The sequence below is a fragment of the Aquarana catesbeiana genome, linkage group LG01 (genome assembly GCF_042186555.1).
Source record: "Aquarana catesbeiana isolate 2022-GZ linkage group LG01, ASM4218655v1, whole genome shotgun sequence".
NCBI classification, from domain to species: domain Eukaryota; kingdom Metazoa; phylum Chordata; class Amphibia; order Anura; family Ranidae; genus Aquarana; species Aquarana catesbeiana.
This window is the reverse complement of record NC_133324.1, coordinates 432,591,274-432,735,452: the sequence shown is the minus strand read 5'-3', so window position 1 is coordinate 432,735,452 and position 144,179 is coordinate 432,591,274.

The window sequence follows — 144,179 nt, the reverse complement described above, 5'->3', positions numbered from 1 at the left end:
GCTAATCAAAGATCTACCATTTGAAGTTTTATTTGTGTTCTGTAACTAGAATCTTGTCTATTAACCTTTACAACTCCATACTGCCACCCTGTGTCTCGACAAGCTCCTTTTTTGTAGTAGCTTTTACATTAAATCGAATGAGAGTTTAAACACTACAACTTAGAGAGAAGGCCGATGTTTCTCCTAATGTTAACCTGTGTGCAGCCTAACTCCACTACCAACTGTCATAGTAATTTATCATTTAGAAAGCTTTCTTTTTATACATTTATTTTTGGAAAATATACATGGGGAAAAAAATAGTGAAAATTAAGGCCAGGGTTCTTGTGCAAGAATATATATATATATATATATATATATATATATATATATATATATATATATATATATATATATATATATATATTCTGATTTGCTAGTACAATGCAATGGAAATAATATTGTGATCTTAAAGCAAAACCCCCTTGCCTAAATTCAAAATCTCAATTGCACCCCAAGGAGTTGATTTACTAAAGGTAAATAAACTGTTCACTTTTCAAGGGATGTTGCATTGGAAAGGAAATTATCTCCTGAGCTTAGTGAGTGAGATGAAGTCCTGCTGACCTCTATAATCCAACCATGTGGAAGCAGCAAAGCTATTTTTTTTCTTGTATGTGATTGGGTGTTCTTTGCAAAGTGAGATTTTACTACACTTGCTAAGCTCTGGGGAAAATTCCCAAAGTGCAAGTTCCTTTATAAAGTGAACAGCTGATTTACCTATAGAAAATCAACCCCAACCTGTTTAATACCATTAAAGGAAAAGTCCAGCATGAACTCATTTGGCTGGGCTTCTTCTATGGATCACGGGAGTGAAATTCATTTTGCACTCCTGTGACTCGTTTTCAGCAAAGAGTGGACTGAAGTCCGCTCTCTGATGACGTCACAGGAATCAGTCCAGGCACTGCGTCATCACGACAATTAAGTCTGGATCTGCCAGGTGCCTGGACTGATACCTGAATTCCTACTTTGTGTGTGTAACGTGGTTGTTTTGTTCTAAGCATCTTAGTAGAACTGTGTTCTTTTGAGATCTTTTGTTTTGCACTGAACTTGAAATGGATAGGTGCAGGCAGTTTTGGGACAAGCGCCCAGGGCTAAGATGTGAGACTGCGTCCCCCCCCTTCCCTTAGGGTTAGAGTCAAGGTGCTCCCTGCAATAAACCATTACACCCAGGGCAGTCACCCCTCCTGCCCACCCCTTGCCCTCTTAAGCAGCCACTCACAGCTTCCCAGAGACTGGCCGCACTATGCAAAGTAGTAGAGATCTAACGGGTTTAGAGCACTGACCCTAACTTTCCCAGAGTACTGTTGCACAGGGATTTACAGGAATATAATAAAAAGACAGATTCAAGTACTTATACAAGTTTTATTACAACAGATATAAATAATCCACATGTGTTTAAGGTATCAGAAAATACAATAAGAAAACAGCTAGCACAAATTGTTGGCAACAAATAACAAAAATAGAAATAAAATGCAGAGCTTTTTAGAATGTAAACAAAGTCCTTCAAAAATGTCCATATAGATGTTACAGACATAGAAGGCACCTCAAGTGTGTATATAAGAATATCATATTAGTGGTAAAAAAAAATCCTCCACCTGGACTTCAACCCCTGCAGTAATATACAGGATCATCCTTGAGGGGAGACCATAATTAAGCCTAAAATTTCTATGAACATTGTGGGAGTCCGACCGTGTTCAGTGATTGATCGACCGCTGTTTGACCGCTTATAATTAGGTGGTCCACAACTGAGGGTAAGAGGCTCAGTGTGTCAGGTGGAGGTGGAGGATTTTTTTTTTTTTTGTTACCACAAATGGGATATCATTACATACACATTTGAAGTGCCTTCTATGTCTTTAACTTCATCACATCTATATGGACATTTTTGAAGGACTTTGTTTACAGTCTTAAAAGAGCTGCATTTTTTTCAGTACTAGTTGATACTTGTAGTTTAAAAATTACATTTAAATAATTATTGTAATCATTACAGAACTAGATTAAATAGTATTTATTTTTAAATAGTTGTCTGGAGTTCTGGTTTAAAATGTTGTATTACCCCCATGATCTTTCAGCATTTAGAAGAAAAGAAGAGTGCTATTTTTTGTGACTTTATTGTTTTTACAGTATTATTTAAATAGATTTTTGTTTACATTAGCTATGTAAAATATGTACGCTATATGCTAGGCCATACCTACATCAATCCAGGGCTGTGCCCAGCTGCAGTTCTTCTTCTCTATATTCCCTGCTCTCACAGGCTGCACTGATAGCAGCGGGGGGCCATTGGCTCCTGCTTCTGTCAATCAAATAATAGGAGGAAGGATCGGGGGTGTGGCTGAACAACACTATGTGTGTCTATAGATGCACACAGCCTGTCACGGGAACACACTCATACGGGTTCCCCCATACCACACAGCTTGCTATTGGGGCACCCACAAAGAAGGAGAAGTAGACAGCACTGGCAGGAGACCCTCAGTAGAGGTGGTAAGGGACCGCTCTGTGCAACACCATTGCACACAGCAGATAAGCACAGCTTATTTTTAATTAACAAAAATCGATGTTTACAACCAGCCATGTCTGGGGTAAGACATATATATATATTGTATTTTGTTTTGTATATTTACCTTTTTTTCACGTATGGGGGTTATAATACTTACCAGAAGAGATTTTTTCGGCTATGTATTGATGCTTTACTGAACAATGTGTTGTTTATGATCTTTGTATTTCTAATCTTTATCATCTCTGCTTAATTCGTAGTCTAAACTTTTATTTGTGATTAGTCTTCCTGACTGTATTGTTCCTTGTGGGTCCTGAAGAAGCGCTGTGACCACGAAACGCATAGACCCCAATTTCAAGGACATACACTAATAATACAGGAACTTATTTTACCATAGAAAAGTTTTTATAATATGTTTGCAACTATGTCTATTTCCAGGAATATATTTTGTATCCAATGTTTAATAAAAATTTGGTGTTTTATATAAATCTATGTTATCGGTCTATGTGATCACCAGAGATATATTTAAAGTCCAACCTTGCCTATACACTTCCATTTCCTAGATTTGCCTTTGGTAAATTTACTCTGTCTGTGCAAGTAATTATACATGAGCCAGATCATCAAATTTAGAATGAGTCACTGATTTTAAAAGTACTGAAGCCACCAGATCATTATGAAAGCTAGGGACTAATATTTTTGTAAAGGTCTAAAGGTGCCACACTCAGTACAGCTTTCCTTTGAAATATCATTTGAGATTGCTTATCTTGTCTTAAACTGAATATTGAGTGCAAAACTAAATTTCTTTGGTTATTTTCTATGCATTGCCTGTATTGGAGAATTGTATTTATTATATTCGTAAAGATGCAAAATCTAGTACAGATCTTGTGCAAAATATAACCTTGGTTTAATGAATTGATTTCTACAAATATAAAACTTTTCCTAATTTTTTTATATGAATGCTTACTTCTTCATTCGCATGCTCTTGAGACAGCTTTGTGCTAGCATAATGCAAGTTTGGAGTAATTATTTCCTCATTACTATTTTTTTAGAGATAATTTGGCACAAAATTTACTAGACAACACCAATAATTCTGAGATTCAAGTTTTACATTTATGTATTCAGGGACATTTAACTTAAATTTACTGAGTCAAATAAGCACATTTGGGTGTCTTCAAATTCTATTTGTTAGGTTTCCAGCTGCAATTTATCTTTTGAAGCACCTTATCATCTAATTACAACTGCAAATGCTAATGGTTTGTAATCACCTCATTACCAAATTGTCTTTATATTACACTGCTAATACATCTGACATAATGAGGGTGGTGTGGAGAATTTCCTCATTATCAGAGGATTGCTTCACTACTGGAATTAGCAAAACTGAATTAGGAGTCTGATGGAGTACAGAAGCATACGGCATACAGTCTAAATATGGAAGGCAGCAGAGAAATTTTGAGAACTGAGGAAAAAGTACTATTTATTTAAAGTACTATTTAATTAAGATATTGAGCTAAAATAATTCACAAAAATCAACATATCTTATGTAAATGTAGTGACGGCATATATTATTTATAGAAATCAGATGATAAAAAGGTTGTGTGTGTGATGCCTAGTGAGTGGTAACACTGTAGCAAAGGTAGAAGAAGCTTCAACCACCACTGAATGAGCACAGGAGAGGTCCAGTGCAATGATAGTCCAACTGTTTTCTAAAGAGCCCACCTGGCCATATCAGTTAATGCTGGCTTATGTACTACTTTTGATGTACTTTGCTACATAGTTACATAGTTAGTCAGGTTGAAAAAAGACACAAGTCCATCCAGACCAACCACAAAAAAAAAAAAAAAAACGTACAATCCAATATACCCAATACTATACCCACAGTTGATCCAGAGGAAGGCAAAAAACCCCAGCAGAGCATGCTCCAATTTGCTACAGCAGGGGAAAAAATTCCTTCCTGATCCCAGAGAGGCAATCGGATTTTCCCTGGATCAACTTTACCTATAAATGTCAGTACCCAGTTATATTATGTACATTTAGGAAAGTATCCAGGCCTTTCTTAAAGCAATCTACTGAGCTGGCCAGAACCACCTCTGGAGGGAGTCTATTCCACATTTTCACAGCTCTTACTGTGAAGAAACCTTTCCGTATTTGGAGATTAAATCTCTTTTCCTCCAGTCGTAAAGAGTGCCCCCTTGTCCTCTGTGTTGACCGTAAAGTGAATAACTCAACACCAAGTTCACTATATGGACCCCTTATATATTTAAACATGTTGATCATATCCCCCCTTATTCTCCTCTTCTCAAGAGTGAACAAATTCAGTTCCTCTAATCTTTCCTCATAGCTGAGCTCCCCCATGCCTCTTATCAGTTTGGTTGCCCTTCTCTGCACTTTCTCCAGTTCCACGATATCCTTTTTGAGAACTGGTGTCCAAAACTGAACTGCATATTCCAGATGAGGTCTTACTAATGATTTGAACAGGGGCAAAATGATATCTCTCTCTCTGGAGTCCATACCTCTCTTAATACAAGAAAGAACTTTGCTCGCTTTGGAAACCGCAGCTTGGCATTGCATGCTATTATTGAGCTTATGATCTACCAAAACCCCCAGATCCTTCTCCACTACAGATTCCCCCAGTTGTACTCCCCCTAGCATGTATGATGCATGCATATTCTTAGCCCCCAAGTGCATAACTTTACATTTCTCAACATTAAACCTCATCTGCCACATAGTCGCCCAATTAGACAGTGCATTGAGGTCGGCTTGTAAATTGGAGACATCCTGTAAGGACGTTATTCCACTGCATAGCTTGGTGTCATCTGCAAAGACAGAAATGTTACTTTTGATCCCAGACCCAATATCATTTATAAAGATATTAAAGAGTAAGGGTCCCAGCACTGAACCTTGGGGTACACCACTGATAACCTTAGACCATTCAGAGTAAGAATCATTAACCACTACTCTCTGAATTCTGTCTTTTAGCCAGTTTTCTATCCATTTACAAACTGATATTTCCAAGCCTGTAGACTTTAACTTACACATGAGCCGTGTGTGCGGAACTGTATCAAACGCTTTTGCAAAATCCAAATAAACCACGTCCACAGCCACCCCTCTGTCCAAGGTTTGCTTTCCATTTCTCTTACAGATTAAGCAAAGAGGCAACCTTTGGGTCCAGATAGACACGCTATTTAAAGCAAAGACCTTGTCCTTCCAAGCCTAAGGTGGTACATTGCAGGGACAGGGTCGTGGTAATAATTAATGTCCAGACTGACAGACTACCTACCTCCCATCTTCAGCTTTGTGACAAGTTCAGCAGGGGTAGTAGCGCATAGTAAAAAAAAAAAGGAAGGTAATGATTCACAATTAGGGATTTGTTGTAAATTAGTCTTTCATTTGTTAGATTTTTCAGGGATGTTTTTATGAGATACCATGGTTGATTTACTAAAGGCAAAAAGATTGTGCACTTTGCAAGTGCAGTTGCATTCTGCAATTTGCTCCAGAGCTCAGTGAATGATGAGAAGCTCTGCTGACTTCCATCATACATTCATACGCAAGCAAAAATGCATTTTTTTAATTTTCCTTGCACGTGATTGGTATTCTTTGCAAAGTGAAGTGTCACCTTATTTACTTGCAAAGTGCACAGTCTATTAGCCTTTAGTAAATCAACCTCACAGTCACTTTAATGATATTGAACATTGTTGTCACATATGCGGTCAACCAGAAGTGCCTGTACATACCTGCAGCATCTTTCTGTAACCTCTGTTTCACACGAATTACCAGACATTGCGATTAGGCAAAGCTCTGACACTTCCAGGTTGTGCCAAATGTATGCTGCTAAGCCCCTTCACAAACACACACAGCACTTCACTTTGATGGGCAGCCTCAATATTCCTTAGCTATGTGTGGAAGGCAAGAGAGGGTGAGCAGCTACAGGCATCATTCAGATATCAGCCACTTGATTGTTTTTTTAAAGGCGGCGGGAGAGGACGTACCTCCTCCCACCGCCCTCCTGTGCTTCTACCGGCTCTCTCGTGCAATCGGCAAGCCGGAGAAGCAACCTGCCAGCGGCAGAAGTTAACCATAGAGAAAAACGCTGACCAGATCGTCCCCAGCAGTCTCTATGACCTTCGGAGGCCTGGGCGCAATGTTATGACATCACATCTGGCCCGGCAGATGTAAACACTGCCGTATACTTGGTTGGAAAGGCAGAGATCATTTGTATTTTTTTTTTATCTCTGTCTTTTCTGCCTGTAGGAGAGATGTGGGGTCTTATAGACCCCACATCTCTCCATAAAGAGGACCTATAATGCCCTATTCCTATTACAAGGGATGTTTACATTCCTTGTAATAGGAAATAAAAAGTGATCAAAAATAAATAAATTTAAAGGGAAAATGTAAAAAAAAAAAAAAAAAAAAAAATAAGCAATACATTTTTTTTAAAGCGCCCCTGCCCCCGTGTGCTTGCATGCAAAAGTGAACACATATGTACGTCGTGCTCACATTTGTAAACGGCGTTCAAACCACACAAGTGAGGTATCGCCAGGAACATTATAGCGAGAGCAACAATTATAGGTCAAGACCTCCTCTATAACTGTAAACTGGTAACCTGTAAATATTTTTAACCACTTCCGGACCAGCCGCCACAGTTTTACTGAGGCAGGTTGGCTCCCCTGCGCGAAATCACGTTACTGTACGTGATCTCGCAGGGTCTGGATAGCAGGCATGCACGCACGCTGCTGATGCTCGTGGCTGACAGTCGCGGTGACCAGGAGACACAGAACAGGGACGAGTGTGTGTAAACACACACTACCCTGTTCTGTTCTGACAGGAGTGACAGATCGTGTGTTCCTATTAGCTAGGAACCACGATCTGTCACTTCCTGTAGATAGTCCCTCCCCCTTCAGTTAGAATCACCTCCCAGGGAACCAGTTAACCCCTTCACCGTTCTTAGTGTAAACTCCTTCACTGCCAGTGACATTTTTACAGTAATCAATGCATTTTTAATTGCACCGATCACTGTAATAAAGCCAATGGTTCCAAAAATGTGTCAAAATTGTCTGATGTGTCCGCCATAATTTCGCAGTCATGATAAAAATTGCAGATCACTGCCATTACTAGTAAAAAAAATAAATAATAATAAAATGCTATAAATCTATCCCCTATCTACGCTATAACTTTTGCACAAACCAATCAATATATGCTTTTTTTTTTTTTACCAAAAATTTGTAGAAGAATACATATCGGCCTAAACTGAGGAAAAAATATATATGTTTATATATTTTTGTGGGATATTTATTATAGCAAAAAGTAAAAAATAATGTGTTTTTTTTCAAAATTGTCGCTCTTTTTTTGTTTATAGCGCAAAAAATAAAAACCGCAGAGGCAATCAAATACAACCAAAAGAAAGCTCTACTTGTGGGAAAAAAAGGACGTCAATTTTGTTTGGGTACATTGTCGCACGACCGCGCAATTGTCAGTTAAATCGACACAGTGCCGAATCGCAAAAAGTGCACTGGTCAGGAAGGGGGTAAACTATTCCGGGGCTGAAGTGGTTAAAATGTCGCCTATGGAGGCTTTTAAGTACCAAAGTTTGGCGTCATTCCACAAGTATGCGCAATTTTAAAGCGTGACATTTTAGGTACCTATTTCTTTCACATTATACAAAACAATTGGGCTAACTATAGTGTTTTGTTTTGTTTTTTTAATTCATGAAACTGATTTTTTTTCCAAAAAAAAGTGTTTGAAAAATTGCTGCGCAAATACTGTGTAACATAAAAAGTTGCAATGACCGCCATTTTATTCCCTAGGGTCTCTGCTAAAAAAAACATATATAATGTTTGGGTGTTCTGAGTAATTTTCTAGCAAAAAAATTATGATTTTTACATGTGGGAGAGGAGTGTCAGAATAGGCCCAGTATGGAAGTGGTTAAAAGAATATATGGGGCACCTTTACAAAGTGTTCTCTTTCTTCTTGGCCTCTTCCTAGGTAGGATGTCTGCTTAGCAGAATCTTGTCTCAGTTGGTGGCATGTGCTATAGGCCAAAGGACTTAAAGCAGAGTTCCACCCAAAAGTGGAACTTCCGCTCATTTGTCTCACCCCCCCTCCGGTGCCACATTTGGCACCTTTCGGGGGGAGTGGATACCTGTCTTTGACTGGTACCCTATCCCCACTTCCAGGAGTCCAGGCCGTGGTGCATTACATCACAGCTCAGCTCCCTCCTCCGGGCCAGTAGGAGAGTGCAGCGGTGCCTCACGCATGCACAGTAGGGACCCCGCGTGAAGCCGTAATACTTCACTACTGGGTTCCCTTACTGGCAATGACGGCAGCAGCACCCAACAGCTGATGGACACATCAGCTGCGGTGCTGACATCGCTGGATTCCAGGACAGGTAAGTGTCCTATTATTAAATGTCAGCAGCTGCAGTATGTGTAGCTGCTGGCTTTTAATTGTTGCAGGGGTGTGCAGACCTCCTCTTCAAAGAGTAACTCCACTTTTGTTGAGAAAAAATAAGCCCCTCTGGGTGATCTATGTATATTGCAAGGATTTTAACAAACATTGTTGCAACTTGCCACCTGCACTGTATGTTCTAAGGAAATAGTTCTTTGACCATGTCCTGTGCAGACTGATTGTGTCTGGCTCATTAAGCTAAGGTGTACAGAACACCTTCAGGTTGCCAAGATGCAGTGAATTTTACAGAAACTTTTAGTGCTGCAGATTGAAAGAGAGTTGCAAAGAAACTGGGCAGAGCTGTCGACAGGAAATTGTAAGAAGAATTCATTATTCTCCAGGCAAGATATTTGTTGACTCCTCTGAAAGGGTCAAGTACCAGATTGCTTAGAGGGATATCAATTTCAACTTAAATATTGAGTCTGCCACGTCACCTGCCACAAGCTGCAGATTGTCACTTGCCACAAGTTGCGGATTGTCACTTGCCACAAGTTGCGGATTGTCCACTTGCCACGTCACCTGCCACACATTGCGGATTGTCCACTTGCCACATCACCTGCCACAAGTTGCAGATTGTCACTTTCCTGCTAAGGTGGGGAATGGGGATTGTCACTTGCTGTGTCCCAGTTAGGGTTGCCACATCATCCCTTTAATCCAGGACACACATTAATTATACAGGTTCTGTGGTTGATTAAGGTGGTAATTAAACTCACTTGGTGCCTTGTCTGCTTTAAATCAGCCTCAGCCTCTCTGAGTCTGGCAGCAGAGAGATGATGTAATCTCTCTGCTGCCTGCACAGTGAGTGAGGGCGGAACGTCCAGGATGCAGGGCGGGCGCCGGGCAGTGAGAGATGATGTCATCTCTCTCTGCCCTGCCACCCGCTGATTGGCCAGTGCACCCACAGAGCCTCCCAGCTGGCAGCTTCCCGTCCATTCCCCACCCCCACTGAGCCACCCAGCTGCGTCTGCTCGCACAGTCAGTGTGACTGTACGAGCACCGAGCAAACGGGCAGCTCGGCGGCTCACCCGCTGCCCGCTCACTTACGCACCGACTCACCGGGCCCTACTAGGCCCGCTTGGGTCGCTATGGTGGTAGTTCCACCACTGTCTGTAGCATAACACAAAAGTCTGTGGTATAGCAGCATACGCTTCTGTGAATTGACTGCACTTTAAAACTGTTCCAATGGAACAACTTGTGTGGTGCTGTTTATTTTATGTCAATATTATATTTATTTTGCAATAGTGCAAACTTTGCCTCAATTCTGTCATATTTCTGCAAGGCATTCCATAAATTGCTGAAAACCATGACCGGTGCAGCATTCACCCCTCCTCATGGTACACTTAGTTACCTGCATGCATCTCCCCCTTACCCCTCTTATGTACAGATCTCAACAAACAACAACACTGAACAGCAGCTTTAACGCTGGACTAAATGTAGCATTTGTATTAGCTGTAACAGTACAGGTCCATCAATAAGAGCAATAAGAGACAAGTAAATAAATAAATAATCCTAATAATGCTAACCTCAAAATCGAAATTTTATTTGCCAGAATTGAGTACCATGGAATACGGTATCGCGGAATAAAATCTTAAAGTGTATGTAAACCATGAACTCCTCTTTCTCCTGGGTCCTGTGTCACAGCTGCAAAGAGGCTACCCTGACCACAAGTGGGATCACCAAGCAGTGGAGTAACTTATAGCAATTTATAGTGGAGATGGGTTGGCTGCTTCCCACTCCCTAGTCACTAGCCCAGTTTCTACCAGCCAAGGCAAGGTAAGTGAGAGGCTTCAGCAGGGTGCCAGCCACTGGAATGACAAGCAGTGGATTGATACCATTCACAGTCTATGAGACACAGCGTAATGTACAGAGATCCCAGGGGACTGGATACTCAAAAGTGAAAGGGTAATATGGCTCAGTGTGCAGGCTTTCCAAGAACGGATTGTGATTCCATGTACAGAATTTCTAGGGACAGGTAAAAAGAATGCACATGGGAACTTCCTGTGGGAAGGAACCTTTTAAAGTGTGGGACTGTACTATGAGCATCATCACTTTGTCCAATCAGGGCTCTGACAGTGCTGGTCAGGTATAAGGCTTAATCCAATTAGGGCCCTAGAATGTATTGTGCAGCATGCAGTGCATTGTGGGGCTCTCAGCAGCAAACATTCTGCCAAGCGTCCCGCAAATTCGGGTGTTTGCCAAACAGGCAAACAGGAGATGTTTGGGCCGAACTTTTGCTCTGCCTGAATCATTTGCTCAATACTACTTAATATATTTTCATCAAGAATGATGTCAATTATTGTGACTTCATTTGTTTGCATTATTTAACAGAACCAATGAACCAATATCTTCTGCTTGAAAAAGGATTTGAAGGTCTTAAAATGCTATTACAAACAAACTTATGAATTCTACGCAAAGAAGTAGTCTTATACTAAAAATGAATGGTGCTTTGCCTTTCAGCTGGCCCTATTCAAATTTTGCACTTTTTCCGGTACCCCCCCCCAATAATATGGCTTCTACAAAGTACTGTCAATCTTGGGCACCCATAAAATATTCTAAGAATCCAGCACTGACTATTGCATGTCCTTTATACCTGATATAGTTTGTACAGTGCATGAGCTAGTTATCGATGCCAATGGCAACTAAAAAATGTATATTGCATGCATCAAGCTGAATATGTTCAAGTAATACCATGTGTGAATTCTGATTCTTTCAAATTTCCATAAACATACATAGTTATAGTGAACGTGTTCAGAAATCTCTAAAGACATTTTGCATATATAACATTTTAATTACAGTAAAAATCAATAAAATAATACAACCAAGCTGTCAGCAAACTTCAACAATGAAAACGTACAAGACTGGGGAATTATTAGTTCCAGTCCTTGATAGATACTTATGTAGTAGGCCAAGACACTGTTTAGTATCCTCAAGAAGATATATATTGTACACTGCTCAAGGTGAGTGGCTCATAACAGGCTTTGCTGTGAAATCCCCAGGTGCTGGTCCTGCTCACTGCACTCTGACAAATCAGTAAGAAAAGAAAATGTATCAAAGACATTTTTTTTCAAAGGATATCCTAAAAAGGTGCTTTTCAGTGAAAACTAGTCAGAGGTGACCCTTGCTACTATTCAGTAAATAAAGAAAAGCTGCTGTAGCCTGAGGTGCAGTGATTCTTTTCCTTTTATTTTTAATATGTAAAGTTTATATTGCTAATGTGTAAACAAATGTTTTTTAGTAACATATATATATGCATATATTATATGCAGTATATATATAGTATATATATATATATATATATATATATATATATATATATATATATATATATATATATATACACATGCATATATGGTGTTACAGCACAGTGAGCATACACCTGTAACCAGTAAATTAGCAACTTCAGGCATACCTGCCTCTTATAGTTACCAACCTGCATGCAGTGGAAATAGGAAAATGAATGATTGGGCCCAAATAGCTTCATATATACAACACATGAGAAACTGAATAGGTGTTACCACTTGTTAACTCTTTCTTATAGCAAACTCTTGCTTATAAAAATGGGGATTTTTAGTTACCATATATTGCAGTACACGCAGTATATTGCAGTACGTACAAGCTGGCCAACGGGATCCACTCTAATTCATCCCAAGGGTTGAGGTCAGGAATCTGTGCAGGCCAGTCAAGTTCCTCCACCCCATACTCGCTCATCCATGTCTTTATGGACCTTGTTTGTGCACTGGTGCGCAGTCACGTTGGAACAGGAAGGGGCCATCCCTAAACTGTTCCCACGAAGTTGGGAGCATGAAATTGTGCAAAATGTCTTGGTATGCTGATGCCTTAAGATTTCCCTTCACTGGAACTTAGGGGCCAAGCCCAACCCCTGAAAAACAACCCCACACAATAATCCTCCCCCACACCATAATCCTCCCTCCACCAAAGGATTTGGACCAGTGCACAAAGCAAGGTCCATAAAGACATGGATGAGCGAGTTTGGGGTGGAGGAACTAGACTGGCCTGCACAAAGTCCTGATCTCAACTCGATAGAACACCTTTAGGATGAATTAGAGCAGAGACTACGAACCGGGCCTTCTCATCCACATCAGTGCCTGACCTCAAAAATGCGTTTCTGGAAGAATGGTCAAACATTCCCATAGACACACGCCTAAACCTTGTGGACAGCCTTCTCAGAAGAGTTAAAGCTGTTATAGCTGCAAAGGGTGGGCCAACTCAATATTAAACCCTACGGACTAAGACTGGGATGCCAATAAAGTCCATGTGCGTATATATACATATATATATATATATATATATATATATATATATATATACTGGTTGGTATGGATAGGTGACAGTGTCAAGAGGAGGGCGCCACCATCCCTGAGTAGCATATACAGTCAAGGAGGTTATTTTGTGGGATTTTGTGGGTGCCAGGCAAGTAAAAACCATCAAGATAAAAAGTATAAATTACATTTTATTGAACATGAACAAAGTTTAAAAAATTATTATGCTGGCTACATATAATCTAGAACAAACAGCGATATATATCAACATGAAAAATGGGGGGTCACTCAGCACTATAGTCCCGACATGTTTCGCCCGTTGGGGCTTCCTCAGGGGATATGTGTTGAGGGACCAAGCTGGATATGTCACTGCTGTAAAGATGAAACCAGACGTAAGAAAACGGACATTGCGCTGTATTTGGAGAAGCTGGCCTGGATGGGCCCTGGTGAGGGCCGTGGGACCAAAGTACAGGACCGATTAGGTGTAGGAAAAAGCGAGGGCTGCCAGATGGGAATGTTTGTCTTGTGCAAGAAAGTACACCGGAGTGGCAGCCCGTCCGTCAGCTAATCAGCACTGATGGGCACTCGTAGGCGGCAGTGATGGGCACTCGTAAGCAACACTGATAGGCACTCATAGGTGGCACTGATGGGTACTTATGGGTGGCACTGATGGGTACTTATGGGTGGCACTGATAGGTGGTATGGATGGGCACTGATGGGCACTGATAGGTGGGCACTGATGGGCACGGATGGGCACTGATAGGTGGCACTGATGACACTGATGGGTGGCTTTGCTGGGCATCCCTGTTTTGTAAATTGCCACAGAGGTGCCAGTCAGTGCCCATTTGTGGGCACTGATTGGCATATTTTGGGCATATTTTGTACATGTGGAGGGCCATGGGGGATGTACCTGGCCATCCACATGCTGGGGGCTTCCCTGGTGGTCCTGGGGGCTTCCCTGGTGGTCTAGTATGGGCATCTGAGGGGGGGCTGCGCTGATAAACAATCAGTGCAGACCCCCCTGTCAGGAGAGCCACCGATCGGCTATCCCCTACTTGCGTCTGTCAGACGCGAGTGAGGAAAAGCCGATCAACAGCTCTTCCTGTCAACATCATGATCAGCTGTGATTGGACACGGCTGATCACGTGGTAAACAGCCTCAGACTGACACACTGCACTACCGATCGCCGCGATGCGCACCCCCATGGACGCGCGGCGGCTGTTATCCTGCTAGATGTCATATGACGCCCAGTCAGGATAACTGAACCACCGTCCAGCCGGCATTCTGCTATAGGCCGGGCGGGAAGTGGTTAAGTACATTTATGGATTTGAGTAGATAAGTAGATAAGTGAAAAGGGTTCGATTTTTCTTATGCCATTGTGATTTTTCTTGATTGGTTGTTTTCTTGATTATCTTTTGGCTATAGGCTTCCTTGGTTTGGCTACTTGGTTTTTTACTCTGTGACTAAGCTCCACAGGTGGAGCAAACTGCATCAGAGTCATTGGTGATTGGCAGAGGATGGGCCTAGAAATGTGGGTTGCTTGTTTATCCATTAGCAACATCAGATACTTTTATTAATTTTCTAAATGTCAAAAAAAAAAAAAAAAAATCAGGATTCTGCTTGGTTTGGCCGGCATATTTCTCTGGCTAACAAAAGCAAAATTGTAATTCGTACTTGACAAGATCAATCTAACTAATGTGTGCATAGATAATTAGATATATAGATAGAACATAGATAGATAGATAGATAAGTTAAGTATGACATGTATGTTATTTTAACAGAAAAAAAAATAGACTTTACAATCACTTTTATATATACTGTATATAATATGGGATTCTGCTTTTTGTCCCTATATGAACAGAAGTGGGCAAAGTCCACTATGCCAAGGTAACAAGCAGCAATAAACACCCAGTCTCATTCCAATAAAAACATATATAAATATATATAGATATATATAGATATATATAGATATATATATATAGCTATATATATATATAAATATATATATATATATATATATATATATATATATATATATGTTTTTATTGGAATGAGACTGGGTGTTTATTGCTGCTTGTTACCTTGGCATAGTGGACTTTGCCCACTTCTGTTCATATAGGGACAAAAAGCAGAATCCCATTGGGATTCAATGACACCAGCATTATGGTAATAGACCAATATAGAATAATGCAAGTGGATCAAGACAAATAGAAATATAAGGAGAAATCAATACTGAGGAATTGATACTGCTTAAAGACAAGCTATACCTGTATAGCTGGGGGCAAAGAAGACCTTCTTACTGCAGTCATGGCTGCTCCCTTGGCTGCAGAACACTTGACCAGCTATCATTGCCTTATGAGGTTGTGTATTTATACGTCTGCATCAATGTCATTAACTGAGGATGAAAAAACAGTAATATCAGTAAAAAGAAGTGTGGTAATATGCGGGATATATATAGTATTCTAGAAGGAAATCCATTGTCATGTTTGGAGTAGGGAAGGAATGTCTTTCCCTCTTCTAAAATATAACTAGCTAAAATGTCTCCTGGGTTTTTCTTTTCCTTCCCCTGGATACAGAGAACAGATCTTAATTAGACATATTGGTGATTTAGTTCCAGCAACTGGAGCTTCTTGAGGCTAGTGCTCCATGAGCCATCTTTGGAACCAGCATAGTTTCTGATTGTATACAGTTTGCAAAACATTGAAATTGTACTGCAAATTATTAATCCAATAGGGATATTGAATATCAATTTTAGACACATATTTGTGATTTGATTACAATGAATAACTGGCCAAGTAAAATAGAAAAAAACTGTCTTCAATCTGCCCAATGTCTGCCCTTCCTATAGTGTCCTGAAGAAGCTCATTGATTGAGCAAAACATGTTGATGTCCCGACGCCAATTAGCCCCTCCCACACCTCCCACCTAACACAGATGCTAATGCGAGCAAGGAATAGCGGTGTCCACATCAGGAACTACATGTGAGCAGCGCTCTCTACACTCTTGAGAGACAAGCTTGAGTAGTTATCCAACAGCCAGGAGAGTTGTGAAGAGAAAATCCGGATGGTTGCACACCCAGCTGAAATCCAAATGTCTTTACTCGCATAAAACCATGAAGAACATGAGGGGCACTACATGTATAAGCAAGGGAGGAACAGTTTACATGTTTTGCACAAAATTTGCGCTTTATCAAAGCCCGGAGAGTTGGAGCTATGATCAGCGGATGGAAACTGCATGCTGGATGCTTGTAAGCTCTAAGCTCCAGACTGCAAGAGTGGTAAGACCCACTGAACTGTGCCTGGACTGATGATTAGATCTGTGTTGTTCACAGTAGCATTTTTGTTTATTCAAGGGCAGCTGCTTGATCTATGTCTCTCATGCCTTTACCTTTGATTTACTTCAGCTAGATCTGATAACAATGCTGCCACTCTACAATCTATGCTTGGCTAGATAACAACTTTCTTTGTTTCACTACCTAAGCTAAAACTGGACACTTGGAACTGATTTGGAATGCTGGAATACTTTAACCTAATTTAGTTGATTTGCTATCGTGGACACCACAGCCTGGAAAGATATACTCTCCCATGCTGCATTTTGAATATGCCAGAGTGTTTCTCAAGAGAGCCTGGAGATGTTATTAACATATATCCAATTGCAGCATTGATACTCAATGCTGCAAGTGGCCATCTCAGTCTCCTGACCTCAATATCATTGAGCCACTCTGGGGAGATCTCAAACGTGCAGTTCATGCAAGACAGCCCAAGAATTTACAGGAACTGGAGGCTTTTTGCCAAGAGGAATGGGCAGCTTTACCATCTGAGAAGATAAAGAGCTTTATCCACAAATACAACAAAAGTCTTCCAGCTGTCATTGATGTTAAAGGGGGCAATACACGGTATTAACTACTTCCCGACCGGCTCCTGTAGATATACGTCGGCAGAATGGCACGGCTGCGCAAAGTAACGTACCCGTACGTTACTTTGAATTTGCCGCCGTGTGCACGCGCCGCCGGTGGCACGCGCAAGCCTGCCGCGAGCTCTGTGAGTCGGGTCGTGGGTCCCGCAGACTCGATCGCTGCGGTAATAACCGCAATTTCCTCATGGAGAGGATGAACGGGGAGATGCTGATGTAAACAGCATCTCCCTATTCTGCCTAGTAACAGTGTCACTGATCTCTGCTCCCTGTCATCGAGAGCAGAGATCAGTGATGTGTCACACACAGCCCATCCCCCCTACAGTTAGAACACATCCCTAGTACTGACTTAACCCCTCCCCGCCCCCTAGTGGTTAACCCCTTCACTGCCAGTGTCATTTACACAGGAATCAGTGCATTTTTATAGTACTGATTGCTGTATAAATGACAATGGTCCCAAAAATGTGTCAAAAATGTCCGACATGTCCGCCATAATGTCGCAGTCACAATAAAAATCGCTGATCGCCGCCATTACTAGTAAAAAAAAAAATATTAATAAAAATGCCATAAAACTATCCCCCATTTTGTAAACGCGATAACTTTTGCGCAAACCAATCAATAAACGCTTATTGCGATTTTTTTTTACCAAAAATATGTAGAAGAAAACGTATCGGCCTAAATTGAGGGAAAAAAATGTTTTTTTATATATTTTTTGGGGAAAAAATAAAAATCGCAGAGATGATCAAATACCACCAAAAGAAAGCTCTATTTGTGGGAAAAAAAGGACATCAATTGTGTTTTGAAACCATGTCACACGGCCGCGCAATTGTCAGTTAAAGCGACGCAGTGCCGAATCGCAAAAAGTGCTCTGGTCAGGAAGGGGGTAAATCCTTCCGGGGCTGAAGTGGTTAAGAACTGGGGTATGTAAACTTTTGTTTAGGGTCATTTGGGTAGTTTCTGTTGTCATTATGATTTAAAAGAGTAAACACAGTTGATTGATTTATAAATGGCTTCAGCCAAACACTAACCACGAGTGAGAGAAAAGTTTTTGTGTTATCATTCCTATTCTCTGAAAAATGGCCAAGAAATCATAAATTCTGCCAGGGTATGTAAACTTATGAGCAGAACTGTATACTGGCCATCCCCCAGGGGCATACCTACAGGGGTCACAGGGGTCCGGCTCCATGCTCCAGAGGGCACATGCGGCTCCCCTGTACACCTGGACAGGAGGGGCAGCAGGGGTGGCATATAGAGGATCCAATCCCCTCCATTTTACTCCTGCAGCCGCTGAATGCCTACTTCACCTCCTCTCCCTCCTGCAGACATTCAGACTCATCCAGGTTATCTCTGAGTGTATTTCTATGGGCTCTCTGGATTGGGGGAGAGTGAATAGAGTGTTTTTGCAGTTGTGGAAAGTGAAATTTGCCAGAGAAATATCTGCCAGTACAGGGTGCATTTTCTGTTATGCAGGGAAGAGTTAATACCCAGTGCGGGAGGAATCTGGCCAGTAAGTTAGAATGTTTGACGCCAGATAGACCAGAGAAGCGGGTCGGAGCCACTGCATACATGCTTAGGGAGCAAGATTCAGTGTGAATGACCCAAAGAGTGTTTTTTTTGGCTGTGAGGGGTTGATAGCACCGGGAAACGTTATGTCCCCAGGGCACCTGAACTGGTTAGACAGATCGCAGGAACATTTGACAGATATTGGCATGCAGATGGTGCTGGGAACAGTGAAGGGGTCCGAGTGCCTGTGCTTGATATGTGAAAACTGCTAAAAGCCTACAGTTGAAAAGCCCCAGATCCGCTGTAAATATTGCTGGGAGCTGCTCTTGGATTTATTGCCAAGCAGCCTGCCACACACAACCTATGAACTGGAGTTACTTTGCAGAGGTACTGGAGTTTTCCCAGCTGGATGAACTGCAGTAGAAGAGAGTGAAGGGACTGACCCAGGGTCACCTAAATTTGATATGGAGTAGAATGAGGGGGACATAGTGGACTTGGATACTTTAGCAGGTTCTCAATCTGGGTGGCTATGGGGGGATAGGATGGAGCAACATGAGGCTGAATCAATCCCTGAACTTGACCCTAATGCAGCAGAACCAGAGCACACAAGCCAACCTTTACAGAATGCTAAGCGGGTGCATGTGAGGCTTACAGTGAGCTGATCTGTCCCCTCTCAGCACATTTGTTAGGACTTTAGCACAAGATGAAGCCAACAGGAGACTGATTAGGGGGGCTGTGAATCCCTGTGTTCTTACAGGAAAAGGGAATATGGAAAATTTGCCCAGATTCTCCAGGTCGCAAAGAATAGTAGAGAGACAGTTGGCCTTGGAGTATTTTTATGAGTATCCTTACATTCCTAGCGAACTGATGGAGGAAACTGAGAGATGTCAGTAGGATTGGTGCAATGAGGAGGTCTGGGAATACCTCAGTGCCCCTAAGCCCTGCTGGAACTAGAAGTCCCCAATTTTCGGCAAAAGTTCAGAAATGTCAAAGAGCTGGATTTTGATGAGGTTGATTCTCACTGACAAGGTTTTCAATAAGGCTGGATGCAGGGGCCCAGGAGTGGTCCATTAATATTTGGGGTCCAGATGGAAGGATGGTCCAGGTACCTGACCCTAATTACTACAGATGAGCTGTGGTGTTTGTTTTTTCTTTCCTCTCTCATCTGCTGCTGTGCCCTAATGAAATGATTCTCTGGTTTTCTGGCTGTCAAGACGTTTGAAATTAAGAACTGAACAGGTGCCCAAGACAGGGAGCAAACTACATCTGAAAACATATGGCAGGCCATTTCAAATACACTAGATCCCTCTACCCTTCTTACTGACTGCTGGACTTGTATAGCAATAGAAACAACAACAACCCAACAGTTGCAGTTAATTTTTCTTGTTATTTTTGTTTGTTTGTTTTGTTTTTTTATACCTTTACTGCCGGTTCACACAGGGGCAACATGACTTGCAGGCCGACTCACAGAGGCGACCTGCACGCGACTTCAGCAGCGACTTGCAAAACGACTTCTGTATAGAAGTCAATGCAAGTCGCCTGAAGTCGCCCCAAAAATAGTACAGGAACCTTTTCACTAAGTCGGAGCGACTTGCATCGCTCCTATTAGAACGGTTCCGTGGTATAGAACGGGACGTGACCTGTCATTCTATGCATTGAGGTGAAAAAGCTCTTGTAGGGCACCAGAGCCCCCCTTTTACTTACCTGAGCCCGATCATTCCTGCGCAGGGGACGAGCACACCCGCTCCAGACGGTGTCTCGGGTCCAGATTGGATAGATTGATAGCAGCACAGCCATTGGCTCCTGCTGCTGTCAATCAAATCCAATGACGCAGGAGCCAGGGGGCCGAGCTGAGTCCTGCTGTCTGTGTCAATGGACGCAGCAGCAGGACAGGTGAGTGTGCCCGCACGGATGCCCCGAGGGAGAGCGCTTCTCCGGTGGGGCACTCGAGAAGAGGAGGAGCCAGGAACACCCCTGAGGGACCCCAGAAGAGGAGGATTGGGGCCACTCTGTGCAAAACCAACTGCACAGAGGAGGTAAGTATGACATGTTTGTTTAAAAAAAAAAAGTTTACACATCCTTTAAGATCATTTGTTTTTGTGCTAATATATTCTATATTTGGCGTTATTGCGCTTATTCTATACCATTAGGTGGTGTTGCAAGAATGACAACAACTTTATGGCTGAATTCACCTTTTAGGAAAAAAAATAAATGCACATATTTCTACAGAAAAAATGTGCATTTATTATTTTTTCCCACAGGAACCTGGGAAGCATTGCACCCACAATCAGTAGATCACAGGTGCAATGCCAGGCTTTTGCTATCTGCCTGTACCTCCCATTCAGGTGGACAGTTACTGAAGAGCAGAAAGGTGTATGAACTACAAGAGTGGTCACCAGCACCCTCGCAGTTCATTGAGAACTACAAGCTGTCTGGCGCAATGGAAGATGGTAGTTGTAGTGAACTTATTCACAGAACACTGAATGAATGACCCAGCTGTGTTAGCCGCACGGTTTTCAAATTGTGGCAGCGGGTGTTGAGAGAAGAACCCCTGCTTTTGTCACAGGGGGAGGATCAGGTGTGGGGTGTGGAGGGGACTGCTGGAGCATGTCACACATTACACCCTAAAGATGGGTGTAACATGCTCCGAAAAGGTGAACTTATCCTTTAAACTCTGTACCTCAGGGCTATATGTTGTGTATATATATCATTACTGAACCGGAGGATCATCTCTGTGGAGATAATGATCCAACAACGGATTGTAATGAGTATGTTGCTTTGTTGTTTGGGGGACAATGGTGGGAGAGCTACACGTCAACAATAAAATTATTTGCATTTACTTATTTATTAACTTCTCATTGCTATTAGTTAGTGGTAGGGCTCTACCTCAGACAGGCTGTTGTGATATGCTGTTATGTAAGAGTACCTGTCACATGGTGAGTGATTGCCTGGTGAAAGCCTCATTTGCTCAATGTGAAATATTTTTGCTAATTTCAAAGTTTTATATGTGGAATGCCACATATCTTGTTGCAACTCCAATAGTATTTGTTTCCCTTCCCTTCACGATACTTCACTTTTGGGCTCAAAAGCTTCTTGTGGTTTTCCTGTCCCATGAGTACAGAACAGTATTTTTTTGGGGGGGGGGGGGTAAATAAAGCACCTTCCTCTAGTTAGGTTGTTAAGTTAAGTTTTTGGAATCCCTTTAATCAGTAAAGCAGTGATCTAAGCTAGATGTTTTATTCCTCCCACCTGCTTCTGAATAAAGGGCAGGGAGAGTCGAAATTGCAATCTGGACCTTAGGAGGTGCTGGACTAAGGGCCTGGAGAAGATTGCCAAAAGGATTTTTTGCTGGAGGGCATCATCCTGGAGTCCTGGTCTGAAGAAAGATCTTTTGTCTTCCTTAATGAGGAACTACCCATGGATGCTGGGTGACAGATAGCTGTGTGGACATTGTGAGTAAAGACCTTGTTGTGAAATCTCAGGGGTGCAAGTACTAGAGGGGAATTAAGTGCCAGAGGATGCTCTATGGATCAGGACTGCTCTTTTAAAGTCCTAGATATACCGGCCATCCCTGTTACCTTCTGGAAAGGTTGCTTAGAGAAGATTAGTGAGTAGCTGTCCTTCTGTTATTTCTGTTATTGCTTGGAGTATCCTGATCCCTGAACCTCTCTCCTGTTCAAGTTATTCAGCATATATTCCAAAAAGACATCCCCTAGACTGAGCCTGTGTTGTCGATGTGCATGAAACTGTTATACTGTTATACTGTTAAACTGTTATACCTTGTGTCTGCAGAAAGCTCTAAGGTGGAAGTTAAAAAGCTAGGGTTATGTGTTATTTTGCAATATGTCTCCTTTCTTCTAGTCCTACCCCAATTCATATTTTGATGTGTTAAAACATAAAATAACTACAATAGCTTGCCACTAACCTAATACTTGTACGTATATAATAGACATTGATGTTTATGAAGTTTAAATATTTGGAAAGAGTAACTCACACATTAACTGCAGCATATTTCAGGGAGGAATCATGAATATGCAATCAGAAAACAATTTCCGAGGCTGATCACCATCTCCGTCAATTACATCTGACACTTGTAGTGATGCTGTCTTGACATCCTGACAGTGATTATACCTTTGTGTGATGTGATGCCAATGTTATACCTCAGCTGTTTACAAATAGAACAATATCACACACATTTGATATGAGCGGGACATTCAATGTGACAAAAAATAAGAGAAAACATCCATAAGTAATTATCCCTTTTTAAGCTACTAGGCAACTAAAAGCAATGCAAAGCTTTACCCATTTTTCATTTAATGACACAATATAATATGCTGCTTTCTGTGATGCTATCAAAGTTCAGAATTTATACAGAGTTTACACTTCATTGCAATTACAGCATCTGTAAATTGTGAAAATAATTTGTTCAACATTTTAAAATGGAATGCTGACAGATGTATTTTGATTGAACTGATCATTTAGATTGACTATAGAAGGGCTGATTTCAAATAATTATTTTCTTTTATCTATTTATTTTTACTATTCATTGACTTACTTTGATGACTTATGAAAGGGACCCAAACCAAAATGGTGTGTAGAATAATAAAGATATTTGTTTACGATGCTAGAAAATCATAGCAATATTGTACAATGTTGTATGAACTGCTATCCAAAAAACAAATTGCTAATGGATAATGAAAAAAAAAAAAAAAAAACTATAACCCAAGGTGCTTGGTTATAAACCACTTCCTCCACCTGTGAAATAAACTTTCAGTTTATTTCACTGAAGTTCAGTATGAAAAATCTATTTTAAAAAACTGCAAATGCAACAAAGCATAAAGTGTTTGTATTTCACATCATATTGTATACTCTGTATATTTAAATACAGTATAACAATTAATAACATCCCAGAGGTATAACTGTGTGCTAAACATAAGAATCCTGTCACTTGCTATGTGCTCTTGCTGCCACTTGAAGCTGGACTGGGAATCCAGTTCTGTAACAGAGGCGCATAGTTTAAGAAGTGTTAGCTATGAATATCCTACAGGAAGTAATATAGGTTCCATGTAGTTTTTGATTAGTTATGAACTTATATCAGGTTTAACATTTCATTTTCATTTTTAAAACTAATACATTTCATTGATTTTTCTGTATTTAAAATGCTTGATTTATTTACTGTGTAATTATCATTATTTTGAGGTATTTGTCAATAACTACTGAGGGATTTTCCTTCATTTTCAGATAATTTTTCTTACACTCTGAGACTGTGACTTTTTTGGTTATAAGTAGGTTATATCCTTATTGCAACTTTGGTACATCTTATGGTGTACGGGCTACAACGCATTGTTTTTCATAATTGGTTAACCCACGTGTCCTTTTTTCACCGTTGCCATAGCTTATGTTGTATGGGCTTCAACACATTGGTTTTTCTAATTGTTAGCCCACATGTCCTTTTACAACTTTTGTCATATTTTATGGTATATGGGCTTGTTAGGTTCAACTTTTAAATAAGTTGCTTATAGTTTATATTGCTTTGCCAAATTATTGCTTCTATAAGAAAGATGACACGGAGTCAAGTATGTCTGTATCACAGTTCTGAGCATCCACCAAAAAAAGGACTGCTCCCTTTACTTCTTTTATAGGCAGTTCCAAAAGCAGTAATCTTAGCGGCATTACCAAATGAGGTTAAGGTACAAAGAGTTTCTCATCAGCGAACATGTAATGATTATTCAGCAGTTCCAAATTCCATCTAGATACAGATTGATAGAACAATTGATACGTACACAGGTAAGAAAGGAGCACAAACAATTTAAATAGAACAATTGATACGTACACAGGTAAGAAAAAACAGAAACAATTAAAGTGGAACTCTAAGTCATTATTTCAACCCTATCAATTTCCCCCTTTGACATCATCCTCTCCTTCCCCCTGGGTCCTCATGAATAAGTTCTAGTCAGTTTTTCCCCAGAGTCCTTTCCCTGACCGCGAGTTGTCAGAGGGGTAGAACCCATCCCCCTAGGTATTACCAACATCTTAAAATTCAAGAAGAGGAGTTTTATAGGAGTAGGGTGATGTCAATACACACTTATCAGTATACCCTGTCTATTCTCCTAATTTTCCTATTTATTTTCCTGTATACACATATATTCGTGATTGTAAGTGATATTAATATTAGAATAATAATTACCATTGGACTTAACAACCAGTGAAAGGTATTGGTTGCTGTAGAAGACATTCCACTAAATATATCCCACCAATGTGGTGCAGTATCCTGTTGTATCTGTGAGGAAAGATGTACTAGTCTACCTTTGTCAATAATAATTTGCTACTTTAGGATCATCTATAGCCCATTCGAAAGTTGTTGTTTCCTCTACTTCAAGTACATTAATACCAGGAGTCCATGCATATATTTGTAAAACAACAATCTTCAACAAAAAATCTGTAAGTAGATATTTCATCATGTTGTTTTCTCGGGTTGTTTCTTGCAATGTGATGCGTGTATCCAGGTAGGTTTTCCTTCCAGCTTTACTGAGGTGGCTGTGGTCAAGAGTACTTGGTAAGGACCTTCAAACCTGGGTTCCAATGTCTTTCTGGTGTGTTTCTTCACATATACATAATCCCCTGGTAGCAGAGTATGTGTACCTGTTATTGAATTAGGGTCTGGAAGAGAAGAATACACACTTTTGTGGATCTTAGTTAGACGTTGTTGTAATTGTATCACATATGCAGTCAAACTATCACATTGCAATTGCATACTCTGTGGAAAGTATAAACCCAATCTAGGTGCATTCCCAAAAAGTATCTCATATGGGGATAATCCTGTCTTTCCTGTTGGAGTGTACCTTATAGAGAACAAAGCCAAAGGCAGGCATTCTGGCCAAGGCTTGTTTAACTCTTGCATGGCTTTTTGTATTTTTAACTTTATTGTCCCATTTACTCTCTCCACTGATCCTGAACTCTGTGGATGGTAAGGGGTGTGAAAACTTTGTTGAACCTCTAACATGGTCATCACATTCTGCATGATTTCTCCTGTAAAGTGTGTCCCCCTATCTGATTCTATGGTTTCAGGAAGACCAAACCTAGGTATTAACTCAGTGATCAGTTTCTTAGCTGTGGCTTTAGCTGTAGCCGATTTTACTGGATAACTTTCGGGCCAACCTGAGAATAAATCGATACACACGAGGACAAATTCAAAAGGGCCGCTCTTAGGCATTTGTATGTAATCAATTTGCAGTCTCTGGAAGGGGTATTGGGCCCGGACCTGGTGTTTTCGTGGGGTTTTTACTCTCTGTCCTGGGTTATTCAGGAGACAGATTTGGCAGGCTGCACAGTAGTTTCTTGCAGTGCTACTGAATCCAGGGGCGAGCCATCCTTGGTTCACAATCCTATACATGGAATTGGAACTGACGTGTGTGGGTAGGTGAACTGCCGCTGCCATTTCTGGGTACAGAGAGGCAGGCAGGCATATTTTGCCTCCTTCCCTCCATACATTGTCAAGGTCTGGTGCTGCTCCCATCCTGACCCACTTATCTTTCTCGCTCTCCCCTGCTTGCTCCTGTAATTTACTCAGCTGCTGCCATGTTGGTTCTGGGATACTCACCTCTACCGCTGCTAAGGTCTCAGGGCTTCCTTCCCCTAGAGCTGCCTGTTTTGCAGTCAAATCTGCAAATGCATTTCCTTTTGCCTCAATTGTTTTTGCGCTCGTGTGTGCCGCTATCTTCATAATGGCTACTCGTTTAACCTTTTGAAGATTGTTCAGGACTCTCTTAATCCCTTCTCCATGTTTTACAGGTGTACCTGCTGCTGTCAGATAACCTCTAGCCCTCCATATGTGGCCATAATCGTGCGCTACACCATAAGCGTAGGCAGAGTCAGTGTAAATATTCCCTTCTCGTTCTTTTAAGTATTCTAGGGCTTGTTCTAAAGCTTTTAATTCTGCTTCCTGTGCTGACATGTGGGCTGGTAAAGCCTGTGCTTCAATTACCCGCGTATCAGTCACTACAGCATACCCTGTGTGATATTTACCCTTGTCATCAGCAAACCTACTACCATCTATATACAAGGTGTGCTCAGCATTTAAAATCGGTGTATCTGTAACATGTGGGAATCCCATTGTCTCCTGTTCCATGAGCTGAAAACAATCGTGCTGATCTACTTCTTTAAACAAAAGAGTGTCAGTGTCCTCATTTCTTTTCTCACTAGTACTATTAGTACTATCATTCCCCCTTGCCAAATCTGGTGACTGAAGAGGCAAAAAGGTGGCCAAATTTAAGGTTGTACAGCGCTGAAAAGTAACATTTGGAGGTAAGAGTAAAGTACACTGTAATCTTAATTGCCTAGCCATTGAAATGTGTTTGGGCTGTACCTGAGACAAGATTGCATGTATGTCATGTGTGGTATGCACTACGACTGGATTGTCTAGAACAATCTCTGATGACTTATCTATGATAATTGACACTGCAGCTACCGCCCGTACACAAGACGGTGAACCTCTAGATACTGGATCTAATGCTGCTGAAAAGTAAGCGACTGGTCTTTGTTTTACATGTGCCTGTGTCAGAACACCTGTGGCGTGTCCAGTGATCTCAGCAATGTACAGATTAAATATCTTGGTGTAATCTGGTATACCAATAGCCGGGGCAGAAATCAACAACTTTTTCAAAGTGATAAACGATTCATAAGCTACTTCTGTAAGCATATACGGTACAATTTTCAAACAATCGTATAATGGCTGCATCAAAGCGCTAGCATGTAGTATCCACTGTCTACAATATGACACGATACCTAAAAACATACGCAATTGTTTGAAATTCCGTGGGGGTAACATTCCCTTTATCACTTGAACTCTCTCCTCAGTGAGATGTCTCGTACCCTGTGATATACAATGTCCCAAAAAGATAACTTTTTCCTGACACACTTGTAACTTTTTCTTATTAACCTTGCAACCTTTTTCTGCCAAAAATCGCAACAAATTAAGGGTGGTGGCCAAACAAGTTTCTTTGTCAGGGCAGCATAACAATAAATCATCCACATATTGTAACAATACACAGGAATCTAGTGGTACCCATTCTCCCAACACCGTTTGCAATGCTTGCGAATACAAGGTAGGTGAATGCGCCATACCCTGAGGTAGGCGTGTCCAGGTTAGTTGCCGATTTTTTATTGAAAATGCGAACCAAAGTTGGCATTCTTCAGCAAGCGGGACGGAAAAGAAAGCATTCGCTAAATCTATAACCGTAAAGTACATACTGGTTGATGGTATTTGTGACAGTAATGTATGTGGATTGGGTACTAAAGGTGTCATCGGGGCTAGTATTTTGTTGACCGCTTTAAGGTCTTGGACCATTCTATACTTAACCGGACTACCGGCTACTGATTTCTTTTTAACCGGGTACAAGGGAGTGTTTGCCGGTGATTTTACCTCTTTTAGAACTCCACTTTTTAAGAAGGATTGGACCTGCATTTCTATGGCCGTCTCTTGGGGTGCACTAAGTGGATACTGCTTTTGTTGGGGAAGCACTGCTCCTGGAATCAGCTGTAGGGTAACCGGAGGTATGGGCAAAAGTCCAACATCAGCTGGATGTTTTTCCCATAGTTCTCCTGGAAGGGACGACAAAATCTGATCTAAGTCTGAAGGAGGTGTGCCGGACAATTCCGATTCCTCCTCTAGGTATTGTATCAGGTTACACATCTCCATGTGTTCTTTATTATCCCCTATAGCTAAGGTGACAGTGCCATCTGGGTGATAGGTAATGTTAGCTCCTATTTTCTGCAAAATGTCAGCTCCTAACAAATTAGTGGGGGCTCCTCTGGATACCAGAAAGCGTGAAAGGAACATGTGGTTTCCTACTTTAACTTTCAGAGGTTTTGTAAGCGGGGCGTCGGCTAAAATGCCATCATATCCAGTTATTAGTAAAGTGTCAGGTGATTTTTGGCCAGGGAGTAGTTCAGAGTCAGAAAGTAACGAGCGTGAAGCTCCTGTATCGACTAAACAAGAGATTTTCTTATTACCAACCGTTATATTTGTCTTAAGCATTGTTGTTTTGGATTTTTCTAAAACCGGGGTGAGTCATGCTCGTGGACCATCTCCCTGCTGCCTGATATGACTATTTTTGTTGTCCCTGGGCTGGTTCCTTCTCTGATTAACTGGAGAATCAACACCTTCCTCTCCTTCATCCCTTATTCTTTTCTTACAGTTGCGTCTGATGTGACCAATCTTGTTACAGTAGTGACAGGTAAGGGGTTTGCGAAAGGAACCTCTACCTTGCTCTTGGGGACCCCCGAGTGCGTTGATAGCATGAGATTTCCTCCCTTTGGTTTCTGCTAAGTCCGCCTCTATGCCTTGCGCTTTTTGTAACAACGTCCCTCTATCTCTAGTTGCCCTCCACTCTGGTGTGCAGGCTTTCAGTCTCTCACTTATCTGTGGAATTAATCCCTTCATAAATTGTCTATTGAAGGCTCGGATTGTGACTGGCAGGGCCAAGTCCAATCCCTCATCTGCCATCATACTTTCCATAGATAAGTAAAATTCCGATACAGTCTGTCCTGGCATTTGCTTCATGGGTGATATGGACCCCCTCTCCTGTTGTTTTGCCTGACAAAAAGCTTCTAATCTAGCAATAAAAGGGGCCCTTGAGTCTATATGTCTGACATGTCCTGTCTCTAAATTGCCATCCCCATCAACTTGTCCTGCAGGTCTGTGTGGACCTATTTCTGTCATAAACTGGTTAAACAGGGTCAGAGTCATTTTGTGTCTGCATAGATCCTCCCCATCCTGCCAGGTCGCTTCATGTGTATTCATTAACTGTGTCACAAATCTACAAAAAGCAGCTGGCTTTGCTACCGGGTCTGGGGCGCTCTGTATTAATGCCATAAGGGTGTCTGCCGACCATGGTGCCCAAGTCCTTATTTGCATTCTACGAGTGACAGTAGGCGGGGCATTTGGATGGGCTGCTTGTCCAAATTCTGGATTGTTTACCTGAACAATGCGTGTATCAGTGCGTACGGGAGCTACAGTTTCTGGATGAGGTTTTTGTGCCCCACAATGCACACATTCTACTGCCCATTCTGGGTTTTGTGCTCCACAATCCTGACAAACCCATCCTCTCCCCTCAAGTACCGGATATATCTTGTGTGGTTTGCGTTCTACGTCAGTGTATGGGGGTGGGATGGATGAGCTGGGAGCCTCGACATTTTTTGTTCTTCTATCTTTCATATCCCAACCATCACAATCTGGATTATACTTCCACCCCTCTTCTTTCGCTCTATTTGAGACCTTAATTAAGCATTGAACCTGACGCATCCATTGCTTCTCTAACACCTCTCCTTGTCTGTCCCTTTTTATTTCACTCCATACATCCAGGTCTAAGCCCGCTGCTCCTTTCACCTTAAATTTACGAAGGACATCCTTTAAGTCCTGTGCTTCGGTTTTCCCATAAATGTTCTTAATTATCTGTGGCACCGTATAGTGCGCCACAATTCCCTGACGGGGTTTTGTGTTCCTCTGGCCCATTCTAACAGTCCTGCCTAGGTAGCGTGTGGGACACTTAGTGTACAATATAATGCGGCTACAACATATACAAGAATGAATAATTACTTTATATGCTAGCCCAATAGCAAACCAGCTAAGTTACACTAGTTCCTCGTTGCCTTCCTCCTAGGGTGCTAGAATTCTAGAAACCTCTCCGGAATGAGATTTCTGAAACCGAATTACTTTATATGCTAGCCCAAAAATAAATAATTACTTTATATGCTAGCCCAATAACAAACCAGAATGCGGCTACAACATATACAAAAATGCGGCTACAACATATACAAGCATTCCTTTAAGTGGCCAGGTATCCGACTAGATCTCGGGACTTTGTTGAGACCTTATTCCCTCCCCGTATCTGGGAATCCCTCTCATACACTCTTATCCCTGCTTTATGGAGCAGACAGGGCTTATACTCTCAACCCGTCTATGGTTTATGAGTTAGATGTGAGGTTAAGCATAAGCGTCAGACCCCCAAGCTCACAAGCCCTCAGGTTCCCAATCGTGTGAGGTAAGGCGCATTCCGTTGCTTAGTTCGGCAATCCCCTTCTAACTCATACCATCCTTGACAAGGCTCATTCACTTTCTCAACAAGACAGACAAGACAGACAAGACAGACAAAACAAACAAATAATTCCAGCAATATAAACTAAAATATCCAGTAATTCTAGACTCACCACTACAGAGGCTGGTGTTTTAAAACCAGGAGAACCGTAACTGACAGAACGGATAGGCACAAATCAGGGGAGCACAGAATATAAGAAAAATAAAGCTTTTTCTTACCTGCGCAGGTTTTTTTTTGATCTGTGGTTCCCGGAATGCCTGTCTTTTTGTTCCGTCAGCCGCGTTCGTCCACCTCTTGTAGTATCTCCGGTGAGTCCCTGTTTCGGGCGCCAAAAATGTTAGGTTCAACTTTTAAATAAGTTGCTTATAGTTTATATTGCTTTGCCAAATTATTGCTTCTATAAGAAAGATGACACGGAGTCAGGTATGTCTGTATCACAGTTCTGAGCATCCACCAAAAAAAGGACTGCTCCCTTTACTTCTTTTATAGGCAGTTCCAAAAGCAGTAATCTTATCGGCATTACCAAATGAGGTTAAGGTACAAAGAGTTTCTCATCAGCGAACATGTAATGATTATTCAGCAGTTCCAAATTCCATCTAGATACAGATTGATAGAACAATTGATACGTACACAGGTAAGAAAGGAGCACAAACAATTTAAATAGAACAATTGATACGTACACAGGTAAGAAAAAACAGAAACAATTAAAGTGGAACTCTAAGTCATTATTTCAACCCTATCAGGCTACAACACATTCATTTTTATAATCAGTTAGCCCACGTCTTTTGACTCACAATAAATATTTTTTTTATTAAGGATTGATGCTAAAAATTGGTATACATTATCATATACATAGGACCTATACCAGCATGCTATTACACTGCAGCTGTAAGGTCAGGAAAAGGTTACATTTTCAGATTCCATAAAACATCCTGGAGTGGCCATGGACAGTTAGACTGAGGAAGGGGAGGTTTCTTTTTCCAAAAATGGGTTCCCAGGGTGCCCTGAGAGTTGACAGGAATGAGTAGGCCTGCTATTATCCCTCAGTGGTGGTATCTTATCCTTATACTGACGTTTCTGCAGTGTCTTCAGCACGATCAATCTTCCTTCCCATAGTGGGGACTGCACAGGCTTTATACTGGACACATCACATCTCTAAAACATGCACTTGTCAGCCCCATACTTAAAAAGCCCTCACTGGATCCATCCAATCTTAACAACCTACACCATATCTCCTTGCTCCCCTTTTTATCCAAACTCCTTGAACATCTGGTCTACAACTGACTGTGCAACCACCTTGCTGATAATAGCCCTCTTGATCCCGTTCATTCTAGATCTCGTCCTCAACACTCCACAGAAACTGCTCTCCTAAAACTAACAAATGATCTACTAAGGGCCAAAACCAATGGACACTATTCTGTACTCCTACTCCTGGACTGCTCCCTGTTTTCCCCCAACCCTATTCTGGAGGCAGTGGATGGTGTGCACAAGTGAAGGTATAACATGCTTGTACTGACTATACTCAACTTAATTGTTATGCATGTGTGTCTTAAGCTGTACAAAAAGATAGTATCTTCGATCACGTGAGTTTCATGTAAATAATAGTAATTTCATTTTTATACAAGGCATAAAATTGCCACCATAATTTCCAGTAGAAGACTTTAGTTGTATTTCACGAATAGCATTGTCTGAGGTCCAGCACATGTTGGTACTATTGTAGTTCAACAATTTTTATAAATTATAATGATGATAACTTACCTATAACGTCATGTTACATATTCTATTGAAACCATAATGGAGGTTTTCATGTTGTAAAAATATATTTTTGTTATTTCTGTTAAAATCACAAATATTTAAGCAGTACAAGTAGTACCCAACTCCTTTTCAGTGAGTCAGGGGGGCAGGGCTGAGGGGTGCTCTCTGTGTTTTATGAACGCAGAGAGTGAGCATGCATGAGTGCCCCCACAGCTATGCTATGGGGACACTCAGCAAGGGGGAGGAGCCCAGAGCACCAGCAGAAGGACCCAAGAAAAGGAAAGGAGGATTGAGGCCGCTCTGTGCAAAACCACTACACAAAGCAGGTAGGTATGAAATGTTAGTTATTTTTTTTTATATAAACATTTTTCCTTTACAGTCACTTTAACAAATCCATCTGAAATAAAACAAATTTTTTTGTTCTGCAAGTTTATTTATTAATGCTAGCTTACACAAAATAATCTGAATGCATGGTGAGTTTAGCATTTATAGACTTAAAGCAGAACTTTGCCGAAAAGGGGAAGTTCCGCTTGTCTGCCTAACCCCCCCTTTTGAGATTTGCCACTTTGTTATTTTGAGGGGGAGCAGGTACCTAGCTTTGATCACTGCTGCAGCCTTCTGGGATATGTAACAGGTCCCAGAAGGCTGCAGGACTGTTCGCAAAGCGGAACTCGCGCATGTGCAGTGGGAAGCCCAGGTGTAAAGTCGCAAGCAGTCACAACCAGATTCCCAAAGTAAGCATGCCAATGTCTGGACCTGAAGATGACTGAACAGCCTCATCAGGTGAGGACAGCGCTGGATCCCTGGACGGATAAGTGTTAAAAGTCAGCAACTACAGTATTTGAAAGTATTTAAAATACTTTTATTTCTAGGGTGAGGAATCACTTTAACCACTTCAGCCCCGGAAGGATTTACCTGCTTAATGACCAGGCAATTTTTTGCGATACTGCATTACTTTAACTGAAAATTGTGCAGTCGTGTGATGCTGTACCAAAACAAAATTGATGTCCTTTTTTTCCCACAAATAGAGCTTTCTTTTGGTGGTATTTGATCACCTCTGCGGTTTTTATTTTTTGCACTATAAACAAAAAAAACGACAATTTTGAAAAAAATAAATATATTTTTTGTTTTTTGCTATAATACATATCCAATAAAAAGATTTTTTTTAAAAATCCTCATCAGTTTAGGCCAATATGTATTCTTCTACATATTTTTGGTAAAAAAAATCACAATAAGTGTATATTGATTGGTTTGCACAAAAGTTATAGCGTCTACAAAATAGGAGATAGATTTATGGCATTTTTATTTTTTTTATTTTTTTACTAGTAATGGTGGTGATCAGCGATTTTTAGTGGGACTGCACCATTGCGGCGGACAGATTGGACACTTTTGACACTTTTTTGGGACCAGTGACATTATTACAGTGATCAGAGCTAAAAATATCCACTGATAACTGTATAAATGACACTGGCAGTAAAGGGGTTAACACTAGGGGGCGATCAAGGGGTTAAGTGTGTCCTAGGGAGGTCTGTTCTAACAGTGGGGGGGTGGACTGACTGGGAGTACAGAGAGATCGCTGTTCCTGATCACTAGGAACAGACAATCTCTCTACTCTCCTGTCAGAACGAAATCTGCTTTGTTTACATTGGCAGATCCCCGTTCTGCCTCTCTTTCCTGCGATCGCGGAAGGCCAGCGGACATCGAGTCCACCGGACCTGCTGTTGCCACATGCACAGACCGACGTACAGGTACGTCGGTTTGCGCAGCCGAGCCACCTTGCCGCTGTATGTGTGCGGAGGGCAGTCAGCAAGTGGTTAAAGAGAATCTGAAATTAAAAATAAAATATACATGGTAAAAGTATATGTAAACCCAGTCACTAAAATCTCATATCAATTTTGCATGTTAAAGTCATTTCAAAAGTTATATTCAATTTTTTTAAACCTGCAGTTTTTTTCAATTAATTGAAAATGAATGCGTGTACATAAGACCTGATGTATATTTAAATCAGAACCATGGTGCATGATTGCAGACAGATAGTAGCCAAAATAGGCTGCAGGATATTAGCAGCACCAAGATGCAACACAGGATGAAAAAAAGTAATTTTTCCTTTGGGCCCATTAGATCTTTTTCTTTTTTCTTGCTCTTCCATGCTATTCAATTCCATAATTATCCTCTACTACATCCCCACCCCCTCTCCCTCACCACCCATTGCCACCATGGGAAATGTGGGTCCTCTTTCAGGTGTACCAAAGATTTTGAATTGTTTTAACTACCTGCACTAGTTTCTAATAGCCCTGGATACTGCACTATTCCTATACTGCTCTGTATGTTCGTGACAGCTTAGTACGGGCAATGTTGCTGTAATTTCTTGAAAGTTCAATAAAAACATTGGCATAGGAAAAACATTTTTTTGTTAAAGTGTTTGTTAGGGTTCACATCTTACACACAAGAGCTGGAACTAAAAATATATTGGCATACCTATGTTTAGATATCATGATGCCCTAGGCATACTCAAATAGTGACATACTTTTGTACAAGCTTCTTCCCCGTATTGCACAATTTTTTTAGTAAAAACAAACGTTAATGATGGTTTCATCGCTCCTCTAAAAGTACCCTGTATCCATGACAGTTCTTTTTCTGAATTTAGCCACAAATGTTCAGAGGTGACCCAAAAAGGGAACTAAGTAAAAAATAGAATAGTTTGTAATTTTAACAGCGTTTTGATTTAATGCTGCTCCCTCTAATCATACTGCCTTCAGGCTGGTTGGCCTTATGGTAAATACAGCTAAAGCAAGTGTTAAAAAAGTATTAAACTCAAAACCAAAAATGTAATATATTGCAGCTTACCCATCATTAGATGTGGTGGCTGCATTCGTTTTCTTTTCATAGGCTTTTTCACTCTGTTTTCACCTGGTGATCTGGCCAGTAACACATCTCCTGTATTAGAGTGCCCCCACTCTGGATGAATTAGTACAGGGCAGATTTGAACAGCAGCATTGTCAGTCTGGGAGGAGGGGAGTGTAAGACTTACTAGTATATTTACATATAGTTACAAACAGGAGCCAAACTCCAGCTAACTCTTGACTAGGGTACCACAGATGTCTCCCCCTTAATACGTAATACCCACCAAAACCTCCCAAACATAATACTCTGAGCGAGTAACCACTAACACTGATCTGGAGAAAAATTGGCCAGTTTTGCCCATTTATTAGCAAATGAACAAAATAACATTCCTTAAAAAAGAAACAATAAGTACCTGTAACATAAAGGTTGGTGGACTTGGGTGGCACCAAAGAACCAAATTCAAGTTGTGTATCTGCGTTACGTCTTAATGATCCCCAGCTACACAACACTGGCTTGGGGACAAACACACTTCACCACAGATACCATTTCGTTACTACTTCCCAGTTGATCCACAATTAATTGGGATCCAACAGAGGACGCCATACCTTAGATGGGTCACACTTTGAACTGTACCAAAAATGTTAACGCCTCCAAAGACCCCAACCGCCAAGACTTTCAAAAACAACATTCAAAACCAACACGATCCAGGGCAGGAGGGCAGGGATTTCTGCTCATCCATTGCTCCAAGGGTCTGCTACGTTTTGGGATACATCCCATCATACCCCCCCAGCAGCCCCTACCTACCACTGCAAACCAGCCAGTACCATAAGTGGACCTCCCCTAAAACTATAATGCCATTTTTAACCCTGTCTTGCCCTGTTTCCCCTGTCATGAGGCCCTATGCCTATTGTTTTTTTTGTTTTTTTTGTTTCGGCCCTGTCTTGACTAGGGTACCAAAGATGCCTCCCTCTTAATACGTAGTACACACCAAAACCTCCCAAACATATAACCCTGAGCAAAATAGCGACTGACACCGATCTGGAGAAAATTTGGCCAGTTTTGGCCATTTATTAACATATTAACAAAATAACATTCCTTAAAACAGAAACAATAAGTACCTGTAACATAAAGGTTGTTGGTCTTGGGAGGCACCAAAGAACCAAATTCAGGTTGTGTATCTGTGATACGTCTTAATGATCCCCGGCCGTGCAAAACCTGCTCAGGGACAAACACACTTCACCACGGATACCACTTTGTTACCACTTCCCAGTTAATCCACCATTAACTGGGATCCAATAGAGGACGCCATACCTTAGATGGGTCCCACTATGAACTGTACCAAAAATGTTAATGCCTCCAAAGACCCCAACCGCCACCGCTCACAGGTGTAAAACCTTACACCTGTGGGCCCCTCCAGATATCGCCAGGTATCCACCACCAGATCCTGATGCAACAAAACCGCCATTGCGCATAACAAAATCTCTGACCAAACCACGAACATGTCCGGGAAGGTCGTGCGCAGTCTGAGGAAATCAAATTTAATATCCCAGATGAGGTGACGCATGGGTCGACTGCCCAGTTCGTTAACACCCGCGTGTAACACCAAGATGTCTGGTGCCCTATAAAGCAGGGCAAAACGGTGCACTTTAGGAAGGACCCTAGGCCATAACAAACCTAGAACACCTATCCACCTAATTGTAGCACCTGTCTTAGGAAATCCCAGTTGATGCCCATTGGGTCTGATATCTGCCCGCTTTGCCCCCCAGAACACAAAAGAGTGCCCCACGGGGCAAGCTGCAGTGTCTGTAAAAGAAAGACATAAAGAAAGCCCACAAACATAACTAACAAATATAAACAAGCTAAAAAAAACAGATAAAGCATACTAGACCAAGTCAGGATGCATGTATAACTTGAAGCGATCAGATCCCTATCTGCCGATGCGCTTAAAAACGGACTCATGCAAACCTCACCCATAATTCCGCACACAAAAGATGGCAGCATCAATGGAGATGCAAGAAACTGCACATACCTCCAGGTCAATCGTATCATTGTAAAATAAATAAGATGCGATGTTTTTGACTGGGGTTATAGCCTAAAAATAATTAGGTAACAGATGCAACAAACAATGTGCAACAAGCAATAGTGAATGTTCAAATGGCAAAGTGTCACTAGATAAGTGAAGCTCTTGTAGCCTAGATTGGTGTATCAAGTGAATTAAAAATAATTTTTTGGGTAAATAGCCATGATCTGTTCACAAAAAAATGTCAAATAATAAATAGTGCAAAAATAGTCCAGTGCGGGGACGCATGCGCGGAAGCCTGGGAGGATGGTAATGCCGGCTGGCTCCACATAAACCAAATGGCCCTCCTAGGCATATAATTGCTAAACTGCATTACTGTCACACAAAAGAACAATTGCTTGCAGCAGCCAGAGGAAAGAATTCCCTCACTTTTCAGGGTCAAGTCTATTAACTGTTTGCAGACTTATCTTCTATTACAGTGGCTAAAAGACATGTTCTTAAACCCCAAATACAAATACTGCAACATCATCACATCACCTATCATTGGGGGTTCCCTTTTGCTCTCAGATTCACACACTTACAAACCAGATATGTCTGTCGCTCTTCAGAGGACCTACAATCAGCCTTGCTTGAATTGGGCCTTACGGACCAACTTCCATCTACAGACCAATCCCGTAGAAGATCAGCTTCCAGATCTCCTCAACAAAATGCTGTAACAGAACTGAACCCATCTATCTCTCCTCGCCAAAATCTACATAAGCGCGGCCGCTTCGAGAATCCAATTCCTAACATTGAAGATTCGATGGATTGATTTTCAGATATTTTCTGTTTCACTAATTTTTTTCTTTTTCAGATCTACAGGACCAAACATTGTCTGAAATGACTTAATTTCTACGACAACATGTTTTCAATTTTATGGCCTCCCAGAATACAAATCATTTATTGATTTATATATATATATTTATTTAAAATGTATTTACTAAAGAGGTCAATTCCTGTTTGGTTAGGGCGTGGATGGTCTGTGTGTGTGGTTTTTTTTTTTTAATCTTATTTGTTACTATAATATATAGTTGCATCTTCTGGTTCCTGTGGTTCTCTGGCGGTGTTCGTCCTTTCTGGAACTACTTGCTGCCCCCTTTGCCACCCTCAGACCCTTGCTATTATTATGCAGGATTCTGATGATGGCTCTGGAGTCCCTAGGAGTCCTTTAATTACTCCTAGGAGTTGCTCCCACACCCTAGTGATTTTACACTACACTTAATATCTATGTACTGTTATATTAGGGTTTTTCGATCGAACATTTTTTATCCCTTCTCTATCATTTCCTTTCTTCTTTTCTCTCTCAAGGTGATGACTAATATTCTAGTTTTAGGCCATATTTCTTATCTTATGATAGTCAATTCTGAATTGCTATGGCTCCTATAAACATCTTATCCCTAAACGTACAAGGATTTAATATCCCACATAAATGAACAAAAGCAATGCGATCTTTTTCAGCCAAGAAAGCACACATAATTTGCTTACAGGAAACCCACTTTATCAATAAATCTTTCCCTAAATTTCTCTCCACCTCATACCCACAATTTTATACTGTCTCTACCACAGTTAAACAACGTGGAACTCTTATAGGATTTCATCGCTCAATGCCATTTACATTATCAACACAACTGAAAGATCCAGAGGGAAGATATTTACTTCTCACTGGTCATTTATCAGATATTCCCATTACTATAGTATCATACTATGCTCCGAAATAAAAAACCAGAAGCTTTCTTATCCCATCTTTTCCAAGTGGTTGAAACACACAAAATGGGTACTGTAATCATATGTGGAGATTCGAATACAACGATATTCCCTTTTTTAGATAAGTCCCCCTCATCCCCTATCACCAGCTCCAACAAGTTAAATCTGGATCTCCACCTGTGATCTCCACTCCAGGTGGAGATCACAGATGCCGGCAGGCGAATGCAACAGGCCTCTAAGATCTCTATAATTTGAGATCCTACAGATTCGTATTACGCTATGTGGGCTCCCTCTTCTCTTTACATAATGGAATCCTCTCAGAGTTTACATTGAGGACGGAGATATCTTATGGTGCTACACAGTGGCATATACTGTGGATGTATGAGACCCCAAGAGGGGGTGAAAGATCTGGTGAGTGCAGTCATTATAAGAGCACGAATAAGACACGCACTGAGGATTTATTCATTGAAAAGCTCAGTAGAATTTAAATGGACTCATTCACCGGCACCATAGCACTATTTAATCAGAGTTTCACTTGTTTATTCACATCAGCACTTTAATATATATTTTTTGGATTGTCTTTTATGGATAATTTATATGTATAATAACTAAGGAATTTGTAACATATTTATTAATTTATTTATGGTATAAACTGAGGCCACACACATTGCACTTTTAATGGTATTGGTTACACAACGCATACACACCCAGGTTTCACACTAACCTTTATATGGGTTTTGAGGAAATACATATAGTATTTTTTTCCCACTTAATATATTCCTCCCAATTAAGGGAGCAGCACACACCTGAATTCACCAGATGTAGAACAGCGCCATATCTACTCCTTCTTTCCCTTAAAAGAATTTATATTTATATATATATATATATATATATATATATATATATATATATATATATATATATATAAATAGGCCTTTATATTGTATATTTTTTAAATGAACATGAGAGGAGCCGTTTTGGCTCTAAAGTTGAATCAGAGTTCATAGCCCATGAATAGGCATTGTTGCAAAAGTTGCTTTATGCCTTGAGACTGTGTAAAAATACCAGTATCCCAGGTTATAAATCTTTTGTCTTTGACACTTATAGATAAGGGGAGTTGGTACAAACTTACATAGCCTGCAAAACTAAATAGTATTTTCAGAATAAACCACGTAACAAAAAGGGCTTATCCACAAATGATATATTTTAAATAATAATGTTTCTTTTATACATCTTTACAATGTATCTTTATTAGGTAACATTATATAAACCTGTTTACTACATATATATTATTATAAGGTTGCAAATATGTTATCTTATTTAGGAAACCATTCATGAATAACTGGTAGGTTTATCGTAAGAATCCTGACTTCACTTTCATGGCATTTACAACCCCAGTTAATTGTGTGGGGTATATTTTCTCATACACATATATTTTAAGAAGCGACAGGACAGCTGGAGATTTTGACACTTGATTGACAACCATTAGACAATTAATGGTGTTTTGCTAAGCCAAGGTCAGAAGGTCATGTCAATCACATTAAAAATAATTTCTGATCTAACACTGCCCCTAAGAGGTTGAAATTATTATTATTATTATTATACAGGATTTATATAGCGCCGACAGTTTATGCAGCGCTTTACAACATTAGGGCAGACAGTACAATACAATTCAATACAGGAGGAATCAGAGGGCCCTGCTCGTTAGAGCTTACAATCTAGGAGGGAGGGTCAAGTTATACAAAAGGGTAATAGCTGTGGGGGATGAGCTAGTGGAGAAAATAGTGCAGTTGTTAGATGGAGGCAGGATAGGCTTCTCTGAAGAGGAAAGTTTTCAGGGATCGCCTAAAGGTGGATAAATTTGGAGACAGTCTGACAGATTGGGGTAGGGAATTCCAGAGGATGGGCGAGGCTCGGGAGAAGTCCTGGAGGTGGATATGGGAGGAGGTGATGAGGGAGCTAGAGAGCAGGAGATCTTGGGAGGAACGGAGATGGCGTTTAGGTTGGTATTTTGAGACTAGGTTAGCGATGTAGCTGGGGGCACAGTTGTGGATGGCTTTGTAACTTATTGTAGTATTTTGGATTTAATTCGTTGGGCGAGTGGTAGCCAATGGAGGGATTGGCAGAGAGGGGTAGCAGACACTGAGCGGTTTGTAAGGTGGATGAGTCTGGCAGCAGCATTCATGATGGACTGAAGGGGGGATAGTCTATTTAAAGGTAAGCCAATGAGGAGTGAGTTGCAGTAGTCAAGGCGAGAGATAACCAGGGAGTGAATCAGGAGCTTTGTGGTTTCACTGGTTAGAAAGGGACGTAGTTTAGAGATGTTGCGGAGGTTGAGGCGGCAAGCTTTGGAAAGTGATTGGATGTGGGGCTGAAAGGAGAGTTCAGAATCTAGAATAACACCTAGCACCCTGACATGTGGAGACGGGTGGATGGTTTTGCCATTGCTCTTCACAGAGAAGTCAGAGGAAGAGGCACATGGGGGAGGAAATATTATAAGCTCGGTTTTGGACAAGTTGAGTTTGAGGAAGTGGTGTGACATCCATACAGATATGTCGGTTAGTAAGTTAGTGATGCGTGAGGAGACTGATGGAGTGAGTTGAGGGGTGGAAAGATAGATTTGTGTGTCATCAGCATAGAAATGATATTGAAAGCCGTGAGAGGCTATCAGCTGACCCAGGGAAGAGGTGTAGATTGAAAATAAAAGAGGTCCAAGAACAGAACCTTGGGGGACCCCGACAGAGAAGGGAAGAGGAGTGGAGGAAGTAGAATTGTAAGTGACACTGAAGGTGCGTTGGGATAGGTAGGATGAGAGCCACTGAAGAGCACAGTCACGGAGACCGAGGGAGTAAAGGTTTTTGAGGAGGAGGGGGTGGTTAACCATGTCAAAGGCAGCTGAAAGATCCAGAAGTAGGAGTACAGAATAGTGTCCGTTGGTTTTTGCAGTTAGTTGTCATTTGTGAGTTTTAAAAGAGCAGTTTCTGTGGAGTGTTGAGGGCGAAATCCAGATTGAAGGGGATCAAGAAGGTTGTTTTTAATGAGGTGGTCACTCAGTTGGTTGTAAACCAGGCGTTCAAATAGTTTAGAGGAAAAGGGGAGCAAGGAGATAGGGCGTAGGTTGTTAAGATTGGTAGGGTCCAAGGACGGCTTTTTGAGTATGGGAGTGACCAGTGCATGTTTTAGAGCATCGGGGAAGACGCCAGAGGTGAGGGAGAGATTGAAGATGTGGGTTAGAGAGTGTAGGATGGGTCAGAGGGTGACCGTAGCATTTGAGAGGGAATAGGGTCCAGGGGACAGGTGGTTAGGTGGGCGATAGAAAGGAGTTTAGCAACTTCGTCTGGAGTAGCAGATTTGAATAGGGGGAGTGTCAGTTGTATCTGTTGACATGGGGTCTTAGCTGGGTGAGAAACCTGTAGAGTGGAGATTTCATCACGGATTGTATCAATCTTGTTTTTGAAGTGATTAGCGATTTCCTGGGCAGTGAGTAAGTCAGTGGGGGGGAGGCGGTGGAGGACAAAGTAGAGAGTTTATGGGGATTGGTGAGAAGGTGTTAATAAAAGTTGTAAAATAGGTTTGCTTGGCAGTGTGGAGGAAAGAATAGTATTTTTGGAGGGCAGATTTGTATTGGTTGAAGTCTTTGAGAGACTTAGTCTTGTGCCACAGACGCTCAAGAGCGCGACTACGTTTTTTGAGAATTTTAGTGTCATCTGTTTGCCAGGGTTGTAGGGGGTTGAGGCCTGATTCTGCGTGTAGTGAGGGGAGCGAGCTTGTCCAGGGTGGAGGACAGAGATTTATTGTAGATGGACATGGCTTGGTTGGGGCAGGACAGGGGAGAGATATTAGTAATTGAAATTGGTAATTATTCAAAATGGCATTGGTCTTGGTTGTCAAGGTAACATATAAACTATATCTTCATTTGACATCATCAATTACATAGTCATGAGACCCACACCCACTTTTGGGGCGAGATAAAAAGGAGAGACAGATAGCAGGAAGGGAGAGCTATGGGAAGAGAGCTATGGGAAGATCTGGAGGAGCTCTGAGGATGACTGGACAGGTCTATCTCTAAGGTGGAAAGAAGTCTCTTTTGGGACTTGCTTCTCAAACTGACAGAATTCTTAAAGACCTGGTAAAGTATTAATCTTTCCAATGTATACCTTTTTAGGTAATTGAAGTTTGGTTGAGCATATTCTTGACTAATCCAATCCATTGTTAGTTCTGCTTTGGAGTGAAGTGAATTCTAACTGCAGTATGAATTTGTTTTGCTTCTAAACCAAGGGAGATACATATATATTGTTATATCTCACAATACTGACTTCAAAGTTTTAGAATTGGATTGGTTATAGTATGTGTTAAACCACTGATTCATTCCAAATCTAAAATATAAGCTTTGATCAAATTATCAAGCTGTGCATAATATAACAATTTTTGTTTGTGCATTTAAGAGTGTAATAAGAAGGTCTGTTGGTTTTGAGAAGAGATCACATCATAGTATTAAGGTAAACAATATTTGTTTATACAAGTAAAGGCTATTCACAAGTTACCAGGTTTAAAATATACAAGTATCATTTAAGTATTGAAATGTGGTATTTTGTTATAAGAAATTGAATAAGAGGACTGTGAATATTAACTGAACCATCATTTATCTTTGAAATGTAGAAGTATATCCATTTATTTGTTTTATCGCAAAATATACCTGATATTATTTTGCACTGTATTTTTAGTTAATAAATATATATTTTTAAGCAACATCATTTGTATCACTTGTCTTCAAAATAGCACGGATAAAAAAACTTGAATTTCTTGTTGGTTTTGGTAGAAAATTGTAAATCCCCCAAAATCAAAGATTTGCATATTTTCATGATTACAATACTATATTATTATTTCGGTATAAACATTCTGACAATGTCAATACTACCGAAGTTCTTGTATTTATTTAGGGTACTCCCTGTTTCTTTACCGTCATATTTCTTACGTCTCACACAACGCAGAGTTATGTCTTTTATTTGGGATAAGATTAAACCACGTATTCCAAAATCTACTTTATATCTTAGTAAATCTTGTGGGGGATTAGGGCTACCAAACTTTTCCTCTTATTACTATGCTGCCCAATTATCAATATTAACTAAATATCACTCTACTGAGGACATACCCTTATGGGTAGCTATTGAATCCATTGACTGTGATCCCATCTTAATTGACAATCTACTATGGATTCTACCAAAGGATAGATCTCATCTTACCAACCCCATCACGAAACATTCAATGGCTATTTGGGATAGGTTTAATGACTCACATGGCCTACGATCAAAACATAATCCTCTCCTCTCTTTTCTTGGAAATCCAACCTTTTACCCTGCGTGGAAATTCCCAAAATCTTTTTCTGCATGGTCTCCTAGAAACTTGACGAGACTTTATAAGCTATTATCTACGAATACTCTTCAAACCTTTCCTATGTTATGTAAGAATCACGAACTCTCAAACAATGAGATATTCCGTTATTTACAAATTAAGAATTTCTATACACCTCTACTTAATTTAAGTACATCGATTAATCAAATGTCCCAATTTGAACATATTTGTATAAGTGAACCACATACTAGAGGGTTGATTTCATGTGTGTGCCAGATTCTCATTAATAACTCTAATGTGAATATTCCTTCTTATACTGCTAAATGGGCACAGGATATGGGACGAATTTTTGACAACAATGACTGGTCTAATATTTGGTTAGCCACCAAATCATCATCTCCTAATTGTTCTGCTTTGGAAACCAATTTCAAAGTTCTGGCTAGGTGGTACTTGGTACCAGCTAGAATAGCAAAATTTACTCCTTCTTATCCCAATAACTGCTTCAGGGGTTGCTCTTCACCATTTACACATTTCCATATATGGTGAGATTGCCTGGTGGCCCAAGAATTTTGGAAAAATATATTTGCAATGGCATCTAAGGCTCTGGATATCTCTATCACTCCAGACCCTGCCATTGCACTTCTGAATCTTAAACTGGCTTCACTCACCCGGGTACAATTCAAACTACTTATTCATATTAATACTGCTGCCAAACAAACCACAGCCAAGGCATGGAAGAACAAGAATTTAATCGTGGCAGAGGTTAAACATAGAATGAATAAAGCTCTCATTTTTGCCAAAATGTCAGCTATGGAAGATAATAATATTAACAAATTTCGTCTGATTTGGCAACCATGGGTTAAACACTTCTTTACCTCTGATTTTGACCAGTCATTGTTGTTACCATGTTAAAATCCTTGTGTTATTGCAAATTTATAACTTGTTTATATCATAAGCCAGGTCATCACCTCAAGAGATTTCTTTCTTTCTTATCTTTTCCTCTCTTCTTTTTCCTCCTTTTTTCCCTTCTTCTCCTTCTTCTCCTCTATTCTCATCTTATTTACTAAGCTAATGATGAACTTGGGATACCTTACTAATATATACACTAACATATTCCTCATCGGCTTAGGGATTAACTTATGATCTGAAGATTCCGTAAAAAATTTTTTTTTTCCTCTTCACAATTTTTTTTTCTGAACTAGTTATGATTATTTCATTATTCATCAAAGAAATTGTTATATCTTTATATTATACATCACATAATATAATAATTATAAATAACATCGTTTTCGATTTAGATTATAAATGCCCCCACCCGTCCACAGTTTGAGCCCATTTGGGGTGGATGGGTGGTCTGGAGGCATAATATAAATAGATTTTTTCTTTCTTTACGCACTCCAATTTAGATCTTATTTCGGATCTTTACATATGTTACTATTCTATACAGTCTCTAAGACGCATAAGCTTTTTATTTCAGTAAGACTAATTTGAAATATGTATATGAAATGTTAATTACATCGCCTATATCTGTATCCCATGCTTTGATACTTGTCCTAATTTGTATCTTATTTATACAAACTTCAATAAAAATATTGAAAAGAAAAATAGTCCAGTGCTCCACAATTCAATGTGTTTAGTGAAGCGATGATACTCCAACTTTTCCCAGTCGATGCCTTCTGAGAGGAAACGCACTGGATTGGAGCTAGCAAAGTGACGTCAACTAGCGCGGACTGTACTGCAGGCGGCCGTGCAAGATTTTATCCAAAATGGCTGACCACTTGTCTTCAGAGGCGCTTCCATTCACACGCATATGATCTCTTGGTGGGATCATTTGATTCGGTGAGCAGCCAATTTTCACATATAAAGCACAGTGGTGACATACTTTCCATTGTGGATTTCTTCGGCTGCACCACAAACAGTTTGTTGTATTTGCATGTGGGAAAAGTTGGAGTATCATCTCTTCACCAAACACATTGAATTGTGTAGCACTGACTATTTATGAACTTTTTGCACCATTTATTATGTGTCTTTTTTTTTTTTTAACAGATCGTGGCTATTTACCCCCCCCAAAAAAAAATTTGATGTAGTTTCACTTATCTAGTGACACTTTGAACATTCACTATGGTTTGATTTTGTGTGTTGCACATAATGTTGCATCTGTTACCTAATTATTTTTAGGATAATACCCCAGTCAAAAACAGTGCATCTGATTTGTTTTACAATTTTTTGTCTCCTCACTATTCAAGGAGTGTTTGATTGCAGCAGTTTTTTTGATTCCTCCTATTTGCAGCTGAGCGCACCTTTTTGTATTGTTCAATCACATCATTGACCAAACCACCCCTGAGGATAGACAGATGATGGATCAAACTAAACTTGTAAGGTTCCTTTTTGGGAACCAAGTCCAAAAGGGGATACTACTAAATTGTCCAGGGGGGTGAGGGAAAGGCCCAGCCATGCATCCCAATGCAACTTTCTTGGCTAGTTTTTCTAAAACCACGTCCCGATTCACCCTGGTCAGATGCAAGGGAATACATACAAGAGAGCACGGAATAACAAAACCAACAGAAAAACTGGATTCCAACAACCAGGCATCCGGATACCTATTTAGGACAAGCCGCATCCTTTCCTCCCTTTTAATGGAAGTATCTCCAGCACCCCCCTTGCCCTGTTTGAAGCATCAAGAGAGAGCGTGGGCATCCCCGCATCTGGAGCACTCGTGCTTGAAGCAACACACGGAACCAAATCTACGCGTTCCTTCACTGAATTGCCAGCAATACCCCCAGCGCTTTGCAGCCGACTGCCCCGGGGTGTTTGGACTGCCAGCCCCGCTTGGAGAAAAAGAAGAAGAAGCCCATGCTGACGTCATAAACCGCATCCATAAGCAGATCTGCTTATAAACCCATCACAAAGATGGTCGAGTGGATTTGCGTTGACAAAATTGCTCATCGTACCGAAGCCATGCAACTCCTCCATACACCCAGTGGGCCTCGCTGATGGCATCCAAATAACAAAAGAGAGCCGAACAGTTCTCCGGATGCTTCTCCCCTGAGTAACATAAATATGCTTGGGGACCCTTGAGGTGGTATTACTGTGGATTCAGGTCCTGGTCCCCCAGGACACACAGACTCTGGGGACCATGGATTTGCCATATTGGAATAGTGGCTGATTCATAATGCTGGGACAGATATTGTTACGAGATGCTGATGTAAATTCCAACACCTGTCTGTCTATTGTCTGCTAAAATGTGTATTGTAAATAAGTCTACTATGGGATCTAAGAGTCATTAGATCCCCAATGTTATTTGTGTTAATTAACTCTGCTATTGTGTGAAGAAGAGTCTATGTTGATTGTGATAATGTTGATTGGATTTTCTGAACTACAAGACGGCCAGTCTGGCCTAACGGTCATGTCTGAGTCATCTAGGCTGTCTAAAGGGATTAGTTAATTAACTCATGTTAATTAGGTTAATTAGGTTACAGCTGTATTGTTAGAGTAATATGAGCAGGAGGTCTGCACCTCCACTTTGAGTGTATAAAAGCCTGTATTTTGCAATAAAGGATAGTCCTGTTTGAACTTACATACAGCCTGCCTGGTGTTTGTTCTAAGCTATCACAACTGGACTAGAACGGCACAGAGCTGTAGTTCTAGTCCCAGAGCATCGGATGACCGAACCATCAGACGTTGCAATCTGATTCAATAGCTGCAGAGGAGTGTCGGGAGAGTGGAACCGAGCGAGCAAGGGGCTCGTTACACCAATAAAGATCCAAAATTATATTAATCTCCTTGGAAAGCCTTATTGGGTGATAATAAGCAATAAGGATTTATTCCTGCGCTACCTTGGAAAAAATGGTGTACGTGGACAGCTGCAGACACCGAATGGGATCAAACAGGGCCCATAGGCAGTGTAAGGCTAAAAGAAATGGCTGCTGCGCTAATCCAAAAAATGAAAAAATGTGATAGCTTATAAAAATGTGAATCAACTAAATAAGGTAAACAGTTAACACGGTGTATGCACAGTGTCCTGTGATGAATTCCAATACTAACAGTATAGCGATAACTAACCTATATCAAATTAACCTTATGTGAAAACCGTGACAGCACAGTATGTGTAGGGAACCAGCCTCATACACACATAATATCGTTGTGACATGTGCAAAATAAAGCTTAAAGTGCTAATGTGCCCCTGTGCAATCCTCAATAAAATATGATCATAAATATGTGTACAACAGACATAAGTATTATAACAAGAGATAGGACAAAAAACATATAATGAATATAACACATGTATATATGATACCTAAATAACATGTGTAGCACAATAAATAAGTAAAAAGTGCAAAACAAGCAAAATAAAAAGTATAAAAAACGTATCTGTGCAAATAAATGTGTACCATATATCTATAAGCCACAAATAAACAAGATAAGATATATTAAAAATTGTGCAACAAACGCATCAGTGCAAATGAATGTGTGGCATATATTCATAAACCACAAATGAAAATGACATAAAAAGTGACCACAAATATTGTCATTTAAAGTCCAGACACAGTCCAAAACACATCCAACATATGTGCCAGTGACAGCTCTAACGTGCAATATATAGTGATCCTTTGGATGTGCAATAAATAACCAGTGGGGTGCCGAAAGAGAGAGAGTGTGTATCCTGTTCGTGCTTGAACACACACACAGGTGGGTAATGGCCCCTTACCTTGCGGTAATGGGACAACCGCATAGAAAACAAATGGAGATGGTCTCTCTTTGGGGTCCCTGGACCGGAGCCGGTGGTCCCTGTGCTTTAGTCCCTCAGTATCAGCATCAATAACGGCAGAGCGAACATAAGGAAGAACAGAAGGGTACCAGATAGTGTAGTATTTTGAACCAATCTATGTCTTTATTAAGTTTAAAAGCATGTACTCACATGAAGTAAATACACATCCTGTATATCTCCTACGAGCGGCGAGCTTGTCAATCTGAATCTCTGTCAGTGCCTATCCTGTCCCTACGCGTGACGTCACCCAATCACGTGACTTCATCCCCTGAGTGGGCCAGGGATCAGCTCCTGGAGTGTATCCGTCTGGCCCATTCTCTGGTTGATCAGGGTAGATTACTGTTTAAAAACGTTCAGCCCCTGATACAATTGTGTGCTGAGCTAGCCTTGTCTAGCAGTCCTAAAGGAAGTGACGATTTTTCTCCCCCCTTCAGTAGTGATCAGGTCTCTGGTATGGCTGTTAGAGGATGATGCTGTATACTTTCTGGAGCATTATTCAGCTTGTCCTAAACAGGTTCTAGTGGATTGTATAGATTCAGTACAGCCCCTGGTTAGACAGGCAGTATGTGAACCCACTTTTGTTCAACCTGTACTACAGGCATGATAGGACTTATTATTTCCAGCCTCTGTCAGCTCTCCACAACCCGGACCTGCTATTAGACACCTGCCTGCCCAGATATCTTTTCCCCCATCACTCACGACAACCTCAGTCTCAGCCCAATATACTTCACTTCCAACCAAATACCAATATCCCGTTTCTACCCGCTGCACATATCCTGCCTTTAATCCACCTGCCTCTTCCCCACTGCCTGTAACAACCCCACAGAAACCTCCTCCAGCCACTGTTCCCTTTGCTTTACCGCATTCCAGCCCTTCTTTTCAACCAGCTCCATCCCTTTCATACAGCCCTGCAGTCACCTATAAAACTTCAGTGGCTAAACCGAAGAAGAAACAGAAGTTCTTCCCCACTCACATGATCCTGCCAGTAACCCAACCTGATTCCACACCAACCAACCTGCTCCAGTCTGCCTTCATGCCAGCTGAACCCGATGACCCACCTGATCCTGACAAATCTCTGCCTGCTATCCAGCTTGAAGTTCCTGTGCTCCAGTCTGACGTCCCGGTGCCTGCCTTCCAGTCTGATGTCCCGGTGCCTGCCTTCCAGTCTGATGTCCCGATGCCTGCCTTTCAGTCTGATGTCTCGATGCCTGCCTTCCAGTCTGATGTCTCGATGCATGCCTTCCAGTTTGATGTTATGGTGCCTGCCTTCCAGTCTGATGCCCCGGTGCCTGTCTTCCAGTCTGATGTCCCGGTGCCTGCCTTCCTATCTGATGTCCCGGTGCCTGTCTTCCAGTCTGATGTCCCAATGCCTGCCTTCCAGTCTGATGTCTCGATGACTGCCTTCCAGTCTGATGTCTCAATGCCTGCCTTTCAGTCTGATGTCCCGGTGCCTGCCTTCCAGTCTGATGTCCCGGTGCCTGCTTTCCAGTCTGATGTCCCGGTGGTGCCTGCCTTCCAGTCTGATGTCTTGTGCCTGCCTTCCAGTCTGATGTCTTGTGCCTGCCTTCCAGTCTGATTTATCGGTGCCTGCCTTCCAGTCTGATGTCTCAGTGCCTGCCTTCCAGTCTGATGTCTCGGTGCCTGCCTTCCAGTCTGATGTCTCGGTGCCTGCCTTCCGGTCTGATGTCTCGGTGCCTGCCTTCCGGTCTGATGTCTCGGTGCCTGCCTTCCGGTCTGATGTCTCGGTGCCTGCCTTCCAGTCTGATGTCTCGTGCCTGCCTTCCAGTCTGATGTCTCGGTGCCTGCCTTCCAGTCTGATGTCTCGGTGCCTGCCTTCCAGTCTGATGCCTCGTGCCTGCCTTCCAGTCTGACGTCTCGGTGCCTGCCTTCCAGTCTGATGTCTCAGTGCCTGCCTTCCAGTCTGATGTCTCAGTGCCTGCCTTCCAGTCTAATGTTCCCATACCCATGTTCCAGCCTGAAGCTCTGGTGCCGGTGTTCCAGTCTGATGTTCCTGTGCCTCTGTCCCCGCTTGAATTTCCAGTGCCTGTGTCCCCGCTTGAAGTTCCAGTGCCTGCTGCCCAGCCTGATATGTTCCTGTCTGCTGTCCAGCCTGATGAGCCTCTGTCTGCTGCCCAGCCTGATGAGCCTCTGTCTGCTGCCCAGCCTGATGAGCCTCTGTCTGCTGCCCAGCCTGATGAGCCTCTGTCTGCTGCCCAGCCTAATGTGTTCCTGTCTACTGCCCAGCCTGATGAGCCTCTGCCTGCTGCCCAGCTCGATGACCCGGAGCCTGCTGCCCAGCCTGATGAGCCTCTGCCTGCTTCCCAGCTGGATGACCCGGAGCCTGCTGCCCAGCTGGATGACCCAGAGCGTGCTGCCCAGCTGGATGACCCAGAGCCTGCTGCCCAGCTGGATGACCTGGAGCCTGCTGCCCAGCTGGATGACCCGGAGCCTGCTGCCCAGCTGGATGACCTGGAGCCTGCTGCCCAGCTGGATGACCCAGAGCCTGCTTCCCAGCTTGATGACCCGGAGCCTGCTGCCCAGCTCGATGACCCAGAGCCTGCTGCCCAGCTCGATGACCCAAAGCCCATGGTCTGCCCTGATGTACCTGATGCCCAGCCTGAAGTGCCTGATGCCCAGCCTGAAGTGCCTGTTGCCCAGCTTGACGTACCCCCATCCGTTGTTCTGCTTGATGCCATAGACTATGGACATACAACATATACAACCCGTTGGAGCGTCCGAGGCCGCTCCTTTGAGCGGGGGGTACTGTCAGGAAAGGTTCCATCCGCTTGTAATATGTGTCATTTGGCGTGCAGTACTGAAGTCCACCAGCAGGTGTCTCCTGGCAGTTTGGAACTGTCAGGAGAACTTTCCCTTGCTGATGTTATGTGATCTTTGGGCCGCAGTACTGGCGTCCACCAGCAGATGGATCCTGGCAGTGTGGAGCAGACAGCACCTCCCACAATCATGTGTCACTTGAGGCAAATTACAGGCATATAAATACCCAGCAAACACTCACATGTTTGCCTTGGTATCATCCTTGCGCCCTGACCTGCTATCTGATCCTGAGCCTGTTCTTGTACCCTGAACCTGTTACCGGTGTACCTGATCCTGTCTCCCTGTCCTGATCCCCATCCGGTCCCACCTGTTACCTTGCATTCCTGCCCTGCAGTCTGATCCATCCTCTCCCTGTCTTGTTTTGTTCCCTGTCCTCATCTGCTGATTCCCTGTGTGAGACCTTGGCCTGACTTATGTTTATGTTTCTGGTACATCCCTTCGTCCATCTGCTGATCTGCTGTGTATGACCCTGGCCTGGCTAACATGTTTGATTTTGGTACTTCCCTTGGCTGTATATAATTATCTGTTGTGTGTGGGTTCCTGTTGGTTGGTTGAGCACTATTTGTACTTTGGGTGTTACTTATTTACCACTTATCTTTAATAAACTTATATTACTCACTTATATACGTTTTGGTGTCCTCTGTCGCAGATCACACGGGTCTGGTCACACCTGTTCATGACAGAATACCAAGGCCATCTCTGACCAGAAGTGACTGCTCAGAGGAAACATTGTAGTGCTGTTACTGCTACTAAAATGCAATCAGAAACTGTTGTTCTCCTTGCCTCACTGGTGTTGGAGGATAACAATTATTGTCGTCTGGTATTATATTACTCACTTATATACGTTTAAGTGTCCTCTTTTGCAGATCACATGGTTCTGGTCACACCTGTTTATGACACCCCCCAGCAGCCCTCACCTACCACTGAAAACCAGCCAATACCTTAAGTGGACCTCCCCTAAAACTATAATGCCATTTTAAACCTGTCCTGCCCTGTTTCCCCTGTCATGAGAACCTATGCCTTTTTTTTGCTTGTATAAGCAGTTAGAGAAAATAGTTTTGTTAATTTCAGGATAAAGGTTTTACATGAATAAATACATTGTAAAAGCTGCTAACTGTAAGCACTCCTGCCAGTGTTAAATGGTTTGTCTCTCCCTGTAACTGATACATTCTGCTGGGGTGCAAAAGACTTACCGGTTGGGTCACCAGATGAAAATAGAAGAAAGAAAGCCTAAAAAATAAATCTAATGTAACCATCACATCTAAGAATTGGTATGTTGCAAAAAAATATACAATATGTTTACTTTTGGGTTTATTACCACTTTGAGATTGTATCCAAAAAGAGCACCCAGATTTGGCAGTCCCTGCACAGGCAATAGACACTAAAGGGTGCTCTAAATGATTTTATCAGGGGCCAATTAGCCTTATTCTTGGTTGACTGCAACAGTTGTTGAACAATGAATATTATTATTATTATTTTTAAGTAATGCAGTAACATTAACTGCAAAAATTGTTTCAGTTTAAATCTCTAAAATGTTTAGCTGGCATTACAATTTCAGATTTATTCTACTAGAACAACAATATATCCCAAAATGTATGTACTGTGAGTTTCAGTCTATACAATCCATTCAAATAATATCTATATCAGGTAGACTCTCACAATATGCAGTGGTTAGTCATTTTTGTTGATATGACAGATCATATTAGCTCAAATCTGACAGTACAAATACATATGTCATTTTAAGAGAAAACTGCATGCAACTGTACAGCAAAAAATACATAGGATCTAGCAATAGCATACCTAAAATAAAAGATAGAGCCCCACCATGCTCACTGCAGGGTAAATAGAAATACATTTTCAACATCACTAGTCCTAAATCAGCCTGATTATTGAGAGAGTGCAACACCACCTTCTAGTGGACAAGGATGAGCAATGATAATATGTTTTAGCTATATTTTATGGGAATACTTATGATAAATAATCCATTACAGGTGCATTTGTTTCTTAGGTTTGACCATATTTGCTGAACATTCATTGGCACTCATTTCCACCATTCAAAGGACAGAAACAGTCTGCAGCTCAAGGGGTTAAGGTAAGCTTATACAAATAACAACTTTAGCTTAAAATTATCATTTGCAGTAATTCAAATATATATAAGTTGGGATAATAGAGTGGAACTAAGTGTGGTGGGTGTCCATATGATCTTTTCAATTACACATGATTTTTTATCCATTGGTAATAGGCCTTAATCAAATGGTTGACATAGCACCCACAACAGGTGTAAAAGCTATAGCAAAATATAAGCTAAAGCTCTCAACATGCACAAATTGACCAGTGGCACAACAGTTTATACACTTTTCAAAACCAAAACTCCACATTCCCTGAATCCCTATCAAGTCAACCCCATATCAACAATTATTCCCATATATATATATATATATATATATATATATATATATATTTATGGTCGGAGCCCTATGTCCGATATGGACATAGATAACACTTAATAATAAAGATAAGACTTACCATCGGAAATAGACCTGGAAGTGTGGACTTACCATATGAAATGGACCTGAAAGTGTGCCTTGGTCTAATGGCCGGTATGCCAAAATAAGGGGGCATACCCTGGTTTTAAGAAATGATTATTCTGTAGAGAGAAATGAGATGAAATGAATGAAATGAAATGAATGCCTTGAAATGGGGATGGGAGGGTGGGTATCGCGCACAGGAAACCGACAAGCACCACAGGTGAGCGGGCTGCTTAAATACCCACCGGGCTCCTCCCATAAATTCAGGCCACCATACTGGCCTTCCTACTTATGGTCGGAGCCCTATGTCCGATATGGACATAGATAACACTTAATAATAAAGATAAGACTTACCATCGGAAATAGACCTGGAAGTGTGGACTTACCATATGAAATGGACCTGAAAGTGTGCCTTGGTCTAATGGCCGGTATGCCAAAATAAGGGGGCAAAAACATTCAGGTAGGGATATAATATATAATTGGTTTTCAGGTATTCATTGAGCCAATTTGGAGAATGCCTGTGCCATCTCTACTTGAGGATTGGGTATATACCGGGCGACGCAGGCTGATTTCCATCTGCCTAGTCTTTTGATGATGTGGTCTGGAACCCCCTGGCGGGTTGCTGCGGAGGCTGCTCCGATGCGGAAGGAGTGTCCGGAGTACTGACTGGGTTTAAGGTGAAGATTGCGGAGAAGTATCCTTATGTGTTTTACAAAGTGACATGCGTTTAAGGGTTTAACTGGGAATGGTAGAAGAGGACTGGTGTCCGATTGTTCAGGCAGGAGTGAGAGGAGACGGTTAAGTACGGTGACTGGACACCAGCTGTTATTGGTTCTGTAGAGGTGAAATGTCCACTCCAGAGCCTGTTTCCTGGGTTTAAGAAACCTCGAGGTGAAGGATGAAATGGTCTTGGTGGCGAAGCAAGTGCCGTCTGCGTAATACTTGGTCTGTGGGGTGGTTATAGGTGAACCCGTAGTAAGCCAACTATATGGCTGCTTGTAGGACCGTGCTGGGCAGGAGACCGAATGGCGAAGTAGCCAGAATAGTCGACATATCCCTGAAGATGGGCCCCGTAATGGGTAAGCGCTTAGTACTAATCACTGGTTGTTGTTTCTGGATGCCCCTTAGGATGGCTCGTATAGCGTGTGATGAGAACAGTGAAGATTTTGTGGGGTCTTCCAGGGTCACGAAATGTTGTATGCCGGCTAGGTATAGCCGAATGGTATTGTAAGATAAGGTCAGCTGAGTGTGGCAGTATGAAATGCAGGCCAATACCTGTTTGACATCTATTGGTCCTTTACGGCAGGATGTGAGAAATTTATTGAACGCCTTTCAAGCTGTCTGGTAGGCTTTGAGTGTGTTATGAGAGAGTGAGTGATTGATGAGCTGCGTTGCTCCTTGTAAATGTTAAACTAGTCCAGGGTCAGTTGTGACCAGGCAGGGATAGGGGCCGACACTGGATCGGCTCCGGGAACCTGTTTGGAAAGGAGGTGTAGTTAGAACGTGACAGTGCGTCAGCAGCTAATTGTGTCTGCCTGGAATAAATGCACAGTGTATGTTAAACTGATGCTGTAAGAACAGTTGTACCAATCTGCGCAGGAAGGACATGACTGCTGGGGAATTGGACCTGCCTTTGTTGATGTCTGCCGTGGCCTGATTGTCGGTGGTGAAGATTACGGTTTGCCCTGTCCAATGGTGACCCCAGAGTTGTGCAGCTGCCACCATGGGGTAGAGTTCGAGGAGGGAAGATGTTTTGAATAAGCCGGGTATCAACAGTATCTGTTGAGGCCAGGGTCCTGAAAACCAATGATGGCCAAAAATTGCAGCGAAACCTGTGGTGGCTGCAGCGTCTGTCACCACCTGGGGTGACAGGGCTGAAACCATGGGTATAATTAGGGATATGCCATTCCGGGAGGACGGAATTCGTCCCACATAGATAGGTCCGCTATTGCTGCGGAGTCTAGATTTAAGATCTGACCGGGGTCTTGTGTTTCTGGCAGGAATCTCAGCAGGCGTGACACGAAGGTGCGGCCTTGTGGAATAATTCGTATGGCGAAATTCAGCATTGCCAGGAGAGATTGCAACTGCTTCTTGGTACACCCCTTGGTGTGGGTGAATTTGTGAAGGACCGCCTTAATGCGGGTTAGTTTGTCGAGGGGGAGACTGGCTTGCATAGCGCAGGTGTCTAAGTTGGCCCCCGAGAAAGGTGATGTTATGTGCTGGCCTTCTACTTTGTGCTTGGTGATGGGAAGATTGGGTTTTCCGAATATCGCTCTGAGTTTGTCGAGGTCTCCTGGGGGCTTGCTGGGAGGTTCCATTAGTAGGAAGTCGTCCAGGTAATGGATGACTTTTGTCACTGAGCCTTGTGTAACAGTATCCAAGCAAGAGACTGAGCGAATGTGTCGAAGAGCCAAGGGCTGCTCTTCGAACCGAACGTCAGTTTTGTGGCCAAATAATATGCCTCCTTCCACTTGATGCCATGCCAGCACCAAAGGGATGGATGGATAGGCAGGAGCTTAAAGGCATCCAAGATGTCGGTTTTGGAAAGCCAGGCACCTGTACCTGCTTTGATGACTGCTTGTATCGGCATGTCTACGGAGGAATATTTTAGGGAGAATTCTTCGGAGGGAATCAGGGAATTGAGACTGGGGATGTGGGAAGAATGAGGCGCAGACAGGCGGTACCCCAAACGTAATTTATTTGTGAATTTGCCCTTGACGAGCCCCAAATAGGGCTGACTCTCCAAGTGCTGAAAGGGGGCTGAGTGAAAGGCCTATAACGTACTCTCGGTCTAGTTCTGTTTGTAAGAGCCGATCTATGGTTTGTTCGTCGATGGCTGCTGAACGAATATTCCCACATTCGTATGTACTGTGAGGTAGTGAAATGAGGCCTGTGTGAAAGCCGACAGAGGGGCCGTGAAGTCTTCGCTGCCGGCCTGTGACATGATTTGATCTGATGAGAATATCCTGTTTTTGAGCTCGTATATTTTTTTTTTTTTTTTTTTTTTGTGAGAACGAAATGATTCGAAATGTTTGCCTTGATGTTTGAAATGACTGAACTGCATGACAAAGGTCCGGCCTGGCCGTGTCGTGACTGATGCGACCGTGAACCGGGCCCTGGAGCATGCACTGAAACGAGGCAACAGAAGAAACATTGGTGCACACCGGGACGGATCGGTGCTTGTTTGATGCATCTGGATTCGAAACGGAGCGCAGCATGAAATGAAATGAGAGAAATGTTTACCTTGACCGAGGCTTGAATTGGTTGTGCCGTGTTTTGCGACTGGCAACCGACCGAGCTCTGGTATAGGTATGGATTTTTTTTTTTTTTTTTTTTTTTTTTTTTTGAGGAAAATGAAAAGGTGACAATTCGTGAAGGGATTGCTAAGTAACTTGAAGCAATGATTTGTATGATGCTTGCAATCTTGTGACAATGAAATGATTCGAAATGTTTGCTTTGATTGTGAAATGAATGAACTGCATGACAGAGGTGCGGCCTGGACGTGTCACGATTTGTTCGACCGTGAACCGGGCTCTGGAGCATGTATTGAAATGGGGCAACTGAAAATATTGGTGCTCCTGGGACGAATCGGTGCTTGTTTGATGCATCTGGATTCGAATAGGAGTGCAGTATTAAATGACATGAGAGAAATTATTGTTTTGACCGCGGCTCGAATTGGTTGTGCCGTGTTAGCGACTGGCAACTAACCGAGCTCTGGTATAGGTATGAAATGCGATCGGAACCAGTGATGCATGCCGTGACGAATCGGTGCACCTCAGATGCGACTGGTTTCGAAACGGTGATGCGTTGTGGGAGTGAAATGGTAGAAATTGCATGACAGAGATGTGGATCAATCCCCCGATGTCTGCGATTAGCTATGATCTGGACTCTGGAGCATGTGTCAGAAATGTGGCCAATCCTGGGCACGCCGAGACGAATCGGTGCATTTTCATGCGACTGATTTCATGTCGGAATGTGACACGTGGAAATGAAATGATAACCATGACAGAGGTACAAATGACTGATAACGTAACTCTGGAGCATGTATAGAAATGAGGCCAATCCTGGGGCACGCCGAGACGAATCGGTGCATTTCATGCGGCTGAATTCATGTCGGAACGTGATACATGGAAATGAAATGATAACCATGACAGAGGTACGAATGACTGATAAAACGTAACTCTGGAGCATGTATAGAAATGAGGCCAATCCTGGGGCACGCCGAGACGAATCGGTGCATTTCATGCGACTGAATTCATGTCGGAACGTGATACGTGGAAATGAAATGATAACCATGACAGAGGTACGAATGACTGATAAAACGTAACTCTGGAGCATGTATAGAAATGAGGCCAATCCTGGGGCACGCCGAGACGAATCGGTGCATTTTTCATGCGACTGAATTCATGTCGGGACGTGATACATGGAAATGAAATGATAACCATGACAGAGGTACGAATGACTGATAAAACGTAACTCTGGAGCATGTATAGAAATGAGGCCAATCCTGGGGCACGCCGAGATGAATCGGTGCATTTCATGCGACTGAATTCATGTCGGAACGTGATAGATGGAAATGAAATGATAACCATGACAGAGGTACGAATGACTGATAAAACGTAACTCTGGAGCATGTATAGAAATGAGGCCAATCCTGGGGCACGCCGAGATGAATCGGTGCATTTCATGCGACTGAATTCATGTCGGAACGTGATAGATGGAAATGAAATGATAACCATGACAGAGGTACGAATGACTGATAAAACGTAACTCTGGAGCATGTATAGAAATGAGGCCAATCCTGGGGCACGCCGAGACGAATCGGTGCATTTTTCATGCGACTGAATTCATGTCGGGACGTGATACATGGAAATGAAATGATAACCATGACAGAGGTACAATTGACTGACAATAACGTAACTCTGGAGCATGTATAGAAATGAGGCCGTAATAACTGGGGCACACCGGAACGAATCGGCGCATCTTTGGTGCGACTGGATTCGAATCGGAGCGCGGTAGGTGACTGAAATGAGAAATGATTTGAAAATGTCAGAAATGAGTTCAGAAATGTTTTCAGAAATGAGGAATGATTTGAAATGTCCGAAATGAGTTTAGAAATGTCTCAGAAATGAGAAATGATTGGTATCGAACTAACTCGATTTGATCTTTTACAAAATTGCGACTGGCTATGGCTGTCTACTGATACCGACATGCTAGAAATGAAGCGACGTCAGCGTCGCTGTGCTATCGAATTTGTAACATATCGAAAGTACGAGCGATATACATTGCAGTTTGTGAAATGCGGGTGAAACGAAATTTGAACTCACGGTTTAGTGACATGATATGAAAAACGAAAAGTCCGACGGGACCCTACCTGCGACAGCCAAGCCAGACGCGTGGTACGAACGATACGGATCGGTAAGCACTGACACTCTCGAGCACGAAATAGCAAATGCGGGAACTTCGCGAGACAACGATTTACGGACGTTTGGTATTCGGATAGTCGGCCTAGTGACGTAACGTATCGCGCACAGGAAACCGACAAGCACCACAGGTGAGCGGGCTGCTTAAATACCCACCGGGCTCCTCCCATAAATTCAGGCCACCATACTGGCCTTCCTACATATATATATATATATATATATATATATGTGTGTGTTATAGTCAGGGCACTGAAAGCAAAGCTGCCCATTCTTCCACAGTGCAGGGGGAAGGATAGGCAGCAGCAAATGGAGACATTCTACAGTCAGGGGGAGGGGAATGCAACAGCAAAATAGTAATTGCAGGATCCGTACCTAAAATCAAGACTGTCCAAAAATGTAAAAAATGAAAGGCAGGTGTAAAAGGAAAGATAGAGGTGTTGTGTGTGGGAGTAGTAGATGGCAACCATTGCTGATGTGCCCTCTTACTCCTCCTCCACCTCCTTTTCCTCCACCACCTTCTTCTCCTTTACCTCCACCTCCACCTCCATCTCCTCTTTCTTCTCTTCAACAACCTAATCTTTCTCCTCTATTTTTACATTCCTTTTTGTCTTCACTTCATTACATCTTTCTTATCCACCTCAATATCGGACAATTTCACCCCCTTTCTGCCCAGGCAATTTTCAGATTTCAGTACTGTCAATAGTTGAATGACAATTAGTCAGACATGCAACAATATACTCAAATGAAATTGTGATCATTTTTTTAAGACAGATAGAACTTTCTTTTGGTGGTATTTATTTGCCACTACATGAATTTAGGCCAACATTTATTCTGCTACATTCCTTTAGTAAAAATAACAATTAAACAAAAAACAGTGTATATTATTTAGTCTGTCTGAAAGTTACAAGTCTACAAGCTAAGGTATATATATTTGAGAATTTGATCAGTCCTGAGGTACTGACTGCCTATCTCATGTCTTGAGACCCAAAAATGCTGGGGCAGTACAAATACCCCCAAATTACATAGTAGGCGAGATTGAAAAAAGACACAAGTCCATTGAGTCCAACCTATGTGTGTGTTTTTTTGTCAGTATTACATTGTATATCCCTGTATGTTGTGGTCATCCAGGTGCTTATTTAATAGTTTTTTTAAATTATCAAAGCTCCCCGCTGAAACCACTGCCCGTGGAAGGGAATTCCACACCCTTACCACTCTTATACCCCGTACACACGGTCGGACATTGATCGGACATTCCGACAACAAAATCCTAGGATTTTTTCCGACAGATGTTGGCTCAAGCTTGTTTTGCGTACACATGGTCGCACAAAGTTGTCGGAATTTCCGATCGCCAAGAACACAGTGATGTAAACCACGTACGATGAGACTAGAAAAGGCCAGTTCACAACCAAGCGCGGCACCCTTTGGGCTCCTTTTGCTAATCTCATGTTAGTAAAAGTTTGGTGAGAGACGATTCACGCTTTTTCAGACTCGTGGTTTTCAGATCGTTTTCTGCTGTTCAGTTTGTGCTTCTGGGTTTGTATCTGCTCTTCAGTGCGTGCAAGCAAGCACGTGACTTGTCATTGTGTTCTTGTTCATTCGTTACTGTTTTTCAGGTCGCTCTTCACAGGCCTTGCTGTTCTTCAGTGCGTTCTGTTACTTCGTTCTGAGCAGCCGACCGTTTTCTAGCCATGTTGCGTATACGTACTCCTCGTAGAGTTCGTGCTGTGCGGGGGCTTGGTGTTGGGGTCCTGACCTTCACACAAGTCCAGTCCATGAACAGGGTGGGGAGGAGTTCATGGACCAAGAATTGGTTGCTTCAGCGTGACCAATTCTGTCATATGCCTTTGCTCCGTGAGATCCGTGAGAATAATCCTGATGATTTCAGGAACTTTCTCCGGATGACGGACCCCGTATTTCACCGTTTGTTGGCTTTGCTGACCGCCTATATCAGCAGGCAGGATACCTGCATGAGGCAAGCCATCACTCCGGAGCAGAGGCTCATCGCTACCCTGCGGTACTTGGTGACAGGGAAAAGCCTGCAGGACTTGAAGTTCTCGACAGGCATCTCCCCCCAGGCTCTGGGGATCATTATCCCAGAGACCTGTTCTGCCATCATTCAGGTCCTGCAGAAGGAGTTCTCTATCTATCCTTAATCAGCTATCTGCTGACTTTGCCAAACCCATACACACTATACCCACCTCTTTATTGGTCAGATTTATGGATGAATTCCCCAAAGCATGTAGTGCAAGGGCCTGCCTGTATACTTTCAAATGGTACTGTTTCAAGTTTTTGTATCCTATTATTATCTTGATAGGTAATAGCAGAATTTCCAAATGTGCTCAAATGTGTACAGTGTGTATTTATATCTTTGTATTATGACACTTCTTACCTGTCCAGTGGGCTGCCAATAGTGTAACTAAGGAGGGGCTGTTCAAAGTAATACCCATTATTTAGCATTCATCTCTCAATGAAGTGGAGAGTGTTACCTGTCCAAGAGCTCCCCCCTATAATATTAGAAATGGCCCATGAGAGGGGGTGGGGGAGGGGGAATCTGATAGGTGTACTTTATACTTTGGTGTTTAAAAATTCCCATTAATAAATGTTATCTTGATGTTGGCCAAGAATGTTTGTGTCTAATCTGCTTTCCATGTTTTAATGTGCAAAAAGACTAATTTTTTTTTTCCTCCACAGTTTCCTTCCACGCCACAGGAATGGCAGACTGTGGCCTCCCACTTTGCCCAGCGGTGGGACTTTCCTAACTGCGGAGGGGCAATTGATGGTAAACACGTCCACATTGTCCCACCACCCAACTCAGGGTCATACTATTATAATTATAAAGGGTTCAATAGTATTGTGATGTTGGCGGTGGTGTCGGCTAATTATGAGTTCCTGTATGTGGACGTGGGGAAGAATGGCCGGATGTCCGATGGTGGAGTCATCGCCCAGACAGAGTTTTACAGGCGTCTCCAGAATGGCAGCTTGGACTTGCCACCTCCAGAAGACAATGTGGAAGGACTCCCATTCATCTTCGTTGCGGATGAAGCCTTTGCGCTGGGGGACCACCTTATGCAGCCATTCCTGATGAGGACCCTCACCCCGGACCAGAGGGTTTTTAATTACCGGCTGGCCAGAGCCAGAAGAGTGGTGGAGAACACATTTGGAATCATGGCCAGCCGGTTCCGCCTATTTCTTACACCCATCCATATGGCAGAGTATAAACTGAATCATATAATCCTGGCGTGCTGTGTTCTACATAACTTTTTACGGCAACATTCTGCCAACTATCCTGGCTCAGTTGGGCCTGAGGCCGGAATTATAAATGAAACAACCCTGACGCCGCTTGAAATTGGCCGTCCTGGCTTGCCCTCTCTGAGTGCCCGTGATGTCCGGCTAAGATACCTTGAGTTCTTTGCGAGTAGGGGGGCCATCAATATGCCAGACAATTTGTGAAACCTTGTTCAAATAAAAAAAAAATTAAGCAAATCTTTGGTGACATTTACTGCTTGTGTTTGTTTTAGCTGACCCTGACCGAAATGTGGTGAGTCCTGAAAATGGCGTGATTGAGTAACCTTACAAAGCACTGTTGGGTGTTATTTACTAAAGGCAAAGACACTTTGCACTACAAGTGCACTTGAAAATGCACTGAAACTGTACTTGTAGTGCAAAGTGGATTTGCCCTTAGGAAATAACACCCATTGCCACAGAAAGCAGCAATTACATCACCACAAAAGTGTTGTAGCGTTGAGACAATAATCCACACATTCTTGATTAACAATCTTTTTAATACCTGCACAATCACATGTGCATTTAGAAAAGGTTTTTAAAACAAACCAACATGTTTGTTGTATAACAATTTTTGTGGTGGCATTATCAAAAATAGAAATGTCCATTTAAGATAAAACAGGCATGTTTCAAAACAACAAGAAAGACACAAATCTTGAACTTACAAAGTTCACATTAGGTCGAACTTGAAGCCAAATTTTGAAGATGCACACCAATTTACGAATGTCAACATGTGCTAGCTGCCATCACGGGGGATCAAGGGACGTGTTTTGGGGGAGCAACCCCTTCCTCTCAGCTACTTTATTATTGAGGAAGGGGTTGCACCCCCAAAACGCGTCCATTGATCTCCTGTGATGGCAGATAGCACTTATTGACAACACTGTGTGCATCCTCAAAATTTGGCTTTTCTCAAAATCGCAAAAACATTTTTAACATTGTAGCACACAAAAAAACAAAGGGATTTGGAGGGGTTTTAAACTCTCCCCAAAACATCAATGATGTTCTTATTTTTTGGAATAACATCATTGATGTTTTTCTTGAGGTTTTCCAATGCTAAATTACACCCCATGATCTCCCCGTTCAGGATCTGTGCACTTTCCGAGGTGAAATGCCCTGGATCCACAACATCATGATCACCTGTAAAGATAGAAACCAAAAAAAAACATGTATTATAAATATGCCGGCATCCATCTCTTACCTGAGCCTGTGGTCGCAGACACTCACCTGTTGTGGTGACTAGTTCCACCACGTCTTCCTCCTCCTGCTCTTCTTGTGTTGGGGGTATTTCCCCTTCTTCCCGAGATGGGGGGTCTCTGGTCTCCTCGGATGAGGGGTGTCCTCTGAGGCTTTTCTCCCCTATGTAAAAAAAAAAAGGGTATACTTAGCACACAGATATTTGATGGCAGAACTATAAATATGAAACATTGCTTGGAAGTGGGGTACAATTTTGAGTGTCCTTTGTCAAGCTTCAATACTTTACCTGTTTGGTACAAGCTTCACAGATGGAGACACCCCTATAGTATACACTGGAGCACCTGTGTGGGCCCCCTAATAAAAAGGGTGTTCTTGTGTCCCACACTAGTGCTCCAGTGTCCAGATGTGTAAACAGCTGCTGAGTGTCCTCTCCTTACACAGAATCTAGTTTGCATTTCATTCTAGTAACAAACCCATCTACACAACCAAATTATTTTCATACAAGTAGGCCCTAAAAAATGTGGGCAAAAGCATATGGCCAAAACAATAGTGTTTTATAGGCCGAAAGAAAAATGTTTGATACAAACTAATAATGTACCCTTGAACATGAAAGTTGCCATTTTAAACTGTACAACAATTAAGAAAAGCACATGGAGCAGTACTAACGTAATAAAGACAAAAAGAATAGGAACACAGCACAACTACTTACTTTTTTGCAACACTCTCCGGATCTTTCTGTACTGCTCATGGTCTCGTAATTTCAGGTCCGACCACCGCTTCCTGAGCTGATCTTTCGATCGACATACCCCGAAATTCCGGTGCAGACTTTTGACCACTTTCGCCATGATCTTGGCCTTTCGGACATTGAGGTTGGGGTAAGGTCCATACTTCCCATCATAATCGGCCTTCTTCAGGATGTCGACCATCTCCAACATCTCCCCAAAGGACATATTTGAGGCCTTAAATCTTCTCCTTCTTGATCCAGATGTTTCCGGATCCGGGCTTTTCTCCTCTTCCTCCTCGTTGGTATAATAAGCACGCACCTGCTGTGTCTCCGCAATGTGCTCTTCCCCCACTGCGCCGAACGAAAAGGGGCGGGGAATAGACTAGAAAGAACGTCAGGGGCGGGTGGAGTTACACGCATGCGCAGTGTGTATAAAGTGTAACACGTGTGCGTAGTACGTACGATCTGTGAGCAGAGAAAGGAGTATTGGAGGCGCCGATCGTGAGAACGAAGGTAAGATCTAAACTTGGGACTATACTGCTTCTAAATTGAAGCCTATATTGTAACAAGATTAGGAGAGTTTGGCCTGACATTAGGGTTTGTCTTGTGTTGTGTCTTGCAGAGAAAATGGATGGCTTCAACGACCACAATTTCCTCCCCCTGTTCATAGACAAATACAGGGAGCTGCCCTGTCTGTGGCAGGTGAGACATCCCCATTACAACAATAAACAAAAGAGGCAGACAGCGCTGGAGAAACTGCTGGAGTTGGTGACGCCGGTGGTTCCCACGGCAACCATCCCCTATTTAAAAACCAAAATTGGTGGCCTGAGGAGCAATTATCTTAGGGCGCGCAAGAAGGTCCGGATTCCCAGAGGTCCGGAGCAGGAGCAGATGACGTTTATGTTCCCGGGCTGTGGTACTATGAGAGACTGAGATTTCTGTCAGACCAGACTGAAGTCAGGGAATCCCTCTCAACCCTTCCTTCCACTCTTCCTTCCACCCCAGCTGAGGCTTCCGATGTCCAACCTGGGCCTTCCAGCCAGGGAGAAGTGGCGGAGCCCAGCTTGAGCCAGGTATAGCATTTTTCTACAGATTTCTGGTCAATAAAGAAATGATCTTTACTAGATGTCATTATTGATCACTAATTGCTGATTGAAAAAAGTGTTTGACATATCAATAGACAGTAGTGGGCACCAAAAATTGGGACAAGAATGAAAAATGCTGGGCTCAGAAGGATAGTCTGTTATATTTGTTAACATTCAATTTGCAACAGTCAGGAGGTGAAAATTGTGTGTGATTGATGAATAAAAAACTAAAACTATGTCCCTTTTTCATACACAGGAAGACCTCAGCCAGGAGGAGGCTGTGGAATGTGGCAGCCAGGAGGAGGCGGGGCTAAGTTGCAGCCAGGAGGAGGCAGGGCTAAGTGTCAGCCAGGAGAAGCCTGGGACAAGTCGAAGCCTGACCGAATCGCAGGTTCCTCCCCTCCGCCTTCCATACAAAAGAGCGAGGAAGGCGACTCACATGCAGGATTCAGCACTCAGGCTCATTCAGGAGGCTTCTACGTCCCTCAGAGCCTTACCCACTCCCGAAGAGGCCTTTGCCTGCATGGCTGCCACAAAACTGCAGGGCATGCAGGAGGGTCAACGCAAACTATGTGAGGACCTTCTTTATAAAGTCCTAAGTAAGAGGGTGAGTGGTGAACTAACACCCAATACCCACCTGAGTGAGTTGGCCCCTCCTCCTCCTCCTCCTGCCCCAACTCCACCACCAGAGCCACAGCGTGGAAGGAAGCGTGGAAGGAAGACCAGAGAGTGATGTCCCTGGGTTCAGTCTGGTCTGACAAAATATGCAGTCTCTTGTATGACCACAGCCTGGGGACACAGATGTCATCTGCTGCTTTCCGGATCTCTGGGACTTCTGGACCAGACTGCACTCCCTTATATATGGACTCCTCAGGCCACCAATTTTGCTTGAAAATAGTGGATGTGTGCCCTGGGGGCCAAAGGCTTCACCCATTTCTGCTATTTCTCCAGCGTTGCCTCCCTCTTTGTTTAGTTGTGAGCCCTTAAAAAATGACATTTTTGTTCAATTATACTCTCCTATGTGTGTTTGCATTCAAAAAGGGCAGTTTGTTTGTGAGGAGGCAGGTACATTTCAAAACTACAATGTGAAATTAACAAGGGACACCAACACCAAGCAATCTCCTACAGATTATAAATAATACAAGATATCAATGGTGTTGTGGTAACTTGACATACTAAACACACACAAAAATATTATAGAGTAAAACACAACAAAAACAACAATAAAAACGCAGCCTTGAAAAAAAAAAAAAAACCCCAAAAAATACAAAAACCAGCCTGGAAGAAAACAAAAAAAAAATTACAAACAACCAAAAACTAATTTGGTCAGATGTGACAAATCTAAATATATTGAGGGAATCACAATAAATAATAAAGAAAGAAATTTGTGAGAAGTCTGTTTGAATATGAGCAGCAAAACTACTTTATTCTTCTCACATTATAAAGAAGAAGAGTGTGCGCTATATTAAACAATTTTTGACATTGCAGCGTGACGAAAGTGCTATATCCATTCCGAACGCAAATCTTACCTGACTGAGTTGTTCCGTCTCGGAATTTCTTCTGAGCATGCGTGGCACTTTGTGCGTCGGAACTGGCCACACACGGTCGGAATTGACGCGATCGGATTTTGTTGTTGGAAAATTTTATAGCCTGCTCTCAAACTTTGTGTGTTGGAAAATCCGATGGAAAATGTCCGATGGAGCCCACACACGGTCGGAATTTCCGACAATACGCTCCGATCGGACATTTTCCATCGGAAAATCCGACCGTGTGTACGGGGCATTACAGTAAATAACCCTCTACACAGATTAAGGTTAAATTGCGTTTCTTCTAATTTTAGTGAATGGCCGCGTGTCTTATTAAATTCTCTTACGCGGAAAAGTTTTATCCCAATTGTGGGGTCACCAGTACGGTATTTGTATATTGAAATCATATCCCCTCTCAAGCGTCTCTTCTCCAGAGAGAACAAGTTCAGTGCTCGTAACCATTCCTCATAACTAATGTCCTCCAGTCCCTTTATTAGTTTTGTTGCCCTTCTCTGGACTCTCTCCAGTTCCAGCACATCCTTCCTGAGGACTGGTGCCCAGAACTGGAAAGCATACTCCAGGTGCGGCCTGACCAGAGTCTTGTACAGTGGGAGAATTATTGTTTTATCTCTGGAGTTAATCCCCTTTTTAATGCATGCCAACATTCTGTTTGCTTTGCTTGCAGCAGCTTGGCATTGCATGCCATTGCTGAGCCTGTCATCTTTTAGGACCCCAGGTCTTTTTCCATCCTAGATTCCCCCAGAGGTTCTCCCCCGGTAGATTGCATTCATATTTTTGCCACCCAAATGCATTATTTTACATTTTTCCACATTAAACCTCATTTGCCGTGTAGTTGCCCACCCTATTATTTTGTTCAGATCTTTTTGCAAGGTTTCCACATCCTGCCGAGAAGTTATTGCCTGCTTAGCTTAGTATCATCCGCAAATACAGAGATTGAACTGTTTATCCCATCCTCCAGGTTGTTTATGAATAAATTAAATAGGATTGGTCCCAGGACAGAACCCTGGGAGACCCCACTTTCCACCCCTGCCCATTCAGAGTACCCCTCATTTATCACTACCCTCTGAACTCGCTCCAGTAGCCAGTTTTCAATCCATGTACTCACCCTATGGTCCCATGCCAACTGACCTTACTTTGTACAGTAAACATTTATGGGGAACTGTATCAAATGCTTTTGCAAAATCCAGATACACATCTATGGGCCTTCCTTTATCCAGATGGCAGCTCACCTCCTCAAAGGAGGTTAATAGATTGGTTTGGCAAGAATGATTCTTCATGAATCCATGCTGATTACTGCTAATGATACCGTTGTCATTACTGAAATCTTGTATATAGTCTCTTATCATCCCCTCCAAGAGCTTGCAATCAATTGATGTTAGGCTAACTGGTCTGCAATTCCCAGGGATGTATCTTGGCCCTTTTTTAAATTGGCTTTTCTCCAATCAGCTGGTACCATTCAAGTCAGTGGACTGTTCGTAAAAATTAGGAACAATTGTCTGGCAATTACTTCACTGAGTTCCTTAAGGACCCTCGGGTGCAAGCCATCTGCTCCTGGTGACTTATTAATGTTACGTTTTTCAAGTCTATTTCTAATTCTGTCCCCTGTTAGCCATGAGGGTGCTTCCTGTGATGTGTCATGAAGATAAACATTGCAGTTTTATTTGCTGAAGCCCCCCAATTCCCTTGTGAAAAGTGAGAAGAATAAATTCAATACCTTTGCCATCTCTCCATCCTTAGTAACCAGATTACCTTCATCATTCTTTATGGGACCAATATGATCTGACTTCCCTTTCTTACTATTTAGGTACTTAAAGAATTTCTTGAGATTTTTCTCACTCTCTTCCGCTATGTGCCTTTTGTGTTCTAACTTAGCTGCCCTTATTGCACCCTTACATTTCCTGTTGCATTCTTTGTAAAATTGGAATGCTGATGATGGTCCTTCAGCCTTGTATTTTTTGAAGGCCTTCTCCTTTGCTTTTAAAATGCATTTTTATGTTGTAGTTAAGCCACTCAGGACTTTTATTAGCTCTTTTAAATTTATTTCCTATTGGGATGCACTGGCTAATGCCCATATTTAATATGCTCTTAAAGCATACCCATTTCTCCTCCGTGTTCTTTGTTCCTAAGATTTTTCCCAATTAGTATCTTCTAGCAAGGCTCATAGCTTAGGGAAGTTGGCTCTTTTGAAATTCAGGGTCTTTGTATTCCCCTTATGTTTCCTATTAGTGTGATTTATACTGAAACTAATTGACCTGTGATCGCTGGTTCCTAAATTGACCCGTATTTCCACATCCGTAATCAGGTCTATATTGTTGGTAATCAGTAGGTCTAGCAAAGCATTGTTTCTAATTGGTGCGTTTACCATCTGACCCATGAAATTGTCCTGCAAGACATTTTGGAACTGGCGCGCCATAGATGAATGTGCTATTCCTTCCACCCAGTCTATGTCTGGATAATACAAATCCCCCATTAAGATGACACTTCCCATCCATGCCGCTAATCCAAATTGTGATAGGAGATCTGCCTCCACCTCCTCCCTCTGGTTAGGGGGCTTATAGCATACTACCAGTATTACTTTCCCCTTAGTTTCATCCCTTTGCAGCTGTACCCATAGGATTCCACCTCCTCCCATGCTCCCTTTAGTGATGTTATTTCTCACATTCACTTGTACATCATTTTTGATATACAGGCATACCCCTCCCCCTTGATTACCCTCTTTATCCCTGCAATATAGGGAATACCCTTGAATGGTTGCCAGCCAATCATGAGAGCTGTTGAACCAAGTCTCTGAAATTCCTACAAAATCTAAACCCTTCTCGTACAATAGTAGCTCCAGTTCTCCCATCTTGTCCGTCAGACTCCTGGCATTGGTGAACATGCAACGTAGTTTAGACCAGTCACATACTGTCTCCTTATTGGGTCTTCTAAGGTTGCAAATAGGACTTGTTACTATACTTACCTCGGGTTTAGGTGCTTTAGTCAACCTACCACTAATGCCCCCAATACTACCCTCTGGAATATGTTCCGCGCTGACTATCTCTACCTTTGGACCCTCCCCCCATCGCCTAGTTTAAAATCCCCTCTAACTTTTCGGCCATCTTCACTCCCAGCAAATCTGCACCCTCTTCATTTAGGTGCAGTCCGTCCCTTCTATACAACTGGTGACCAACTGAGAAGTTGGCCCAGTTCTCCAGGAACACAAACCCCTCCTTACTAACACCAGCTCCTCAGCCAATTGTTAACTTCCCTAATCTCCCTCTGCCTTTCTGGTGTGGCTTGAGGTACCGGTAGTATTTCTGAGAATACTAACTTGGAGGTCCTTTTCCTCAATTTATCTCCTAAGTCCCTAAAATTGTTTTTTAGGACACTCCATCGTCCTCTGACTTTGTCATTGGTGCCAACGTGCACCATGACAGTGGGGTCTTCCCCAGCCCCTCCCAGTAATCTGTCCACCAGATCCGTTATGTCCCGAACCCGAGTGCACGGTAGACAACATACAGTTCGGCGCTTCAGGTCTTTGTGACAGATTGCCCTCTCTGTCCTTCTAAGAATTGAGTCCCCTACCACCAGAATCTGTCTTTCCTTTCCCTTAGCTTTTCTCCCACCCTCACTGGACGAGTTATTCCCCTGACAGCTAAGGGCGTAACTCTGCTCCAGCAGTGCTGGTCCCTGACTGGTTTCCCAAATATCACGGGACCGACCTCCCTGGCACTTTCCCCTCTACCCTTCCTGACTGTCACACATCTACTCTGCTTTGGTGCCTGCTCTCTTTATCTCCACCCGCCTCTGTGCTGGCCCCTGCCAGGACCTGCCGGGTACGATCCCAACTCTCCTTCAGTATGGAGGGACTTCTCAGTATTGACAATTGCTTCCCTAGATTCAGAACCTGGGCTTCCAGGCAAACAATGTGCTTACATTTTGCACAGCAGTATTTGCTCTCGATCAGATGATCAAGGAACTCATACATGCCGCAAGATGTACACTGAGACGCATATCCACACCCGCCGGGCATGGTACCCACTAATTTAATGAGGATTAAGGATTTTACCCTGTCCAAATTAACTAACAACTAGCTTCCTGACACTAATGTTCAACAATACACAGGTACTCAACAATACAATACACAGGTACTCAACAATACAATACACAGGTACTCACAGTCCACATGCACTCACAGCCCACCAACACTCAGGCACTCACAACACTCACATACTCATAACACTCAGGTACTCCCAACACTCAGGTACTCCCAATATTCAGGTACACACAATACTCTGGTACACACAATACTCAGGTACTCTAAACACTCAGGTAATCCCAGTACTCAGGTATACACAATACTCATGTACTCCCAATACTCAGGTACTCCCAATACTTAGGTACTCCCAACACTCAGGTACTCCCAGTACTCAGGTACACACAATACTCAGGTACTCCCAATACTCAGGTACACACAATACTCAGGTACTCCCAATACTCAGGTACACCCAATACTCAGGTACTCCCAATACTCAGCTACTCCCAATACTCAGGTACACACAATACTCAGGTACTCCCAATACTCAGGAACTCACATACACTGTCGGTCAGGTTTTGCAGTTTGTGTCTCTGTGTCACTCTGCACAGCCTCCCCTTGTAATCTGACACTAGCAGTCAGTCCCCTTCAGTGCCGCCGCTTCACTGATCAGCCTCACAGTCTCCCTCCATTGTGCACTTCACTTACCCGCCGTCTCTCTCTTTCAGCCTTCTACCTCCCGATCCCGCTGGATGTCCTCTCTCCTCCTCTGTCCACATCTGTGGGGTGATTACTGTCCTCAGTACACCCGCTCCCGCACCACAAGGTCCCACTCTGCCGCCGCTGTAGGTCCCCGGGTCACCCGCTGCCACTTTCGGTTGTGAGGGGGTCCGCTCTGGTTGTGGGTGAGAAAATGTAATACATCTTTTTTTTACAAAGTTGCCATTTTAACAAGTTATTTCATATACACATCATAGGTATACTTAGAATTACACCCCAAAACATGTTTTGCTATGTCTCCCGAGTATGGAGATACTACATGTGTGAAACTTTTTCATAGCCTTGATGCATAATGGGCCCAAAATCCAAGGAGCACCTTTGGGCTTTCAAGGAGCATACACTATGCATAAATTAAGCATCTAATTTCCTAGTTATCTAACACATTTTTGGAGTCCCAGGAGCACCAGGACAGTGAAAACGCCCACAAAATGACTCTATTTTGGAAAGCAAACGATCCAAGGTAATTTCTGGAAGTGATAGTAAGTCTTTTAAAAATGTAATTTTTCACCACAGGATTTTGGAAAATGAAGGAAAGAAAATGAAAATGTATTTTTTTTTTTTTACATAAAGTTGCCAATTAATAAGATATTTCTAACAATACATCATAGGCATACTTAGATTTACACCCCAAAATACATTCTGCTACTCCTCCCAAATATGGTGATATCACAAGTGTGAGACTTTTTTTACAGCCTAGCAATATACAGGGGCCCAAAATCCAAGAAAGCACCTTCAGGCATTTTAGGGGTATAAATTACGCATCTAATTTCCTGACTACCTATCACATTTTAAGAGGTTCTGAAGCACCAGGATAGTAGAAATGACCACATTTTGGAAAGTAAACACCCAAAGGTATTTTAAGAGGCATAATACGTCTTTTAAATACTTTATTCTATTGCCACAATTTTGGGGAAAATTTGGAAAGAAAATGAAAATTATTTTTTTACAAAACAAAATTGGCAATTTAATAATCTATTTCTCACACAACATGAGCATACTTAGAATTGCACCCCAAAACACATTCTGCTACTCCTCCTGAGTATGGGGATACCACATGTGTAGGACTTTATCACTGTCTGGACTGATTATATACCGGACATTGTATCTTGTGTATCAAACAAATCATCTAATTATGTCAAAATGAATGTTATATAAAGGTCACTTCTATACGCGTGGTCAGGAAATATAGTGTAGTGTAGCATCACCTATAGCAGTCTCAATTCCTATAACCCAAGACAGCTTACAGTAGCCTAATGGTATGTGATTTTCCCCAAGAATGGCATGTTTACTGTCCTGGTTTCTCGCAGGAACATAGTCAATGGGATGTGTACATGGGTCAGTTCAGGCAGAGACATGGTCAGCAAACAGGCAAAGGATCTATCTAGGCAGCATGCAAAAGCATGATCAATAAACAGGCCAAGGTTAGTACAGGCAGCAGGCAGAAGCAACATTGCACTGGTGTAACAGTGATCAGGGACACTGTTACTGGTGTGGCAGTGATTAGGGACACTGTTACTGGTGTGGCAGTGATCAGGGACACTGTTTTTACTGGTGTGGTGGTGATCAGGGACAAAATCACTGGTGTGGCAGTGATTAGTTACAATATGACTGGTGTGCTGATGATTATGGACACTCTAACTGGTGTGGCAGTGATCAGGGACACAATAACTGGCGTGGAAGTGATCAGGGACAAAATGACTGGTGTGGCTATGATCAGAAACACTAGTTGGAGTAGTGGTGATCAGGGGCACAGTAACTGGTGTGGCAATGATCACAGACAATATGACTGAAGCAACAGTGATTAGGGGCACTCTGAATGGGTGGCGGTGATTAGGGACACTGACTGGTGCAGCAATGATTAAAGACACTGTGAGTGGGTGGCGACGATTTGGAACAATGTAATTGGACTGCAGTGATTAGGGACACTGTCAGTGGACTGAAGTGATTAAGGAGAGCGTGAGTGGGTGGCAGTGACTAGGGACACTGTGAGTGGGTGGTGGTGATTAGGGACACTGTGAGTGGACTGCAAATGATTAGGGAAACTGTGAGTGGGTGGCAGGTTTTAGGGATACTGTGAGTGGGTGGAGGTGATTAGGGACACCGGAAGTGGACTGCAGTGATTAGGAACACTTTGAATCAGTGGTGGTGATTAGGGACGCTGACTGGCAGCTCTAGTCTGGTGACATTGTACTGCTGTGGAGGTGATCAGAGATAATGGCTGGACGCACTGACATACAGTGATATCAGAGCAGCCAACCACTGTACATGATCACCACCACAGTAAGTGGGTGGCGATAGTTAGGAACAATGTGAGTGGACTGCAGTGATTAAGGACACTGTGAGCGGACTGCAGTTATTAGGGAGAGCGTGAGTGGGTGGCAGTGATAAGGGACACCGGGAGTGGATTGCAGTGATTAGGGACACAGTGAGTGGGTGGCGGTGATTAGGGACACTGACTGGTGAGGCAGTGATTATGGACACTGACTGATGCAGCGGTTATTTGAGACACTGTGAGTGTGTGGTGGTGATTAGGGACACTGACTGGCAGCACTGGTCTGGTAAAATTGTACTGCTGTGGAGGTGATCAAAAATAATGGCTGCAGGCACTGACATATCAGAGTAGCCAACCATTGTACATGATCACCGCCACAGTCAGGGCTGCTGTTAGAAACCATGGGACCTCCTGTCAGTTCTGGTCGGAGCCGCTGTACTAACGATCCGACATTAGTACAGAGATCTCCCCCCCATTGAGCTGTTGTGTTCTGATGGGGGGCAGCCCCCACCTCCAGAACACTCCAATCAGCCCTCTCAGCTATTGGCTGAGAGGGCTGATTGGGAGCCGGTCGGCTTTATAAATCTGTCTAGATCCATCTGGACAATAAGATCACATGCTAATTCAGCTGTATCCATCAACAGCTTAACTCTCCAATAACACATAGAATTAGAATCCAACACAATTTTACTTCATAGGTTATATTACAGAGGCTGTTTTTCCTGTCACTTGAAGGGTAACAAGACAGAGACCTTTACTAAAGGCGAATAGGCTGTGCAATTTGCAAGTGCAGTAGCACTCTACAAGGGCATTTGCCCCAGAGCTTACTAAATGAAGTGAAGCAATTTTTTTTGCAAAGAATACCCAATCACATGCAAGGAAAACAAAAAACGTAATTTTTGCTTGCACATGATTGAATGATAAAAGTCAGCAGAGCTTCCCTGTATTTACTAAGCTCTGGAGCAAATACCCTTGAAGAGTGCAACTGCACTTGTAAAGTGCACAGTCTGTTTGCCTTTAGTAAATCAACCTCAATGACTTTCCCAGCCAAGTGTCCTCTTTGAAAACTTGAGACTGGCATGAAAAAAGGAGGGAAACAAAATGATTGCATCAAATGGAGAAGATAAACAAGTTACAGTAGCATCACATTACCACAAAATGTCAGTAGACATAACATTAAAATGTAATACAATGCAATCCAATGCAACAACAGAAAAATACATAACTGGTGGAGCACAACTTTGTTCATCATTATTGATCCTGCTTTACTTTATTTACAAAGCCAAGAAGTAATGCTAAATAGAAAAAAAGAAGACAGGGAGAAGGAGAATCCACAGCTCATGATTAAGTAAGAGTAGTGCACAGGAGTGGTTTGGATGCAACACCTGCTCCATGACCCTGGTGTCTGTTACTTCTTATCGGATTTCTTTTACTGTCCATGTGACAAAGTCTCCTTTACTCTGATCATTGGGTATATTTGTTATAATATTTCCATTACATTCAAACCAAATTATTGCAAAAGTTACATGATCCATGTATTAGTGTTGGCTTTTTCAAGTAATACAGTTATCACAAAGTTGTAAAAGTACACTAACATTTATGGCGTGAATTATTTTGGATTCATATTGTACTGTTGGTTTAGAAATCAAAGACTGTTTGCTTTCATCTTAAGATCTGATGAAGTGGAAACTGGGCAATTTTCTCTGTGATCATCCTGAATCACACTACTGGCTACAGGATATCTATTCCACAAAATGGGACTATAAACGGTCTCAATTTTGATGTGAGATTAAAAAAAAAAGTAGCGACCATAAAATAATAGACTATTTGGCAAGTGGTGCAATTTAGGAATGCTAACATAAATGCTTTAAAAACTAATCTTAGACTACTTTGAGAAATTACACCAATTTGCCTCATGTGTCACTATATCTTTTTCCATTTTAGCAAAAAGTTCCATTAGGAATGGCTAACAGAATATTTGATGGTAAGTACATTCCTTTAAAAGAATAAAAAAACATTAGATTCTTCAGGCAGCTAGTGATGTTACAGGTGTAAATAAATCAAATTGGTGTCTTGTACTTGAAACTAAAATCTCCTATATCAAGGTTATGTTTGATCCAAGTGAAAACATTTATTTTAAAAATAAATTAATCACCAAAAGTAAAAGTGACATCATGACAGTAGAGAAATACCAGGCAATGCTCATTTCAGTATGTTTGTGGCCACAGCAATACTATTTTAGACTACATTGTTCAGGACAACTTAGCAATTACATTTTAGAACTACTCTACAATGACAGCAGGTTGCCTTGTTAGTATGGTAAAAGAACATTAGTAGTGTATTTTGTAAGGTTGTCAGTTCAATCATCACACTAGGCAATTTAGTATTTTGATATAATAAAAATCAATTGCTGTAAAAGATTCAAAGAAAAGGTCACATTTAGAAAAGCGAATATGGATATAGTTATAGTTGAAGATTGGATAATCACATTTCATACTATTATTACAGTATATGGTACGGATTAATTAAAAATATTCTTTCTTTTCTTTTCTTTTTTCTTTCTTCCTCAATACTGTTCATTCATAGGTGAATGTGTTATATAGTGTTTGACTTGTTTACTATGTCTTTAGGTCATGAATGAACATTGAAGTTCTTGGTACTAAGCACCTCTTGGTAGCCTCTTTCCTCTATTGCCTTTCTTTCTTTCTTATTTTTTTTCTTTCCTTTCTTTTCTTCCTTTCCTTTTTTTTTTTTTTTTTTAGGGGCTGCACTTGAGGCCTCTATAATTTTGCAGTTGACCACCACCAATCCATGCTCAGGGATATTGTACCTTAAGCTTTTTGATCTTTCTTGTTCCACTCATCTGGTTTGGTCTTGACTTTGCATACACTTCTAAATACATCCTAGCAGCTGTGAGGTGTTTTGCTCCAATACCCTGACTAGAGCTAGGCTTCTCCCACCCTGGCATTTATATGAGCAGTAACCACACACATGACATTACTAAGGAAGGACTTTTCTGAAAATGGACCTAACACCTGATTACAATTATCCCTTTTCAATACTATAATGGGAACAGAGCCACACAAGCTAACTAGTAGTTCAAAGTAGTTCAAATGTCAAATCAGGTGATTTCTTTCTCACTTGGGTTTTCTCTTAGATTGTGAATACAATATTGATCAAATCAGAATGCTAGTGTAAAACTATTGTAGATGAGCAGAAGTTTCAAGGAAAAGGGTGATAAAAGGTAATTGGTTACCTGTGGAAGTGTGTAATTAAAATGAGGATGCAAACAATTTACTTTGAACGCCCTTCATTGTAGACCACATTTCCTTCCTTTCGGCATTACCTTTTAGCCATTTTTTTTCCAGCATACCTTTCGCTAGCAACCGAATTTCAAAATTTTTACTTCTTACTCCTAAGAGTTAGCAAGGAAATATAGGATAATACACAACTACCCAGAACATCTCTTTTCCCCCTGTTCATCCGTATTTCTCTGTTTTAAATATATGCAGGTGCATACTACTTTCAACCCAGTCTGTGCAAACAGTATGACTACTTGCTGACTGAGCACTGTCCATAAGCAACTTAACTCTTCAAAAAAACACAGAAGTTGAAATCAACATAATTTTACTTTACTGTCAAATGACAGTACAAAGGATGTTTTTCCAGTATTTTGAAGAGGTAACATGGAAAAAACAGAGGGCGTAGATAGGACTAAACTAACCATAGCACTAAAACAGCAGATAAGAACAGAGAAAAACACAAAGACAGAGTCATAAAGGTATAGTTTGACAAGTGAAACATAGGTTCTGAATATATTTTTCTTGTCCAATAACAGTACTTTTTAAAAGTTTTTCAAAGCCTTTTTTAGCTGATTAAGCACAAATTTCCACTTATACTGTATACTGCAGAATCTTGTGGAAAGCCTGAGATACCTTGTGGAAAGCGCCAGAGAGGTGTAGGCTGTTACAGTGGGGGCTTTATATTAAAGCCCAAGAATTTAAAATGGGATGTCAACAAGTTCATATAGTTTGATGATCAAGGGTTTGTAAACTTGTAGCCATATAGTGTATTTAAGTTCTGTTGTCAGCTTCATCCTAATTTTTATAAATAGTTTGGAGAGATTCCATCCAAAGGGGAATGCCAACCTTCCTCCTACAACCCAAGTTACCACCAAAATTATTAAGACTTTATTGGCATTCACAATTAGGCATATTAAATTGAATCATTTTATTTTTAACCATATTCAAAAGTCTGTTACATAAAACATACAGCACTGTATATCCACTGACATTATACACATACATGCCTGTCACTATGATATGTCTCTACTGTCCCACCAATCCTACAACATAGTAGGATTGGTGATATTGAATAAACTTCACATCAGGTAGGTGCAGATTAGTGGTTTAGGTCTGGAGACATGCATGGCCAGTCCATCACATTTAACCTGACGTGTTTGAAAATTCTTCCTCAGGGGAAAGAGACTGTGTTCACAGGTTAAGCTTAACATGTATAGATGTAACATCCACAAAGATAATTTGAACACCTTCTTTACACATACACCTCAAAAGCAACTTTGTAGTAAGTCAAGCATAAAGGCAAAAGTATTTTGCCCAAAACCGGATTTATCACAAGAGCCTACGGGCATCACATGAGCATAGGGTAAAATAGAGTCACATAAGTACACAAATACAGGTTGTGGCAATGTGTTAAGCCTCTGCATATACAGTATACATCTAATAGATCATCCCATTATATTTTGTTAGACTTTTCTAGAAGAAATAAGACCCTCTTTTTTACTTTCTATATGAAATAATCCCCATGATGTAAATGTTAAAAAGAACACAGTCATTTCAGTTATTTCCAAACTTTTAGAGACTTATCAGGCCTTGAAAATTCCAAACAAACTGTTTGCAGAGCTGAAACCAAAGAACCAAAGATATTTATATTCTCTGGTTTGTTAAATAAAAGGACGGGGAAAGCTTGATACCTCTAATAAAAGTTGACGACACATCTACTTAACTGATTTTGTTTTGAAGGAGAAAGTCCTGTCTTTAGACAGAATTTATTAAGAAAGCTTTAAGACTTGTTTGTCCAGTTGACCACCTTCTAGAAAAACTAGCAAGGTTGTCCAAAGTCCATTTTAGATGACTACCAGAGAAAAACAAACTTGTTCCAGTAAGATGTTTATATCTGTCTAATTAAAAAAAAACAAATGTACGTTATTATAAGTCATTCAAATTATATATTATATTCCATGTCATAGATACAGTTATGATTTCAGTGTCTACTGGCACAATAGTAATTCTATAATATATTATAATGATTTAGAGCATATTTGAAGTAAAAAAAGCTTCTAGTATACCAATTATTGTTGTTAATGATATATATATTCTAACCATGTATACAGAAATATACAGTATCTCACAAAAAAGAGTACACCCCTCACATTTTTGTAAATATTTTATTATATCTTTTCATGTGACAACCCTGAAGAAATTACACGTTGCTACAATGTAATGTAATGTAACTCGCTACAAAGTAGTGAGTGTACAGCTTGTATAACAGTGTAAATTTTCTGTCCCCTCAAAATAAATCAACACACAGCCATTAATGTCTAACCCGCTGGCAACAAAAGTAAGTACACCCCTAAGTGAAAATGTCCAAAGTAGGCCCAACTAGCCATTTTCCCTCCCCGGTGTCATGTGACTCGTTAGTGTTACAAGGTCTCAGGTGTGAATAGGGAGAAGGTGTGTTGAATTTGGTGTTATCGCTCTCACTCTCTCATACTGTTCACTGGAAGTTCAACATGGCACCTCATGGCAAATAACTCTCCGAGGATCTGAAAAAAGAATTGTTGCTCTACATAAAGATGGCCTAGGTTATAAGAAGATTGCCAAGACCCTGAAACTGAGCTGCAGCACGATGGCCAAGACCATACAGTTGTTTAAAAGGACAGGTTCCACAGGCCTCGCCATGGTCGACCAAAGAAGTTGAGTGCACGTACTTAGCGTCATATCAAGAGGTTGTCTTTGGGAAATAGATGTACGAGTGCTGCCAGCATTGCTGCAGAGGTTGAAGGGGTGGGGGTCAGCCTGTCAGTGCTCAGACCATACACCGCACACTGAATCAAATTGGTCTGCATGCCTGTCATCCCAGAAGGAAGCCTCTTCTAAAGATGTTGTACAAGAAAGCCCACAAACAGTTTGCTGAAGATAAGCAGACTAAGGACATGGATCACTGGAACCATGTCCTGTGGTCTGATGAGATCAAGATAAACCTATTTGGCTCAGATATTGTGTTGTGTGTGTGGCGGCAACCAGGTGAGGAGTACAAAGTGTGTCTTGCCTACAGTTAACCATGGTGGTGGGAGTGTCATGGTCTGGGGCTGCATGAGTGCTGCTGGCACTGGGGAGCTACAGTTCATTGGGGGAGCCATGAATACCAACATGTACTGAAACATACTGAAGTAGAGCATGATCCCCTCCCTTCGGAGACTGGGACGGAGAGCAGTATTCCAACATGATAATAACCCCAAACACACCTCCAAGATGACCACTGCCTTGCTAATGTAGCTAAGGTTAAATGTGATGGACTGGCCATGCATGTCTCCAGACCTAAACCCTATTGAGCATCTGTGGGGCATCCTCAAATGGAAGGTGAAGGAGTGCAAGGTCTCTAACATCCACCAGGTCCGTGATATCATCATGGAGGAGTGGATGAGGACTCCAGTGGAAACCTGGGAAGCTCTGGTGAACTCAATGCCCAAGAGGGTTAAGGCAGTGCTGCAAAATAATGCTGGCCACACAAAACATTGACATTTTGTCCCAATTTGGACATTTTCATTTAGGGGTGTACTCACTTTTGTTGCCAGTGGTTTAGACATTAATGGCTGTGTGTTGAGTTATTTTGAGGGGACAGAAAATGTACACTGTTATACAAGCTGTACACTCACTACTTTACATTGTAGCAAAGTGTCATTTCTTCAGTGTTGTCACATGAAAAGATATAATAAAATATTTACAAAAATGTGAGGGGTGTACTCACTTTTGTGAGATACTGTATATCCATAGAGCAGGTGTTTACCTGGATGCATAAGTAATTATAGTATCTACAGGGGTAAAACACTTATTTCATATTCATATTCAATAATGTTGCGTGATATTAATGTGTAAAGATTGTGCACTCATCTTGTACTGGTTACCAGAGCTCCTCAATATTAAAGATATACTAACAACACTATACAGTCAGATAGACATTATGATGATAAAACATTTATAAAATATACCCATTTTAGATATTTCAAGTTAAATATTTCTATTCTATGATGACCCTTGACGGTTAAAAGAGGCAGTGACAATTCAAATAAAAGAATTTTCAGGAAGGTAAATTATTATCTACCTCAACCAATGGAAATAAAGTTCCACCTTCTGTTCAAAGTGGTATTTAAGACCACTAGCCATTATCAAGGGGACACGCTCAAACAGACACACACACACACTTCATCCATCAACTCATACACCCACACTCATGAAGATTCATTGACGCTCATACCTCACTATGACACCCTCTACTCTGAAACTTTTAAGAACATGAGACAGAGCTCCTCCTAAAGCAGATTCCATCTCGGAAACAGCAGCCATCTCAGGAGACTCAGATGACCACCATTTTAAACCAGCAGCCATTTTGGGAAGGGTAATTATGTTGTGTTATTCTACCTTCTATTCATTTGTTTATTTGCAAATATTGATTTATTTATTATTTAACAGTTAGCTAATTAATTCCCTCGAGGCGATAGCCAATTCGTAGATTTTTCTCTCGCATAATTTTTTTTTTCATTTCAATTCTTGTCATTTTTCTTTTTGTTGACATAATGTAGCAGGCGTCTATTTTATTTCACACTGTTGATCACTTACTGCTGTAACGGTTGTAGTAACGGTTGAATTTGTGAAATACAGATGTTCTGTCTAATCATTATATATATATATATATATATATATATATATATATATATATATATATATATATATATGGTTATTGACTCTACGGGGGAAATTTTATAATTTCCGTGTCATTTAAAAAGTATAACACTCCCATTAGCAGGTGTTTCACTTGGTCTTCAATATTTTGTGAAACATTTGTTTCTGTCAACCAAAACATAAAACTTTTTTGGATGAATACATTTCTGGTGAATAAATCTCCTACTTTTAGTCTGTGCTCAAATTGATTGATACTGTATCTTAAAAATATTATTGTTTAAAAATTACTCATTCATAATTATCATGCGGAAAAATTATTCTCATAAGCACAACAATTTGTACCCACTAATATCAAATTCAAAAAGGTATATTATAAAAAGATGTTCATCTTAATTTTCTGTCAAATAGATAAGCTTTTTTTCTAAATTAATAAATCCTATATAGTCTTAATTTATTTCATGTAGGAAACAGTCAATCTGCATTTAACAAGCTAAATTCCACCGCTTTATCAAAAGTTAATTGCACAGTTTAGGTCTTCCAGCATGGGACTGCTAAATTGGCCAATAGCAGAATCGACAGCATATTTAAGAATAAAAATAGCTTTTAAATTAATTCTCTAACTGGCCACCTAGTGCTAATTACTTCTGAATTATTTATGTATTTAAACATATTTTCATATCACAGAATTATGAAAGTGAATGTGAAAATGTAAATACTACAAAACAGTTTTTACATTTAAATTTACTTCCAGTTCATTTACGGAGTGAAAACAAATTCAGAGTAGTGGAAAATTAATATAATAATTATGTAGTAAGAATATAAATGCATTAAAAACTAGATTCACATGCTGAATTACTTATTTACTCCCCTATAATCATTCTCTGCTTGAGTATAACAATGTGATGCTATTAATTCGGCACTAATATTGTTCTGTCAGGCAAACATTTAGTTTTTATACTGTAATACAAATAATAAAGCAAAATGACAAGTTTTTGTCAGTATTAAACTGCTGGCACTCACCACTTGTCTCTGTATGCTGGAGTTTATAGAAGGAGATCTCCCTCTAAAGCTAAACTCTAGGGGAATAAAAATGAGAATAGTTAAGTGCCACCTGGTGGGGATCATGCTATTTTTTGTTTTCCCCTGAGTTCAGCTTTAATGTACAACTATAATGCCGTATACACACGGTCAGATTTTCTGACGGAAAATGTTCGATGGGAGGGTTTTGTCATCGGGCATTTTCCATTGGAATTTCCGACACACAAAATTTGAGATCTGGATCTCTAATTTTCCGACAACAAAATCCGTTCTCGTAAATTCCGATCGTTTGTACACAATTCTAACGCACAAAGTTCCATGCATGCTCAGAATCAAGTACGAGACGGAAGCGTTCGGTCTGGTAAAACTAGCGTTCGTAATGGAGAGGAGATAGCACATTCGTCATTGCACATGCTGCAATGCATGTGCATTGCTACACATTTTTAAATCTTTTAATGCAGCACATTCTCTTCTTCTTTAGAATACTAGAATAATGAAGTTGTTTTGCTGCTCACACAGAGTTCTCACAAACTGATTTCTTTATTATTTCTCCTGATCTCATTAATACTTTTTTTTTATATATAATATATAAAATGCAAAAAAAAGTCCGCAAAAAAGTATATAAAATGCAAAAAAAAATGCAAAAAAATGTCCGCATCGGGACCCAAAAAGCCGCCCAAAATAACAAACCCTCCCATGTAAACCCCATCACACAAAGCAACCCTAACCGGTAATAACCCTCCCTAAATACGCCTTACCTAATAATAAAAGCTTCAGTGGGAGCTGATGTGTCTCTCCTCCAGAGCCCCCTACTCCCTGCCTATCTATCTGCACAAACACAAAAATCATATACAAAGAAAAATGAACGTGACCTGCCTGTACCATGAGGAGCCAGGACCCCACCTTAAAACGACAATGGGTGAATGGGGCACTGCAGCTCTACACAGCAAAAGCTAGAATCCTAGGCCTAGCTAGCACACCTAAAACACATATAACCAGAAAAAGTCCTGTAAAAAAAGTCCATAGATAGCAAATCCGGTTCCATGAGCCAGAAAATAAGATCAAAATACAAAACTCAAACAACAATGTCATGTACTAGTAAGACCATGACCGGCCATATGGAAACAATGGAATGTGACATGTATAAAAATGATCATGTTCATATCCTGAGATAGTGTGCTGTACCCATAGGTAACTAGATAGCCTTGTGAGTGTCTATGAGGCTATATCCCTTTGAGATGTAAAGATCCGCTGTTGGTATCAAAAGCAGTGAAAGTCAATGCTGTAGGAACCGGGATAGAGCTATGGTAAAAAATAGCAGGAGCAAGCCATTCAGTTTGCGCAGCGCTTTACAACATGAGGGCAGACAGTACACTTACAATACAAATCAATACAGGAGGAATTAGAGGGCCCTGCTCATTAGAGCTTACAATCTAGAGGGGAGGTTCAAGTGGAAACAAAAGGTAATAACTGTGGGGGGGTGAGCTGATGGAGAAAATTAAAAAACAGTTGTTAGGTGTGGGTAGGGTAGGCTTCTCTGAAAAAAAGGGTTTTCAGGGATCGTCTAAAAGCTAATAGAGTAGGAGATAAGCGGACAGATTGGGGTAAGGCATTCCATAGGATTGGAGAGGCCTTGGAAAAGTCCTGGAGACGAGCATGGGAGGAGGTGATGAGGGAGCTAGAGAGCAGAAGGTCTTGAGAGGAACGAAAAGAACGAGTAGGTTGGTATTTAGAGACTAGGCTAGTGATGTAGCTGGGGGCTAAATTGTGGATGGCTTTGTACGTAGTTGTATTTTGAATTTAATTCTTTGGCTGACCGGAAGCCAGTGGAGGGATTGACAAAGAGGGGTAGCAGAGACAGAGCGATTGGTAAGGTGGATGAGTCTGGTAGCAGCATTCATGATGGATTGAAGAGGTGATAGACTATGTAGAGGTAAAGCAATGAGAAGGGAGTTGCAGTAGTCGAGGCGAGAGATGACCAGCGAGTGAATTAAGAGCTTTGTTGTGTCATTGGTTAGAAAGGGGCATATTTTGGAGATGTTGCGGAGGTTGAGGCGGCAGGATTTGGACAGTGATTGGACATGGTGCTTGAAAGAAAGTTCAGAGTCCAGGACTACACCTAGAACCTTGGCATGTGGGGATGGGCTTATAGTTGTGCCATCGATTTTAACCGAGAGATCAGGGGAAGGGGCATATGGAGAGGAAAAATTATAAGTTTGGTTTTGGATAGATTGAGTTTGAGGAAGTGGTGTGACATCCAGACTGATATATCTGATAGTAAATTAGTGATACGTGAGGAGATAGATGGAATGAGCTGAGGGGTAGAGAAATAGATTTGGGTGTAGTATGTATAAATGTTAGTTAGGGACCTTAGACTGTAAGCTCCATGGGGTCAGGGACTGATGTGAATGTACAATACATATGTTAAGCACAAATGGGTTAGATTATCAAAATGTTGTTTTGTTTTTTTTTTTATTGATGCTGGATTTAGAATGGTGGATTGAGTTTATTTTTTTAAATACAATAAGTACTTAGCAAACACTTGATTTTATTTACAACTAAACATTTTGTGAATGAGTAGGAGTGCTATGTGATCCTTTTTTATTCGTGTAGGGGGGGTGTATATCTGTGTCCCCTTATCTTACAAGTGGCTTACAGATTTCAAAACATCCCCCAGCATCCCCACAACCACCAGGCCAGGGTTGTGGAGAGGAGGACATTGTCCTCGTCAATATGCCCCCCACCCCGTGTTGAAGGTATGTGACCTGGTATGGCTCAGCCTGACCTGCCAGGCAGCAGGCTTGGCTTAAGGGGCTTTATGCTGTCCCAATTTCCCATGCCCAGCTCCCACAGCACTCACATCTTAATGTTCTGTCCAAGCCTATGTAAACACATATGAGACACAGGGAATGTTATCCAGGCCTATCCTGAAAAATGGCTCTACACTAAAGAAACACAGATGTGTGTGAACATCTATGCCCAAAAACAATTAAACATAAGTCCCACTAAATGAATACCTCCCCTAAATCAGAGTTCTACTTTTTGTTTTGTTTTTATCCAATTCAAATCAACTAAATTAACAGTTGAACAGGAAACACCAAATAAACCCAGAAAGAAATGTCCAACGATAAATATAGTAGCAAGGATTTCGCAGCTGAACCACCCCCCAGTCCTTAAGGCATGTGTCCTAGTTAACAGAGGACAGCTAGCACCACAGCATAGTAGAATCTCCCAACTCCGGGACCTCAGGTAGAACTGCCAACACTTCTCCCCAAGTCCCAAGGAAAGTTGCCCTGGATTTGCACTCCTAAAGGAATTACAAGATAAATGTCACTATGTGAATAACAAGAATAACAATAGGGCCCTACAGGCTTTGTGCAGAAAAACGTATGTAATGGAAGAGTTTAATATTTTACAAATTATTATTTTAAGCTTTGTACATGTCTATTAGACTTTCCCATATGTAATTAATGCATATTTTGTGGGTACAAAGACTGTTTAATATGTTACCATGTACACATTGAGTAAGCTCAAGTGTTAAGCTTCTTCCACTGTACACTCTTTTAAGCCCATTCCACCACAATTTTGCCACACTCACATTTTGTTACAGTGTTGTGCATGCTGCCTCATTATTCTTATCTGGAAGTCCAAGGCTGAACCCCTAGAAAGGAGAATTACACTAGCTTTTTATGGTGTGACTAGAAGAGAGAATCTGCTGGTACACATGCCTTGATTCCGGGAATTATGTGACAGGTTTGTGTTGTTTAGCTCACTGGCTCACTGTGAAAATCTCCATGGGTTCCTTGTAAAATATTTTTTTTTAGCTATGGTGGAATAATCATTTAAGAAGTAACCAATGTCCAACCCAACTTACATTTTGGAAGAACGGCAATGCAACTCATGGTTTTAAAATCCATGAAAACACTCTCTGCCTTCTACTTCCATTGATTGCCACCCTGCCCATTACTGAAAATATTTCACTGCTAAACTGGAAATGAAGCAAAAGACACTATTGGGCCCAAAACAGAATGTCACTAGTAAGCCTATATATCCATACCCGATGATTTAAAATTTGACTAGATAAGGTACCCTAATAATACTAAATGTATATGTTACACATTTTTATAAGTCTTCATTTTTATATCTTAATATTTATATGAAGATTTTCATTGCTTGAACAACTTTGTCAGGGTCCACTGCGTTGGTGTCCACAGTGTTAGCAAGTCCAGATATGTGGAAACTACACAGAGGAAATCAGACTTAAACCTAAGGCAAGGTACAACATTGCCTTCTTATAACAGAAGAAATGTACATGTCCTACTTATAGCACAAACTTCCAGCACAAAACCAGTTATACTTAAAGCGGATGTAAACCTGATTCATGAAATTTGACCTGAGCTCATATATCTGTAATGTTTACTTATCTCTTTCCAAAGCCCTAAGTCCAGTGTCTTTCTGCTGCTCTGTTCCTCAGTTATTAGCATGATAACTTCTGACAAGTTCTCTGACACGGGAGATAAAAGCAGCTGGAAATTTGTGTTGGGGTGGGTGCTATAAATAGATTAGCCGAGAACTTGTCTATTCACAGCACAGCTCTGCAAGTATCTTCGTTCCTTTGCCTACAGTATGTGGAGGGGGGGTGTGCTTTTCCTCTGATCAGCTGTTACACACAGTGTATAAACTAACAGAGTTTCTATCAGTGCAAATAAACTTAAACTTGGTGACAACAAATATAAAAAAAACTGTGCAAAATGACAACAAAAGTGCAAATTTGCAAAATACCCCCCCCCCCCACACCTGGCTGTTGCTAAATGTGTCCACTTCACAATAGTTGAATATATACCAAAACAGTGCTGCGCTGCCAATCATATAAATGTGTTGATAATAAGATTAATACTAGATTAATTTTCCCTGCAAAAAAAAAAAAATGTGCAAAATACAATGTGCAAAACGTACAGTTTCAGTGCAAAATAGGGTGTACAACTACACCCCCACCAAATTGCTGCTAGTGCCTGATCAAATGAATAGAACAGTGCTGCGCTAATAACACATAAAATTATAACATTTTAATTGTATAAATAAATAACAGTGAAAGTCCAAAGTGACAAAAGTCTTCAGTTACTTCCAAATCGAAGACTTCACCAAATAGTGCACAACAAATAAAAAGTGCTGGTGCTCTCCTCCACCTCGATATCCTAGCCGCTCACCTTAAAATCTGATCCCTTTTCTACCAGCAGGTCAGATAAAGCAGATCCCCTCAGGGGGTAATCAATGAATCAGCCTGGCATGGAGCTCCTAATCCATGCGTTTTACCCCCTCTCTCTTTACTGGCTTGACCCGTCTTAGACCTCCCTCAAGTGACTCCAGTACAACATAGGATAAAAAAACACCAGATCTAGTGCTCTCTGTATGCCAAAGGTTTATTTGTCCAGATAGGAACAAGAAAAAAATACAAACGAAACACTTAAGCAGTGTGGGCTAAGACAGTGTATGCCCATACTGCTCACCCACTGCTGGAACAATTAGAAAAATTTCTCAGGCCACGTATACACGAGCAGACTTTTCAGCAACAAAAGTCCGACGGCCATTCCAGCGGACTTTCGTCAGACTTTTGACGGACTTCCGACAGACTTTTGAACGAACGGACTTGCCTACACACGATCACACCAAAGTCCGACGGATTTGTACGTGATGACGTACAACCGGACTAAAATAAGGAAGTTGATAGCCAGTAGCCAATAGCTGCCCTAACGTGGGTTTTCGTCCATCGGACTAGCATACAGACGAGCAGATTTTTCAACCAGACTCGAGTCCGTTGGAAAGATTTGAAGCATGTTTCAAATCTAAAGTCCGTCAGATTTTCGAATGGAAAAGACCGCTGAAGGTCCGATGAAGCCCACACATGATCGGATTGTCCGTCGGACTCAGTCTCTTTCTCTGTGTATCATCTGAGGTTGTTCACTTCACTTGATATAGGAGAGGGCTGAAAGGGACAAAAAGGAATGATTTGCATGTCTCTACCCATTTACTCATAAGCAGTGACCAAGCTCCTTATTTTCAGACTTTGCTCGACCCTAACTTTCTATTATAAAAGGCTATGCTGTATCTTACAGTACTTTAGAGGTGGGCTTTTTGCTTCTTTTTTGTACCGCCTCACCCTGGCCTTAATGGTTGCACTGTTACTCTGTACCACAGAGCTAGGAAAACCATATTGTGCACTGATGTGGGCTAAGAAGCCCAAGACAACTGTATGTAAGTTGTTAAAGTGGTTGTAAACCCCTTTTTAGAACTTGTACCTATAGGTAAGCCTAGAATAAGGCTTACCTGTAGGTACTGTAAATATCTATTAAACGTGCGCCGTTTAGGAGATATTAACATTGTAGTGCGCCGATGATGTCATCATGCATGCGCTGTGAAGAAACAGTCCTCCATGTAATTTCTTCTCGAGCGAGTGACGTGACTGGAGGCCCCGACGCACATGTGCGGGAGTGACTTCACGCGGTTTTCACCCATTTACAATGTCGGAGTCCGCAGCCCCAGAAGGAAGAGGGGCGAAGATGAATGCAGCCACCAGCGGGGACAGCGTGGGCTTCATTTGCAGGTAAGTGCCACATAATGGGCTAGTATGCGATTATCAGAAACCATGAATCAGACTGAGACAGGAGTACAGTTAAATCTCACTTGTTTAATAATAACAAAAAAAAGGTAAACAGAGTAAACGTAGTTAAAACATAGCCAGAGTTCAGGAACCGGAATGGATAGTCAGACAAGCCAAAAAGTCAGCCAAGCCAGAGATGAGAGTAGTAGAACAGCAAGCAGGATCTGGAGCCAGAAGGAATGTCAGCCAAGCAAGTCTTTAACAGGAACACAGGAGAGCGTCTCTAGAGATGTGATCAAGGTGAAGGCAGAGACCATCTGGGCTGGACGGCTTAAGTAGGCAGGACTGACAAGCAGGATATCATCAACAGATGAGTCACTGTGGAGAGATAGAAGCTGGCAATTAGCCAACAGCTGAGTGGGCAGCACAGAGAAGGAAGGGCTGAGCCCAGCCCTGACAGTACCCCCCTCCTCAATGACCCCTCCCCCTCGGAGGACCACAGGGCTTGAGGGGAAAACGTCTATGGAAATCACGGAGGAGGACAGGGGCATGTACGTCCGAGGATGAGACCCAAGAGCATTCCTCCGGACCGTACCCTTTCCAATGCACCATGTATTGTATGTGCGCACGGAACCTACGGGAGTCAACAATGGACTGTACTTCATACTCCTCATGGTTTTCAACCTGTACAGGGTGAGGATGAGGCACCAAGGTGGTAAGCTGTTGCAGACCAAAGCTTTTAGTAAGGAGACATGAAATATATTTGAGATTCACATATTAGAAAGAAGGTCTAATGCGTAAGCCACTAGGTTAATCCTGCGAAGAATAAGGAAAGGTCCAATAAACCGAGTTGTGAACTTCAGAGATGGAACGCAAAGTCAGAGATTGCGAGACGACAGCCAGACCCTGTCCCCAACCTGGTAGGAAGGCGCAGGTAGACGCCTGCGGTCAGCATGGAGTCTGTACCTATCATTAGCATGTCACAAAGCCTCCTGGACTTGTGCCCAAGTGGAACGAAGACCACAGGGATGCTCCTCTAATGCAGGAATACTCTGCGGAACAAATGAGACAGGCAACATGGAAGGTTGGAAACCATAGTTCGCCATAAACAGGGACAATCGGGAAGCAGAATTCAAGGCACCATAGCAAACTCCGCCCACGGTAAGAGGTCTGACCAGTTGTTATGATGGTCAGAAATATAGCAAGGAATTGTAGGAATTGCTTCAAGGACTGATTGACTCGTTCTGTGGCCCCATTAGACTGCGGGTGATATGCAGAGGAGAAAGCAAGCTGAATTCCCAACTGTGCACAAAAGGCTCGCCAGGACACAGACGGACTACCCCTGTCTGAGACAATCACCTTGGGTAGCCCATTTAAGCAAAAGATCTTCCGGGCAAAAATGGAAGCCAGTTCCTTAGAAGTGGGCAACTTCTTAAGTGGAGTACAATGAGACATTTTCGAGAACCGGTCAACCTACATAAGTATAACTGTGTTGCCCTGGGAGTTGGGTAACTCCACCCTAAAAGACAGATGGGTCCAGGGCCTCTCTCCATTGGGTATCGGTTGTAGGAGGCCCACTGGTAGGTGTCGCGGAGTCTTACTCTGAGCACACACGAAACAGGCAGCTACAAAGGCAGTTACATCAACACGTAGACTAGGCCACCAGAATTGTTGGGAAATGGCCCAAAAGAGTTGATTCTTCCCAGGGTGGCCAGCAGCCTTGGGAGAATGGTAAGTCTGGAGCACGGCAGTACGGAGACTCTCTGGGACAAAGCAGCGGTCACAAGGTTTCTCAGGAGAAGCATGAACCTGAGCAGCAAGAGTACGATCAGGAGGAATCACAGGAACCGAAACTGACTCAATCTTGGAAGTGGAGGAAAATTGTCGTGACAAAGGGTCAGCTCTTACATTCTTAGTACATGGTAAGCATGAGACAATGTAATTGAAACTAGATAGAGCCCATCTTGGAGAGAGGCGTTTAGCCTCAGACAAGAATGTGAGATCCTTATGGTCAGTAAGAATGAGAACTGGCACAGTGGTACCTTTAAGGAGATGTCTCCATTCTTTCAGGGCTAAAATGATCGCTAACAGCTCTCTGTCACCAATCTCGTAATTGCACTCTGCAGGTGACAATTTCTTGGAAAAGTAGCCACAAGGATGCATAGAGCTCTCAGAGGTAGGACGTTGAGACAGAAGGGCACAAACTCCAGTCTCAGAAGCATCAACCTCAAGGATAAAAGGTAACGTAGGATCAGGATGTGCTAACACAGGAGCAGAAACAAAGGCAGCCTTGAGGCTCTCAAAGGCCTTAATGGACTCCAGAGACCAACACCGTGGGTTACCGTCCTTTCTGGTCATATCAGTCAGGGGCCTGACCAGAGACGAGAAATTATGAATAAACTTCCGATAATAGTTGGCAAACCAAGAAAACGCTGCAGAGGACGTAAACCCATGGGTCGGGGTCACTGTAGGACTGCTGAAAGTTTCTCTGGGTCCATTGAAAAACCAGCAGTGAACCCAGGAATGTAACCTGTTCACGATGGAATTCGCATTTCTCCAATTTACAATAGAGATTGTTCTCTCTTAGTTTCTGAAGCACACGACAGACATCTGTGTGGTGGCTCTCCAGGGACTTGGAAAATATGAGGATATCGTTGAGATAAACCACCACACATAACTGCAACAAATCTCGGAGGACATCGTTAATAAATTTCTGGAAAACTGCCTGGGTGTTACAAAGGCCAAAAGGCATTACGAGGTACTAATATACTAACCCATCATCTGTGGCGGAACTACCGCCATAGCGACACACGTGGTCGCTATGGGGCCCGCAGCCGAGTTGGGGCCCCATGAGTGGCGTTGCTAGGCAGGTGCAGGCCGCATCGGGTGACACCCGCCAGAGGGGTGACACCCTTGGGTAGCGGCAGCCGCACCACTAACACTGCTCGCTGTCCCTCAGCGGCGCGGACCAAAGCCGCCTCCCCTCCTCTCTGTTTACATCCACAGAGGAGGAGGAGGAGCCTGCGTTCGAGCCTCGAGGGACACACACCGATGTGTATCTGGAGACTGTCAGTGCTGTTCTGAGGTATGTAAGGGGGGGCGCGTCTATACTGCTGGGGGGGTCTGCACTACTGGGGGGGGTCTGCACTGCTGGGGGGTCCTGCACTGAGGGGGGTGTCTGCAATGCTGGGGGGGTGTCTGTACTGAGGGGGGTGGTCTGCACTAGGGGGGGTCCTGCACTGAGGGGGGTGTCTGTACTGCTGGGGGGGTCTGCACTGAGGGGGGTGTCTGTACTGCTGGGGGGGTCTGCACTGGGGGGTGTCTGCACTGCTGGGGGGGTCTGCACTGAGGTGGGGGGTGTCTGTACTGATGGGGGGGTCTGCACTGAGATCGGTGTCTGTACTGCTGGGGGGGTCTGCACTGAGGTGGGTGGTGTCTGTACTGCTGGTGGGGGTCTTTACTGAGATGGGTGTCTGTACTGCTAAAATACTAAAATAAAAAGGACTAAAATAAGGAAGTTGATACCCAGTAGCCAATAGCTGCCCTAGTGTTGGTTTTTGTCCGTCGGACTAGCATACAGACGAGCTGATTTTTTGAGTCCGTCGGAAAGATTTGAAGCATGTTCCAAATCTAAAGTCCGTCAGATTTTCGACTGAAAAAGTCCGCTGCAGGTCCGATGAAGCCCACACACGGTCGAATTGTCCACCAGATTTGGTCCGCCGGCGTCCGTCGGACTTTTGCAGACGAAAAGTCCGACCGTGTGTACGCGGCAGAAGTCAATCTCACAGTCCCTGGGCATGCTGGGACTGTGACGTTTTAGGGAGCATGCCTAGGGACTGTGACGGCATAAGGGGGCGGGGTCCCTATATAAGTCACAGCGGAGTGCTCAGAGAGCAGTCCAGCCAGAGAGACCGTCATGTCAAGAGCTGCAAAAGAGCAGAAGATAGTGGAGGAGCCTGGCAGAAGACCCAGAGAGCGCGGAGAAGAACCGGAGAGGCCCCTGAAGCCAGAAGAAGACCCCGGAGCTGTCTAATAAATTACTTTAAAACCTGTGCAGTGTGTTTTTTTATTGACACTTTTTCCCTAGGTGAATGGGTAGGGGTACCATGTACCCCATACTCATTCACATAGGGTGGGGGGCCGGGATCTGGGGGCCCCCTTATAAAAGGGGGCTCCCGGAATCCTGATAAGCCCCCGCCCGCAGACCCCGACAACCAACGGCCAGGGTTGTCGGGAAGAGGCCCTTGTCCTCATCAACATGGGGACAAGGTGCTTTGGGACAAGGTGCCCTGCGGCCCCCCCCTCAGCCAAAGCACCCTCCCTGCCCTGCGGCCCCCCTCCCCCAAAGCACCCCCCATGTTGAGGGCATGCGGCCTGGTACGGTTAAGGAGGGGGGGGGGGGGCGCTCGCTCGTCCCCACCCCCTTTCCTTACCGGCTAGGCTGCGTGCTCGGATCGGGGTCTGGTAAGGATTTTGGGGGGGACCCCACGCCGTTTTTTCGGCGTAGGGGGTTCCCTTTAAAATCCATACCAGACCTAAGGGCCTGGTATGCCCCGCCCTCGCCGCAATAGGAAAATGTGTTTTTCCTATTGCAGCAAGCGCGAGATGCAATACCCTGCCCTTGCATCGTATCTGGTCCGTCGGACCAGCATACAGACGAACGGGCTTTCCGTCAGGAACTCAGTCCGGCGGAGTTACGACGTAAAGATTTGAAGCAGGCTTCAAATCTAAAGTACGTCGGATTTCCGACCGAAACGGTCCCTCGGAAGTCCGATGCAGTGCAATGCAGACCACACATGGTCGGATTGTCCGGCGGCGTCCGGCTGACTTTTGTAGGCGAAAAGTCCAACCGTGTGTACGCCCCATTACCCTTAAGCAGAGACTGGGCTCCTTGTTTTATGCTTTTGAGCTGGAAGTGAGGATGTGTAAATACCTATCTCAGAGTACTTTGGAATCACATTTTTTTCCTTGTACCACCTCACTGCAACCCTAATGTGTATAAAACTAAGTGAAAAAATGCAATTCATCATAGATACAAAGACACAGGTGACATAAAATATACAGTAAATACAGCAATCTAAACACAACCCAGTGAACTCGTGTGGAACTATGGACAGAGGAGAAGGGGAGGGTCAGATGGGAGTACAGTAAGTAGAGCAGAGTCAGCTGGAGGTACAAAGTAAAAGAGAACAATACAGTTTAGAAACAGGGGCCAGAGCAGAACAGATTTATAGTGTACAGATAAAATACTGGTGCACTATGTAACTCCTGAGGTGGAGCTAATTACTCTCCCAGTAGCCAGCATTAGCTGGTAACTACCATATTTATTGGTGTATAACACGCACAGGCATATAACACGCACATTCATTTTAAGAGGGAAGTTTCTGGAAAAAAACTTAAATTTTAAATAAGGAACTTTGAAACAAAATAAGGGTCAGTGCAGCCTCACCATTGCCATCAATGCAGCCTGATCAATGCCTATCTGCAGCCTCACAAGTGCCATCAATGCAGCCTCATCAGTCCACATCAATGCAGCCTCACAAGTGCCATCAATGCAGCAGCCTCACGATTGCCATCAATGCAGCAGCCTCACCATTGCCATCAATGCAGCAGCCTCACCATTGCCATCAATGCAGCAGCCTCATCAATGCCTTCAATGCAGCAGCCTCAACACTGCCATCAGTGCAGCCTGATCGATGCCCATCTGCAGCCTAGAGAGGACAGGGAGGGGGGTGGGACAAGTGCCGACAGATTACATACAGTGAGAATCTCCTATGATAGACAGAACAGTGGTTCAATGGCGGCCCAGCAGACAGGACTTCCTATTACAGAGGCTGCCAAGTAAACAGGAGATTCTCACTGTATGTAATCTGACGGCGCTTGTCCCACCCCCTCCCTGTCCCCTCCGAGGCAGCTAAAATTTAAGTATCAGCATATAACATGCACACGCTATTTGCACCCGATTCTCAGGGTGAAAAGGTGCGTGTTATATGCCAATAAATACAGTAATTGCTGGGACTTGCTGAATGCTGGGAGAAAGCTGCTAGTGGACACTGGAAATATTAAAATTCAAGTGCATGGATCACAGTGCCAGCAGCAGGTGTCTTAGTTCCTGACAGATCTATTTTGAAAGTATTGAAATTCCTTCTTAGATCAAGGAATATCTTGTCCATCTAGGATCTAAGAAGACTCGGAGAAACATGATCAGCAAGAACAAAGTTGAAATTCTAAGCTGTAAAGGTTGTACTCTTATCTTTATGTCAACCCTAAAGAAGAACCACGTTAAAACTTATAAAGTATTCTCCTTTGGAAACTTTAGCACAGTAGCTTTCCCGTTAAAAGCTAGGATAACACTGTTGTCACTGGACTGCTTAGCTGGATCCAACCAGACAGAGTAGCTGAACCAGAAAATACAAAAGGAGCAGGAAGACCTGGGGAGCCTCTACATTAGAATCTATCTTTTTATGTCAGAAACAAAATGAATATACAGTGTATTAGGTAACATACATAATTAATGTCAACAGTTTAAAAGATGGCTCATTTCATTTATTATACTCCAGTTTAACCTCTCCGAACATTTCTCAAAAGAGACAAAATAGACAGCTAGTAAGTAAAATACATGCTACCAATGGGAAATTTCATAGCTTCACTTCTTCAGAGCTCACACTGACAAAGAATGATGAGGCTCCATGTTGAACATATGAAAGGAGAGCAAATTGCAAAGTAAAAAGGAGGGGAAAAGACATACAATAAAATGAACTTGGATCTTGTCTGACAGCTTGGAGCTGAGATGCAGCCCAATGAGCAAAAGGAGTGCATATTACCAATCTCAAAGAGACATCATCCAGGCAAAAACAACAACAAAGGAGGAGGAAAAGAAGCAATTTCGCTACAAGCTCCATAATGACCACATATTTTCAGCCACAGCAGGTTTCTGCTTGTTCCCTGCAGGAACATGACAAATGAGGGCTGTTTAATATTTTGCTTGAACAGTTTTTCCTTTCAGAAAACTATTTGCAATGCGATAATGAGAGAAGCAGATCAGCAAAGAGCAGCATTTTGTAAGGCTGACTACCTTTCTAGGACATATCATCTGATACATATTTTGTTTATTCAAAGTGAATTCAGCGGTTAAAATGATTAATTGAGCTTGTTTTATGTTAGCCGTACCAGTTTTGCTAAAGAGGTGACGGCTATTTTTTTTCTTCATTGTATGTCACACATGTAGTTTATGTAAAACCCCCCATCCATAACATAATGATTGTGCTAATTTTAGCAGATCATTAATCTACTCTGATGTCAGATGCTCAGAGCTACATGAACCTAAATGTTGTGATAATGAACAATCTATGAAATATGTATTTAATCTATTATTTACATTTTGTAAAGTAGAATGTCAAGTTTGGATTCAAGGACTAATCTGTGTCTGGAGATCTTTACAGTATCTCTGAGACTCACCTCTTTTGCAGAACAATTAAAGTAAGATTCTAAAGGTGTCTATATATACTGTATTAGTATACAAATCCAAATAAGGTATAGAGATAGTTACTGGTGTAGTGGAAATAAGTCAAAGCAACCACATTTTTATTGTCAATGTTTCAGCAGAGCTCAATCTGTTTTTCTCAAGACTTGCAAGACCTTTCTGACCTGCCTCTATACCTTTTTTGGATTCATATGGATATTTTATTGTGAGCAGACCCAGGGTACTAACTTCGCAAACGGAATGTGGTGGTTATACTATATTACATAGTAGATAGAAAATGACCTGACCCCAAGATTAACTTGTATCCCTTCATAAAAAACATGGGGCTTATTCATGAAAGTTGAACATCCTATGTATGGAGCAGAGTTGAAACAGCTATGCAAACCAGCCAATCTGATCTGTTTATGTAGCCAACAGCTCTATAACTGTTCCAGTTATTCCATCCTTAGTATCCATTAGCATGGATAGGCTGACAGAGATAGATACAACCAGATCTACCACTTCAATTGTAGCTTAGTCCAATTGTTGCCAATCATGGGTGTTGCTGGTGCTGGGCACCCGGAGCATGTGCCCTCCATCTCTTACCTGATGTTCGAGTTACATGGCCGCTGCCAACATCATATACTGTATATTTTTACGCCAATGCTTGTCACATTGGAGAAGTTGCGTCAAATGTGCTGAGCAGCTCCCATTGCGCAATTGGTAAAAGAGTTGACCTGGCTGCTGGAACAAAGGAGACAACTGAGAGAGTGAGAGGTGCAGGGGCTACGGAGGTAAGCTGTAAAAAGGTGGCAAGCCCTGAACATGGCCAGAGGAGCACAGAGGGGAAAGCTGGGGATAAGGATGCAGAGGTGATCTGTGGATGGGGGTGAAAAGGTGAGCTGTGAATGGAGGTGTAGAGATGAACTGTTGATGGGGATTCAAATGTGAGTTGTGGATGAGATGCAGAGGTAAGTTGTGGATGAGGGTTGCAAAAGTGAGCTGTGGATGGGGGTGCAGAGGTGAGATGTGGAAGGTGGGTACAGATGTGACTTGTGGACAGGGTGTGTAGAGGTCAGCATAGGGTGCTGGGAGATGAAGTTTGGGCAGAAACAAGGGTAGCCTGGAGGAAGAAACTGAGTACCTGCACCTATTCTCTGTCAGAAAAGCCTTGTCTACTAGCATGTACTGATTAGGTTCATAGCCACAGTAACTATTACCTCAGTGTTAAATCATTTTTATTTTTTTTCAGAGCAAAAAGGCAGCATTTCACTTTTGCTTTGCACATTGCATAGCAGAGCATACAAATCTAAAATAATAACAGCAAAATAAGCAAAGTCCAGGTACAGTCTAGGTATCTTGCAAAGTATTACAAACACCACTGGACAAACATAAAGAAGTGTACAAATTATGAAGACACTACTGTTCAAAAATTTAAAGGGGTTGTAAACCTTTGTGTTTTTTCACCTTAAGGCATCCGATGCCTTAAGGTGAAAAAACACCTGGCAGTGACCCCAAGCCCCCCGTTTTACTTACCTGAGCCCTGGAACTTGACCCGACGGGGACGCGCTGTCTTCCCGGTGTTCGTTGCTCTTGACTGGATAGATTGATAGCAGAGGAGCCATTGGATCCCGCTGCTGTCAATCAAATCCAATGTGGTGGGCGTCCGGGGGGCGAGGCCGAGTCATACATTCGGGAGCACGTCCGCAAGGTAACTCTCTCGGGAGAGTGCTTCTCCTAGGGGGTTATCTGAGCCACGAGAGCCACCGGGGGACCCCAGTAGACAAGGTTCGGGGCCACTCTGTGCAAAACGAGCAGCACAGTGGAAGTAAGTATGATATGTGTTATTTAAAAAAAAAAACAAAAAAAAAAAAAACAAACCCTTACAATCACTTTAAGAAATAGGAGAAAAAAGAAAAACCCAAAAGGAAAAAGAATATTCTAATCGACTAATATCCAGGCAGAAAAAAAAATGAGAGGATGGAATACTGACAGTTATGAAGTTGCAAAACAATACAGGGAAATTATCAATCATTTGGGATCTCTGTAGAGTAATACATCCAGCCGTACCATATATCTTTAAATTTCTCCTGTTGGTTTTTAACAATGTGAACCCAGCGTTCTGCTTCAATGTTAACATCTAACTCCCTCTTCCAGTCAGAAAGTGTGGGGCAAGTCGTCTGTTTCCAGAACCTAGGAATTAAGGATTTGGCTGCATTTAACAGTTGGGAAGTAACACTTCTCTTATAACGTTTTGTTGAGGAAAGGACCCAATGAAAAAGAAATAGGAAGGGAGAACTTTCTATCGGTCTAATGCCCCGTACACACGGTCGGATTTTCCGATGGAAAATGTCCGATCGGAGCGTGTTGTCGGAAATTCCGACCGTGTGTGGGCTCCATCGGACATTTTCCATCGGATTTTCCGACACACAAAGTTGGAGAGCAGGAGATAAAATTTTCCGACAACAAAATCCGTTGTCGGAAATTCCGATCGTGTGTACACAAATCCGACGGACAAAGTGCCACGCATGCTCAGAATAAATAAAGAGATGAAAGCTATTGGCCACTGCCCCGTTTATAGTCCCGACGTACGTGTTTTACGTCACCGCGTTTAGAACGATCGGATTTTCCGACAACTTTGTGTGACCGTGTGTATGCAAGACAAGTTTGAGCCAACATCCGTCGGAAAAAATCCTAGGATTTTGTTGTCGGAATGTCCGAACAAAGTCCGACCGTGTGTACGGGGCATAAGAGTCGTTATTTTGATCCAAGGGGTAATAATCTTAATCTTGGGACAGGACCACCAAAGATGGAGGAACCAGGAACCACGTTTGTTGCACCCTCTCCAACAACGGGCATCAATGGTGGAAAACATCTGAGCTAAACAGGATGGGGTCTTGTACCACCTAGTGAGAAATTTTTAAGCTGACTCCTGGATACAGGAAATATTAGAGGTAGTATGCATCAATTTAATAATCCTCTGAATCTGTGGAGGGGTAAATTCCAATCCAAGTTCCCTCTCCCATTCCCTGATATAGTATGGAACAGGAAAAGGGAGCCTAGAACAAGTTTATACATTTGGAATAGTAAATATCTCAAATTTGGGAGCTGAATACACATGGATTCAAATGGCGTAAGTGTGGTTCGAGAATGTGGCTTGGGCTCTGACTTAGTTATAAAATTAGTCAGCAAGTGGTAAACTCCTGTAGGAGGATTGTAAAACGGAGAGGGGTAAAAGGGTACCCTGCAGGGCAAATTTAACACAAGAAACATTTCTGTTTATTCCCCAGGAGTGAAAAAACCCATGATCCTCTCCCAGTAAAAACCAAGTATAGTCCCCTAAAGGTGCTAGTGGGGATATTGGCTGGTCCCATTCAGTATGTGCCAAATAGCTAGTGTAGTCCCAGTCAATTTAGACGATCAGTCTGAGAGACCTCTAGAGGCGGTAGGAATCCAAGGAGCACCCACTAAATTCCTGCCTGCCATTGATTTTCTAGGGGGACCCACAATTTAGGTATTATGACACCAGTTTAAGATGCATACAAGAGCCATAGCCTTGTAATATAGGGCCACATCCGGGAGGCCAACACCACCACCCAACTTATGTTTACGTAAGATGTCATAAGCTAATCTGGGTTGTTTGTCATGCCAAATAAAGTTCAAAAATGCTCTACACAAGCTTTTTAAAGAAAGTCTGGGGAAGTGTAATGGGTATTGCATGTAAAAGGTAAATGATCCTTGGGAGGATCTTCATTTTAAGAGTATTCACCCTCCCCAAACCAGGTTAAGGGATGGGCCTTCCAAAGCTGCAAGTCTTTCAGTATCCCAGTCAGTAGCGAGCCATAATTGAGGTCGTACAGGAGTTTCGGGTTGGGAAATATGAGTGCCTAAATAAGGCAAAGAGCCAAGGGGAGGGGACAGGACGGACGTTCAGCAGGTGACCTGTCAGGAAAGAACCCGATACCATCCCAATACCGATCCGGTATCTTTACATGCTGTTTGCTGTTTGCCTGATGTAGAGTGGCACACTGACGCTCCTTTACTACAGTATGTGAGTACCCCATAGGGGGGTTTTATGTGATTAATAAACTATTAAAATGTTATTACACCATCCAGTCCTCTTTTACTCAATCGAGGTATAGTGCTGACGGGTCCAGGGGTTTGGTTAAAACTGCAGAGCCCCAGAGGTGGTTCACGTGCGTGTATTGACTAAGCTTAAGTGCAAAGTTACACGCTCAGAGGTGAGCGTTTAATACCTAGGGGGGAGCACCTGAGTGTGATTACTGTGGCTTGCTTTGGATTATCTACACAGCAGTTTCCAAATCGTATGGATCACTGTGGCTTGTTTTGGATTATCTACACAGCAGTTTCCAAATCGCATGGACTTTAGAAGCACTTTCGAATTGAAATAATTGGATGACACATATGCACATAGAAGCACTTTTTATTCATCTATACGTTTTAGTGGATTGTGTCCACTATATGATTTTATGAACACTATATGATTTTATGAACAGTAATTTTGATACAACCAATCACCATATGGATGCACGTTATAGCACTTCGTACTGGTGTGATTATTTATTTTCATTTATATGTTCATTTTTAAGTATTCAAAACTATTTGTTGCACTATTGTCACTTTTTACAGTCACATGTTACTGGATGTATCAGGGTGTGTGATTCACACGCATATTTGCACTTTGGTTATCACATATATATAATGTGAAGAGTATATTTGAAAGCGCAGCATATATATTTATTTCTTCTTTCTTATTTTTGGCCATACAAAGGAAAAAGAATGTTGTATCGAGTCAGCCAAAGTGGTTTGGACATGGATGGGCAGGAGTTTAGACTTGGTATAATTAATTTTAAAATTAGACAATAGACCAAACTTATGCAATTCTGACATGAGGACCAGGGGGGAAATGTGGGGTTTGGAAAGACAAAAGAGGAGGTCATCTACATAGGCTGATAACTTATGTTTCGTGGAACCTATACAGATACCTGTGATGTCTGCACGGCCCTGGACGATCCTCGGGAAGGGCCTCTAGGACCAGAGCAAACAACAAGGGGGATAAAGAGCAGCCTTGTCTGGTCCAATTGTAAATGGTAAAATGGTCAGAAAGCATACCATTGACTTTGACACGGGCACTAGGGTCTCGATAAAAAGCCAAAATCCAGCCCAACATATACGTGCACCAAGGCCCAGTCTCCGAAGTACCTCCAACAGCCTAGGCCCAACTCACCCTTTCAAAAGCCTTTTTGACGTCCATGGAAAGTATCACACATGCTGAGCCCAGTGAAGGATCTGTAAGGCCCGGAAAGTATTGTCCCTGGCCTCACTTTTGCTTCTTTCAAACTTGCTGACCAACAGCAGACACTTCTTACAGAACTAGTTCATACTGAGCAAAATATGCATCAACAATATATTGTATGTAAAATATAAAAGCAATTTATTTGGCGTATAATTTATTTGGCGTATAATAAATAACTATAAATAATTCTAAAAAATAATAATAATAAAATTTATCCCCCCCCCCCCCCCCCACGATTTACTATTGCTCAATTCTGCAAGTGTTCTAATTTACTATCAGTGCTTTCTACCTGGTCTAAAACCACTTTTGACGTAAAGGGACACTTTTTAGTTGCTATAGACAATCTCAAGTTTCCAGGCATAAAGAACAGTATATATAATATAAAACTGCATGCAGGGCATTGGACAAAGCACTGGGGACAAAAGGGATGTGAAATGATTTTATACAGTAATGTAATCTGTAAGACTACAGTGTACTGTATGTGTTATGAATTTTTTACTTTTTTAATTTGCCGCTGGGCTCTGCCCCCATGCGTTGCAGCGCTCACAGGGAACGGAGCCTGGCACACAGAGGCATTGGGCGGAGGACACAGCTTGCAAACACAGTGGAGGGACATCGCAGGATCCTGGGGATAAGATAAGTACACTGCACCAGGATCCTGAGATGTAATCCCAAGTGTGACTCGGGGTTACCGCTAATGGTACTGAAATTTAACCCCAAGCCACACTCGGGAAAACCGCCAGGGAGGTTAAAAGACTACTACTGTGTCACAAGCTAACTATGGGGATGTTTGATTTCAATCTTGATAACTTTGGGCTATTTTTCAGAATATTCAGAAGTCTTCGAACTACCAGAATTCTTCCAATATCATTGCTATATCTCTATTTGTAATGCATAGCTAAAGGGGTAATGTAATCAGTGCATATGATGAGGCACTCAACTTGTTGCCTCTAGTTCTGGGTACCCTCAGCATAACACATTGTAAACCAGGGGTGTCCAACCTGCAGCCCAAGATGGCTATGAATGCGGGCCAACACAATATCATAAACTTATTTAAATATGTTGATTTTGTTGGAGGAATTCTTTTGTAAAAATGTGTTTACAATTAGCCAACACATGCGGCTTAAGAAAAATTTAACAGTGTCTCTTTACTCTACTTTTATAAATTTTATCTTCCCAAAGAAAAATTTCCCATTCTTCACAATCATGCCTTATTCATGTCTTCACTTTTTGAAAAGCACCTCTATTTGTGAACAACTTTTCAAGGATGAAGCACATGAAGGGCAAAATTAGAACCAAAATATCTGATGACCACCTTGATAATTCAGTGAAAATTGCTAATACATCCATGGAACCAGATATTGACAAGTTTGTTTATTAAAAACAGTGTCAAATATCGCACTAGTTTTATGTTGCCCTCTTTTATTCTTATAATATAAAATATTACAAGAAAATGAAGTTTTATTACTCAGATTATCTATACATTATCTATAGCAGTGATCATTGTGATCGCCCCAACTTTTTCTGCTCATCAGCTATCCTTATTGTTCGTGTATTTTATGTGTAGCCCAAAACAATTCCTCTTTTTCCAGTGTGGCCAGGAAGGTGAAAAGATTGGACAACTCTGCTGTAAACCTTCTTTTTTAATAAACCATTCAGCAGTGGTGTTATTTTACACTTTTCATTTCTAATTCCACAGATTACAATTATATCAAAAATCTACTTGGTCACAAACTGTAAAGTAAAAGAAAAGCAAATACAAAACTAGGTGCCAAATTCTGCTGATTTACTATCCGGGTAAGGATGCAAACACAAATGCGTAATAATCAACAACCAAGAGAAATTGTTACCACTTGGACATGATAACAAAACATTTATATTTCAATAACCTCTTTCAAATTACTAAAGAAGCTATTAGTATACTTATTGCTTCTTATTATTTCAGGACCACTCAAGTCTCAATAGTGGGGTTGCTGCTGAGATGGATAACTACATAATGATATTTCTGGATGAACATTAAGTATAATACCTAAGATTTAGTGTTTGTTGCTCACTGACAGTATTGTCAATAATTTTAATATATGCTGTTTAGTTTTTTTTTCATTACATCCATTATTCACTTCAGTGACATTATGCCAAGTAGCTTTTAAGTGGTTTTAAAGCTCTCACATGAAAAATGAACAAAGCCTATCCCTCTAGTATATGCTTGTCTCAATCCACAGCACTAGAGCACAGAGTGTCATTTCTGTCTGCTGCCTCATTCCTCGGCTACCTGCATGAGTAACTTCTGACAAGTTTTCCTGACACCAAGCAATAAAAATGTGACGGGGGGGAACTCCGGCACACAGCGAGTGTGCTGGATTGACAGCCTCAGCTCTGTTCCGGTGTGCTGTGTGAAGGGGGGGTGTGTCTCTTCCCTCTATTCAGCTCTCAGAGCTCTCCTCATTGAACTCTGCATAGTGCAACTTCAGCTGCCCGCCCCCTGCTTTCCGAAAGCTTATACATAAATTCTGCAGTTTCAAAAACTGTAGAGAAGAGATGGCTGCACATAAACAGGTACAACTTATGTAGGAGGATTTGTTTAATCTCTGTGTATCACCTGAGGTCAGTCACTTCACTGGGTAAATGTAAGGGTTTAACAACAATTTCAACAAACTGAAAAGACTCAGGAATTCATCAGTGACATAAATAACTGTTCTAGTCTGCACTTTAAATCGTAATCATTACTACATTAGAATAGAATAAAGCATTTGCAAGGGCATTTTTTAAAATAAATATGTTATACTTACCTGCTCTGTGCAATGGTTTTGCACAGAGCAGCCCCAATCCTCCTCTTCTCAGGGTCCCCTGCTCGCTCTCCTGGCTCCTCCCCCTGTTGAATGCCCTCACAGCAAGCTGCTTTCCCTGGGGGCACTCATGCTTGCTCGCTCACTCCCAAGCCACCCCTGTGTGTCTATGAGACACACAGAGCATGGCTCGGACCCGTACAAGTGAGGGGGGGGCTGAGGAGGGAGCTGCACACTGAAGGTTCTTCACCTTCATGCATGGAATGCATGAAGGTAAAAACCTTCAGCCTTAACAACCACTCAATGTCTAGTCTATTCTAACATTCTTTTTATTTTTTAGCTGTGTTTCACTGTTCATTCTTGTTCTTTTGTGCTCTTTCCTGTTCTTTAGCATTGTTAAACCATTTTAAGTAGGAAAGTTGTGCTTATGGAAGAATAGGTAAAAAAACAGCAGAAAATGTCTTCAACTATAAAATATTGAGTACTGCATACTGTATGTCCTCAATATTGCCCAGCACTTGAGTCACAATGAACTGTATAGCTGGTTGGCTAAGTGGTTAGCCCACTTGTCTTGTTGTCCTAGGGCAGCGATGGAGAACCTTGGCATCCCAGATGTTTTGGAACTACATTTCCCATGACGCTCTTGCACTCTGCAGTGTAGTTGAGCATCATGGGAAATGTAGTCCCAAAACATCTGGGGTGCCAAAGTTCGCCATCACTGTCCTAGGGCATGGGTGCTCAATCCGTGGCCCTCCAGCTGTTGCAAAACTACAAGTCCCATGAGGCACTGCAAGGCTGAACAGTTACAAGCATGGCTCCCAAAGGCAAAGGCATGATGGGATTTGTAGTTCTGCAACAGCTGGAGGGCCACAGGTTGAGCACCCATGTCCTAGGGTAAAGACCTATTATCTGTATTGCATTACAATATTCTTCCAATTATTGTATGGTGTCCATCCACTAACATATCATAGTTTACCAAATAATCCAAATATCATAGTTTACCTGATTAAACTAACCCAAGAGTATGGGTGTGCTTTAATTAGATGAGCTTGGTGGGAACATTATATATAAGATTCTCTGAGGCAGGCTGATGTGTGAACATTTGTGTCTTGAATTATTACTCGAAATAAATCAACTTTGTAAAATCTGGTTCTCTGAATTACAACTCCATGCTCTGCATTTTAGTTTAATCTAGTCATTGTAGTCTTTCTAGTCTACCCCCTAATTATACGTTATTCCATAATGGGATTATGGGGGTGGGGTGACATGAATAAAAAATAGTCCCTATAAGAATTTATGTATGAATTTATATTAGAATTTATATAAGTATTTGTGTAATAAAAAAAAATACATGTTGTTTCATATTGTTAAGGGCAAATTCTGACCCTACCATCTGAATGTCGCAGCTGAAATCGAGACTCATCAGACCAGACAACATTTTTCCAATCTTCTATTGTTCAATTTTGGTGAACCTGTTGGAACTGTAGCCTCAGTTTCCTGTTCTTAGCTGACAGCAGTGGCCCCTGGTGTGGTCTTCTGCTGTTGTAGCCCATCTGCTTCAAGGTTTGATGTGTTGTGTGGTCAGAAATGGTATTCTGCATACCTTGGTTATAACGAGTGGTTATTTGAGTAACTGTTGCCTTTCTTTCATCTCAAACCAGTCTGCCCATTCTCCTCTGACCTCTGACATCAACAAGGCATTTTCGTCCACACAACTGCCACTCACTGGATATTTTCTCTTTTTCTGAACATTCTCTGTAAACCCTAGAGATGGCTGTGTATGAAAATCCCAGTAGATCAGCAGTTTTTGAAATACTCAGACCAGCCCGTCTAGCACCAACAACCATGCCACGTTCAAAGTCACTTAAATCCCCTTTCTTCCCCATTCTGGTGCTTAGTTTGAACTTCAGCAAGTTGTCTTCACCACGTCTAGATGCCTTAATGCATTGAGTTGCTGCCATGTGATTGGCTGATTAGCAATTTGTGTTACCAAGCAATTGAACAAGTGTACCTAATAAAGTGGCCGGTGAGTGTATATATGTATACGTATTTTAAGCACGCTCCAGTCCGGTCACGTGAAAAAAGTCTCCATTTGCATGAGAAAGTGGGTGGCACTGGATAGAACTCAAACTGCAACACAGGGTAATAATATTATTAGATATTATCATCTACAAGCTGCGGCTCTGTGTTTATATGATGTGCTTCCCACAGGTTTACTTCAGAAATATACATTTTCTTAATTTAGACAACTACAAGATCAGACATCACCTCAACAAGCAGAAATGTATGTAAAACGCATTGCTATGTTAGAGCACGATGTTATGTAACAGAATGCTTTCAGATAAACCGTCTAAATCCTTCTTTGAATGACCTCATTTTCTAAGGTTTCTAAAAGGTCTTCACTTAGAAGTATAAAATGTATTTGGAAAGGAAAGACTAGACATCAGTATTCTTACAGCCATAATTATATTGTGCAGATATTAAAGCTTCTTCTTCAAGCTTTGACAGTATTAACAATCTACCACAAGGGGTGTGGGTGTGTAAAACTGGAGCACACAGGCCTGTCATGGTAAATCCTAAAGGTATGGAAAAAGCAATGAATAAACTGAATGAATAATGATTTGTGAGAATGGTTAGTAGATAAGGCATTTATAAAATGCTGTGGAAATTGTTTTGTAATCAAACCATTAAAAAATTCCTGGACCAAATTAAATATTAGGATTAAAAACATAGACCATTGTAACAGGACCATTTTCCGTTTGTGTAAAGCGTATCTAAAGCCAAAAACAGAAATTGGATGTATTACAGCCTACTAGTCCTGAAGTATGGTGGCTGCATTCGTTTTCTTTTTTTTGGCCTTTTTTTTTGGTTTTTACCTGGTGATCTAGCTAGTAGCACGCTTCCTGTTTTAGGGTGGCTTTAAGGTGAGAAACAGAGCCACCCTTAGCAGCATTGTCAATCTGGGGAGAGGACAGTGATAAATGCAGTAGCAGATTTAGATGGACTTGACCAGGGGTCTCCAAATTTTTTAAACAAAGGGCCAGTTTATTGTCCCTGGGGGGGGGGCAGACAGTGGCCTGTCCGGGTGCACATTTTTCTAGCATCAATGGGACTAACCACCACATTTGGTATCAGTGGGAGGAATAGTGGCCCACAGGGGCGTAACTACCACCATAGCGACCCATGCGGGCGCTATGGGGCCCACTGCCGAGTGGGGCCCAGTGAGGATAAGAGCACGGCCGGCACAGTCTCCCAGCCAGGAGAAGAGAGAGGAAAGGAAGAGGCGAGCTGTCTGTATCAGCAGAGAGCTGAATTGCCCGATGTAAGAGCTTTCATTAGAACTTCCAGTGTTCCCGAGGCTCACGTCACATAGCTCCACCTTTTGGCCCGGTGCCTTTGATAGACAGAACGCCAATCCAATGCGGGACATGTGACGTCATCAAAGGCGTCGGGCCAAGAGGTGGGGCTATGTGACGATGAGCCCCGGGAAGACAGGAAATTCAAATGAAAGCTATTACAGCAGGCAATCCCGCTCTCTGCTGATCCGGGTGGCTTGCCTCTTCCTCTGCATAGGTGGGGCTGTATGGGGCACAGGCAGACCAGGCTGTATTGGGCACAGGTCAAGCTGTATGGGGCACAGGTCACGCTGTATTGGGCACAGGTCACGCTGCATTGGTCACAGGTCACAGTGTATGTGGCACAGGTCACGCTGCATTGACACTAGGGCAGCTGTGGGGGGGGCTGTTTGCAGGAGGGCCCCATACAACATTTTGCTATGGGGCCCTGCTATTTCTAGTTACGCCCCTGGTGGCCCATCATTGATGGGGAGAAATAGTGCCCCATCATTGGTATCGGTGGGAGGAATAGTGCCCTGTCATTGGTATTAGGGGGAGGAATAGTGCCCCGGCGGAGGAATAGTGCTCCATCATTGGTATTAGGGGCAAGAATAGTGCCCCATCATTGATATTATGGGGAGGAATACTACCCCATCATTGGTATTAGGGGGAGGAATAGTGCCCCATCATTGGCATCAGTGGGAGGAATAGTGCCCCATTATTCATATCAGGGGGAGAAATAGTGCCCCATCATTGGTATCGGTGGGAGAAATAGTGCCCTGTCATTGGTATTAATGGGGAAGAATAGTGCCCCGTCATTGATATTGGTGGGAGGAATAGTGCCCTGTCATTGGTATTAGAGGGAGGAATAGTGCTCCATAATTGGTATTAGGGAGAAGAATAGTGCCCCATCATTGATATTATGGGGAGAAATAGTGCCCCATCATTGGTATTAGGGGGATGAATAGTGTCCCATCATTGGCATCAATGGGAGGAAAAGTGCCCCATCATTCGTATTAGGGGGAGAAATAGTGCCCCATAATTGGTATCGGTGGAAGGAATAGTGCCCTGTCATTGGTATTAATGGGGAAGAATAGTGACCCATCATTGGTATCGGTGGGAGGAAGAGTGTCCTGTCATTGGTATTAGGGGGAGGAATAGTGCCCCATCATTGGTATTAGGCGAAGGAATAGTGCTCCGTCATTGGTATTAGGGGAGAAATAGTGCCCCATCATTGGTATTGGTGGAAGGAATAGTAGAGAATAGTAGAGACCACTAAACTTGGCTTACAAATTGAAGCTGAACTCCACCTAGCACTTTTTAGGCAGTTACAGAAACATTTGTTTATCCTTACGGGATAAACATTTTATACACATAAATAAAAGTGAACCACTGTAAGCACCCCTCTCAGTGTTAAATGGTTTGTCTCAACCTTCTAACTGCCACTTTTGCTGGACAGCTGGGTCTGTTAAAGGAAAATGGAAAATACCAGCCTTACTGGCAAGATCACAATGTGAAAATAAAGGGAAAAAAAAACTAAAAGAAAACTAATGCAATCACCACATTTAAGAATTGGTAAGTTGCAATATAGTTTTTGGTTTAAACCATTTTAAATGTACACAGCCGCCTATTCAGATTCAGAACACTTTATTGATCCCAAAGAGAAATTATTATTCCCAAGCCTTCTTTTTGGTTCCAAACTAGTTGGGAGCTATGGAGGGGGAAATGTTTCCCATGAATCTCCTAAAAACAAGAGGATTCGTGGGAGATGGGGATTTTTCATGCTTTATTTTGTAACAAGAGTGTAAGTATAGATGTTAAAAATTCATATACAGTAGCTGTATGCTTGGAATACACCTGAAAAGCTATCAGTCTGTGGGTATAAGTAGCTCAGAATGTATTATGAGAATGCTACATGCATGATTGATTTAGGTCACAGTATTTGTCAGCCTTCTACTTTTTTAATGGCAAGTCATTACCAGCTTGTGATGTGCCATAATATTGTAATATTTTACCTGATTACTCTTTCACACTGCCTGCTATACCTCCTATTATCCAATGTCGATTAAATGCAGGTGTTTTATAATCACAGAAATGGGAGCGTGTGGGCCGCGCTGAATATAAATAGGTATTTTATATCATTATCTAGTTCCTAAACCAGGAACCTTTCAGTGTGCAAATCAAGCTAAAGAGAAGAGACAATAAAATCATGTCTGCAGGGAGAAAGCACTGTAAAGTATACAAAAGATACAAACTGCTAAAGAAGGATAATCTTTAAATCCAGTTTAGCGCTCTTTAAACATCCCCACTAACCTTTATGCATCTAAAGTGTTTTTAAATCTATTAAATTGCAGGCCGCACTGATCATTTAATGTGGATAGCTACAAACTGCTGTAGTTGAAGTGATAAAGAAAATATTGTAGTATATTCCTTTTTACCTGGGTGCCTATCATCTTTCATACATATTTATTTCAATTATTTTCACAGGTATGCACAAAATTAATGTGGAGATTTAAACAAACATAAAGCTGAAGTTTAGTGGGTTTTTTTTCCAGTGAGATAAAGCACCAAACACATTAGTTATGTGTAATGGTGTGTGTTCGGGCAGCACAGTGGTGTAGTGGTTAGCACTTTTCGCCTAGCCGCAAAAAAGTGTTGCTGGTTCAAATCCCAACCACCACACTTCCTGCCTGGAGTTTGCATGTTGCTGGTTTAAATCCCGACCACAACACTACTTGCCTGGACTTTGCATGTTCTGCCTGTGTGGGTTCCCTCCGGGTAGTCCGGTTTCCTCCCACACTCCAAAGACATGCTTATAGGTTAATTGGATCCTGTCTAAATTGGCCCTAGTATATGTACGAGTGAGTTAGGGACCTTAGATTGTAAGCTCCTTGAGGGTAGGGACTGATGTGAATGTCCAATATATATGTAAAGCACTGTGTAAATTGATGGTGCTGTCAGGCCTGAGGCTAGGTGACAGATGCACACCGTTGGGATCAGGAGTGCACCGCAAGGTAGTGGACCCTACGGCTGACTGCTGCGGATGGGAGTCAGGGTGGTAAGGAAGGCAGGGCCGCTGGAACACCAACACAGATCCCACTGGGGTTAGAGCGTAAGATTCCCTAGGGCGCGGAGTCCAAGAGCCAGCAGGTGTTCACCAGAGCCTCTAGTGGTGAGGATGGACTGGGCTGCAACTGGCTCCAGGTCGCGACCCCCAGGGTCCCCTAGCTCACGCCCACAGTAGGCAACAGGAGGATAGGGATAGTAAGGGAATAAGCCAAGGTTGGGGCCACAAGCAGACAAGGACAACAGAGTACACGCCAAAGGTTCAGGGTCACAGGCAAACAGGGATAGTCGGGGACATGCCAAAAGGTCAGGGTCACGAGCAGAAAGGAATAGTATAGAACACGACAAGGTCGGTAACAGAAACAAATGTAGAGCACACGGCAAGCAGGAAACAGGAAGCCAAACACACAAAGGTTGATCAGCAAGGCTGGCCTGCAGTGCAGAGGTTAATATAAAAATCTCTGATAGGAGCTGGGGTGGAGCCATGCTAGAGGAGAGATTATAAAAGCAGTCAGGTGAGAGTCGGCTGGACTCTAGAGATGAACACATGGTGATAGGTAAGCTGACAGACAAACTCTATTGCATAACCATGACAGGTGCTATAGAAGTAACTGAAATAATAAATAAATATTCCATTACCTGCAGGAGGGTTCTTCTGCTAACAATAACCTCCTCACAGCTACTGCCCCTAGCAGCTTTCTCCCAGCATTGTGAGAGTTAACTCCAGCTTCTGCTATTAAGAAAAGCTGTGCCTCTTTTCTGCCCTCTCCATTATTCACAGGAATCATGTTACTGATCTCTCAATATACATTCTGTCACCAATTTAACAAAAATGTAAATAAAAGCACAGACAAGTCAAGTATTTTAAATGCTTACTTTTGTTTTTCAATAAACAATTTTTATTGACTTGCAATGTGTAAGTAGAGTCAGTTCCCTAGCATAGCCCCTCCCTCTTTGCATGTCATAGTCCTCTTTTCTGGGAGTGACTAATTACTGTCTGTGCTGGTCCAGCTTCTCTTCTATAGAGTGTCACTTGAGTGGCAGCTCTCATTTTGCTGGTTCAGCTGACATCACTTCCAAGATGGTGGTACCCAGCAGCAGTCTCAGTGCTTTTGGATGTCTACACAAGGGAGGTTTTACAGTGAAATACATATACATTCAATGTTTTATATATATATATATATATATATATATATATATATATATATATATAAATATATATATATACGTAGCGGGCACCTACTTTTAAGTAGGTGACCTTTCTTGTTAGTTTTCTATGACAGGTAAATTTAGACAGGCTGATGCTATTGCAGCAGGCCTGTTTTGTTGACTTCCCTATTTGAGTGACAGGTAGTTTATGTGTTGGTCTCGGCCAATCATTAATTTGCTTGGTAATCCCGGGACTCTCATATAAAAAGCGGGGTCACATGGTGCCCGGGAGTTCGAGTCCAGTCCTGCTCCGAGGAGCAAGAGATCCAGCCTGGTTCCCGGAGGGGAGGTTGGAGGTTTACGGAGCTTCACCTTAGTGAGAAAGGTGGAGATCCAGTCCTCATGGAGGAATAGACGACATCTTGCCGCGTGTAGACGTGGATATCGTAGGCCACCCCTGCAGGGAGGGGAGCAGGCCACAAAGAGATAGAGATACTGAGAATCATTGCGGATGAAGTAGCAACAAAGCAGAAGGAAACTGGGTGATTGATCGTTTATTTGTGGCACATGGACTATTGATCACGTGAGTGAAAGCCCAAGGGAAGGGTACTACCAGAGACTGAGGGTTGTTGGTGCACAAGTCAGTGAGATGGGCAGTAATGGCCTACTGTATGACTTTGAGTTCAGCATTGCCCCGGGATTCCAATCAGTCAAGCGGGAGGAATTGTTCAAAGTGGCTCTCCTTTAGCGTAATCTGGAAGTACCATGTCGGTGGGAAGTAGTGGTAAAGAGGTAGCGGTGAAGCTGCAAGTGCACATGTAGAGATATGGATCGTTCCTTTTAAAGTTATCCAGATGAAGAAGTTATTCAGAGTGACTCTTTATCAACTCATTCTCTATAAAATGTACTTCCAACGTCCCTGATTGAAGAGATCATTTAAAAATGATTTCTTGACTACCCGCAATTGTACCCAGGCTTTCCTGTATGAATCATTGAAAGATGACAATGTAACAAAAGAGCATCTCAAAGGAAGTTCTTCTCCCATCCCAGTTTATGTTGATGAATAAAGCATTAAGAAAAAGCATTAAGGACTGTGACTTTTAAATCTATGGGCTGCGAGGGTTGAGTAGTAAACGTGAATTACGGATATAGCAAATATTAAGCCGCTCCTTCGGGGGTAAGCACTACACACTATATATATATATATATATATATATATATATATATATATAGTAAGATGTTGGGGTGATTAGGCTCTAGTGGTGCATGCGAGTTGAAGAAATCATGTCAGTCCCGACTGCATTTTCAAGGGCATGGCAGCCCATTTTTTTGAAAAGGAACAGAAAGTTCAAAAATAAACAGCAGATTCCCTCGTAGGGGTATTCAGCATTACAGTCCTGCTTCAGTGCAAACAGCATTCAGCCTTCCTGGCTAAAAAAGCAGCACTCCTGCTCAGGCCTTATACCTTAGGCCAGGGGCGTTGCTAGGTTCACAAAAGATCTGGGGCTAGCCTATAGCAGCATAGTAAAGAAAGTAAAGAAAGTCATACGCTTGGGCGAGCATACACATGTATATACAGTAATATACGTGTGTGTTTATATATATCCCCAGAGAGCCCCCATTACATTCTTCCCCAGGCCTGACCTTCAGCACCTCTGTGCTTGCAGCTTCGTGCTGCACTGGCTCCCTCCTAACGCTTAAGCCAGAACTCCTGTCTGCTGGGCGGAGCTCTCTCTAAGGATGAGCACTGACCTCTATTCCTGGGATGTTTATGAACCCAGCAGGTGTGTAATTAGTATTCCTGCCAAAATCAGGCATACACTGCTCATATGCACCTGTGACACGGGATCGCATCTCCACAATATATATATAGATATAAATAGCTATCTATCTATATATATATCTATATATATAGCTATATATATATCTATATATATATAGATATATATATAGCTATATATATAGATATATATATATATATCTATATATATATACTAAGTGTAACAGTGCTAGGCCCTGCCATGGTGTGTATATTGCCATAATGCAAAAGGGGTTTACATTAATCATTTGCCTACCAGGCCAATTCTGACATTTCTCTCCTACATGTAAAAATCATCATTTTTTTGCTAGAAAATTACATAGAACCCCCAAACATTATATATGTTTTTTAGCAGAGACCCTAGAGAATAAAATGGCAGTTGTTGCAACTTTTTATCTTGCATGGTATTTGCACAGCAATGTTTCATGCTTTAAAAAAACAAAAACAGTAAAGTTAGCCCAATTTTTTTGCATAATGTAAAAGATGATGTTGCGCCGAGTAAATAGATACCTAACATGTCACGCTTCAAAATTGCACACGCTCGTAGATTGGCGCCAAACTTTGGCGAAGCTTTAAAAAATTTTACCGGTTACATGTTTTTAGTTACAGAGGAGGTCTAGGGCTAGAATTATTGCTCTTGCTCGAACATTTGCAATGATACCTCACATGTGTGGTTTGAACACCCTTTTTATATGTAGGCATGACTTACATATGCATTCACTTCTGCCTCCGAGCACACGGGGACAGGGGCACTTTAAAAATTTTATTTTTTTTATTGTTAATTGTTAATTTTATTGTTGATTTTATTTTTATTTTTCTAGTTTGACACTTTTTTTTTTTTACATTTTTTTTTTAATCACTTTTATGATCAAACATCCCTTGTAATACGAATAAGCATGACAGGTCCACTTTACAGTGAGATGTGGGGTCAATAAGACCCCACATCTCACCTCTAGGCTGGGAAGCCTAAAATAAAAAAATAAAAAATAAAAATGATCTCGGCTTTCCAGCCAAGGCATTTCTTTGAATGCAGAGCCCGGCGTGACGTCATAACATCCTGCCCAGCTTCCGAGCAATCATAGAGACTCTGGGGACCATCTGGTCTCTATGGTCAGCATTCAGGGCCGGAGGATCCCTTCTCCGACTCACCAATGGCAGGGGTGAATCGGTAGAAGCACCAGAGGGCGGCGGGAGGGGAGGGACGTCCCCTCAGGCCGCCCATAAGAACAATCAGGGGGCTGGACGGCCGCTATGATCATTCCTATGGTGTAGGGAATCTCCGTATCTAAAAGATGATCTCTGAATGATGCCTGTAGCTGCAGGCATCATTCAGATATCACCGCTCAAAGTCAAGGATGTCATATCACGGCCAGCGGATGGGAAGCGGTTAATTATTATTATTATTATACAGGATTTATATAGCACCAACAGTTTACGCAGTGCTTTTACAACTTGAGAGTAGACAGTATAGATACAATACACTTTATTACAGTAGGGCCCTGCTCCTTAGAGCTTACAATCTAAGAGGGAAGGTCAAGAGATACAAGAGGTAATAATTGTGGGGGATGTACTGAAGAGAAAATAAATGTACAGTTGTTAGGTGGGGGCCAAATAGGCCTCTCTGAAGAGATGAGTTTTTAGGGATCGCCTGAAAGTGGACAAAATTAATTTGTGGGTTGAGCGGCAGCCAATGTAAGGATTGGCAGAGGGGTATAGCAGATGCTGAGCGGTTTGTGAGGTGGATGAGCCTGGAAGCAGCGCTCATGGTGGACTGAAGTGGGGATAGCCTATTTAGAGATAAACCAATGAGGAGGGAGTTGCAGTAGTAGAGGCGAGAGATGACCAGGAAGTGGATTAGAAGCTTTGTGGTTAGGAAGGGGCGTATCTTGGATATGTTGCGGAGGTTGAGGCAGCAAATTTTGGATAGCGATAGGATGTGGGACCGAAAGGCTAGTTCGGAGTCCATTAAGGCAAAGTGCAAAGCTTTAGAGCCTTCCTTTTAATTTCAAATGAAGAAGACAGGCTTATCAGTAATCTCCAGGTTTTGTAACCCCAGTTTGGTGCCTGGAGCTTGAAGACTCCTAAGAATCATGCGTGGGATGGAACCTTCAGTTCTGTGTCCTGGTCTTGCTGGAGACCTGCAGGCCATGTGAGTGCTCAGGTGTGCAGATTAATTACAAGACAGGTCTGATCATATCTCAAGGTTCCCATCTTGGAGACAGAGCCCTGTTGGGAGAGTTGCGTGTTTTAGCTAGTAGCACTGTGTATTCCTGCCAGGAGACTGCACCTCATATTGGGGGAGATGCCTTGCCCACATGATTGGGAAAGTTGGGACAGCTGCAAGAGTCTATGGAGACTGAGAAAGCTGAGGGAGCTAGTAAATCCAGGGGACTGGAGGAAGTCCATACCACTCAGGAGAATTGGCAAACTCAGGGGAGCTAGGAGAACCCCATCTAGAGGCCAGGAGTGGGTCCATGCGGCGAGGTGCTGTAACTAAGGCTGAGTGGGTCTGAAGAGACCTTGGTCTGGGAGGCCAAAGGCAATAGCAGGTGTGCTGCTGACAAGAGAGCCACGTGGCTTAGCATTTTAGATTGATTGTTTTGATGGATAAAATCCCCTGCGTGGGCAGCTTTGTTTGGACTTTGCTTTTCTTCTAAATAAAAGTAGCCTGCCATGCCCTAAAAAACAGTTCAGATTAGCACAACTGGTTGAAAAACCACATGTACCACATAAGCTTAATCACCCCATATCATACTGTACAAAGAAAAGCTGTACACTTCCACATACGGGACAACTAATTGATAAAAACCACTATAGACCATACATAGAAAAATCATCTTCCCCACAGAACCTTCAGATCATCCCGATCAACTCCCAACCTAAACGGAGGATCTCCTGCTATAATGATTATTGTTTATATTGTGTGTATCTCCAAATCCTTATTCAAACCTCCAGACGACATACTCCCCAGAGGGGCTAAAGATTAGTTATAAATAGTTCAGCTTGTGAATAATGAATTGTGAAGCGTAATCTCTTGCTGTCAGTTCTCTTTTCTTGAATATTGAGTAGCATGATTAGATTATTTGCATGCTTGCCATTTTGGAACGCTGAGAGGTAAGGAGATAAAGTGAGTTAAATAATGAAAAAGTATGGATATACTGTATATACTATATATACAATATATATTTATATATATATATATATTTATATATATATATATATATATATATATATATATATATATATATATATACAGTATCTCACAAAAGTGAGTACCCTCACATTTTTGTAAATAATTTATTCTATCTTTTCATGTGACAACACTGAAGAAATGACACTTTGCTACAATTTAATGTAGTGAGTGTACAGTGTAAATTTGCTGTCCCCTCAAAATAACTCAACACACAGCCATTAATGTCTAAACCTCCGGCAACAAAAGTGAGTACACCCCTAAGTGAAAATGCCCAAACTGGGCCCAATTAACCATTCTCCCTCTCCAGTGTCATGTGACTCGTTAGTGTTACAAGGTCTCAGGTGTGAACGGGGAGCAGGTGTGCTAAATTTGGTGTTATCGCTCTCACTCTCTCATACTGGTCACTGGAAGTTCAACATGGCACCTCATGGCAAAGAACTCTCTGAGGATCTGAAAAAAATAATTGTTGCTCTACGTAAAGATGTCCTAGGCTATAAGAAGATTGCCAAGACCCTGAAACTGACCTGCAGCACGGTGGCCAAGACCATACAGCGGTTTAACAGGACGGCTTCCACTCAGAACAGGCCTTGCCATTTTTGACCAAAGAAGTTGAGTGCCCGTGCTCAGAGTCATATCCAGAGGTTGTCTTGGGGAAATAGACATATGAGTGCTGCCAGTGCTCAGACCATACGCTGTACACTGCATCAAATTGGTCTCCATGGCTGTCGTCCCAGAAGGAAGCCTCTTCTAAAGATGTAGCACAAGGAAGCCCGCAGACAGTTTGCTGAAGACAAGCAGACTAAGGACATGGATTACTGGAACCATGTCCTGTGGTCTGAGACAAAAATAAACGTATTTGGTTCAGATGGTGTCAAGCATGTGTGGCGGCAACCAGGTGAGGAGTACAAAGAAAAGTGTGTCTTGCCTACAGTCAAGCATGGTGGTGGGAGTGTCATGGTCTGGGGCTGCACTGGGCACTGGGGAGCTACAGTTCATTGAGGGAACCATGAATGACAACATCTACTGTGACACACTGAAGCAGAGCATGATCCCCTCCCTTCCGAGACTGGGCTGCAGGGCAGTATTCCAACATCACATCGACCCCAAACACACCTCCAAGATGACCACTGCCTTGCTAAAGAAGCTGAGGGTAAAGGTGATGGACTGGCCAAGCATGTCTCCAGATCCAAACCCTATTGAGCATCTGTGGGGCATCCTAAAACGGAAGGTGGACAAGTGCAAGGTCTCTAACATCCACCAGCTCTGTGATGTCTTCATGGAGGAGTGGAAGAGGACTCCAGTGGCAACCTGTGAAGCTCTGGTAAACTTCATGGCCAAGAGGGTTAAGGCAGTGCTGGAAAATAATGGCAGCCACACAAAATATTGACACTTTGGGCCCAATTTGGACATTTTCACAGAGGGGTGTACTCACTTTTGTTGCCAGCAGTTTAGACATTAAGGGCTGTGTGTTGAGTTATTTTGAGGGGCCACAAATTTACACTGTTATACAAGCTGTACACTCACTACTTTACATTGTAGCAAAGTGTAATTTCTGCAGTGTTGTTACATGAAAATATATAATAAAATGTTTACAAAAATGTAAGGGGTGTACTCACTTTTGTGAGACACTGTGTATATATATATATATATATATATATATATATATATATATATATATATATATATATATATATATATATGCTCAGAAGGGTGAGGTGCACATCTGGCGGAGTAACGAGTGCAAGCAATCAAGCCCTCCCAAAGGCTCATATTATAGGAAACGACAAAAAGGGATTGCTGCACAAAAGTGTTTTAAAGAAAAATGTAATCAAAACATCCAAAATATATAGGCCAATAGGCCATCATCGTAACAGTTTCGGGCTAATACAGATCACGCCCTTCTTCAAAACATGGTGCCTATAGGTCTGTATTAGCCCGAAACTGTTACGATGATGGCCTATATGGCTTCGTCCCTGCTGGGTCCCTAGCTTGGCACTCACAGATACTCCTCAAGCATCACCCCACTGGCCTGCTCTGTCCCTGGCTTGGCACACAAGACTGCTCTGCAAGCGTCACCCCTGCTGGCTGGGTCCCTGGCTTGACATCTGCTGAAGTTTCCCAATTCTTCACCGTCCCCGATTGGAGAGAATACCGCACTGGTACTTGCTTCAACTACTCAATGCTGTCCATGGTAACAAGAAGGATGGTCCCTTAGTGGCGACAGCTTCCCCTCTACCTCCGACCACGACAGGTTCTCCGGCCGGCAGAACCATAACTTCTGGTTGGACTGCAAGCCGCAGTCCCAACCCTTGACTGCTCTCTTGCTTCTGGATAGGCCCTCAGACAGCCTAGCAGCCAGATGTCCCTGGGATAGGCCTCAGGTTCTGGCCTAGCAGCCCAGGGCAATACAACACATGTCCACCCTGACAGCCATCCAGGTGGCACAGAGTCCCGATCACCTGACCTCACCCAAATAAATAGGCTCTCCCAGCAGGCCAAAGGACCACAGAAAATCCATGCCCATTGGCTGAGACACCCCATCTATTACTAATCTGTCCTTGCAATGCCCTTGTCTTATCTAATGCCACCAAATACCCGGCCATCTAGTGACAGAAGAGAGCAGTGCAGCAATTCCAGAATTAGGGTGGAATCAATTTATATACTATCAATTGGCCAAGGCAGCTAAACTTGGCAGGTAAATTTACTAGCAACTCTGCCTAAACATCAGGGTGCTACACTAGCTTTCTTCCTAACTGAATACTTTTAAAGGCAAGCATGCAAGTGAGCAGGTAAGCTCTATAGAAGGGGCCTTTCCCTCAAAACACATTAACAGACTTGCAACTACTGTATGCCACTGCAAGTGATAAAGAGGTAATTTCATCAAACACCCAGTCTCTGGAGATGGAAAGGGATCACAAGTTTTTGATAGGAGGATATGCCTGTTATTTTATTCCTTTTTAATACTTTTGTGAATATTTTAATAAATAATTCATATTTGTGTAAAAAATAAATTGGTGTCTGAAGTTGTTGCATTAGGCTGATGCACTGTCTCTTTTTGTATATTTAGTACTGAGTATTTCCCTGTTCTGATTAGAATTCCAAGCCTGACAATATTAGTGGATGTCATAATAACTGCAGAAAGATATAAGAGAAAGGATTTCAGCATAGCACCTCTCATACATCTCCTCTAACACTTGCGTGCTGACAGTGTGTTCATTTTTGGTCATTATTATCAGCATTGTCCAATTCAGCACTGTAAATGACTCCCCCTCCTATATCATGGAGATGTGGAGAGAAGAACTGAGTTCTGTAGTCCTAATACACTTCCTGCCCTAAGATGACAAAGCAGCTCATCCATAGATAAAGCACAAAGGGTGAGCATCGCCACCCTAGGACAGGAAATGTGTTACTGGTAGAATCACAAGGTAAAAGCCTGGAAAAATTATGAATTGGTGTTCTACTTTACATGCAGATTTATCAAACACCCTCTTAACTTCTTGATAGTTAAACATTTCCCATTCCATTATATATAACTTATGTTGCTATATCCTCACTGTTGCTGATTGAATTTCAGTTGTTTACAGTGCTTTTGCAAGGGAGTGGAAGGGCAAAATGAACTATACAGCATTACTTGCACTTCATTCTGAGAGTTTAGACTTTTTGTTTTCCCATTTCTTCCAAAAACTTAGCTTGGGCTTTAAACTGCTATATATCTCACTGATTTTCAATTAACATCCTGCAGAAAGCAATAGTTGGGCCACATTGATGGCTGACTAATTGCTTTAGAAACCATCACAGACACAATGAACAACATGAAGAAAATAACAAATTGGTCCCTGATGTATAATGTGTCTATCATTTCTTATAGCTTTATTTGTTTAATGACTTATATATTACAAAACACTTATTTTGGCATTTTTGTATTGTTGTAAAAAACATGCCCTTAGCTGGAATTCCCCTTTAACATATCTTGTTTGCTCATTAGGTGTATTTATGTATTTAATGCAGTCCATTAATAGGAATCTCTTTAGGGAAGAGATAGTTTGAAATTTTACACTATTGAGTATGGGCTAGCAGTAAAGGTGCTGATGGCAATGAAAGACACAAGATGAATCATTGCGGTTTGAAGCCAATTTATTTAGTCACTCTGCCACTGCTGGGTTATTTATTACTGTCATTACATGCTGTTAGTTCAATTAAATGTAAAAAGGCAATTTCTTTTCATTTTCTCCCTATTCCTCCTTTCCATCATACACAATACAATACAAGACAAAGGACACAAACTCAGTTACCGACCATTATCTTTTAATATTGCTTTGGTTTTGGATAATTGTATTGTTCTTAAGGGTAATAACACTGTGATATAAATAAAGATTTCAACAGTAATGTATTATCTGTTTTGTTAGTAATGTCTTGGCATCTTTACTATATTATTATTATTATAATACAGGATTTATGCAGTGCCAACAGTTTGCTCACGCATTTCAATATAAAGTACAGTTATAATACAAGTCAAGACGTGAGGGTTAAAAGGGCTTTGCTCATGAAAGCTTATAACCTAAAAGGGAGGCCCAAGTGATACAAAAAGATATTAACGAAAAGTAAACGTTCAATTATTAGGTACACACAGGTTCCCTGAAGAAATTCATTTTCAGGCATCTCCTAAAGGTGAGCAGAGTAGGAGATAGCCAGCCAGATAGATGGAGTACTGAATGGCAGATGATGGGAGATGCTCTGAAGAAATCTTGGAGGTGAGCATGGTAGGAGATGAGGAGTAAGCTAGAGACAAGAGAGCACAAGGTCTTGGGAGGATCAAAGAGGAGTGATATTTTGAGACAAGGTTGGTGAAGTAAATGTGTTAGTGAATAACTCATAAAGCGCTACGTAAACTGTTGGCGCTATATGAATCCTGTATAATAATAATAATAATAACTCCTGCACTACCAGTTCAAACCTAATGACTCCCTAATTATAACCAACAAAATTTATGTGACTAATTAAACAAATAATAATCTGTGGGTTGATGCACGCACAAAATTGTGTTCACACAATTCATAAATAAAATATAGTTAGTAAGTGCTGCGCTGCCAATCTCTAGAAATATAAGTGTGAAATTACATACAAAACAACTGAAATACCAACGTGATAGCAATAATGATATTGATGAAAAATAAAACTGAAATAAAGTAATGTTCTTCATACACATCCAGTGTTAAATTGTGCCAGTTCATATATAAGTGACATTTAAATACCTTAGTTAATTATATCCTAGATCACTGACAGGTGTGTGAAGGTTCCCCACAAGTTGCTTCCCCACAGGAGGGTGCCTTCAGGCTGCTAATGGCAGCCCCTCCGTGACCACCTCGGCGTTCCGGAAGTTGAGGATGCCCCGGATAATTCCGTCGCCTCCGACGTAATTAACGTGATTGGGGAGGTGAAGGATGACGCGCACGCGCGGCTCAATGGGGCCCCGCACTGCGTGTGGAGGTCATACTGCGCATGCGTGTGACGACATATCCCTGTCCGAAAGCGATCACAGAACGCCGCCGGCACAGTGAAGACTCCACACAGTGTCAAAAATTGGAACTGTGGGAGCTAATGAGGGAGACGGGTTACAAACACATCCCCCCCCCCCCCGTGTCGGGAAGACCCATAGACCATCGATCACATCTCAAGGGAGCGAGGGGAGGGCAAGACAGCAGCAGTCCAGGATCTGGGAGAAAGAAAAAGCAGAGATGAATAAGTGAAAATAGAAATGGTAATAGGAGGAACAAAAAGAAAAGGAAAAAAATAAATATGAACAATTAGTTTTTTTACTTTACTCTTCAAAGTTTCCAATAGTCTAACATAATAATTTCAATGTTTCTATATGTAATCATATTTGTTAAACAATTTGTACATAATGAGCCAAGAAGAAAGAGGTACATTGTAAACTATGTGGCTCACCACCTGAGCACTGATAAGAAGATATGGGCCCAATTCCAAGGAGTGACGACCAGTCAGGTGTGTATGGGCATGGGAGCCGGGAAGGAGGGGGGAGGAGAACATAGAGGATTTTTTGCCATCCGTATTTATATGAAGGAATATGTTTATATATATATATAGCCCGGAGGAGGGTAAATTCATACCCAGGTTTGAGAGGAACATTGCCTCTATATAATGTTTGCTTACCAAGAGAAGCCAACTCCAAAAAGGAGTGACACTTAAATTAAAAGGATGGCTGTTCCCCATCCTCTCCTCCATCCCTATGCTTCCCTGGCCCAACCATCCTAACTCGTTTTCCCCAAATTGAAGCCCTTTAGAAAAGGTACATATGAGATTGACTCATTGAGGCCAGGGTATGTTGTGGCCCCGAGTCTGTATATCCATTTCTGTTCTACCTGTAATAACTTTTTATTCCAGTCGGCGCCTCGACCGGGAATATGAATCTGGTCTAAGGCGGCAAAGGAAATTTTTGGCATTTTGTAGTTGTGCTCTGTGACCACATGTCTCCCTAGGGGAAGATGGATGTTGCCTATTTCCATGCTATAAACATGCTTGTATGTTCTGCACCAAAACCTCTGCCGGGTTTTGCCCACGTAAAATGAACCACATTCGCAGGTCATCAGATAGACTACTGTACGAGTTTGGCAGTTTACGAAGTGCTTTGGTTTGAACATCTGGCCATTAGGTAGGGTAAACACTTTCTCCTTCCTAATCAGTGGGCAATGGCCGCAGTGTCCACATGGAAAGGTGCCAAACACTGAGCAATGTTTTTTGTTGGACTTGTGGTATTCACTTTTTACCAGTTTGTCTTTAAGGGACAGAGCCCGTTTAAAGGTAATAGAAGGGGCTGGTGGTACGAAATGCTTAATTTTGTCGTTATCTGTCAAGATCGACCAGTGTTTTTCAATAATATTGTGAATTTTCTTGTGTTGTTGTGAGTATTTATAGATAATAGCTGAGTTCCCGATGTGCGAATTATCCCTCTTGTTTTTTTATTTGTGCTTTTCTGTGATTTATTTCCATTTAGTACATATTTTTTTAATGTGCTTTAGAGGAAAAGGATTAATCATGGTCTTTTCAATCTTAGTTTATTTTCAAAAGTAAGAACACAAAGAATATAACAGAAAAATACCATTCTTTACAGTTTGGCATCACATATAGTATACATAGAATAGTGAGGTGTACTTTACCCATGTATAAACAGGAGTGATCATTTTAACATACAGCTTTCGGTGAACTACTGGTATATCATATTGTATATTGAAATCTTTATTCTAAGAGAGGAATAATATGCGGGTGGGGGCTACATATAATGAACCTTGTAGTTTCGCGGGTTGGTGTTATCTGAGGGTTCCCTCTCAACGAATTAGACTGCTGTAGAAGTCTTTTATTCACCTATTATAGATAATCAAGTCAGAAATAAGAACGTGAGTAGAAGTGTGGGATGGTACCTGAGGCACCAGGCACTCCAGCATGGCTAATCGGCGGGTAAGGGTGGGGTATCTCTGACCCAAAGGGAAAACTCATCAGAATAGCGAAACATGGACCATGAGGTCCAGGTGGCGGTAAACTGCTCCTCCTTTCCCACTTCCTCCGCCAACAGGCGCTCCAGATCTCTTATCTGGTCCACTTCAACCACCCATTCTCCCAAGGAAGGCACATCTGTCGTTTTCCAATGTCGGGGGATCACTGTCCTAACTGCTGCCAGAAAGTGGCGCAGTACATCTTTTTTAATCGACTTGAGGGGGCCTGGGAGTATAGATAATAGGGCTATCTCTGGTGTGGGTTTGATTGATGTCGCCATCAGCCTGCTGTAAAGATCAAAGACCTTTTGCCATAGTTTCCAGATTGGAGGGCAAGCCCACCAGATGTGAAGCATTGTCCCGCTAGAGGACAGGCATCTCCAACACACGTCTGTCAAAGAGGGGTTAAACTTTTTAATATCTACTGGGCATCTGTACCACCTTGTTAATAGTTTAAACCCTTTTTCTTGGTTCTTGGTTGCCAGGGAAATCCTATGCGTTAGGATAAAGCTTTTTTGCCAATCAGTGGGGGAGATGGAGTGTTGCAGCTCCGCTTCCCATTTCTGTGTATATGTTGGAAGGTCAGGGGCGTATTCGTTCAGTAGTAGGGAATATAACAGTGATACTACATGTATTGGTGGGTCTGGTTGTAAAAGCAGTTCGTCAAAGTCTGATGGGTCGGCCAGTATCTCTGAGATGGATGAGAAAGTGCGTATGTATGACGTTATTTGACCCCTTTGTAACCACATTGTTGAGGTCCCTAATTCCGTCCGAGAGGGTATGTCCGTTCTCAAGGATGGGTCAGCGCGTAAGACCTGTGCTAATTAATCATGGTCTAATATTGATTACGTATCTCTTTCCTAAACATAGGTGGTTTACAATTGGAGAAAATATTTTTTTTATATTTTTTTTATATTTTTTTTATATATGTATTTTTTTTATTTTTTTTATTTAGGTGTTTATGGTTTAAGTACATATTATTGGTCCTATGAATCATTTCCAATATTTTTATTATCATTTTATACAAAATGTGATCAATTTTAAATGATTAAATTGGTGACACGGATTGTATTAGGCTAAATACTTACTTCCGGTGTCCCTCCTGCCTGAATGGTATTTGCTGGTGGTGTGCTGACGTCCAGGCATGATCTCCGTTCCCAGTGGATGCCTTTTAAGGGGAAACGCGTCGGATGGAGCATGATCCTGTGATGTCATCACGCTGAATAGCTGATTGGTATACACCGCGGCTAGTTCAAACAACCCTTTCTTACCTGCCTTGATTTTATAGATTTTTTATCTGTATGACCTGTTTGGAAATAAAGACCTTTGCTGGAATATACTGCACCATGAAGCCCTCTTCTGTTCCTCCTTACATGAGAATCTCCAGATCCTTGCGTCCATAAGAGTGTCCAGGGAGTGAAGCTTGTCTTTACTGGTTCCTTGATAACGGGTGGATATTCCCCAGCTTTTAACCATCGCAAGTTCACCTGTCAGCAGGCTAATGCACAGGCGCTTTTGATCGCTATCATTTGAGATCCAACTTATCTGGTAAGCAGTTTGTATTTGTACATCGTGCACTGCATCTCAGATGGTTGAAGTGAGGAATATGTGTCCTGATTTCTGGAGATTTATTGAAGGACTTTTTATTTTCTAATTTTGGAGATTCATTTTAGGACTTTGGTTTATTTATTTATTTTTCACATATTACATGGACTTTTTCTTTATATATTTTGATACACATATTTATTGTTCATATGTTATCATTTTTCATATATTTTATTGAGATTTGGTCTATATTAATATTTATCACTATTTGCAGTGGTTATTTTGTGCATTTTTTTCTTTTTTTTGTTGTGAGTATCGCATGATAAAGCGCATTGGGTCGGCCTTTTTACCACTCTTTGTTTGCAGCCTAAACAGCAAAGTTTCATGGGCTTGTTGAATCGTTCGATTGTACGACTATAACCTCTGTCCAGCAGGTGGTTTTGGAGCTTACCAGCTTCCATTCTAAATAGTCTCATTGGAACAATTGCTCCACAAGCGGAGGTATTGTCCATATGGAATAGAATTCTTTAAGGGAGTTGGGTGGGAACTGTCCACCTGTAGGACTGTATTCCCTGCTGTGCTTTTTTCTGTGTAGGGTGCTAATTAGATTGCCCTCTGTATAACATTCTACCTTCACATCTAAAAAGGTTACGGATCTGACATCATAGCTCATGGTGAATTTTAGGTTAAAGCTATTTACATTTATAAGATCAAAAAATCTAATCAGTACTTCCTCAGGACCTTCCCAGATGACGAAGATGTCATCGATGTACCTGAGCCATGTGGTGACATGGCTCAGGTACTCGACGAGGCCCTCGTCACTGAAAAGGGACTGCTCCCACTCCCCCAGGTACAGATTGGCGTAGGATGGGGCCTAGCATGTCCCCATCACTACGCCCTGCACCTGGAGGTAGTGGGAGCCGTCAAAGTAAAAATAATTGTCGTTGAGAATAGGATCAAGCCCACTCAAAATAAAATTGTTGAGGGCCTTGTCATAACGTAAACCCTGTCTTAGTATATTTTGAAAAGCCAGAAGTCCTTTCCCATGTGGGATTGAACAGTATAGGGCTTCGACGTCTATTGTGACCAAAATTTAATTTTGAGATAGTGTTAGTTAATTTAAAGTTCATTTTAATTTCATTCCTGTGGGGAAGCAACTTGTGGGGAACCTTTACACACCTGTCATTGATCTAGGATATAATTAACTAAGGTATTTAAAGATAGGCTCTCTATCAGGACTACTCAGTTGATTCCTAATGTGAGCATAGCTGGAGGCACTTTACAACGATTGGGTAAGGATGGACACCAGCATATTGCTGGGCTACACTAATCTAATTTTGATTAGAAAGCAGTTCACCATAAAGGTTTCCTTAATTTAGATGCAGAATCCACATGCTTTTGACCTGAACACGCAGGCACTGCATATTTGTTTTTGTTCTTGGACTCTACAGCGTCCCTACTATTCTAACCTAAAAACTAGGTATTTACTGTATTTTTGATTATTGATGTCATATTCACAGCACCTTTATTGTACTCATTTCTTTGGGCATTCTTTTTTTGATGGATGCCTAATTATCGCATACTTCAACTTTTTCCCGTTTTTTATCACTGTCATCTCACTGCAGCATTTAGATTTAACACTTTGTTTGGTATCGCATTCATGCGTTTTTTGCAAGTTTTTTTTTTTTCACATCCTTATTTTATCACTGATTGCCACACACACATCTCATATGCACCACTCTAGTAAATGCAATTATTCCATGCATTGCACGTGTAGACCCACTGAGGCGGGGTGATACATGCATCTAGCACCCCTCCTCCAGTGCCCACTTTTTATTACACATTCACTTTGATTATCTAACTTATGTTATATACACAGATAACAATCTAACCATTTTATTAATCACATAATTTCAAATGAAATAACGAACTTTATGATGCACATTTGGTCATGCTAATGCCTAAAAGTGGAGATGAAATACATCCTCTGAGAATCCCCCAACATGGGTATCTCCCTATAATATATCAAAATATTTTGTAATTGTTTGTTCCTGGTAGGATCTATAGTGGGAAACTCATTTTTGAGAATTTCACCCCTTTTTTAGATTAGCTATAAACGTCCACCCCCTTTTTTTTACCCCTCCATATATTTATCATTCTGACTTTTGTCATAACTGTAAAAAATTATTAAACACAATATATAGAATACTAATTGTTATAACCATAATGATTTTCAGGTGTCTTGTTCCCTGCGCTTCCCCCCTGTGGGAGCATGCCATTCTGTGACCACTTGCAAGCCTCACGGGCCATCTTGCTCCTTTGGGGTAGGGATGAGGACAATTCTCTAGCGGGGTCCGGGATCATCCTGGGAGGAATCTTCTGTCTCTTATTTTAAACAAAAAGAAGTCTCTGGATAAGCGAGCCCATTTGGTGGAAAGGGTAAATATACTGTGGTTGTCAAGTTGAACACATTATAATGTACAATGAAATATGTCAACATGTCATGAAATATTGTAATTTGCCTTTTTGATGTATTTATAGAAATGTAAGAACCCCCTGAAGAAGACCAAAACCTCTAAGGTCGAAATGCATTTAGGGCTTTTCTTAACATCGGATGGTATAATTTAATACTGTGGGTAAATACCCATTGATATACATTTCCAAATCACACCATAGGGCATTACAGTCTTTTCTTTCCTAACGCAAATGGTCTCGCATTGTATACACCAGAGCTCATATTTTAACTTTTGTATTCGATCAATGTCTAACTGTTTTTCTGATAATAAAATTAGTGATTTTTTACAAACCTTTTTGACTCATATTTGCTGCTAATAAGCCCCATGGGGAATCTTCCATTTTTTTCAAATACTTGTATCAGGGTGTGCAGCCCTATCAGACTCCCATATATGTGTCGTTTGATGTTATAGAAATGACATTTTACACCATGCAAGTGCAGAGCTATGTCTTTTGACACTGCTGGTGTTGTCTGTTTGCCATGATTGTAGCAGTTGAAGCCAAATTCTATTTGTATTTATGGGAGCAAGTGAGTCCAGGGAGGATAAGAGTGAGCTTTTGTAGACAGATCTGGTGAGGTTAGGGCAGGTCATAGGTGAGATTTTGTCATAGCCGTAGTCAGTGGCAGAACAGAAAAGAGAAGGGTTGAACTGATAAAGGAGGGGTTGAAGTAGTAACAGTTTCTATGGGCTACTGTTCGCTGGTTGAATTGTTGAAAACAGGAAGAGTGTGAAACCGGTAAGGTTTTTTTTATCAGAGAGAGGAGAAGTAGTGTTATAGAGGTTGCAAGGAGTTCACAGGTGAGGGAAAACAAGGTCAAGGATGTTGTCAATGTAATAAGTGGGATAATGTGTCTATTGTGTTATGTTAAAAGATTAGGTTAGATCGAGAATGTTATGGTAGCTGAAGTTTGAGCATTACAGGGGTGTTACCAAGAATGATAGTGGATGTTTCAGAGAGAAAGTAGGGTAGTCAGGCAGAGAAGCCATCAAGGAAGCGTGACACTGGTCGTGGAGGCCAATAAATCACAGCATTCCTGTGAAAAACTGAAGAAAGAGGAAAGGGATCGAGAGGGAGGTGGGTGTAGGAAGAAATTGAAAAGTGCGTTGTGGGGATAGAAGAATTCCAACTCCACCCAGCTCAGTGTGGTGTGTGTGGGGAGGGGGGGGGGGCAGTACTTGAAAGCAGGGGAATATTAGAGTGTGTGGATTGCAGCTACTGGCAGAATAAGGAAGGTACTGGATGTGGGGATAGAGGTAAGATAGCAGAGGTCCCGGATTAGGGTAAATATCTCCAGATGGGCTGCAGCATGGAGTAGGACGTGTTGGACCAGAGCTCCGTCCAGTACTCCTTAATCCTTACCCATCCTGCTTCCCAGCATCATCATCCAGCAAACTGAGGTACCTCCTGAGCCCCCTGTAAACGTATTGACCTGTTCCTGCAGGTCTTTGATCGGACAGGCGTCCGAACCGGCACGGAGCTCCTCCGCGGCGGCAGCCGTAACTACAGGCCGCGGCTTCGGGCCTGCTGGAATCCAGAGGCCATCCTGCCCTCCTAGGCCTCCCGGGTATCTGGCTCTCCTCCCGCCCACGGACCCTACCCTGAGGGCTTCCAGAGGAGTCTCAGGCGGAGCGGTACAGGACCGCACGGCGGTAGCCCCAAATTTAGGCCGCGGCTTCAGCCTAGTCCGGAGCTCCGGCAGCCATCTTGCTCCTCCAGGCCTCTCCGAGGGTGCTACGATCTGGCCCCTGGGATACCTGGCTTTCCTGCTACCAGCTGACCCCCCTGCATGGGACCCTGAGAGGAGTCTGATTCACATAGTGCCCCCCCACACAGTGACAGTCTCAAATCCGAACTGGGGATCTGGCCTGGTCCCGGCGGCCATCTTGGTGCTCTCAGCCTTCCCACCAGTATTGCATCCTTACTTCCTGGGCTCTGCACCCTGCACTATCCGACCTGAAAGTGGACACAAACGGTACCGGAGCTTCTCGGGACCGGTATGACCGGAGGGAGACACTCCCAGGCATCTCGCAAGCCCCGGAGTACTCTGAAGAAGCAGGCCTCCGTGGTGCGCTTGTCTCCCGCCACGGCGGCCAGTATGGCGTCTCAGGCAGAGGAAGGAGAGGCTGCTCTACGGGAACAAACTAACTTTGAAGCCCTCATGCAGGCTATTACTACCTGCCAAACTACCCTGACGGGGAAAATAGAGTGCATGCAGCTAGACATCAGCCTCATTCGTAGAGACATGGACTGTTTCCGCTCCAGGCTCACTGAAGCTGAAAGAAGAGTGGGAGAGGCAGAAGATATACTACAAGACCAGGGAGTCTCACTCCGCACGCTGCAGACCAAAATAAAAGTCCTAGAGGCTCGTGCGGAGGACGCAGAGAACAGAAATCGAAGGAACAACCTCCGGATAGTGGGACTGCCAGAGGGCGCGGAAGGTAAAGATCCTACGACGTTTACTGAACGCTTGCTGTGCACCCTTCTTCCAGATGCCAAGTTCTCTGATGTCTTTGTGGTGGAGAGGGCCTGCTACCCGGGGGCCCCCGGGAGCTCCTCCACGCACATTTATTCTGAAACTCCTCAATTTTCGGGATCGAGATCTGGTTTTGCGGGAGGCGAGAAAGATCGAGGTGCTTCGCCATGAGGGAGCGAGACTCATGATTTTCCCAGATTTCTCCATCGATACACAAAAGGCAAGAAGATCGTTTGATCAGATCAAATTGGATCTCCGCAATCGCAAGATCAAATACAGTATGCTATTTCCCGCCCGTCTGAGAGTGCAGGATGGAGAGTCAGTGCGGTTTTTTACAGCTCCAGAAGAAGCATCCAGGTGGCTTGAAACAGTACCACGAGGCTGATCCGATCGCTCTTACTAAATCCCCTTATAACATATGTTTTACTGCAACAAAGATCACCTTCATCTGCTGACTTCACTACAAGCCCGAACCCTTTACCTCGACTTGTCCAACTAGATCAGAATAAGTCACTTCTATATTCTCCCTAAGATCCGGTTCTGTGAGTATATATGCCTACTAGTTACAGAACATTTACGCAAAAAGAGATGAAGAATTGTTTGTGATCGTGCTTAAATATATGGTGAGGGGACCGGAATCTTCAGTTTGCAACGTGTTTCAATTTAAGAATAGTACCCCCAGACTTTTGGGAGACAGTTTAATATGCTGGGATCGTTTATCCGCGTATTTTGGGTCTTGTTGGCTGCTCTTTATGAACACAGACACAAGTCGCTCCGATGGCTCACTCTTCACGAGCCCCATGGGTAGTTGCCACAATTAGTTTTGGGGAACGAGCATCCCGAAGTTTGGGGGGTGGTGCGGGGAGGGGGGAGGGGGGGAAAGGTTGGTGCTGGGGTTCTCACCCCAGATCAGTTTTATGTTATGTTATTTTACTTTTACTTGTTATACATTTGGCACTTATCTGCTCCAGATTGTACAATCAGTGCTCTACTCAAGGCAAGACATGCAGTATTAATCTGCTAATACTAGAGAGGGAGGGTTATTCGGTTCACTGTATTATCACAAATGTGTATCTCACTAAGAGTATTATGTTATCATGTGAGCTCTGTATGGAGCGTATGCTGTACCAATCCTGTGGCACATGTATCAGGGCACCAGAATGAATCTCCTTAATGTTATGTCCTGGAATGTACGGGGCCTAAATTCTAAGATAAAACGCTCCTTGGTTTTTACTTACGTAAAAAAATACAACCCCCATATCTGCATTTTGCAGGAGACTCACTTAACGGGGAGCAGGACGCTGGCTCTAAAAAAGCCCTGGGTGGGTTCATATTATCATTCTACATACTCTACCTATTCTAGAGGAGTCAGTGTCCTGGTCCATAAATCACTGCCCTTTACACTGCTTGATCTCCACCTAGATCCCGAGGGGAGGTATGTGGTCGTGCATGCCATGTGCGACAGGATTGAGATGGTAATAGTGGGTTTATATATTCCACCCCCAGCCTCAATGGCGATTTTACATAAACTGACCCCTATATTGGCTCAATACCCGGCTGCAGCCATTCTTCTGGCTGGAGACTTTAATATGCCACCGGACCCCAGTATGGATAGGCTGGGTGACGATGGAGCTTCTGACTCTCCACTGAAGAGATGGGCGGAGGGATATGGCCTTAGTGATGTGTGGAGATGGCGTCACCCCAGGGATAGGCAATATACTTGTCACTCTGCCACGTATGCCTCCTTCTCAAGAATCGATCTGTTCTATGCTGGGGGACCCATTCTCTCCCGTGTCCAGGAGGTTAAGATTCTGCCGCGTGGCATTTCTGACCACGCTCCCCTCCTTTTGCAACTAAACACGGACTCGCCAACGGGCTCCGGCCTGTGGCGGGTCTCGGGTTTTTGGATAACGGATGAAGGTGTTGCCCCTGAGATAGAGGGAGAGATGAATACATTTTGGTTACAAAATAAAGCAACGGCCTCCCCTGCAATGGTGTGGGATGCCTTTAAGGCATATACACGAGGTCAGTACCGCATGGTTATAAATAAAGTTAGGAAACTCAATAGGCTCGCACTGGAGGAGGCTGAGGGACGGGCTCAGAGTTTGGAATCCAGCTATGTGACCACCAAAGACACGGGAACTTATGCCACGCTTCAGGCTCTCCACCGTGAGATTGCGTTGTTGCGAGCAACTGCGACCCGCAAGCTACTGCTCTCACAGTCCCAGAGAATATTTGAACAGGGTGAGAGATCGGGGAGGCTGCTGGCGTGGCTGGCCAAGGAGCGCTCCACCATAGCACACATTGCCAACATTAAAGATGACATGGGGAACCTTTTGGCGGATCCCGCTAAGATCAATGCCAGATTCGCACAATTTTATGAACACTTATATACATCCAAAACTGACTACACCCTAGATACCCTGCAACACTTCCTAGGTCAAATAGAGTTCCCAGTCCTCTCGGAGGAAAATAAAACTAAATTAGATGCACCCATTACCCTCAAAGAAGTGCAGACGGCAATCTCTTCACTGCAATCTGCAAAGTCCCCAGGCCCAGACGGTTTACCGGCCGAGTTTTATAAAACTAATAGTGAGTCATTGGCCCCTCAGTTTCATGAACTTCTTCTGTCTATGCTGGAGGGTCAAAACCTTCCTCCATCAATGTCAGAGGCGGTGATTGTTGTAATACCTAAGCCCCGCAAGGACCCCGAGCTATGCGAGTCATACCGGCCCATTTCGCTATTAAACGTCGACGCTAAGATCATCACAAAAATTCTAGCGAATCGGCTTAATACTGTTATCCTTACTCTGGTTCATGGAGACCAGACGGGTTTCATGCCAGGTAAGGGAACAGACATCAATTTGCGACGATTGTATACAAATATATCCCACGCCCTTGCCAGAGGTACCCCCGGAGTAGTGGCCTCCCTAGACGCCGAAAAGGCGTTCGACTCGGTCGAATGGGAATATCTTTGGCATGTCTTGGAAAAATTTAATATTGGGCCTAGGTTTATCTCTTGGATAAAACGGATGTATGCTAACCCCACTGCCAGAGTCAGAACCAATGGGTCCCTCTCACCCCCCTTCAAATTACAAAGGGGTACTAGACAGGGATGTCCGTTATCCCCGGGTTTGTTTGCCCTAGCTGTTGAACCTCTTGCTATCCTTATTAGGTCCTCCGTAGCTGCAGGGGGGATGGAGGTGGGCCCTCTACGGGAACAGATCTCCCTCTACGCGGATGACGCTCTTCTTTATCTCCCAGATGCTTCCCACTCCCTCGAGGAGACCCTAAGGATCATAGACTTATTTGGCTCCTTCTCAGGTATACGCATAAACTGGAATAAATCCATGCTTTTCCCGATCTCCCAGCCGCCCCTACTCCCCCCCACCATATACCCCTGCAAACGGTCACTAAGTTTCGGTATCTAGGCATTGAAATACAAAGGGATCTCTCTTGTTATCTGACAGATAATGTATACCCCATTCTACAGCAACTAATAAGACGCTGCTTAACATGGAAGTCCCTTCCCCTGACACCGGTGGGTAGGATAAACCTTCTCAAAATGATATTCCTCCCCAAATTCCTGTATGTATTTAGAAACACTCCAGTACCTATCCCTGAATCATTTTTTAAGCAACTAGATCGGGTGATTACTAATTTCATTTGGGTGGGACAGACCCCCAGGGTTGCCAAAACGGGCCTGCAGCTTCCCCTATCTGCGGGTGGGCTGGCATTGCCGTGCTTCAGGAAATATTATTGGGCAGCGGTGCTGGTGACGGTGCGCTGGTGGTTTGTTCAGTCACAACATAACCCAGCGGTCAATTTAGAAGCAGCCATATTGGGGTCATATTCAGCATTGAGCAACCTGGTATTCAGGGGTCCAAAAGCACAAGGCAATATGACCATCCCCATGCGCACGACCGCCAAAATTTGGGAACAGCTGACAGCTAAGCTCAACCCACCACAAACTTATTCACCCTATACACCACTCTGGGGTAACCCTAAACTACCACATCTCCTAATGATCCCAGAACCAGCAGTCTGGGCTAAATATGAAATTAAAATCTTACAGCATATTATGCCAGAGGGTAAACTCCTTACATTTGACGAACTGCGTAATACCTTCCAACTCCCTACTAAAATGTTTTTCCGCTATTTGCAACTGAGACACGCAACTCAGGCTCAATTCCCTTCAGAAATTCAACTACAATCACATATGGTGGAGCGCTTCCTTATTTCCAAGCATGTGGACCGTGTCCTTTCCTCTTTGTATCTCCGGGTGACCCTGGGAACTGATAACCAGGGGACTAGGCTATTTAACAAATGGAAGCTGGCTGTGCCCTCCCTGACGGATGACAATTGGGAAGAGGGAGTCCAACAATATATTCCTTTGATGATATCCGCCAGGGACAGGTACATCCAGTTAAAATTCCTTCACCAGGCATACTACACACCCCAACGGCTTGCTAAAATATATCCCTCTCACTCTGATAGGTGCCCAAAATGCAATACGGATATAGGTACTTTCTTACATGTGGTGTGGTCGTGCCCCCTTCTTCAACAGTTCTGGAGGGAGGTGGTGCAATACATCAACTTAATTGGGAACCTGACACTTACACTGGATCCCCGGGTCCTTCTCCTGTGGATCTGTGATACCCTCATCGCGAACACCCATAAGAGGCTATTCGTTTTCTATGCTCTATTCTATGCAAGGAAAACCATCTTATTTAAATGGAAACAGACAGACCCCCCAACAGTGGGACAATGGAAAACACTCATTGATAAGACCCTCCCTCTATATAAGCTCACATTTATGAGCCGGAAGTGTCCCAAAAAGTTTGAAAAAATTTGGGGTCCATGGGTGTCTAGGTGATGGCCTCTGATGCGGATCCCCCCAGGAGAAATCGCTGAACTTATACACCACTAGATCGATTAAGAAATATTTAGAATACACTTAAAATTACCACTAAAATATACCTCTCCCCCCCCCCCCTTTTTTTTTTTTTTTGCTTTGAGGAGGAGGTATTGCTCCTAAAATACAACTTTGTAGTGATATGAATACATGCAACTAAGATCTGAACTGATGTGCCTTGCTTTTTGATGTAATACTTGAGACTATTTAACTTAGATTGTCACTTTCCTTCTGGAAATGGTTCTTCTTTGCCTCTTTTATGTAATCCTCTCTTATTGTGCCCCTTTTATATTTCTATGTATAGGTATATGTACATTTATATATATATTTGTGAATGTACGTCTTTTTTATCTTTGTACTGAAACTTTTCTCCTTTGGAGATGAATAAAAACGTAACTGTTAATAAATATCTCCAGATGTTCGGAGAAGCAGGAAGGCGAGGGAAGTAAGATGAACATGAGGTTTTTAAAAAAAAACACATGCCTCAATGTCCTGTAGGTTATATGAGTATGCGGGTTACAAATTAGTAGAAGGTGATGTATGACTAACCCTCTGTAATCTCTTGGAACCCTTCCAATCCTAAATTCAAACGAGTAAATAACAAGTGCATTCATTGCAAACAAAATTTGCTCCACCTTCAGTTCTGGAGAGTTGACTCTGTCATTCATTTGTCTGATGTATATCCATTCTGCATTTACCAAAGTCACCAAAGTAGCGAAGAAGGAGGTATTTCAACTCTCACAAATTTTATCTCATGATAATTTTCAGAAATGTTCAGTTCACAAATATCAATTTAGTTTAGGCATGAAACCATTATTTTTTTGCATGAAATGGGTATCTAATTGGCATTTAGGTTATATTTTCTCATAAAATGATAATTTAGAAAAGAAAAGTTATCATCCAACACATTTCTGAGTGTGCTTGATTCCTGGTTCTCTGACGTATGCGTGGTTCCAACTGCCAGCTGCTAAATCCCTACTGCATCCTGTATTGTACTCCAGAGCACTTTTTTTTTTAAATCAGATAATTTTTATTGAAAATCAAAAACAAAAAATAAAAACAAAAATCAAAGAACCATACAAAGGTTTTTCAGTAGTATTTAAGGACATATATTAAGCACATTTATCTGACCACAAATATCTGTACATTGTGTCACTCATATATAATAACATGCTTTGTAGTTTCATATCAGAAATAAAAGATGTATATGTGTAATAAGGCATTTGTGGTAGTGTTTCTTCATTCTTTTTACTTTATTCTTTATTTCCCCCTTTTTTTTTAAAAAAGGAAAACAAAAACAACCTTTATGTCCTCTTAATAGGATACTATTTCTCTCCACTTTCGGTCCCAAAAAAAAAAGGGGGGGCCTCTGAGTGGAGTTTGTTACCGCTAACCCTTAAACAGCGGGAGGCGGTAAGTATGCTCTATAACAAACAGTACCCATTGGGTATAACACAACATAAACCTTTAAATCTTTGCAGGTCCCAACACTCTTGTATCACTGCTCCATCGCAGACTTTCTTCTTCAGTGTCATAAACTAACTTGGTGTATTTATTGATGTCGGTCTACCGCCTAAGATTCTATTTTGAACCAGTCGCAATGGAGCCAGTCCCGGGGTGTCTAACCAGGGTTCCCAGATAGATTCAAATTTTTGTGGGCTACCTCTATGCTTATAGGTGAGTTGTTCTCTAATAAGAGAATCGTTTACGGATGTAATCCATTCTGTATGTGTGGGGGCCGTTATAGATAGCCATTTTCTGGCGATGAGTTTCCTAGCTAGGAATAAAGTTCTGAGGATGGCAATATATGTATGGGGTGTGTACTGTTCCTCATCCAACCAACCCAGCAAACAGAGTTTAGGGTCTGTAGTGAGTCTAAGATTCCAGATACTATTAATGGTACTAATCACTTCCGCCCAATATCTATGCAATTTTGGGCATTTCCACAGCATGTGAACAAGTGTACCAGTGTCCACAAGACAGCGAGGACACAGCGGACTCTCCCTCCTGCGCCATCTGTGTAATTTCTCAGGTGTGCGGTAGGTGCGATGTATAATAAATAATTGAGTGAGTTTTTGAGATGAGGACAGTGATATTTTAGGTACATTATCTAATATGGTAGTCCATTCCTCATCTGAGATATGCTCTATGTCTGCTCCCCATCCAGCTCTACAATTCAGAGCCATCGCTTTAGACACGTGGCCCAGAAGAGAGCCGTACAGAGAGGAAATTTGTCCCTTTCGGGATGAAGACAAGATCAGCTGTGTAATCACCGGGGACCTGGATAGCTCCCAAGTGGACACCACAGCCTGTGCTGTTATAGCATGCCTAATTTGCAGGTATTGGAAAAATGAGGTGTTTGGTAAGTTAAATTCTGTACGGAGTGATTGAAAATCGCGCAATATGCCCCCGCAATATAGTTGTGGGATATATTTCACTCCCCTAGCTAACCAATTGGAGAAATTTTCCAATTTGTTTAATTCTAGGTAGTTTCTGTTATTCCAAATACGAGACCAGTTTGTATAACCCGTGTACTGAAGATGTTGTTTTGTTTTGTTCCATACTTTGTCTATAAGCTGTAGCGTAGGGTATTGAGTCAGTGCTCCCAGTTCACCAGCCTCTAAGCACTCCACAAGTTCGCCACATGACACCTGAGTGCACACAATATTGCGGATGGGGTCAGAGGGCTCAGGGCAGAGCCAGCCCGTCAGATGTTGCATCTGAGCTGCTATAAAGTAAAGAAACGAATTTGGCACCGCCAGTCCCCCCGAGTCCTTAGCCTCTTGTAAGGTCTCTAGTTTTATTCTTGGAACCTGTTTCCTCCATATTAATGCACGATAGATGGTGTTACATCTCTTAAATATGTGGACAGGGATCCAGACGGGGGCGTTGTGGAGTGCATAGAGTATTTGTGGATTCCATATCATCTTTATCAAATTGCATCTGCCGACTACGGAGAGTGGCAATTTAATCCAGCTGGTAGTTTTTTCCTGAAATTGTTTAAGTATTGGGTCTATATTTAGCTTTATATAATATTCTAGGTTAGGGTGTATAATTATTCCTAGGTATTTAAATTTATCAACTATTTTGATCTGTTCAGCTATCTGAGGTAGGGGCCCTGTTAGTGGATCTAAGGGTAGTAGTGTGGACTTGTCCCAATTTATTGTGAACCCGGAAAAGGTTCCAAATGTGTGTATTAATTCCATTAGCTTGATCAGTGAGGTGGAGGTGTCACCCAGAAATAAAAGTGCATCATCCGCATATAATGCCAATTTGTCCTCTATTTCACCCCGTCTGAATCCCACTATGTCTGGGTTCCCTCTTATGGCTGCCTCTAGAGGTTCTATGGCTAGAGCAAAGAGCAATGGAGAAAGGGGACATCCTTGTCTGGTTCCCCTATAAAGTTCAAAGGAAGAAGACAAGGTGTTATTTATCCTAATACATGCCTTAGGGGCCTTGTATAATAATTTAATCCAAGTAATTATTTTATCCCCCAGATTAAATTTTTCTAATATTTTCCACAAGTAGTCCCATTCAACGCTATCGAACGCCTTAGCGGCATCAAGTGAGAGGATAGCTTTCTGTCCTTGATTATCGGTGGGTATTTGCATATTGAGATAGAGACGCCGGAGATTGTTTGCCGTAGATCTATTTGGTATGAAGCCAGACTGGTCCGGATGGACTAATTTAGAGACCACTTTTGAGAGTCTCATGGCAATTACCTTTGTAAGAATTTTTAGATCTGTATTTAACAATGATATAGGTCTGTATGACTCAGGTTTATCAGGTTCTTTTCCGGGCTTTAGTATAACTACCACCACCGCTTCATACATGGATCTCGGCAAGGAATCTGTGTTAAGCGTCTCTGTTAATGTATGAAGTAGTTCCGGCATGAGTATTCCTGCAAATTTTTTGTATAGCTCTATGGGCAATCCGTCATTACCTGGGGCCTTTGAGTTTGGGAATGAAGCTAGTGCAGTATGCAGTTCCTCAATATTAATAGGAGCGTTTAAAAGCTGCCTGTCTGTATCCTGTAGCTGGGGTAGAGTAATATAATCCAGAAATTGTGTCAGATCCTCTTCAGGATAAGACACCTTTGAGGAGTAGAGATCTTGGTAGAAGGAGGAAAACTCCTTCAGTATAGACGGTGTATCTGTGACAGTCTGTGATAAAGATGTTGTGATGCTGTGAATTACTTGAGGTGGTTGTTGTGACCTGGCTATCATAGCCAACATGTGGCCAGTTTTTTCCCCTTCCTCAAAGTATGTTTGGGATGTGAAAAACCTCTTGTTGTCTGCTTGTTGTAAATGTAAAGTACGATGTAATTTTTGTGCGTCCGTCCATTGCCGCTCATGTTCAGGTGTTGGAGATCGCAGAAACAATTCCTCCGCCCTCTCCACTGCCCGAGCGGCATCTTTTGCCCATTGTCTGCTATTTGTTTTTATGGTGTTAATTTCTTTTAAACACATACCCCTGACATATGCCTTGAGAGTGTCCCAAACCACCCCCGGCGCAGCTGAAGGTTTGTTAGTTTCAAGAAAATATTTAATGTGCATCTGCATTTTATCTGCATCAGTAAATAGCTGCAGCCAAAAGGGGTTCAGCTTCCAGTGCACAGGTAGGGGAGTTTTATGAAAGTTTAGGGTAAGCTGCACCGGGGAATGATCAGACAATCCCCTAGCCAGATATGTTACTTTCGGGTCATATCGATATGTTAGATCATTTCCTAATGCAAAGTCTATACGAGATAGTGCTGAATGTGTCGGGGAATGACATGAGTACTGGGCTCGCAAGGGAAACTTACACCTCCATAAGTCCACCAACCCCATCTCACCTATAAACCTAGCCAGTGGAGTACATTTCCTAGGGCCCCGAGGACAATATTTCCTATGTATGTCAAGAGAAGAGTCCATTACACTGTTAAAGTCACCACAAACATATACTGGTATATGCGGGTGCCTAGCCAAAAATCTAGCCAGACACTGCAATACCGTCAATGCAAAAGGTGGGGGCACATATATATTAGCAATAATACAGGCTTGAGATTCCCATACCCCCATAAGAAAAACAAATCTGCCCTCAGAGTCCACTTGCACATCTTGTTTAGTAAATGCAGCAGATCTGGCCACAAGGATACTAACTCCTCTGGAGTAGTTGGTATGTACAGAGTGGTATTGCACAGGATATTTAGACATATGTAATAATTGTATGGAGTCTCTGGTGAGATGTGACTCCTGCAGACATATAATGGTGGGGTTCTGCTGTGAAAGAAAAGAGAACAGGGCAGTCCTTTTTGTAGGATCACGCAAGCCCCTAATGTTCCAGGATAAAATTGTATCCAGCCGATTACTCATTAAGACGGGGGGACTGCATAGAGGGGCGCATACGCCAAGAGGTATTTAAATCTTGAGAAATGAACCATTGTGCCCATTCACAAATGTTACCTGGGTAGATAATTTGTAAACAGTGTTGACCTTCTTCAGTCTCAGGTAAATCAGTCTGGACGATAGAGACATAATACAGACTTATATGCCGTGTGCACCTGCAAAAAAAAAAACCCATCCAACCAAGGTTGGGAAATAGAAAAAACATTAAAAAAATAAAAAACAGTCTGTCCATAACAACAGTAGGTTTAGCAAACCTAAACTCAGATAGACCAATTATTGAACTTTGATAAGTGCCCCGCAGGGCTTGTAAGGGGGTAGAGTTGAGGGCCGGGACCCAGCGTCTTTGAAATCAAAGTACAAGATTTAAACGATAGATACTGAGAGGTGGCAATGTAAAAAATTTGTGTCTTTCTAAGAGCTCCTGAAATAGCAAGGTGAGCAAAAGGATTCATATATTGCTGGATACTTTGCAATTTTCAATCAAATGCATGCCCTTGGTCAGCTCCACGCAAACGCCTTTCATGTCGATCAAGCCAGGAGGCAGCCATGTTTGGGGATTCAAAAAAATGCACTGTTCCATCTGCTACCACGCGTAACTTAGCTGGATACAACATGGAATAGACTAGTGGTATTGCCCGCATCCTTTTTTTTACTTCTGTGAATTTTGCCCTCTGTTTTTGGACAGCAGCCGAGAAATCTGGATATATTGAGACTTTGGAGCCTTGTATGTCCATATCAGTTTTTTGTCTGGCTAAGCGTAATATAATGTCTCTGTCCTTGTAGTGGAGGAGTTTTAGGATAAATGGTCTGTGATTGCCCCCCGGTGGCGGTGGTCGGGATGGCACCCTGTGAGCCCTTTCCACTGAGAAGAATGGAGTAAGATTATTTTTCCCAAAAGTGTCTGCAAGCCATGCTTCAATGAACTCTGCAGGGTGTTTCCCTTCGGATTTCTCAGGCATTCCGACTATACGGATGTTCGACCTTCTTAATCTATTCTCCATATCTTCGATTCTAGCTGCTGATTCATCAGCTTTATTAGAGGTTATGTGCATTTCTTGGGCTAAGGGGGGTAATTCATCCTCAATAGAGCTCACACGTCCCTCCAAAGCAGTGGCCCTCTCCCTGATTTTCTGCATATCTTGTCTAATGTGCAACAAACCTTCCT